General features: G+C 38.3%; 8 protein-coding genes across 8 annotated transcripts; 3 read left to right on the plus strand and 5 right to left on the minus strand.

Moving 5' to 3' along the window:
* Nucleotides 1–1,847: 1,847 nt before the first annotated feature.
* Nucleotides 1,848–6,974, minus strand: LOC110381172 (arginine-hydroxylase NDUFAF5, mitochondrial). The gene is made up of 6 exons (XM_064042733.1): nucleotides 6,571–6,974; nucleotides 6,009–6,160; nucleotides 4,578–4,685; nucleotides 3,969–4,114; nucleotides 3,228–3,411; nucleotides 1,848–2,666 (listed from the first exon to the last, which is right to left on the minus strand). The coding sequence occupies exons 1-6, from the start codon at nucleotides 6,878–6,880 to the stop codon at nucleotides 2,469–2,471; spliced, it is 1,098 nt and encodes a 365-aa protein (XP_063898803.1). The 5' UTR covers nucleotides 6,881–6,974; the 3' UTR covers nucleotides 1,848–2,468.
* A 216-nt stretch (nucleotides 6,975–7,190) lies between these two features.
* On the plus strand, nucleotides 7,191–8,716 carry LOC110381175 (small integral membrane protein 12). Its single transcript, XM_064042638.1, has 3 exons — nucleotides 7,191–7,332; nucleotides 7,851–7,980; nucleotides 8,557–8,716. The coding sequence occupies exons 2-3, from the start codon at nucleotides 7,851–7,853 to the stop codon at nucleotides 8,688–8,690; spliced, it is 264 nt and encodes an 87-aa protein (XP_063898708.1). The 5' UTR covers nucleotides 7,191–7,332; the 3' UTR covers nucleotides 8,691–8,716.
* A 3,906-nt stretch (nucleotides 8,717–12,622) lies between these two features.
* LOC110381167 (tigger transposable element-derived protein 4) lies at nucleotides 12,623–20,537 on the minus strand. The gene is made up of 5 exons (XM_064042639.1): nucleotides 20,193–20,537; nucleotides 19,554–19,711; nucleotides 18,394–18,526; nucleotides 17,829–17,962; nucleotides 12,623–16,903 (listed from the first exon to the last, which is right to left on the minus strand). Exons 1-5 carry the CDS (start codon nucleotides 20,409–20,411, stop codon nucleotides 15,268–15,270), a joined length of 2,280 nt encoding a protein of 759 aa, XP_063898709.1. The 5' UTR covers nucleotides 20,412–20,537; the 3' UTR covers nucleotides 12,623–15,267.
* Nucleotides 20,538–20,785: 248 nt separating this feature from the next.
* LOC110381174 (gastrula zinc finger protein XlCGF17.1) lies at nucleotides 20,786–22,221 on the plus strand. The gene has a single exon (XM_021341403.3). The coding sequence runs from the start codon at nucleotides 21,060–21,062 to the stop codon at nucleotides 22,047–22,049; it is 990 nt and encodes a 329-aa protein (XP_021197078.1). The 5' UTR covers nucleotides 20,786–21,059; the 3' UTR covers nucleotides 22,050–22,221.
* A 736-nt stretch (nucleotides 22,222–22,957) lies between these two features.
* LOC110381173 (uncharacterized) lies at nucleotides 22,958–24,134 on the minus strand. The gene is made up of 2 exons (XM_064042702.1): nucleotides 23,882–24,134; nucleotides 22,958–23,081 (listed from the first exon to the last, which is right to left on the minus strand). Exons 1-2 carry the CDS (start codon nucleotides 24,098–24,100, stop codon nucleotides 22,995–22,997), a joined length of 306 nt encoding a protein of 101 aa, XP_063898772.1. The 5' UTR covers nucleotides 24,101–24,134; the 3' UTR covers nucleotides 22,958–22,994.
* Nucleotides 24,135–31,709: 7,575 nt separating this feature from the next.
* On the plus strand, nucleotides 31,710–68,788 carry LOC110381168 (serine/threonine-protein kinase BRSK2). Its single transcript, XM_064042748.1, has 24 exons — nucleotides 31,710–31,845; nucleotides 41,863–41,957; nucleotides 42,304–42,389; nucleotides 42,914–43,054; nucleotides 43,523–43,673; nucleotides 55,513–55,629; nucleotides 56,243–56,341; nucleotides 56,694–56,893; nucleotides 57,733–57,868; nucleotides 58,424–58,497; nucleotides 59,195–59,256; nucleotides 59,716–59,781; nucleotides 60,280–60,351; nucleotides 60,793–60,891; nucleotides 61,441–61,530; nucleotides 62,238–62,345; nucleotides 62,951–63,120; nucleotides 63,634–63,738; nucleotides 64,022–64,103; nucleotides 65,380–65,511; nucleotides 66,145–66,269; nucleotides 66,859–66,918; nucleotides 67,968–68,052; nucleotides 68,468–68,788. Exons 1-24 carry the CDS (start codon nucleotides 31,755–31,757, stop codon nucleotides 68,629–68,631), a joined length of 2,610 nt encoding a protein of 869 aa, XP_063898818.1. The 5' UTR covers nucleotides 31,710–31,754; the 3' UTR covers nucleotides 68,632–68,788.
* On the minus strand, nucleotides 51,776–54,947 carry LOC110381178 (kinesin-like protein KIF23). The gene has a single exon (XM_021341406.3). It carries the CDS (start codon nucleotides 54,729–54,731, stop codon nucleotides 52,098–52,100), a length of 2,634 nt encoding a protein of 877 aa, XP_021197081.1. The 5' UTR covers nucleotides 54,732–54,947; the 3' UTR covers nucleotides 51,776–52,097.
* A 5,646-nt stretch (nucleotides 68,789–74,434) lies between the features above and the next one.
* Nucleotides 74,435–99,934, minus strand: LOC110381170 (lysosomal alpha-mannosidase). The gene is made up of 29 exons (XM_064042530.1): nucleotides 99,813–99,934; nucleotides 98,974–99,076; nucleotides 98,433–98,514; nucleotides 97,840–98,025; nucleotides 97,107–97,231; nucleotides 96,697–96,777; nucleotides 95,069–95,205; nucleotides 94,528–94,661; nucleotides 93,269–93,389; nucleotides 92,705–92,812; nucleotides 92,231–92,333; nucleotides 91,334–91,424; nucleotides 90,821–90,911; nucleotides 90,357–90,474; nucleotides 89,220–89,377; nucleotides 88,338–88,430; nucleotides 85,973–86,140; nucleotides 85,277–85,428; nucleotides 84,509–84,630; nucleotides 83,847–83,998; nucleotides 80,942–81,068; nucleotides 80,419–80,546; nucleotides 79,878–79,988; nucleotides 79,240–79,406; nucleotides 78,491–78,585; nucleotides 77,007–77,480; nucleotides 76,154–76,528; nucleotides 75,588–75,729; nucleotides 74,435–74,903 (listed from the first exon to the last, which is right to left on the minus strand). The coding sequence occupies exons 1-29, from the start codon at nucleotides 99,903–99,905 to the stop codon at nucleotides 74,753–74,755; spliced, it is 4,188 nt and encodes a 1,395-aa protein (XP_063898600.1). The 5' UTR covers nucleotides 99,906–99,934; the 3' UTR covers nucleotides 74,435–74,752.
* Between the last annotated feature and the right edge of the window lie 16,331 nt (nucleotides 99,935–116,265).

Raw genomic sequence — 116,265 nt, forward strand, 5'->3', positions numbered from 1 at the left:
ATTGTTGGTTGGGATCCACAAACACAGATTTTAAAAACATTTTTATAACGGTCTATAACAAAGAAAAAAATCGAGCGACGCCCCATCACCATTTGAAATCGGCAAATAAGTTCTAATAGTAATTGAAAACAGGAATTAACAAAATATTATGACAGTAGGTACTGTAAGTTCGTATTTTAGTTAAATAATATATTTTTCCTGGTTACCTTGTTTTATATGTGTGTATGTTATTACGTAAATTGATGACTATTTATTGAAAATTTCTTTATTTTTAGTGCCTACTTTGAGTCATTTATTTATTTGAAACAATTTTTTTTTCATTAAAAAAGGTATTTAAAAATATAAAAAACCGGCCAAGTGCGAGTCGGACTCGTGCACGAAGGGTTCCGTAAATTACAGTTAAATCAACCTATCTCAAAAACTATAAGAGATACTTTGATCAAACCAAAAATCGTTGAAAGAGTTAATTAGCATGCATCACCTCTATTTTTTTTAGAATTTTATACCCCGTAGTTATAAAAATAGAGGGGGGGGGACATACTTTTTACGACTTTGAGAGCTGATATCTCAAAAACCGTTCACTTTAAGAAAAATGTTTTTTAGAAAACTTTATATCATTTTAAAAGACCTTTCCATTGATACCCCACACGGGTATGTACATCGAAAAAAAAAATTTCATCCCTCAGTTACATGTATGGGGGGCCCCACCCCCAATTCTTTTTTTTACTATTTAGTGTCATATTTTTGTAGCGGTTCATACAACACATATTCCCATCAAATTTCATCACTGTAGTACTTATAGTTTCCGAGTAAATCGGCTGTGACAGACGGACAGACGGACAGACGGACATGACGAAACTATAAGGGTTCCGTTTTTGCCATTTTGGCTACGGAACCCTAAAAAGGTGGCTGCCAATATCGGACATAGGGACCAAAGTACTTACCTACTATTGTTCGTGCGAGTTACCGCGGCGCTGGTACATAAAGGGCTTAAGAAGGAACATGGTGGGTTTTAGTCAGTAAGAGTCTGACACTCCCTCACGCTGCACCCACAGTGGGAGGGGTTTCACATTTGATAAATTCTTTGAAAAATTGGTCCAAGGTACTGGTGGTTGGGCTGCGGGTTGTTCGAAAGAGATACCGCGGCCCTGGTACATAAAAGGCCTATGACGGAACACGACGGTTTTTAGTCAGTAAAAGTCTGACACTCCCTCACCGCTGCTAACCCACAGCGGGAGGGATCATTTGATGATTTCCATAAAAAAGTAGGTCCAGGTCCAAGGTACCTGTGGTTAGGATCCCAGAGACAGAAACCTCCTCACAATACGCGCCGTATCAAGGAGTACTGCCTTCTGAATCAGTTCCTTGATCCAGCCGCCTACCGAGAGCCTCATGAGGTGTTGGTCGAGGCTCTTGGCTATTAGACCATTGGCCGTAACGATTTATTTAGTTACTTGTGGAACATTAAGTACTAGACGTTCATCCAACTTATATTATTTTATGTACTGCTACTGTTACAGCCCTTTTTATCGTCCCACTGCTGGGCTGCGGCCTCCTCTCACACGGAAAAAGATTGAGCATTAATCACCACGCTTGCTCAATGCGGGTTGGTGATTTCAGACTTTATAGTCCAGGTTTCCTCAAGATGTTTTCCCTCACCTTTTTATCAGCCATTGGTGTCCAAGATATGTTTAGAACTTGCTTATGTACTGTAATTTAAATTATTTTATGTACTGTATCTACTTTAATTTTGTGTTTATGAAAATATATTTCAATTATCACTTTCTTAGATGTGTCATTTCAAGAAAACAATTTGTGATAAAATTAAAACGAAACAAATATACAAATTAATTTTAAACATTTATTATCAATATAAATAAACTATATTTTAATAAAGTACCTACTTAACAATATTTACAAAGTTTTGTTTTTATTTTTTTTTATCTATGTATAGATACGTACTACATAAAATATTATAAAGCTGAAGAGTTTGTTTGAAAGCTGTAATCTCAGGACCTACTGGACCGATTTGAAAAATTCTTTAACTACATATTCTACACTACTATTTACTCGGGAATTGGGAACTACTGTCCGTACCGGGATAAAATATAGCCTAAAACACTCGGGAAGAGTGTAGCTTTACAACAGTAAAATATTTTTTCATATCGGACCAGTTATTTTTTGAGTTTATCCATTACAACCAAGAAAAATAAATTGTTTTCCTCTTTACAATATAATCGAACTAGCTTCCACCCGCGGCTTCGCCCGCGTGGTGTGACGTACCTCCGTGATGAACCTCTGCACGAACCCGTATAAAAACTAGCCTATAGCCTTCCTCGATAAATGGGCTATCTAACAATGCAAGAATTTTTCAAATCGGACCAGTAGTTACTGAGATTAGGGCGTTCAAACAAACAGACATACAGTTCAGCTTCATAATATGTATTTAGTACCTATACATTAATCTATTATTTCATATCATCCTCGCTAAGTTTAACCACCTTAGGGTCTCTGACTATATCATCTATTTTATGCAAGTCTTTCAGAGACACCTGACCAGTGCCTCTCTCCTTCGGCTGTGGCTGGCTAGGGTCTGGTTTCCAACCCAGGAAGTTGATTATCTGGTAGGTTGCTGGAACACCCATGACTTTGCGGTCTGGCATTTCCTGGGAAATTGAGAAGAGGGTAATTTGAATAGTGGGTAAGTAAGAGAGATTGTTTATGTTTAGAAAAGTGATTGCTCAAATGGAGTAGGTAAAGTTGGTTTTATTATAAAGTTTGTTTTTTGGGATCGATGAGATTGTTTTTATCAGATTGGAAAAGTTATTTCGGCCCTGCATACATAAGTACATAAAACCAATAAATAAGAGAGGCTCTCCCTCTCTCTCTCTCTCTCTCGTCTCTCCTTGCTCACCTTGGCATACATCTCACTGTAGATGCTACTGCCAGTGAACTGCACGTGCTTGTTGAGTTTTATATAATTATAAGTTGATATCTCTCTCTCTCTCTCTCTCTCTCTCTCTCTCTCTCTCTCTCTCTCTCTACTTGCTCACCTTATTTTTTTTAACGACGTCAAATATCATCAAATGATCCCTCCCGCTGTGGGTTAGCAGCGGTGAGGGAGTGTCAGACTCTTACTGACTAAAAACCGTCGTTTTCCGTCGTAGGCCTTTTATGTACCAGGGCCGCGGTATCTCTTTCGAACAACCCGCAGCCGCCTTGCTCACCTTGCCATACATCTCGTTGTAGATGCTACTGGCGGCGAACTGCACGTCCTTGCTGAGTCGCAGAGGGCGCGAGAGTGCCGCGTTCCCCTCGCCCAGTGCGCGGACATCGCGCATGACCTCCCACATGCTGGGGTACCACACTACGATGGAGTCCACGTCCACTGTTTGGAGGGTGAAGCCGCTTCTGGAATTTTTAGAAACAATATACAATCATATAAAAAAAGAAATAAGGAAAAACTATTGTTTTACACAAAAGACGCAAAAGCAACAAAACTAATTACGAAACAAAAGAAAAACGCTGCAGTTGCATCATCATGATACATTGTAGAATAGGAGTAGATGTGGACCAAATGGTGGCTAATCTCCTTATATGAGAACAGCCGCCATGGCCGATAATCGGCTAGGAGGACATCATACTGCAACGGGTAGTCAGAAGCCAGAAAGTCTGTCAACCCGTCTTACCTAGAGGTATTGGGTTGCCCGGGTAACTGGGTTGAGGTGGTCAGATAGGGCAGTCGCTCCTTGTAACTAGGTTAAGGAGGTAAGATAGACATTATTTTTTTGTAAAACAATTGTACTCAGTTGCATCCAGTTAGATTGAAATCCGACCCCAAGGAAGATGTGAAAAGACTCTGTCTCCTGAACTAAGAGTATCTTAGGAGACAGAATATGAATATAAGGCTTTATTTTTCCTTCATTTTTTATTTCTCAGTTATATTTATTACGTTTTCATATACTTACGCAGTCAACAATCCCCCGATATCCCTAACCCTGGTAAAGGGGGAGATATGATTAGATATTCCCCCGCAGCGCTCGCTCTCTGCCAGCTGCAGAGCTTGTCGCAGCTCCATTAGTGTGTCCCCGCCGAATACGCAGGCTAGGAACGCCTGAGAAGAGGAGAAGGGGAAATAATTATGTGTATTAATATTATAAAGCTGAAGAGTTTGAGTGAGTATTTGCTTAGGACTATAAAGTTTGCAATTCTAAGTATAGCCTTTTGACTCCTCGCGCATTTGGGCTTAGGGTACATAAGTACGTACGGAAGTATATATGGCGAGTACATAAGGTAATATATAGGTCTAGTATACATATAATGATAAAACATAGGGGAAGTACTGTTTAGTTATAATGGATTACATATGGGCATAAGAAGTTTTTAGGGGAGTACAAAAGCAGAAAAAAGAGTGACATCACAACAAGTCACATGTAAATTAAAACTGTGTGCTTGCCCATGGTAGATCCATCTCTGGTTAAATGGCTAACTTCAAAGCTAAAATTGGATTACTATTAGATACAATTATAAACAGTTTAGGACAGAAAATTATAATCTAAATACCTAGGGCTACTTACCCCATCAGGTTTCAAGCACTTCATGATCTTATCAAAGACGCCGGGCAGGTCATTCACCCAATGCAGGGCTAGAGAAGATACTAGGAGATCCACACTGTTATCTGGAAACTGAACAATACAAAAAATAATGCACATCTACATATTATAAAGAGGTAAATTAGTGAAATTGTGTGTTCGAGACGGTGAAAGCACCTAATTTATAAATCGACTAAAATAATTTTCAAAATTCTATTACCAAGAGAAAGCCATATTATATGTAAGTGTCATAGACTATATTTTTTTGTAATTCTCTCACACACAGAAACTACTATGTATAAGTAGCTAACTGGCAGTTCCCTACAGTTCCATCAGCATCCCAGGAGAACTACTTCTTGCATCCAGATAAGACACAGCTTATATTGTAAGCCATGTTTCTACTGGAGCCCTTTGCCTTCAGGCTCTCAGGCTTTCAGGGCCCTCTCAGGCTCTATCGAGACCAGTGGTTCTTAACCGGTGGTTCGCGGACCACTGGTGATCCCTGGAGGCATTTCAAGCGACGTTGCTATCCATCTTACGTATATGTCGGCGTCAGGATCCGACATCATTAAATAAAACAAAGAGGTCTTCACACAATCACTTGGTTTATTCCAATTAACACAATATTAGTCACTACAATTATTTATCACGAATTTGTGGGAGTTGTGCACTCGGCAACGGTTGGCGAACGAATGACCCGAGTCTTTTTTTTTTGGTATGGCATCTCGCAGTTCAGCCTAGGAGGCCGTGTACTGCTTAACCGGACTTTTCCCTGTGGATGCCTAGAATTTAAGGCCTCCAGCCAGGGGCGTAATGACCCGAGTCGCGTGCGCGCCGCTTTATATAAGGTCCACCGTTGACAGATCGACGGTTGACACATCGACGGTGGCGCCGTCATATGTATAATTAACTCAAATGTTTGGGAGGTTGTAGGGGGTCATGTATTAACTAACTTTACTGAAATGCTTTTGAAAAAACACATTAGTAAGAGAAGCTATATCAAAAGCGAGCTGTTCCTGAGGTATCATATAATATGGTTAGTATCCGGAATGCCATATTAATAACTAGCTGTTCCCTGCGGTTCTACATACTACAGCTTGCATCCGGATAAAAACTAGCCTATGACATTTTTCATACTCTAGATAGAATGTGCACCTCATTCAAAACAGGATAGATCTGATAGACAGAGTTACTTTCTCATTTATAATATTAACTAGCCGTTTTCCCACAGTTTCACTTGCATCCTGTGGGAAATACTGCCTGCACCGGGATTAAAATATAGCCTATGTTACTCGCAGATAATATAGCTTTCTAATGGTGAAATCGGCCCAGTCGTTTTTGAGTTTATCCATTACAACCAAACAAAGTTTTCCTCTTTATAATATTAGTATAGATAAGGATTACATTTAAACTTACATCGATATTCTCTTCATCCATAATAATCTTTTCAAACTTAACTCCGTCTCCTACAATGGCTTTGTTTAGGTGTGTTTGTGAGGTATCACATAAAGTCACCTTTTCTACACTGTCGGGTAAGAAGTGACGGGATACATAGCCTCGGCTTGCTCCTGGAATTATGATGATGGTTTTTAGATTTTTAGTGTTTGAATCTTTAATGTAGTTTTAAATAAGTTTGTACTTGTGGGAAGTGGGAATCCATATATTTTATTCTTGAAATCTTTTACAGTCTGCTAACAGTCTTCAACACTTATACATATTATAAAGAGAAATTTTGTTTTTTTTTAGCCTCAGATTTGAAAAATTCTTTCACAGTTCGTAAGCTACACTTTCCCCAGTGCAGGAAGTAGTTCTGAGTAGTGAAACTGCTGAAATAAGCTTGTATGCTATATAGGTTTAATGACTTAAAACATTGAATAAGCTAGAGTTGCCTCAAACAATGATTTTCTAACAGAAACAAGCTGTACAAATGAATTAGTAGTGTTTAAATAATAATTAATATATCCTTAAAAGTACTCACCAAGCTCAACAGCATTTTTAAACACCCGTTTTATATCCAAAACCCGGTCGGCGGTCCGCCAACCAACCTCTTCTTTAATATACTCTGACAAGTGATAATCTTCTGCTCTAGCTGTCCTTTCCCTCTGCAAAGCCTTCGCTTTCCTGTCAAATATATTCATAGTACGATACACAGAAGAAGCAGTCTTCTGTTTTGGACTTTTTGAAGAATAATTTCTGACCAAAATCTGAACATGGTTACGTAAATATTTGGACTCGTTTCGCGATATGTGGAGCCTGGAGAGGCAACTTAAGAGTTGTGTTTGAGACATTTTTGTGAAATAACTAGTTGATTATTGTTTATTTATTTATAAACACATTATTTATTTTTGAAATAGCGTAATTAAAGTTGAGGTTATGTTTTAAGCACTTTGACATAACGTTCCTTTCTACGGTCGAGACCAATCGAAAACTAAATGGCTGTCCATTTAATATTTTCCATATTTATATATTTCATTATCTATTACATTTTTTCATTCAAGCGATTTGTATACTTTTCATGTTTGGATTCAAAAGTTTTTCAAAAACCTTTCTAAAGCACTACAAGATTTTAGTTTCAAAGCTTTCGTAAATTGGAAAGTCCCTCCACTTGTCATTGTCAAATTAATAAAATTATCAGCTGTTTACTTTCGTGAATCCTGTTGATGAAAAAAAATATTTATTTACAAAAAACACTAAAGATTTAATTCATTTCTACCCAAATTGTAGTAAATTATCATCAAAAGTAAGTTGCTGAATATTTTTTATTTTATTTACAAGTTATTGATAAGAACCGCTTACATAACCTTAAATGTTTTTTCTCCTTATTTTTTTTTTATATTATAGTATTGAAGCACAGATATTACAGAATGAGTTTGTTAAGAACTTAAGATCCTATTACTAAACGCGATAGTTTGTTGTACGTATGAATGTTTTCCTCTAACGCAAATGCTATACTACGCAAATTATGGATTGTGATGAACTTTTCATTGACATAGCATATTCCCTCAGTTTCACTCGCATACCGTTGGAACTATTGCCCTTACCGGGATAAAATATAGCCTGTTTTACTCGAGAAGAGTGTGTCTTTCTAACAGCAGAATATTTTTTCTAATCGGTTCAGTAGTTTTGGATCCTTTAGGTGACAAGCAAACAAAATCATTTTTTCTGTATCATATTACTACAGAATACATAAAAGAATATTTGACTATAATCCACTAGTTTTTAGAACATGTAAATCATAATTTTTCCTTATATTTTCAGATGTGGCCACTAATAATGCATTTCTTGCGCACAAACGCGCCGTACTTCACATTACCTGTAGCTGCTGTTGTTGGTGTCATTGGATATAACTTAGAAGGCTGGCTTTCTGATAGATATACTCCTTATACTAGTAAGTATTTAAATGACTAATCTAATTGATATAAAAAACTTGAAAACGAGAGACAAACACCTTGATGGGTTTAGTACCAATTTATCTGTAGATACCTATATAAAATGGGCAGAATAATATGTCTGGTAGAGAGAGGTGTCTGCTAGCAGAAAACCCCTTAAAATATTATTTTTATACTTCAGTATTTGTAGTTATAATGGCCAGTGTGGCATCAGAAATACTGTCATTTTCTGAAAAGATTTATTGGCACTGAGTGCGAAAATTAAAGGAATACATAAATATAACAATTCAAGGAGTACAGCTTGGTGATGGACAACAAAAACTTAGAATCCCATTTTACCCTTTAGGAACAATGCCCTTAACAAAAATGCAACTGATTAACCATTCTTTCACAAGTTTTTGCTTGAAAGAATAAATTAAGCTTATTATTGGCAATATAAATAAGGAGCAAATTACTATTACACTTTTAAATCCTTCTTTTATCCATTCCTTTGAGCTAAAACAGTTATACTTTCATAAAACCCTGTAAAAAATAAATTCTAAATTTTTTTACTATATATCTTCTTTTTCTTTCAGAGCCAGTCCAAGATCAGAGATTAGAACGCCTAACAGATGATCTAACACTAAACGACCCAACAAACGTACAGAAACTAAAATATAAAGAAAATGTACTCGGAAAGAATGTTTCACCATCACTACAATCAAACTAGTCATTTTAATTATAATAATATAATAATATTTTATTTTCCATATAAAAGTACACATTACAAACAAAACACTATACACTAATACAGGTACACAAAAATTTTTTTTTTGTTGAACTCTGGTACTCAAGGTAAGATTTAACTTGAGTTTTGAGTACCAGGGCCCTCGCAATACAAATGATTCAGTAGTATTAGTTACAGTTCATGTGAGTTGGCGTGAAAAAGTCTAAAGATTTAACAAATTTTATATAAGTATTCTATATTATTAATAAGGTAAAGTGCATGCATTTTGGTGGCTTACGGATGCTAGCTTTGTGTGTGTGTGTGTGAGGGTGTGTGAGAGGGTGTGTGAGGGTGTGTCAGGGTGTGTGTGCGCGTGTGTGTGTTGCGGGAGAGGAGCGAGTGTAAAGTGTGGCGTGTAGGTGATGTGTCGTTTCTAGAGTGAATGTGTGGGTGTGAGTGAGATACGTAATAATGTATGACATAAATCCTATTATAGTATTGTTAATTTTACTAGGTCTTCAGTTTCAGCATAGGTTTTAGTTAAGAGCCATTGAGATACTTTCCTTTTGCATTCAGATCTAGACAATGGATAAATTTTGCAGTGTTCGTTTAGGATGTTATATAAATGTCCGCTGATTACATTATGGTGCCGTGCAGCCAGGGAGCTCCTAAAAGCCGGAGTATGACATACCTTATGTGACCGACGTTTTTTGATCACGTTTGCGTTATATTCCAAAGAAATATGCTTTCTTGCAATTGTTGCAAGCACAAAGAGCTGTCTCACAGTAAGAATTTGACAGTTATCATAGAGTTGAGATGTCGGGTACCTAAAAGGTTTAAAAGTCATTACTTTGAGTACAGCTCTTTGTGCCCGCTCCAGGGCCAATAAGTGCGTCTTAGCAGCCCTCCCCAAACGGATATACAATAGCTCAGAATAGACTGACACAGAGCGCAGTATACAGTTTTTAAGGTGTTAAAGTCAGTAGAATGGCGCAGTTTTTTAAAAATGTATATCACCTTACGGACACGAGAGGTAAGACTAGTTAGATGACATCTCCAACTGAGTAAGTCATCAATATGTACACCTAGATATTTAATTTGGGACGATCTAGCTAAGGTGGTACAGCTACAGGGTGTAGGTAAATTACTTGGCTCGCAAGAATGTGCTTTTAGGACGAATGAATCTGCGGTTGGTTGAGTGGATGTTGTCAGCGAAAAGGTTAGGTAGGTGGTTTTGTCAAGGTTCAGGGTTAAGAGGTTCTTGGACAGCCAGTGCATTACACGACTTAAAGTGTGCTCGGCTCTAGCAAACACCTCAACCCAATCATTTCCACGTATAAGCAAAGCCGTGTCATCAGCATAGCTACAGATGGCGCAATTAGGGATGTTAAGTTTACATAAGGAGTTAATGTAGAGAAGGAAGAGGGTGGGGCCCAGGACCGAGCCCTGCGGTACGCCGAAATTTAGAGAGGCACTTTCACTAATAAAACGGTCTATTTTACTGACTGAGTCCTCCCAGAAAGATAGTCACTGAAAATCCGGAGAGCATATCCTCGGATTCCCATCATTTCCATCTTTATCAAGAGGAGTGGAACAGAGACAGTGTCAAATGCTTTTGTAAGATCAAGGAAGATGCCTAGGCATTTCTGTCTGTTATCGAGACAGTCAACTACTCGATCGACCAGATAAGCCACAGCATCCTCCGTTGATTTACCATGTCTGAAACCGAATTGGTTTGATGCTAGAATATTGTTTTCTCTAAGAAATTTATAAGACGCGTATTTAATAATTTTTCCAAAACTTTGGACATGGCGGGCAATACAGATATTGGTCTATAATTATTTACACTGTCTCTGTTCCCACTCTTGAAGATAGGGTGGACAATAGCCCTTTTAAATGGTTTAGGGAAAGTACCACTCGACATTGAGATGTTACAAATATGTGTTATTACCGGGACTAGGGTGCTTGAACACTCCTGTAGTAATTTTGTTGGAATGGTGTCCCAGCCAATAGCTGTATCTGCACGTAAGCCACGGACAATTGCTTCAACCTCACATTCGTCGGTCGGCATAAGTACGAAAGAGTTGACAATAGTGTTTTCGTCTGGTGTAAAGCCGGAAGAAACACCGAATTTTTGTGCTAGTTTACTACCTATGCTAGAAAAATATTCGTTAACCTTATTAACAGATGCAATTTTATCAGTCTCTATGTTAAGAAGTTCGTTAGAAGAACTTTTTGAGCACTCAGAGTTTGTGATATTTTTAATCAGCTTCCATGTTTTTTTAGGATTGTTTTGAGCTTTCCGAAATTCAATTTTTTCGTATGCGTGTTTCAGCCTTTTAAGAAGTTTGTTGCAGAAATTCCGGTATCTGATATATGTCAGTTTCAAGATATGCTAATTAGCTCTTATTATTATTAAAATAGATGCGTTATTTCATGAATGCAGGTGTGGGCAGGAAATAAAACTTCTGTAATTCAATGGCCTGATTTACTACTTAAATAATGGATTATCAAAGGAAATGGGAAAATGTAGACCCTGGGCTATCGGGCCAGCGATGATTTTGGAATTCACTGATGTAGTATAGTCGTGTATTTTTCGTTTTGAAGTCTATTTTTTACCTTAAGGCCTCACGGGATGACGCCCAGAGTAAAAGCTATTCCTAATTACAAGAGCTATCATTTGATACCAATTCCACGACTGGCCACGGACAGCCCTGGAACGCCCATTCTCCTTCTTCATTACCTCGGAATAGGCAACCGCTATTCTTATTCTCCAGGTTATTCTGTTTTCGCTATGAATAATATAATTAATTCTGTACAAAAAAATTGTAAAAATATTTGAATGTGAAAATTGCCCAATAGCTTTAAAAATTAGCAAAACATTTCATTACTTAGTAAAAAATAAACTTCAGAGAGCTGACCCCAAAATATTAGGAAAAAGCTAGGCAGTTGGTGACATCACTGTAACTCAATTTAGTTACATACCTATGAATTATTCTAGTTACAACTAGCTTTTTTATAATAATTGTGTCTTTAGAAATAATGTTATTATTTTCCTTAGAAGTAATAGTATTTTTTTAGATGACAATGCGATTATGTGTGAAAATAGCAAACAAAAATGCATATTCAGTAAAATTCTTGTATGTCTATTGATAATTTAAACCAAACTTTTTGGCGCTTAGAAACGTGCTGATTTATGCTCGGAAGTTAGGTGCAAACCGCCATTAAGATTAGCGAAACTATACCTACTTGCGTAAAGGTTTACCGTTATCGGCACGGATATCGAGCCCTGACCTTCACTTGCGCAGAAGCGATTTACTGCCTTATTGCCTTATACGTAAGGGTGCGCAAAGCGATCCCCACTCTTCCGCCGAGAGCTCAATATCCGTGCCGGTACCTGTACGTACTTGTAAATGTAATAAACTTTTATTTCGAAATTACTGCATCGTCGCCATAGTTAGTAAACTAAATAATAAGTTGAAAACAATGAATTTGAAAGTTGTAAATAATTGTTATTAAATGATTTTTTTTTAACATTTGCATTTTATTTATTTAACACCCAGAAAATTACTTGAGCTATTTTGTAGCCAAGGCCAACGCGGGTTTAATTCCTGTCCGACATTGTGAAAATATGTTTTGGGTGCTGTTCCTGCGGTTTCAATAATATACCGCCGCTAATGTCGGTCGTGCTCGTGATCTCTCTCCGGTGGTGTCGGATTGTCGTCCCATCGCGCGCAGAGAGTGAAGGAATAGTGGGAACCCATAGAGGAAAGTGGTACACCTGGTAAGTGGTGTCCAAGCAAATATGCGTGCACTGTAATATGTCCTGCGCAGCTGACTGATCTCCTTATATGAGAACAGTCGCCGTGGCCGACTATCGGCTAGGAGAACATCATAGATTATATAAAAAAATATTTTAAAATAAAACGACAAACAGACTTGACACCTAAATTCATTTATTCTTAAAATATTTTATAAGAAATAACAGTTTTAACAGACTACAATAACTCCTGACTCTTAGATTGCCATATACAAGCTAAATTGCACCTCCGCAGTATTGCCAGACTAGAAAAAAAGCCTTATAATAATAATATTCACAGAACTAAGTAATGGCTGAAATATACTAACATAATTATATGTATTTATTAATTCAGAATATAAAGTTTTTAAACATATAACAATTTAACAGATAAATCAACAATTTCTTATAAAATATTTTTTATTTATTTATATACAAGAAAAATCTAGTCTGGCAGCACCCAATAAGCTATTCAATGTAATGCAAATCATATTAATATTAAAAACTAGCTAACGCCCGCGGTTTCAGTCACATCTCGGGACCTACTTCCCTCACAAGGATGAAAAGCTGGATTATGTATATTTGTTACTCTATAACGCAAAAAATACTGAAAGGATTTTCGTGAAACTTAGCAGTAATATAGTGTACAGGTCAAAATAACGTATAATAACTACTTTTGTTCTGGGAACAACTTCCCACTCATGGGTAAAAGCATGGATATTTGGGACTCTTTAACGAAAAAAAAACTGCGTGGATTTATCTGAAACTTGGCAGTAGTATATCTTACACATCAGAATAACTTATAAAAACTTTTCATCCGGGATCAGGAATTAGTTCCCTTAGGAAGCGACTGCGACCACTGGCCGAAACTAGTTTTTAAAATATTATTTCATCATTATCTCAGCCATAGGACGTCCACTGCTGAACATAGGCCTCCCCTTAAATCTCCACAGATACCTGTTGGAGGCGACCTGCATCCAGGGTCTTCCGGCGACCTCGGTATATACATATTATTTGCATTTCATTGAATGGCTTCACTTCCAAAAGCTATAAACCATTCGAATATCAATAACTATACAACTGGAATTTCTCTTATATGAAAAAAATATTATATACAAAAAAAATCCTTTGCTTAATATAATAATAAATCTCGCTATGTATATACATATAAACTTTCTTATATAACAAAAAAGGCAAGATTAAAGATATAAAGTTGAGATTGTCTGAGCTGAAATGATGCACCCCGCTACCGCATTTAAGCACACAAACAAACGAATCATCATCTTCCGATCCCTTTCCCAACTATGTTGGGGTCGGCTTCCAGTCTAACCGCATGCAGCTGAGTAACAGTGCTTTACAAGGAGCGACTGCCTGTCTGACCTCCTCAGCCCAGTTACCCGGGCAACCCAATACACCTTGGTTAGACTGGTGTCAGACTTACGTGCATTATTGTTTTGCTTATGTGTGCGTTTGTTCATTTGGCAGCTTCCGCATTATTTTAGCTTAGACAACCGTTATAAGGAAGTAGACATTTTTACTATAGATGGCGCCACTTTTAAACCATTGTATGCCGAAAATGCTGATCCATGCGTCAAACAGTTTACCACTTCAATAAATACATAAATGAACAAGATACTTTTTTATGGGAAATCATCAAATGCCCCCGCTGTGGGTGCAGCGTGAGTGTCAGACTCTTACTGACTAAAACCCATCATGTTCTTTCTTAAGCCCTTTATGTACCAGCGCCGCGGTAACACTTTTGAACAATTCCGTTAATATTTGCGTTACCTAATCAAATTATATTTTTAGTAGCGCCATCTATAAAGTGAACTATCTAATTTTACCATCAAAACTGTATTTACTAGGTACCTTCGACAAAAATGTATAAAATTTTCAAAATCTGTAAAAGCTAGATTCGTTGATAAAATTCAATATTGCTAATTAAACTCTTAATTACAATATTTTGAGGAAACATACTTTTTTTTGGGACTTAATGACCCAAAAGTTTTTGAAACTATATAATATTGAATTACCTTTTTACTCCATTTGAGTATACCTTTGTATTTTTATTTGGGGAATTATAGGCTACTGGAATTTCAAACTAAAAATACAAACTTTGTATCCTGGATCGTACCTTGGATGTGACTGTAATTTCAAGATACCTACTTGAATAAAAAAGAGGATGCAAATTTTTCAAATGTACAAGGAAAAATATTGAAAAATTAAGAGGGCTTTATAAAAACTTCAATAAAGCGTGCTACCTGGCCGTAATTTTTTCCCCTAGATAAGATATATCCTTTCATAGACCAGATTGGGCATGGCGAAAATCTGGGCCCCTAAAATTGATTGCCATCGACTCTCAAAGAAGAAGATTGGACAAAGAAAGTGAGATCCAATATTAATTTATACATAATAATTATGTAGGTACGTAATTTATTCTCAATTCCCTTAAAAAAAGAGAGGGAGAAGGAAAGAGATTTTTCAATATTTCATGAAAAAAAATTTAGGTAACTCGTACCAATTTTTATGTAGAACTAGATTATCAATTTGACTAGGTCTAAAAAAGCTTTTTAGTATAAGCCCAAAAATTTATTAATTTTGACTTTATTTCTTACAACTTTAGCGGCAAAAACCACTTTAAAACTACGCCTAAGCAAAAACAATAGATTTAAAAAATTACATGATCCATAGATTTCTTTGTACCATTGTTAATTTTACTTAAAAAAACAGACTTTTTGACAGAACCTCGTTTTTCAGAAGTCGGTTAAAAATAACTAAACATCAACCAATAACAGTTTGCATGACGAACTTCTCAATTTCCATGAAACAACAAAACGTATCATAAGATGTAGCATTCGATTGCAAATATTTTCTCACTATATCCAAATCTTGTAACGCCCTAGACTTTTTAACTAGAACCTCCTTTTCATCTGACTCTGGCTTATCTGTGGCTAGAGGCATTAAATCCTCCTTTTCTTTCTCCGCGCCATTTATGACATCTGTCACTTTATGATTCCCGCCAAAAACCGATCCGTTAGTCCCTTGACCCGTAACTAATTCTTCATCAACTGTCAAATACTGATCTAAATTGCTTAAATTAGTAAAATAAGATTCAACATCATAATCTTTTAACATATTTGCTAATATTTCCTCGTCATTTTCACAAACTTTCGGTTTGTCTATTGAACCGACAGTTTCTGGTACCGACACGTCATATCCGGTGTCTATAAAACTTTTTGTAATAGCTTTCGGTGGCGTTCTTTCCCAAGCCTTTTCTAGCATACTTAGAGCCTCTAAGCAAGTTAAATTCCTATCAACGCCTCTAAGAACATTCATAGCTTTTTCTTCTAATATTAATCTCCGAAATTCTTCTCGAAATTTCGCCGAAACTCCATTTTTCATAGGTATTAAGCCGTTAGAAGCTTTCCAGGGTACGAAAACTAATTTTAGATGTGACAACTGAAGTTTAGAATGTATAGTTGCTCTGTCTAACACTAATATTGCCTTCCGATTTTTTAATTTAAGTTCCCTATTCCAAAATTTAACATATTCTTCAAACATTTGCGTCGTGAAATGGGCTTGTGAATGCCTAATATAAGTAACAGGTAAAGTGTCTGGATTTCTGAACGAATGTAAGAGCGGATCTTCCGTGCCACAGACTAGCAATTTTTTTTTATCTGTCCCTGGCATGTTTGCGCAGAGGAACACAGATAACCTATCTTTGACGTAGCCTTGTATATACTTTTTGCCTGCTAACTTTTTTATTCTACCTTTTGAAGGATTGTAGTAAAAGCCAAATTCGTCAGCTGTATAAATATCTTCATCCGGTATCCCTAACCTAGCATCGCTCCATTGCTCTCTAAAAAAATGATTCTTCCACTTCGACTCCATCTGATTATGATAATCCCTCTTACAAGGGGTACCCCTAAGACTTATATTATATCTTTTTTTAAACCTGTCTAACCATTTCTTGCTGCCATTAAAAGCTACAAAACCGCTTTCTTTGGCAAAGGACTCCGCTATATCTTGTAACATTTTACCTGAAACTTGTACATCATTGGCCCTTTGGCTATGAAACCAGTCAACTATTCTTGTATCTAAAACACTATTCATATACCTAGTTGTCCTTTTACCTACCTTTTTGGGTAGTGCATACTTTTCTCTGTCTTCCCAAATTTCGTTGACTATCTCCGGTGTTAGTTTATATAGTCTACAAACATCAGAAACTGATCGTCCTTTATGCATTTTGCTGACTATTGCACATTGAGTAGAATGGTTAAGATCCTCGCGTTTTAGATTTTCGTACTGGTTGTATAAAAATGGCGGTTCTTCTGTAGTTTTTAAATCGTTGTCTGATTGTGTGTTTTCTCCGTCCGCTGAGGAAGTTTGGTTTGTTTCTCGACTGTGGACTGGTTTCCTGAAAATATACATGTATCTAGTGTTAATAGGCATGGCGACTGAAAAAAGTAACTAAATCTTTTAGATAACAGGAAAATAATGGACACGTATTTTTTCTTTTCTCTCACAAAATAAATAACAACGAAGACACGTCACTTCTAAGTACAAATTTTACAAAGACGGCAAACAGCCCCCACTCTCAATCTTTGTTGCGTTATATGTAAGTATATATTTAACGTTTCGTTAAAATAAAAAATAGATGACCAATATATTTTGCAAATCTAAAATGCGGACTAATTAGAAACACATTTTTTTTACCTTATCGTCGCGCCTATTATACGTATATTATAGGTATATGTGGATGCGAAATAATAATGACACCTATAAGACCCCAAGTTAGCCTTATCGATACTAATATTAACATGTACAACACTAGCTGTTTTCCCGCGGCTTCACCCACGTCCCGGGACGATTTCTGCCTGTACTCGGAAAAAGTATAATACAGCTTTTGTTTCTAGGAAACAATGTAGATTTTCAACAGTTTTCTGAGCCTTTAGGAAACAAAGAAACACGCGAAAATATGTTTCCTCCTTATTACATTAGTATAGATTATATGCGTTTGCGATAAACGATGAAAATTCACTGGCTTCGCGCATTCGAATAAAAGTAGCCTTTTTTCAGTCTCTAGACTCTGATATGGTCTCTAGATTCATAACGTATTAGTAGTTTTGGCATCAAAGCACGATAGACACACAGAGTTACTTTCACATTCATAATGCATTAGTTTTTAAGTTACTTATATAAAATATGTATTAGTGTATGTTTTAATGTTATAATATTTGTGTATTGTATTTTTCTATGGGCCTTAGATGCCTGATTCAAATAAATAAATAAATAAAAATAATATTAGTAAGAATTAATAGCAAATAATATAAAAAACTTACGTTGTAGTCTCCGGTACTAATTTTCTCTTAGAATGCGCCTGTTTCGTATGGTTCTTGAGCTGAGATTTTGTATGAAACTTAGCCTGACATATCTCACATTCCTCTGTTCTTTCGTGCGTCGACATGTGTCTAGCCTGTAATGAGAAATAATATACATACAGACTAACGAATTAAGAAGCTAATGCTTTTTGGGAGTTGGTTAGTAAAATATATTGAAAGGTGGTTTTTAAAGTAGAAAATAAATACTAAAATATTTTTCTGTGATATAAAGCCCATGTTTGTAATATCTTGAAATAACTCCCGCCCCTAGCCTCTAGCTAGATAAAAAGTGGCCCATATCCTTTTTCAGGTTTTAGGTATTTAAATGTGCATACCTTCAGGCAAACAAAAATAAATAAATGTATTGAAATATAATAGGTACAAGAAAGGATTCTGTAGTATTATTAATAAATACTCTTTGGCTTTTAGCAAAAACCGAATGAATGAAAGGTACCCATTTTTTTGTTTTTTTTTTCTTTTTTCTGCCACTAAAGCCTAGATATACAGATGAAGAAAACATACTAACCAAATAATTCTTATTATTAAACTTGAGACCGCACAGAGGACACTGTGGAGCCGCCTTCTCCATGTGCACCTTGGAGTGCATCCGTAAGCTGAACGCCTTCTTGAAGTAGCGACCGCATATCTCGCATTTGTGTCTGGAACATTTACAATTGGTTTGGTTAGAGAAGTGCTATAATATTGTGTTGTTAAGATCCATTTTCGCAGACAAGATAAATCGATTGTTTTTCTGAAACTGTTTTATTTTAAATTGAACATAAAACTTTACAAGTAATCAGTAGTTTAAAAAAGAAACTCAAGAAATAACAATAATGTCATCGTAGTCTACAAAGGAAAAAGGAAGGAGATCAGCCAACTACACAGGATATATTATACTGCAAAAAAAAATTTGATTAAGAAAGGCAATAATACTTTATCAATTCAATCACTATTTTAAACACTTTAAGCAGTAGTTTATTTGTTTAATATACAGGGTGGCCCATCCATAGGCGTCCAAAAGAAAAAAATAGAAGCTCTATGCTATGAGGTATCCGAACCACCCCCATGTATGTTCAGCGATTTTTTTAACTTTAGGAGCTAGAATTATTTTTAAACAGGAGAAAAACCACTATTAAGGTCTGATTTTTATGAATGATATTTATTGTCACAGGTTCTTAGCATTTTTTAAGAATGCTTAGAAACCTCTGGCACCCCTTATTATTTTTTTACAGTACAAAAAATCGCTATATTTGTGTAGAGCTATCAAGACTGTTTACCTTTAGTTAAGTGCCTACTCAAAAGGAGTATACCATAAGCTACCAACCTTTTTCTGTGTTGGAAAATCATCAAATGACCATAAATCATCAAACAACCCCCCGCTGTGGTTGCAGCATGAGGAAGTGTCCGACTCTTACTGACTACAACCCACCATGTTCCTTCTTAAGCCCTTTATGTACCAGCGCCGCGGTAACTCTCGTGATTGTTCCCGCAGCCTCAGCAGGGCCTATTGGGACAGCTTACCTCATCATCCTCTGAGCCTTTTTCCCAACTATGTTAGGGTCGGCTTCCAGTCTAACCGGATTCAGCGGAGTACCAGTGCTTTACAAGGAGCGACTGTCTATCTGCCCTCCTCAACCCAGTTACCCGGGCAACCCAATACCCCTTGGTTAGACTGGGACAGCTTACCTTGTTTTAACCTGATGTTCAAGCCCATGAGTTTTGAGGTCAGCAGAAGTGTTAAACTCAGCATCACAAGCAGTACATCGGAATCTTCTAGACTTTTTCACTTTCTTCTCAATTTCTTTTGACTTTTTTCTTCTTTTTGGTTTTTTGAGTCTGTCATTCTGAAATGTTGTAAGTGAACTATGATTATTGATTTCTGGGTAAGCCAAAAAACTGTTTAGGATTATAATGTTAACTTCTGCCAATGGTTGCACCCTGCATCCTATGGGAACTACTTCGTGCACTTGGGTAAATAGAATATACCTATGTACATAGGTAGTAAGTAAATATTATTTTTAAAAGATAAAAAAGTACACAGGAAAATTATATTTCAATAAAAGTAAATGTACGTAACTATCTACTTTGTGAGTGTAACCTTGAATATTCAAGAACCATGGTAAATTAATACATGAAACATGTTAAAAGTATTTGTTTTTCATTATATTAATCCAACAAAACACTTAAAACTTCATGTAAATACTACACAGACTACACAAATATGTTCTAAAGAGGTTCTAAGCTCAATTTTCAAGTGTTTACACAAGTTAAAACATATAATAAAATACAGCAAGGAGTATTTTTTAGGTGGGAACTGGCACCTACTTTGTTGAACTCTAAAGGACAGTCCTCGTCCATTTCCTCGACTTCCACGGTCACCAGGACCCCGGCCATGATAGGATCATCATCACTATCCTCCTCATATTTACAGTTTTTATTACTTTCTTCAGCGATTTCAGCTTTTCGTTTCACTAAAGATAAACACTCGTCGTCGGACGAACTATCGATATAAGTCGAAGCCGGAACCTCTGAAGTAGTAGCCATGGCGGTACACACGTTACTTATTGCTGGTACTACACAAATATTATCATTATTGTAGTGGTATAACTCGAGTTTTTACGGATATAAATAAAAATAAACATCGCATAACATCGGAGACGCCATTTTCCATCTGTCAGATTCGATTTTACTTGGTGGCAATACTGTTAAGTATGTTATCCGCTGATATTAGCAATGGCAATGGATTTCGACACAAAAAATAAAATAATTAATTGAAAGATATTAAAGAAAATAATTTTCCTTGTTGCATTGCCGTTATTGTATAGTATTTATTGACATAACAGTATTGTTATTAGTTAATATGTATAATTATAGGGTTTGATAAAAGTATAATGGCAACAGCAAACTTGTCAAGAATAAAAAAAGTTCCCGCTGTCAATGAACCGCCCGAAAAAAAGCAACGCGCATCGCTTCTCTTTTGGAATTTATGGTACTGTAACAAGGCTCGCTTTTGTGTTACCGCTGTAATTTTAACGTGAAATCCACAAAACTAACGCGTAAACAATGCGCGAATAGCGTTTTGCACGCCAGAAAAGTGTATTTACGCTAAATTGTGACCACAGCATTGCGATATATGGATCAATATCGCACTAGTTAATATGCGCTAGCAATAGCTTAGCGTCGGTTCACCAAATGGAGACGAAATCCGGCGTTGGAATTCAAGACCACTGGATGAAGAGTATGATGGAGCCGGCGTCTAGTGACAAACAAGATAACCGTTCGTCAGTTAAACGCGAGAAGATGGCCGAAGCTTACAACGGTGGGGACAACGTAACGTACGAATTAAAACAACAGCAGAATGATACGAGGTACCGCTGTGATGTTTGTGACCTCACGTTTGAAGGTATGGAGTACTTGATGCTGCACAAGAAGTTCCACGGAAACGATAAAGATACTCCTATCATGGAGCCAGAGCCCCAAGTTCATCACAAAGAAGGTCCTAAAAAAAGGCGCAAGTTTAAATGTGACCAATGTGATGTTAAAGTGAATTCTCAGTACCATCTTGACATTCATAGGTCCAAGCATGAAGGTGCAGCGTCCAAAAAGTATTTATGCGAGGTATGTGACAGAAGTTTTGTTGCAGCTCAGTTCCTTAAAAGTCATATGCAAACTCATTCTTCGACTTCCACTATTAACTGTGAAATTTGTAATAAAAGTTTTACTGGCCAGGCTTATTTGAAGCTTCATATGCAGCTGCATAATGATATTAAGAAGTTTAAATGTTCGAAATGCGACGAAATGTTTCCGACTAAGAATTGCCTGAAAATCCATATGAAGAAGCATACAAAAGTGAAAAACTTTAAATGCGACTGTTGTAACAAGTTATTTGTATCGAAAATCACCATGGAGAAGCATAGACAAACGCACGAGGGGCAGCCAATCGACTGTCATGTGAAATGTACACAGTGCGACCGAACTATGCACGCGTCTCTACTCCGAACTCACTTAACGAGAGCCCATCCCCCTAACGTTGACGACGATGTTAAGAGACCGCATAAATGTACAACTTGTGGTAAGAGTTTCATCGTCCGAATCAATCTCAATCTCCATATAAGGGTTTGTCATCCGGACCTCGCGGAGCCAGAGGAAGATGACGAGGAAATCATGACAGATAACTCCTAGTTGTTACTTCTAACCGTATATAAGCGTATTGCTACGTATTATTACAAAATAATTATACTTTTTTATGATAAAAACATAAGTAGTTTGAATTAATTTTACTTCCCTGTAACCTTCCATTTTATGATTAAGTTCAATAAAACCGTGTATTTTCATATAAATTATTTTATTTTTATTGTTATTTATTTTCTATGTTCTACCTACCTTTACTCTTCTATCTCTATATCCAAAGTACCCTTTATATTAGTGCCTAATTTCATCCAAATCAGTTCAGTAATTTTTCCGAAGTGAAAAAAACTCACATCCGCTTTTGATGTCCTCCTAGCCGATTATCGGCCATGGCGGCTGTTCTAATATAAGGAGATAAGCCAACTGTGCAGGACATATTATAGTGCACAAGCATTTGTGCAGACTTCCTTCACTCTCATAGCGCGACGGGAGGGCAATCCGACACGACCGGAGAGAGATCAGGCGCAGGACTGACATTAACGTGCTCTCCGATGCACGGGTGTATCAATCACCAACTTCCAGACTACGGGCTGCTCACATATCGAGTCGCCCCGGGAATCGAACCCGAGCTCATGCACAGCAGCCGCGCTTGCGACCACTAGACCAACGAGGCAGTTAAAGCAGGTAACTATACAAAGACATAAGATAGTTTATAGGCCATGGTGGTTCAAGATGGATATGGATAGGTCATCATCTGCCTACCCTTTTCTATAGTGGGGTCGGCGTCCAGTCTAACCGGATGCAGACAGTTTGAAATCACTCCCGCATTGAGCGCACTCGGTGATTAACGCTCATTCCTCCTCTGTATGAGAAAAGGCCTGAGTCCGGTAGGGCGGTGAAAAGCAGACTGAGACTTGTCTTCTGATTGCCAGAAGGTTAAATAAAATAAATGACTACACCTATTACATAATATTTAATAAATAATTTTAATATAACAGATCACTTCTCAGTCTCTGGTTTGTCCTCTTGTTTCTCTTCTGATCCTTCCTTCTCTTCTTTAGCTTCTGACGCTTCTTGAGCGGCTTGCTGTAAATAAAATGAAACAAAAATAATTTGAAATCCAGGTAGATAGATTTACCAACTTATACTTTTGCACTGATTGGAAAGGGTCGAAGGGCTAAATCAGACAATGTAGAACTAACTTGTAAGAATTCATTATTGCGAAGTTTAGAATAGTACTAGTTACTTAATCGAAAGTAAAATAATATCGCCTCAATTACTTATGTACAATACCTAGAACATTGCTGTTTATTCAAATAAAAGTCGAACTTATGACCTCCTACAAACTAATTCATACATCATTTCAAGTTTAATAGGCAAGCAACGATCGACTGCGCAGCGTTGACGACAAAATGTTTGGCGAGAACTCTATAACATACCATCCCCCTACCGTAGGAACTTCGGACGTACCGGGATAAAAAATATAACCTATGTTACTCGGGAAGAGTGTAGCTTTCCAACAGTGAAAGAATTTTTCAAATCGGTTCAATATTTTTGAAGCGTTTTAGATATTTTTTTCTTCAAGTACCTAATATGATAAAGAGGTATTAGCAGGTTTGTATCTAGATGGTAATCTTTGGAACCGCTGCTGGTCAGATTTCCAAAATTCTTTCACTGATAGATAGCTACAATATTCCAGTATCATAGGCTATATTTTATCCCGGTATCGGCTTAGTTCTCACGGGACACTGGTAAAACCCCAGGAAAACGGCCGTTTCTGAGTGCAATAGGCTATATTTTATCCCGGTATGGGCAGTAGTTCTCACGGGACGCGGGTAATACCGCGGAAAAACGGCTAGTCCTTTATAAAAGAATAGACAACATACCGCGGCCTTCTTCATATCCTCTTCCTTCTTTTTCTGAAGGTCTTTGCTGACTTCCCTGTTCAGGTACAGCTCGTCCATGCTCTTCTTGGTCAGCGGGCTGTAGACCCTGACTGGTTCCTTCGTCAGGTCGTTACAGGTCTCCTGGAAAAGCTCGTAGTTCCTCGACATCCTTTCGAACTGTTCTAGGGGGAGGCCCAGGTATTTGTCGTAGGAAGTCATTTTTCTGTGAAAAAGAAGGAAATTATGGTAGGACCTTTTTGGGGGATAGAATTCAGGCATTATTTAAAGGTTTAGCGTGGTATACGAATTAAATATCATTTGAGGAATATACCTAAGCAATTAGCTTCTGCTAGTGGTTTCATAGGAACTCTAGGAGCTACTTCACGCATCCGGGTAAAATGCGTAATACCTAACATTTCATATCCGTCGATTCTTGATTCGTTTACCCGATTGGTCCGTGGGACCTACTCCACGCATCCGGTTAAAAAGCACATAGCATTTCATATCCGTCAATTTTCAATCGGTTTACCCGTTTAGCAAGGAGTGATAGGTAGATACAATTTAAACTAGAGGTACACATACCTACCTTTTAGGTACCTACTTATATGTTCTACGTTACATATTACATGTTGCAGGTATTATTATATATTCTAGGTTTTCGTTATAAGAAAGAGTACCTACCTATGTTATAAGGAATTTTCTTTAATAATTTTCATCTAAAATTCCAGAATTTTTCAGAGGAAGATATCCCTATCAAGAAGGTTTACTTACGTCAAAATTTAAACAATCCTTTAGGCAATTAATGAAAAATCCGTGATAATGAAAAAAATACATTGATAATTAATAGGTAGCTAAAATACTCACATGTATTGTGTAGGTAGAGACCTGTGAACTGTCAGAATAATAAACTGCAAATGATCGTGCTACATGACCGCAGAACAACTAGTTATAGATACCTACTATTTTTGTAGGCCATTAATATGTACAGGGGTGAACAACATTTTCGATGCGTTGGGGTCAAAAGAATATAAAGGCTGCCTACCCAGATTTGGGATACCTACATCTCCTATTCTTGTGTGACTTCGAAAGAAAGAAAAACCATTTATTCATCACAAAAATTACTTCGGTGTCACCCGGGAATCGAAGTCTGATACCTCCATCGAATCGTTTTCGTAGCCACTAAATTGATAACTAGGCTATAGATACAGATGAGTGATTCTTAATCTCATATCCTAGCCTTTTCCCAACAATGTTGGTCGGCTTCCAGTCTAACCGGATGCAGCTGAGTACCAGCGTGCCACAAGGAGCGACTGCCTATCTGACCTCCTCAATCCAGTTACCCGGGCAACCCGATAGGTACCCCTTGTTTAGACTGGTGTCAGACTTTCTGGCTTCTGACTAGAGTTTATTATGCCCTCCGAAACACGCCTATTAGTGTCCAACATATACCTACTTTTGTATCTACTTAAAAATATTAAATGTTTTAAATCTCTGAAATAAATAAAATGACATACAGTAAATTAAACATTGTTTTTAAATATAAAGGTTTACGACGACAATGAATTTGCATTGAAACAATTAACTATTTTAATTAATTCCTTATTCTACGTATTTGTTGGTATATATGGGAATAATTGAATTAAATATGCATGCAAGTTAAACATGTTTTGATGAAAGCAAATTAATGATTTCATCATTCATCATTTTCTTTGAAAAAAATCCTGAGCTGTGGCTCACACTTTACTCCCTTAAGTACCTATAAAAATAAATAAATTGTAGGATAAAACCGTCTAATCTAGACTTTTATACCCATGGCCAAATTGCAATGTAGATAAATACGAGCTAAATAAAAAACTGAGATTTAAATAATTAAAATATGATTTTCCTTTATATGACACAAGATGGCGTTGTCAGTCACGTTCTGTCTTAATCGGTAATACAGGTAAATTGAAAGTTGATTAATGTTAATTAAAAATAAATTATTTTACCTTGAAGTTACTTTTAAAATATGGGTAATTTAATAAGTGATATTGCAGCAAAAATGTGAGAAGGTCTAGTAAATAGAGGGCAAAAAGTAGCTGTAAATAGAAAATATTAGTTAGTAGCTGGCCACGTATTTCAGATGTCTTTCTGATTAAATAAACTGATTTCAATACTTTCAAAATTATATCTACAAAATTGTAGAATTATGAACGTAACTAAACTTTCCAATAAGAATTCATTCCCCTATTTCTCGTTCGTGGAACGTATCGAAAAGCCACCCCTCGGAGCCAGTGACTCACGTTTCAACCCCCTTACGGAAACAGCCGACGACAGCCGAGTCCAGCCGAACGCGGCGCGTACTGTGGCCGCACGGAAAACATTAAATCTCATACCCACATTATTATGTAATATTTTACAAATTTTTTAACAAAATAAAATCATTAAAATAATAGTGAAAATGCGCGGGAATGTCTCATGTGTTTGTCATTTCGGATACGCGTACGAATTGTGTGTCAAACTAAAGTGATGTGCGAAGGCTGCCTATATTGATTTTTTAGTGACGTACAGATGAAAACGTTGTATGCGGAATACAGTGTTATTATAAGATTGTGTAGTGCTTAATAATTCAGTAAGTTAATTCGCCAAACAGTGTTTTCTTATCAAATTCAATAATTCCAATTGGATGTTTAGAACAATTCCTGTGCCTCAATCGGAAAATGTGTGAAAAGTCTGCATAATTTTTTTCATAATTAATTATGTACAGGTGTTTTATTTTAAAATTAGAACTTTATATTCTAAATTTAAATCAAAATGAGTTTTTAATAAAAAAAAAAGTTTAAAAATAAAAAGGACGCCATTTATACATTCTAAATATAGTTTAGTTGCTTTATATGGATATTTTCGCACGTTCGTCTAAAATTAACGCTATTTTCTAGAATCGTGAACGAAATTATCGACCTTTTTACGTATCAATGCCTTAAAGAGGGCTAAATAAATGCCTTTTTTCATTAAATTACTTACCAACACGCTAGATCTATTTCCTGATAAACATTATCAAAAATAAGTCAGTCTACTTAATTCGGTCATCTGATTAATTGAAAGAATGATTTTTCGAGGCTTTTTAAAGCGTTATTGCAAGCAGTGTTTGATCATGTCTGATTTTCTAAGTATTTCGAAGACAGTGGGCTTTTTAGAAAGCTGGATAAAAAAATTATATCAATTGGTAGAATTTGAAAAATAGATACCTTACTCTGTACCTATTGTCAATTTAGTGTTTATTTATTACTAGCCTATAATGCCCCACTGTTAGGCAAAGGCTGCTGCCCATCTCGTTTCCACACTACCCGATCCTTCGAGTTCCTCCGACTCCACCAGTCTCGATGATTGTCAATACCTACAATGAATATAAGTTTACTATGCAATGGAATCCCAATTAATTTCGAGAAGATCTGATAGGCAGAAAAGTCGTGATAGTGTAGTGGGTAAAGAATCAACCTTCCAAATATGAGTTCGGTTCCAGGTCAGCCAAGTACCAAAAGTTTGTATGTACTTTCTAAGTACATATATATATCTTGGACACCAATAATCGTATTTCGGAAAGCATGATATACCGCAAAGTCATTGCAACTGCTATCATTTTGGCAGTCCGAAGGCAGTCCAGTCTTAGTCGTCTAAGGGGTATTGGGTTGCCCGGGTAACTGGGTTGAGAAGGTCAGATGGGCAGTCGCTCCTTGTGGCACACTGGTACTCAGCTGCATCCGGTTGCACTGGAAGCCGACACCAACATAGTTGGGAATATAAGGCAGATGATGATTTCTCCCATTCTGGTCAGCAGGGCCCCGATTCTCCTAAGTTAATAATGTCAAAATCGAGTAGAAATCGAATCGCAATATGATCGTAATAGCAGTTTTAACCATATCGGGCATTCTGCTACTAATAAAAGACCAATCGAATTCGATTGATTGGTGTGCGATTGGTCTGCTATTTTGATGATTTTGGTCTATACGGTAGTTTGCTGTACAATCATTTTGCAATCGTAAATCATTTGCAGACAAAATGATTCATTATTGAATGACAGAAAAGGATAAAAACGTTTATTTCAAAGAAAAAATAGCGGAATGCCACATAGGCTTCAATCGTAATCGAGTCGGGATTGGATCTCAGTCGAATCGAGTCGAACGTCAATCGAATCATCATCATCAGCCTATCGCAGTCCACTGCTGGACATAGGCCTCTCCAAGTGCACGCCACTGAGATCTATTTTCGGCTTCTCGCATCCAGCTTCTGCCAGCCGTCTTGCGCAAGTCATCACTCCACCGTGCCTGAGGACGTCCTACACTACGTTTGCCGAGGCGTGGTCTCCACTCTAGAACACGTTTACCCCAACGGTTATCGGTTCTTCGGCTAATATGGCCAGCCCACTGCCACTTCAGCTTGCTGATTCGGTAGGCTATGTCGATGACCTTGGTTCTCTGACGGATTACCTCATTCCTGATGCGATCCCTCAGAGAAACGCCGAGCATAGCTCTTTCCATAGCCCGCTGAGCGACTTTAAACTTGTGGACCAGCCGTACCGTCAATGTCCACGTTTCGGCTGGCAAGAGCAATCGAATGGCGCTTAAGTAAAATTAGCAGAATCGGGCCCCTGGATGTACATAAAACCTCTTGAATTTCGGAGATTCTCACGCAAATCGTGATCAAAAAGTTTCATCTCATCGTGATTTTCGTTTTTCAGTTTACTTAACAAAAGTTGTTGTAACACCTTGAACTTTACATTTTCTTCATAACCCTGGGTTTTGAGTCTAATCTGATTGTAAGTACACGAATCTCAAATTGGTCCTCAAGGTGATTTTTCTATCGATACATACCTTTTGTACGTAGGAACCTCATTGTTCTAGGGCCTCGTTGGTCTAGTGGTCGTAAGCCAAGGTCTCGAGGATCAGGCTCAAATCACTTTGTGAGTTTTGGAAACTTTCACAAAGCAGCCCGTAGTCTGGAAATTGGTGATTGATTCACCCGTGCATCGGAGAGCACGTGAATGTCGGTTCTGCGCCTGATCTCTCACCGATGACGATATCACATGTCGAGTTTCCGTGTATCGGCAGGCACGTTAGATTTGTGGGCCTCAGCTGTCGTTTGAACATCTTTGGCAGTCGTTTCGGGTAGTTAGAAGCCAGAAAATCGGTCAATCTGTGTTACAAAGAGGTATCAGGTGGCCCAGGTTACTGGGTTTAAGAAGAGCAACTTGCAGAAACAAATATCAAACAAAAAATCACTCATAACATGCCTTTTAAACCATTCAAATAAAACCTTATTTCAACAACTCGGTAGTAGCCCATTGTTTCTAAGAGTTTTTTAGTCTGGCAACTATCCAGAAAGAAATGGACTGTGTACTTACCTACATACCTACTAACTACGTACTTTAGTAAAATACTTTTTTGACCCAATTCAGTGAAAGTCCGAATAAATTGCGTTAACTATACGCACGTCAGTCAAAATTATTATTTTTCCACGTAATTAGCAACTTTCTGACTGCCAACCATTTTTCTACCAAATTAATTAAGTTGGCAACATTAATTAATCCCTACAGAAATGTTGTTCGTTATTCTAGAGTTCCATTTTCGAAACTGTTTTTAATCAATCAAAAAAATATCTTTGGCATTTGTTACGGGTGGTCAGAAAGTCTGACAACCAGTCTTACAAAGGGGTATTGGGTTGCCCGGGTAACAGGGCTGAGGGGGTCAGATGGGGCAGTCGCTCCTTGTAAAGCACTGGTACTCAGCTGCATTCTAGGAGCCAGGAAGGCGACCCCAACATAGTTGGGAAAAGGCTCGGCAGATGATATCCTTTCTTATCCTCCTTTGATGAGAAATCATCAAATGACTCCTCCCGCTGTGGGTGCAGCGTGAGGGAGTGTCAGACTCTTACTGACTAAAACCCACCATGTTCATTCTTAAGCCCTTTATGTACCAGCGCCGCGGTAACTCGCGCGAACAATCCAGCAGGTGTGTAACCTCCCAAGGGTGAGTTGCACCATTTAACTATAACGATAACCAAACCATAACCAGCCGTATACTTGCCGCCCATTGGTCAACTCGATTTGACAACTGAAAATGGTTCGGTTATCGTTATAGTTAAACGGTGCAACCCACCGTTCTTGTTGGTTTAACACCCAGCCCTTAGTAAATATTGACATAACAATCATATCAAATTGAAACGTATTTGAAAGCCGGTAGATGACTGATTTTAAGTAATTGGTTTTTGATTAATTTCTATTTAATCGACTGCCTCGTTGGTCTAGCTGTCGCAAGTGCGGCTGCTGAGCACGAGGTCTCGGGTTCGATTCCCGGGTCGGGCCGAAATCGCTTTGTGGGTTTTAGAAGACTTTCACAAAGCAGCCCGGAGCCTGGAAGCTGGTGATTGATACACCCGTGCATCGGAGAGCACGTAAATGTCGGTCCTGCGCCTGATCTCTCTCCGGTCGTGTCGGATTACCGTCCCATCGGGCTATGAGAGTTAAGGAATAGTGAGTGCACCTGTGTCTGCGCAAATGCTCGTGCACTATAATATGTCCTGCGTAGTTGGCTAATCTCCTTACATGAGAACAGCCGCCGTAGCCGATAATCGGCTAGGAGGAGGGGCATCATCATCATCATTTAATCGACACCTACTTGTTGGTTTTTCATGTAGGTGTTCTACATCCATCATCTACCTATCCTTTTCCCAACTATGTTGGGGTCGGTTTCCGGGGTAACTGGATGTTATATATCCAGTATTTTACAAGGAGTGACTGCCTGTCTGATCTCCTCAACCCAGTTACTCAGGCAACTCAATACCCTTAGGTAAGACTTGTCAGACTTTCTGGGTTCTGACTGCCAAAGATGTATGTATGACAGACGGCACCTACAGTTAATCGAGCCTTCTGAAACAGACGAACTCGTAATGACAAGATGGTAACCCAACCATGGACCGGCCGCGCCTAGCGTTGCTTAACCTTACATATGATCCATATTCTATTATTCTATCTTTCGTTGATTTGCTTACTACAGATAGAATTTTGAGATTCAGGAATTTTCTAATTCCTATATCAAGTTATTTCTTTGATCTGAGTCAAGTAAGCTAAACTACAGCTAGTTAGTCACGAGCTCTTGCAACCATACCTAAATAAAAATATCTAATGGTTCAATAGTTGCCATTGCCACGAACTTTATTCATTTCTCTTCAGCGACGATATCACTAGTTTATATCTTTAAATTCCTGGCTAAAGCTCTGATTTTTCTCATGAAAACAAATAGGTGTCCATAAAACATAGTTCCAAAGTTTTATCTCTATAAACCCGGATAGTAAATTGACGGTTTTTGCTGTGACTCGTAACGGTAGCGAAAGTTAAAAACTAGAAGGTTGAAAATACTATTTAGTGGTTGTGCTCGGGGCTAATATTTTCTCAGGCCCCTAAAATTAAACAGCTATTTAGATATACATACATAATAATAACTCAACATTTTATTTATTCACTGCTAAAAAGTCCGACATCGACCATAGGTACTTTTTTAAGTTCTCTTCCAATACCATAAACTACAATAAGGCAGGAACCAGCAATGTTTTAATTACAAAAGCGTTTTTTATTGAGGTACCGGAATTTTCAAAACACTCGCCCAATCTTTGGAAACCGTAAATTTTTATTCTACATTCTACAGATCAAAACACTAGTGAAATAAATAAACAAATTCAAATTAACCAATATTAGGCATGACCGTCCATCCGGAAGAAAGATCGTTTTAAAAAACAATGACTATAAATTTAGTACAGCGCCATCTGTTGGCGAAATGACTGAACTACTATATAACAACAATTTTTATGTTCGTGATTGGATTTGGCGCGAAGTGTGAAGATGGAAGGTGGAGGGTCTACGGGGACCTCCGAGGTCTACCAATATGTTGGACCTTTCAGGCTGGAGAAGACCTTGGGAAAGGGGCAGACAGGTAAATATTTTTTTAAACATATCTGCATTATTTTGTGTTTCATTTACGAAATCTTCAAACGAATGACCCTTCTTGCTGATGAGGGTAAGTAGCGTGAGGGAGTGTCAGACTCTTACTGACTAAAACCCACCATGTTCCTTCTTAAGTCCTTTATATACCGAACAATCCCTCAGCCCCGGCTGGCTTTGGCCCTGGTCTGGCCTGGCCCCCTGACTCGCCTTGAGGACCCTCTGACTCTGACGCCTAAAAAAATGGTTTGTGCGACATTCTGAGCCATCATTAAGTTTGGCAGGAATATTAAACGTATTAATTAACGAAACAGACATTAATCATAACAGCGAAGAAATACATTAAATATTCTTCTTACTATATTTAGTAGAACTATTTATTACTTACGTTAAAACAGCCCCTTCAGTGTCAGTCTCTTACTGACTGAAACCCACCATGTTCCTTTTTAAACCTTTTATGTACCAGGGTTTCGTGCGAACAATCCCGCAGCCCTTGAAATCAGCCTGATAATTTAAGCCAGTGCAGTATTTGAAAACGGCAAAAAAATATATACCTACTTGCATAGGAGGACGAAGCCCCCACTTTTCGATCGCCAAAAAATAACTTTAATTGATACTTTCACAGTAAGACGAAATGCCCATTTTCCGATATCCAGATCACCCTTAAATGATTTTCATATATTTTTTGTTGTATTTACTTCCCTTCGGGTTTCATTCTACCTTAAAATACTTCTAAGTGGATCTATCCTTGCCTAAAAAATACAGACACATCGGAAAAGTGAAATAATCTTTTTGAGTAGGCACATACTAAAATTAACAAATCTTGATGGAACTTTTTATTAAAAACTCAGTTTAAACAATAAAATGCAGCTAAAAATCAATGTAAATACAATAACAACCATTATATTATTTTAAGCAGTAGTTTATTTACTTGCTTATAACGTATTTTTGTAAAATTAAAGTTCCACCAAGTAAGATTACTTACTCCATATAAAAAAAGTGCGGCCATTAGTTCCGCAAACGCAACTAGATGGCGTTGTACAATCCCGAACATTTTCTGAATCGCGCTATGGTTTCGTTACAACGCGTTGGTCTAGTCTCGCAGAGAGACTTGCTAAGTTAACCGATTTAGATGAAATTTGGTAGTTTTTGGAATTCGTTCTAAACCGCTTCGGCTGGTTTGTGGAACGATTATAATGACTTGAAAAGTTGTAAATTAATAAAAGAGATAAGTTTTGAGCGCATTGTTGAGTCTGAATTTCTATTATTTTAATATAACTTGACACGTTATCATTATCATTATCTTGGCCTCTCGGGTGAATTTAAGAGTCGTATCATCGTATGTTACAGTTACAACACATTATTTGAATATTTTATTTTCTTACAAATATAATAAGTACGAATCATTTTTTGTTTGTACCCAAAAGGCTCTAAAACTATTGAACCAGTTTGAAATAAATTCATAAGTATCATAATATATATATATAGCTTTCGTAAATATGATTTTTTAAAGTCTCTACAAAGACATAAAAAAACCTAATCACAGAAATATTTTTTTTACACCTTTTAGTTTTTTTACTGAGTTATGACAGGTTTTAATCTTTACTGTATTTTCTGGTGAATGCGTACATATCAATTAAATATATAAATAAAGTTCATGCATATAAAAAATTATAATACATTTTTATCAAGAACGGGACGCTAAAACCGCGGGAAAAATGACAAATAAAAAACAAGATGGCGTCGTAACTAAGATTTATTCAATATGATCAAGTGCAGACTTTACGCGACGTCTCTGTATCTCTGAACTCGTTTCTTGTTCTCGGACTCTTCCACTAATGTCTGCAATAAGGAACTCGTTAAAAAAGGATCTGAAACAAACAAATTAAATACTTTTGGTCGGAACTTTCAGCGAAAATCATCATCTGTCATCAAATCTTATGCAAAAGATAGATCGAGAGCCAGCGACTGCCAGACCTTCGTTATTTTATAAAGTCTGAAACCTTGTGTGTGCATCTGCCTTACAGTGAGTGTGAACGAAAGACTACTACGGAGTTTGACTGACGGTTACTTTAGAAGATATTTAAAAATAACCTAACCTATCCCAACTTTTATCTATTTACTGTAATGTCTTAGTTTATATTTAAAATGACATCATTATAGACCACGTTTTTATGCCAACAATTGCTTATTGCATGCGGGAGAAAAGATATGACCTAATCTTTAAACAGACTTTGATGTCCTAAGTCTTTTCTCTTGTGCGAAATCAACGATTGCTGTCATATAAAAAGTGATCCTTATTGATGTAATCTTTAATATAAGGGAGGATACGACTGTCAAAAAAAAGCTGAGTAGGTACCTAATGTATTTTTTTAATATCTCCCAAAGCAACCTCCAGTCAAACTTATACTAAATAACTAATATAGTCTATCGTTTATACTTATACCCACTGTAAGGTAGATGCACACACAAAGTTTCAGCCTTTATAAAATAACGAAGGTCTGGCAGTCACTGGCTCTTGGGCTAAGAGTCTTTAAGGGCCATAGACATAATATAAGTAGGTATATTACATCTATGATAAGGGCTTACTCAAATGGAGAATATTGTAAAGCACTTGCCTCTAGCACAATTACCGTTAATTATTAGGTAGTTTCTGCTCTAATAAGGGTTCTAAGTTTTCTACGGAACCCTAAAAATGGCCACAAACGTATAAGTGGCTGTAAAAATGTCTCTATGTATAAAAAAATCTCTCTATCTATTAGAAGGGACCTTAAATAAAACCCAGCTTTGTTACATTAAAAAGCAAATTACTATCAATCATAATAACATAACTATCATTTAGTAGCTTCAAAAATACAAAACAACATTAAAATTTTGCTACAACAGCAAATTAAACGCAAATACCTAAGTACAATTAGTTCCGAAAACGTAACTAGATGGCGTTGTTAGATCCCGTACATTTTCTGAATCGCGCTATGGTTTCGTTACAAGGATTTGGTATAGTCTCGAAGCGGCTTAATACCGGCTACCGATTTGAAAAATTTTTCAGTAGTTTTTGTAACTCGTTGTAAACCGCTTCGGCTGGTTTATTAAACGAAGATTTTAAATCAAAAATTAATATAGTTCTCTACATGATGCGTAATTAGTTTAAAACAAAGTCGTTTTTTCTGTCTTTATGTCCCTATATCCCTGTCTCTTTCTTAACTACGCAACCGATTTTCATGTGGTTTATTTTTAAAAGATAGAGTGATTAAAGAGGAAGATTTACATTGGGCAAATACTAATTAACAATATAACATACATTAAATAGTAGGGAAATACTGTTATTCCGTGCGAAGCCGGAGCGAATCGCAAGTACTCTATACTTACGACGCTTAGCGCGGGATATAAAAGAAGTATGTCGTAACTATTATATAATCTGTGATATTATATTAAACAAATATGTTAACAATACTAACATAATATACTAAATGATGTTATTAGTATGTAAATCTTCCATAAAATAAACAAATATAATATGACGTCTCTACTACGTGGATTTTGTACCATCAGACGTAAGACAATATTCAAACGTGTTATTTATTTGAGAGAGAAAAGAAAAAATAGCTGTTTATTATTTTAGGACTATCTAAAAAACGGAATAATAATAATTTTTCTTCTTTCCACATGCATATTAGCATCACAAAAACATGTTAATTTCTCTTCTTAAGATAAAAAACAGCAAACTTAAGGCTCAAGATTAGTTCCGCAAACGTAACTAGATGGCGTTGTTAGATTAGGCACATTTCCTGAATCGCGCTATGGTTTCGTTACAAGGATTTGGTAAGTCTCGAAGTGAAACTTTACGCATTACCGATTTGAAAATTTTTTCATTAGTTTTTGAAAATCGTTGTAAACCGCTTCGGCTGGTTTATCAAACGATAATATTAACTTAAAAATTATAAGACTAGTTTGCTAGCGTCCGCATGCGGCTTCGCCCGCGTAAAGTTCGATTATATCGCGTTTCCAAGAGAATTCTTCAAAAGTCCGGGATAAAAACTATCCTATGTTCTTTCTCAAGGTCAACTCTATCTCTGTACCAAATTTTATTAAAATCAATTCTGTGGTTTAGACGTGAAAGCGTAACAGAGTTACTTTCGCATTTATAATATTAGTAGGACTAGGGATTTCGGTAACTATTATACCTAGTAATCTGTGATTTCGGTAAATATAAAAATGTTTTTATCATATTTATATTCAATTTCGGTTTTGTAATTTACCTAAAATCTCCTAAATATGACAAATTCTTTGTCCAAACCGCATTAAAATCCGCCAAGCCAAACGTGAGATAATCGCGCTCAAACACACATACATACTTACACACGTCAATTTAAAAACCTCATATCAGTCATATATAAAATCAGTTAAAAATATGAAACCTAACTCTATTCTAAATATTAATTACTTATTCACATACAGTAAATTGCTATTCTCGATCGCTAGCAAGCATATTAACCGGGCAACCTTCCAAGTGATCAGTAATAAGTTGCCAACGTTATGATATTAACTTTAATTTAATGTTATTGAACAGAAATATGCAGTTCATTTGCAGTGAGTGGTAGTATGGTTTCTTGTAAAAGGAAATGGTAAGCAGCTTGGGTGGAATTTACTTTGAAAATATTGAGTGAAAAGATTCATATAATTATGTATTTTTTCGTGAGATGGAGTGTGGTAAAGAGTGTTTTATAGTCATCGGCACGAATCTTGAGCTCTGACCTACATCTGCGCAGAAGTAATTTATTGGGTCGCAGAAGTAATTTTGTGGTATGAAGTGAGGCGCGGGGGCGGGCTAAAGCGGTGATTGGAACGCAGTGCATCGCGTCATAGTCGTCACTCGGGATTGGTTCTGTGCTAATAAATCACTTCTGCGCAGATGTAGGTCAGAGCTCAAGATTCGTGCCGATAACTATACAAGGATCGACTGCCTATCTGGCTTCCCAGTTACCCAGGCAACCCTTCGTAAGAATGGTTGTCAGGCTTACTGGCTTTTGACTACCCGTAACGACTGCCAAAGATGTTCAATGACAGCCGGGACCTACAGTTAATCAGGCCCTCCTAAACACGGTCATTGTCCAAGATATACTTAGAAAGTACATTCATACATATGTACTGACTTTTAATACATTTTGAAAAACATCGAATGAAAACATATTTCACTTTTAAACTTGAATTCAATAGTGGCCCGATACCCGTTGCGGCGTTAAAGCTCAAAATGGCGGAACCGTTGACAGCTGTCAACTTTTAGGAAATAGCATAGACATAATATTAGTAAACAGGACTGCGCACCTATACCCAAAAAACGAGCCGAGTGAAACAGTTAGTACCGAGGCTGTTTGTCCCTTTCTAATAGGGTGACTATGAGATTAAGCTATGTGAGACAAATCCGAATTTGCTAAGATTATTAAACACAGATTGGTATTGAAGTTTTAACTTACGCAGTTTGTGACCTTAAGATACTAATATAGGCTTTTAAAAATTAGCGGGAATTAGCCGTATGAAAGCAGGAAGATTCGAAGTGAAGACTGATTTGTTTGTATTTTTGCTAAGCCATTTATATCGCCTTCCTTCATTTTTTGGGAAGCTATAACAATTGTAAAACAGTTTTAAAATCCATCACCCATATTTTGACTCATTACAAGAATTCATGGACACCCTAGTTGTTTGATTTACGAAAATGTTAATATTAGCTAACCTGTGAAACGATATACTGCAACCCCCATAGGATTCACTTTTACAAGTATAAACGCAACACTTTTTCACCATTTTAATAGTTTAAATTGATTTGATACAAAAAAAATATAAACAATATTTTAAATGCTGATTACGCGCCAAGAATGTTCAGGGTTACCGCTAGAAAATAAAAAAAAAGCAAAATAAAAATTTATGTTGTTTATGTTTGAAGAATAAATACGAATTAATTAATGCGATTGTTATTAATTTGTTGACTTACAATTGTTAAAATAAGATAAAAATATAAGTGATTCAATTGTTTTTTGGGAAGACAAAACTTTTGATCACAACATTTTTTTATGCTGGCAAGGTGTTAGAAAGAGACAAACAGCCTCCGTTCGAACTATCCCACTCGGCTCGGATTTGCCTCTGTGTATTATGCATTCAATTTAGTACCTTATTGCGTTAGAATAGAGTTCATTTTCGTAAATATATATTTTGAGCGTGCGCAATCTTGTTTAGTAATATTATATCTATGGGAAATAGAGGCTATGGAAAATGCTTTCAGCCTTTTGAAAATGTTTGAATTGAAGTCGTGTTAACTTTCTATTGTATTGTACTAACATGTTGTATGTTGTACAAGCGACTTTTTAAATTCGTTCTTACTATATTTTTTTTGTAACTAGCTGTTTTCTTACGGTCTCACCCGCGTCCCGTGGGAACTACTGCCCGTACCTGGATAAGATATAGCCTTAGCCTACCTCGATAAGTCGGCTATCTAACATTGAAATATTTTTTCAAATCGGTGAACAGAGATTTGAGCGTTCAACCAAATAAACAAACTCTTCAGCTTGATAATCTTACTAGCAACCCACCACGGCTTCGCACGGTATAATTTACGCAGTATTTCCCCTCTATTTAATGATTAATGTATGTTATTATACATGTAAACCTTCCTCTTTAATCACTCTATGTATTAAAAAAAAACGCATGAAAATCGGTTGCGTAGTTTTGAAGATTTAAGCGTACAAAAGGACATATTGATATAGGGACAGAAAAGGCGACTTTCATTTTATACTATGTAGTGATATAGAAATTGTTAAAAAGTTCTTCTATCCTACAGACAGACTGTGTCGCTGGGGAGTTTGTTGCACCATTTCTTAGCACTTCCCAGCAATAACACATAGGAAGTGGTGAAAGGTGGGCGGTGGGTTTGGGGCACTGACCTCTATATTTACCACTGGACCGGCCGTTCCGTACGTTTGACAGCAATTTTTTTGTGTCCATTTGAAGCGCCAATATCGTCTAAGCGAGTGTCCACTGAACTAATTTTGACGTATAATTTCAAATGGCTGTGAGAAGTGTTTGTACATTGGTTCACTGTAAAATAATTTTAGTACCACGGACACTCGCTACGTCTAACAGCGCCAAAATGGCGATTATCAAACGGGCACAAAAGCACGTTGACAACAGCCTGTCCAGTGGTAAATATAGAGGTCAGTGGTTTGGGGGCTGTCTTTTGTTTTCTGACGTTCAAAAAGTTCTGCTTTGCAGCCAAGTTTGAATAAACGATTTTTGAGTTTGACACACAATATACTTACTGATATTAATATAATTCCCAGTACTAGGTTTATCTCCTATCGGATTGAGGGACACGCTAGGAGGCACCGCTTGTATGGAAGCCGTATGATGTCTCATAGTCGTCGAGCTGGCCACCATGATCACTATCAACAGGAACTGTAGCCTGCAATGGAGGATAGACTTTATATCTACAGCTACAAGGTTTAAAATTGTGATTCAGTAGGTCAGGTAGGCAGTAGCTCCTTGTAAAGCACTGGTACTCAGCTGAATCCGGTTAGACTGGAAGCCGACCCCAACGTAGTTGGGAAAAGGCTCGGAGGATGATGAGTAGGTCGTGATGTTGTCTCAATGGAGAATAGACTTTAGAAACAGAGGAAATAAGGTTGAAAATTATGTGGAAGTAGGTCGTGAAATTGTCTGATAAAATCTCTCTCCGGTGGTGTCGGATTGCCGTCGCATCGCGCTATGAGAGTGAAGGAATAGTGAGTGCACCTGTGGCTGCAAATGTGCCTGCACTATAATATGTCCTGCGCAGCTGGCTGATCTTGTTACCTACCTGAGGACAGCGGCCGCGGCCACCAATTGGCTAAGAGGACATTACAGAACAATATCATAAATAGAATCTACCAGCATCATCTATTTTTATGGGAAATCATCAAATTAACCCTCCCGCAGCGAGAGGGAGTGTTAGACTCTTACTGACTAAAACCCTCCATGTTCCTTCTTAAGCCCTTCAAGTACCGGCGCCGCGGTAACTCACGCGAACAATCCCGCAGCCCCGGCAGGATAGCTTACAAAAACTTCAAGATACGTATGAAAATAAGTCTGGCACCAGTCTAACCAAGGGGTATTAGGTTGCCCGTGTAACTGATTTGAGGAGGACTGGACTAAAACACTCACGACGTCAACATAGTTGGGAAGAAGGCTCGGAAGATGATGACTGATAATGATGAAAGGGCTAGGCAAATGATACAAAACCCTGTATATTTGAACTTACCCCTGAAGTAGCGTCATCGTAGATGTTCAGCACTTGTATCACAAACCGCTGGTTTCGTGCGAATGATGTTAAATCGCGAATAAGACTCCGCTTGCGGTGGGCAATAACATGTGGTAGAGAGCTGTTGATACACCACGGCGGATATTTTTCAAACTTCTGAACTGATTTGTATTATTTCACTGTTGTGAAGGTATACTATCCCCGTGTAATATAGGCTACCTACATTTATCCGGACACTTCGGGTGAAACCACCGGAAATAGCTATTAGATAATAAGTTGGTAAGGCTTTGACATTTGAGATTAAGATCTTGCTAACAAAATGAACACCCCGTCTGTATTGGGTGGGATTTTCATGTGTTCTTTTCAATAGATAGTATCCATAGTAGGTAATTCAAAAGTGTTGATGTACCTATCATTTATATTTTGCGCATAGCCCTGGGCACAAGCCTGTTTTGCTTAAGCTATGTGCAATTGATATTCAATCGAGACTCAATCAAGGTTTAGGGCATAGTGACAGAAATAATTTGCGGTAATAACAACTCTATATAAGTAGCAGATACCGCACAGGAAATATTGAAACTAAACCCGCGGTTCTTGCTAAGCCTAAATGTAAATTGTAACATCGTGTGAGAAACTATACCTGTATACAACTGGTTTCCTGAATTTTACATACATTCAGCTGTTATGAACATGAATTGAAAGACTTGTTGATGCAATAAGCAACAATCATTCATGATTGTAGAGATTTAATTCTGTTTTGTCATCTCCCGAGCCTTTTCAGCCGGGGTCGGCTTCCAGTTTAACCAGATGCAGCTGAGTACCAGTGCTTTACTAGGAGCGACTGCCTATCTGACCTCTTCAAACTAGTTGCCCGGGCAACCCAATACTCCATAGTAAGACCGGTGTCAGACTTACAGGTTGCTGACTGCCCGTAACGACTGCCAGAGATTTTCAATGACAGCCGGGACCTACAGTTTAACGTGCTATCCGAAACACAGTCATTGGTGTCTAAGATATACCTACTTAGAAAGTACATACAAACTTAGAAAAGTTGAATTGGTACTTGCTTAACCTGGAATCGAACCCACACCCTCATACTTTAGAAGTTGGTTCTTTACCCACTAGGCCGCCACGACTTATTAAAACATTATTATATATAAAAAAAATATTATACTAGTGTAAATTCAATTGTGTAAATATTTAAGTTATTTAACCATGAGGCTAGCACTTTCCTTGCCTATACCTATTTAGAACATGCATGGTTTTTATAAACTAATAGTATCTACTTACCTAAACACATGACATCATGTACCTAAGAAACTGGTCTTTAGCTGCATATATGTAGGTACGAGAAACTATAAGTGCTTACCACACAATATACTTTAAACTGAGCCACGACCCTTAGGGCTCTAATACCTATACCTAGGTACCGATTTCAATAATACGCCCAAAACCTTATCCTAAGTCTATACCTGTAATGTTAAATAATAATACTATGCTGAAAACCGCAACAAAATCGGTTCTGAAAAAGGGTCAAATTGAGAACTCCATTTTTAAAATCGGTTAGAATGGGGACCCAGTTAATCAGACTGCGGAGTCCGTTCTTCTTTTATATTGTTTGAATCGTGAACTTTTGAAATCAACCTCTAATGAAAAGATTTAAAAAACCGCGAGAAGTTAGTGTACCTAATTTATTTTAATGTATGATTTTTATTATTCCAGGTCTCGTGAAATTGGGCGTGCATTGCGTGACAGGCAAGAAGGTGGCTATCAAAATTATCAACAGAGAGAAACTCAGCGAGTCTGTGCTCATGAAGGTACGTTTCTTATAAAATTATTTTCAGCTATGCTAATGTGGAACAGCGCCGTCTATTGGTCAATAATTAAAACTAGAAAAATAAAATTTCGTTTTGTTCTCACAAACTATTATTTGAAAGTGTATTATAATATTTTGGCAAATTTACTATATTTTTATGCTTGTCAAGTACGTGAAAATAAGCATTTAATTACGTTACTGTGTACATAAAAAACATTGCAAATGGCAATCTGTAGCTTATTAATTTCATAATAACACCAAAAGATGGCGTTCTTATCAATTTAACTCTTATTTCTTATTTTTCGTTTTTTTTTGTTTTTTCTAACGCAAAACTTGTAACATTTCAGGTGGAAAGAGAAATAGCAATTATGAAGTTGATAGAACATCCACACGTTTTGGGACTGTCCGATGTTTACGAGAATAAGAAATATTTGTAAGTATCAACTGAAAAATATCATAACTTTCGACGATGACGAGTAGGTATTATTTGCATACAAATTCAAGGCACTTCAAATGCCGTCCTTTCTACTCAGATTAAGCACATTTAAAATGATATAATGGAACTTATTTCACTAAGAACAGATTGAGTTTTTTTTTTACATAAAATACGCCTGCCAAAAAAAATAACATTGAAAAGTGTGTCTTTCACACTAGCAAATCTTCTTAGCACGTATAAACTAAGTTTTTCTAGGCGCTACACATTCTTGTGGCAAAAGAACCGAGCAGAAAATCTGCTAGTGCGAAAGCGCTCTTAGTATAAACTGTGAGATTCTCTAATAGGTAAGCCTCTGTATGTCTTGTGCAGTGACTGCCTATGACCTTGTGAGACCCTTTTTAGGCACATAATTATAAAATCGCAAAAAGAACATAAAAAAGTACCTAAAAGCACATTTATTAGGCTCTTCAAAAACATTCTTGAAATTAAATTACCTAATATTTCTATACTATTCTTTTCAGATATTTAGTATTAGAGCACGTGAGCGGTGGCGAGCTATTCGACTATTTGGTGAAGAAAGGCCGACTTACGCCGAAGGAGGCGCGAAGATTCTTCAGGCAAATTATATCTGCACTCGATTTCTGTCACAGTCACTCTATATGGTAAGTTTTCATGTCCTAAACTACCAGTGGAGACAGGAATATGAGTTCAAGGTGTAAGTCGTTTGTTTTATCTACACTAATTAGAATATTAGTGTAGATAAAACAGAGGTAAGGTATAAAAAGGGGGAAGACTAAATTACATTCAAAAACTTAATATTTACTTAGTTACCTACTCGTAATTATGGTGAATTTATTATATTAATTTCATGTACTTATCTACATAATGTAGGTACATGAAAATCATTACTTTTGCTTAACTTTCAGTAGATGTTGTTATATTCTTGCACTTTTTATAAGAATTATTGTTTGATGATTTAATAATACGTAGTAATCAGTGTTAAATCAATCGGCAGGCACAACAATGGTTATAAAGTAGTATGAGATTTGAACAGCGCCATCTATTATCGACTAACTCACTCACACTTCCTATTTCTTAAATATTAACACGTATTTTTGTCAAATTCACAGCCACCGTGACCTGAAGCCTGAAAACTTACTTTTGGACGAGCGGAATAATATAAAAATAGCTGATTTCGGCATGGCATCCCTGCAGCCGGCGGGGTCATTGCTGGAGACATCTTGTGGCAGTCCGCATTACGCTTGCCCGGAAGTTATTAGGGTGAGTACTTACTATAGACTATGGATAAGGTATAGAACCTTATTTTGCAGCTGTAGATATAAAATCGAGATGTCAAGATACTAAGGTAGGTATCGAGAAGAGAACTTCTAAGACGAGCGACTTAATTTAGAATAAAGTTTTTTACCTAAAAACCACATTTCAATATGAAATAGGAAGTTAATAAAAATAGTAAAGCTAGTAGTAGATTTAGCGGTAGAGTAGCCTTTTAAATCCTAGCACTGAATTTCGGTACAGAATGAGTTTTAATTGAAATTGTATAATGGTTAGCCATGTTACATACTTACATTTACTATAGGTTGTGGAATGCTGACTATTCAATCACTTTTTACTATAATTTAGTCAAAAACACTTTAAGAGTGTGCGTTCGCGCAGCGGAATGTTGTTGAATTTAAAGATTTTAATTATGCAGATAATTAGTGTAAGACGTCCTATAATTGTGTATGGTAAATAAAAAATTTGTGTATGCAGCCATTGTGGAGATATTCACCAAAAACAAATTCCGCTGGGCGAACGTTGGCGAACATGGGCGTAGCCAGCTTTGGGCTCAGGGTGGGGCAGCAGTCAACTTATCCCCCGGGAGAGGGCGGGGGCCCTCCGATTTTTGTATCTTGAGCCGTTAATCTCAAACTTGTTAATCTCTTAATTTTAGAGGTTTATATTTTCAGGTACAGAAAATAAACAATCACACACAGGACAAAAGCCAAAAGTAAGGGCATATAGTTTCTGAATACGCGAGCGAAGCGAGCGCGAAATTTTTATCGGACTTAAACCAAATATTACGTAAAATTTAGCCCAAACGTACTTAACTTTTTGTTTGTTGACAAATGCAAAAATAAGGGCATATAGTTTCTGAATACGCGAGCGAAGCGAGCGCGAAATTTTTATCGGACTTAAACCAAATATTACGTAAAATTTAGCCCAAACGTACTTAATTTTTTGTTTTTTAACAAATACAAACATAAAATAGTTTCTGAATACGCGAGCGAAGCGAGCGCGAAATTTTAATTATTTTTTAAAACTCAAAACCCAAAAACTACGTAAAATGTCGCCCAAATATACCTTTTTATGAATGGGGGGACTAGGTCTAGGACTAGGTCGACACACCCGATTTACGTCCATACGAAAACCCCCTCGCTCGAATAGATAAGTCGCTAAAAATAAAGTTAGATAACGTATAGCAACGTCGCGCAGCTAAGCTTCGCGGACCACTCGAAATGCCTCCAGGGACCACCAGTGGTCCGCGGACGACCACCGGTTAAGGTCGTACATGGCTGGGCAAGCAAAATAGCGAGCGCGGTTTTTACACTAAGATAAAATTGCATTTCCGAAATTTTGATCACATCTACCAGTTCCATCTCCTTCAATGCATTATTTTTTGCTCGGCTCGCTACGCCAAATAGCAACTATTCTTTTAGGGTCAATTCCCACTGAGAGAGCAGCGGCCGGCAGCGGCCGTAAGAGCACGGAAAATGTAAGAGCGCGGCGCGGTGCGGCGCCGCGCGGCCCGCCGCGCTCGCGCTCAATCCCTTGCAATTACGGCCGCTGCCGGCCGCTGCTCTTTCAGTGTGAATTGACCCTTAGGGAATAAGTACGGCTCGCTTTCACATGACGCGCGCACCGCGCACATTCGGAAACTCGAGCGTGCATTTTGTTTTGATCGCGCTCTTTTCAAAGTCGACAATTTTTTTGTGCAATAACTTACGCATAGTACATATGTTGTTGATGTTGACTAACTCTAACTAACAGAGTTAGTAAAAAAAACATTGTTTAATCAGACACCTTATAGGTCAGAGCCAGGGCCCAGGGTGGGGCAAGTGCCCCAGCTAGCCCCAGCGTGGCTACGCCCATGTTGGCGAACGTTGTCCTGGCGGAACTTTTTTAAATCCATAGACTTTAGAAGAAAAGAGATGTGTCCGAAAATTAGTGTGTATTTGTGTATAATTGATTATGTATGAATGAAATCAGTGCATGCATAAACTTCGGAGAAATTCAAGTTTCCGCTACGCGAACGTTTGGCCATTAGCTAGTTTTCATATAAAGCGCTTACATAGAGAGCTGTAGATTTTTTCATACGTTGTTTTGAATTTGTTTATATTTGTTTAAAAAACAGGTTTAGAAAAAGTCGTAGGGTTTAAAAGATAAAAATATAAACGTAAAATACACTTATTAGGTCTTAGTTCTTAAAGTATGCAGTTTGGGGTCTAGACTTTCACGTTTACACAAACCTTGTAAATGTCTCCAACATGTTGCCAAGTATCAATGATGTTCCGTTAGTAATTAAAAAGTTATAGGATATTTTACCATGAACAGATCACTGTTTACAAAGCAGTCGAATATCACGACGTTCTAAAGGAATTGCATGGTAAAATGTATGCCAATAATTAGTTTAATCGTTCAACTATTCACTTGCAAAATTTCATGTCATTAAATTCAGTAATTAAAGAAAGACAATTATAATACTGACGGAGCATCGAAACCCTACATAATCCGACCAAGTTCGGATAGCTACAAAAAAGCGGCCTTGCCATATGTCTAAGCAACGTTCTTAACTTGGAAGGTTAGTATATTTATTTATATGGTACAGTTGCGTACACAAGTGTTAGGAAAAAATAAAACAATTGCATATCTTGAATGAAAAATATTTTTTTAATAATAATGCCACTATCTACGACATTTTAGTTAAAATACGTAACGTTTATTAACGTTATTTTTAATCACGTAGTCAAGTAATTTATGTAAGTAATAATAATAAAAATATTTTTGTACACGGATATTTAAATAGAGAAGTACTTGTTAATTGAAGATTTATTTCTATCGTAGATAGTGGCATTATTATTAAAAAAATCTTTACAATCCAGAAATGCATTTGTTTTATTTTTTCCTAACGCTTGTGTACGCAACTGTACCATATTAATAAATACTAACCTACCAAGTTAAGAACGTTGCTTAGACATATGGCACGGCTGCTTTTCTATCCGAACTTGGTCGGATTATGTAGGGTTTCGATGTCCGTCAGTATTATAATTGTCTTTCTTTAATTACTGAATTTAATGACATGAAATTTTGCAAGTGAATAGTTGAACGATTAAACTAATTATTGGCATACATTTTACCATGCAATTCAGAACGTCGTGATATTCGACTGCTGTAAACAGTGATCTGTTCATGGTAAAATATCCTATAACTTTTAATTACTAACGGAACATCATTGATACTTGGCAACATGTTGGAAACATTTACAAGGTTTGTGTAAACGTGAAAGTCTAGACCCCAAACTGCATACTTTAAGAACTAAGACCTAATAAGTGTATTTTACGTTTATATTTTTATCTTTTAAACCCTACGACTTTTTCTAAACCTGTTTTTTAAACAAATATAAACAAATTCAAAACAACGTATGTAAAAATCTACAGCTCTCTATGTAAGCGCTTTATATGAAAACTAGCTAATGGCCAAACGTTCGCGTAGCGGACTCCGAAGTTTATGCATGCACTGATTTCATTCATACATAATCAATTATACACAAATACACACTAATTTTCGGACACATCTCTTTTCTTCTAAAGTCTATGGATTTAAAAAAGTTCCGCCAGGACAACGTTCGCCCAGCGGAATCTGTTTTTGGTGAATTTCTCCACAATGGCTGCATACACAAATTTTTATTTACCATACACAATTATAGGACGTCTTACACTAATTATCTGCATAATTAAAATCTTTAAATTCAACAACATTCCGCTGCGCGAACGCACACACTTTAAGATGCATTTTTATAGAATCATCCAATTTGTATAAGTACCTACCATATCATGTCTTCTTATCAATTTAAAAACGACCGTTACGCTACATAGCAATAAATAAATTGCCTATTTCCTGCATTTTAAACGTGTAGTGTTCATTTAATAATCTCAATTGTTAAAAGGGGCTTTGAGAAGCCAGTGTGACAAGAAAAAATGAATTTATAACTGAAAGCAGAGCATTGCAAAAGTAAGATAATTTTATATGGAAACATTTCCTGAAATCAATGATCATTTATTTCAATGCAACTCTACTTTTGGATATTATGAGTTATGAGTATCAAAAAATCCTAATGTTGCTTATTTCAAGAAAACAGTTTTACAACCTATGCCTTCTTTACTGGACAGGAATAAAATAAAACCAACAAAATCAATTTATAATCTATTTATTACAACCCCGCGCCAAAAACATGGCGGGAAAACTTACAAGACGCGCAAGATGGCGCCCACAAAACATTTAAACCAAAGTTTATTTAATAATGAAATAGCCCACATCCTCATAATTATCTAGTTAAGTACTTTGAACGCGAAACGCTGGTTTTCATTGAATTAAGTGGCTAAATTATAGGGCTTGGTAGAGTGGGCTGATGTGTAGGTACTCAAATTAGTCAAAGACAATTACATTTATAGTGGTAAAGAAACTTTTCACTTTTGTTATAAACGCAAATAATGTAACTGCGGAATAAGACATTGGATTAAGCATATACTAAAGTAAATCATTTATCAAAAAAGCAATATGACATGCTATAAATAACCTCTGAAGCTACTGAATATAATAATCACCCTATTCATTTCATCTGCCTAGCCAATTCCCTACTATGTTGGGGTCGGCTTCCAGTCGAACCGGGTGCAGCTGTGTACCAGTGCTTTACAAGGAGCAACTGCCTATCTGACCGCCTCAACCCAGTTACCCAGACAACCCAATACCCCGTAAGACTGGTTGTTAGACTACCAGTAACGACTGCCAAAGATGTTCAAATGACAGCCGGGACCTGCAATTTATCGTGCTTTCCGAAACCCCATCTCTAATCACTACTAATATTATAAATGCGAAAACTCTATCTGTCTGTTACGCTTTCACGACTAAACCACTGAACTGATTTTAATGAAATTTGGTACAGAGATAGAGTTGACCTTGAGAAAGAACATAGGAAATTTTTTATCCCGGACTTTTGAAGGATTCTCTTGGAAACGCGATATAACCGAACTCTACGCGGGAAGCTAGTACTAGAATATATTTAATCCTGCATAGTATAGCACAGGAAAAACCGTGGATAATAGCTAGTTTTCAATTCTCTATACTCAGAAACAATGAGTCAACAAAAAACGGTTTAACTCATGACCTTTGTACCGGAAACTACAACCCCTGTATTAGATTATCAATTTCCGTTTTTCTAATCAGTGTGTTAATTAATCAAATTAAATGCTTGAACTTTGACACCTTAAACTAATATTAATTTGAAAGTCTATCTGTTTGTAAGGAATAAATTAATGTGGGTGAAATTTTGTATAACACACAGATAAGGATACTTTTTACAAAAACAAATTGACTTCAATAACCTTGAACTAAAGTGTGACAAAGAGTTATGCCCGATTCGTCATTTTAGTGATTTGGCATCCATAAAAAACATGTCCCAGTTGGTCATTCAATAAAATATTTTATTTTGCTTAGTCCCAATTGGTCATCCGTACTTTATTTTGTAAAAAGTACTGTCAACAAGATAAGCTTTACAATATTGTAATATGTTTTTTTTTTAATTTATTTTGGTTATGTTTTTTTCCGAATATGGCAAGACGCTATTAATAAAATCGCGATTTCAACGGCGTCACACACCGCACGGCCAAAACCAAAATACCAGGATCGCATAAATCAGATGAGTAATATACCAATCAACGAGTGTCCAAGAAACTGCCCACCGTGTACTAGGACCGCATAACTTACAGGAGTATAGCAGTCAAGAGTGTCAGGATTTTACGTTTTTTTCCTAATTGTAGATAAACATACCAATTTACACCATCATTCATCATTTTTATATATACAATCTCTTTGCTAGTTATGGGCCCCGGGCACATTTTCGGGTTTATAAAATGCCCATGTTGTCTTCACCTGTGTTTTAAAGTAAAATTTTATTATATTTATATGAGAGCTATACCTTTACCTACATCGAAGTTTTTCATTTAAAATTTCTTCTAACACTTTTATTTCTGACGGTACTCTGATACGTGAAATTTTATGCGGGTGACGAATCGGAACTCAAAATTTAAATATTAAATTATTTATTTTGCTCGAATGACCAATTGGGATTTGGTGTATGGAAAAAATAGTTGGTGACCAATCGGTACTAATGACAAATTGGGAATAACTCGTGACAAATACTATCCTGAACCGCATCATCGGTTCAGCCAAACATGAGTTTAACGCGCACAAACAATCATTAATATATACAGATCAAACTAAAAATCTTCTATTTTTGAAGTCGGTTAAAAATTAGGCCCAATTATTGAAATCAAAATACATGAAGCGATTTTTTAAACGAGTCAAATCGCGAGTAATTTTAAATTTTAACATTAAATTATATTCACTTTAATTCAATTGAAAACACAGCGTTTTTTAGGCAAGGCAAATCAGATTTAGGCAAGGCAAATCAGATCTATATATAATATTAGAACTTAGACAGCCCTAATTAAACTATTTTTGTACTACTTTTTAGTACATATGTAGGTACATAATCTTTGTAAATACTTACTAATTAAACAAAACAAAGTTTATAAGTATGAAAGACAATATTTTTAGAGTTATTTTATACAAGAAAAAGTTTAATAAAGCCACATAATCATGAATTTTGAGAATTTTACTACAAGTTTTCTGAAAAATATAGAAAAAGTAGTAATGAAAACTTATGTACTATTTGTATATACGAGTATATTATGTATACTATACATATGTAGCTGGTTCCATTGACAATAATATAACACAAATATGTATAAAAAAATGTAAAAGTTTGTGAAAAATGTATGTTTGGTACTTCTTCACTTGAAAACTACACAACAGATTTTGGTGAAACTTTGCAGTAATAAAGCTTTTATAGTTAGACTAGCATACCTACATGCTCCTCTTTAACCAGGTGAGGGAAGTTATTCCCTTAAAAAGTGGGTAAAACCTGGCAGAAGCTAGACTGCTGCTATTTACTTGTTTGGGATTACCATACGAATTAATGTACTTTTACAAATATGTACTTCATGAGTATTTAGACCTATCAAAACTGAAAAAAAAAATTGATTCATATATTAGGGACCAAATCTAGACAGACACCTAGTACAAGATGATAATAATATATTTATACAGTTAGTCTTCTGAAAAAAAAAAGATGTACTTTAGTGTGTTTAATAATAGTAAAACAACAATACGTTAATTGTCAATGAAACCAGCAAGTAAAAAAAATGTAACAAAAAATGGTATGTACTTTTACAATGAGCAATTTTATTTGAATCACAGTCAGAAATGTCTTCAATGTAAAAAATCACAAACCCTTAACTATATTAATATGTAATCTACTATTGGCTGTTACTATTATTAAAAAGGTGAAGGAAAACATCTCGAGGAAACCTGGACTTTAAAGTCTGAAATCACCAACCTGCATTGAGCAAGCGTGGTGATTATCGCTCAATCCTTCTCCGTGTGAGAGGAGGCCGCAGGCCAGCAGTGGGACGATAAAAAGGCTGTAACAGTAACTATTGGCTGACAATTATTAACACGCTTTTATTAGGTTGAACTGTATGTAACTATGTAATGGAATCTAAGGTAACGAAAACCATCTTCCAAGGATCGTAGGGTCATGAAAATTGGCAGCTGTATGTAGTTCTGATGACAATACAGTAATATGGTACTGTAGAACTGATCTGATGATGGAGCCGGAAGAAATGAACTGGAAATTCACGATGAAAAATATCATATCTGTGTTTGAACTTGTTAGAAAAGTCTTACCTATAATAAACGTTGAAAAAGATAGGCACTATAAAAGCGTGTTTTTTTTTAACTATTAATTTATTTATATCTTAAATACATCTTTAAGATATCTTTTAAAGAACAAAAAGGGACTTTACATAATTTTTAATCGTCAGCCAAATGCTAAAATGTTCAGAAATTAAACGTAAAGAAATTACAAGCCTTACCAATCAAAGTTAGATATATTAACTATTTGGTACCTAAGAAATATGTTTAGTAATACTAAATTAATAATTTTAAAGTAATTTTTTACCCAACTATGGCCTTTTAAAGAGAACTAATATTTTTTTAGCTGCTATCAATTTACATATAAACCAAACCATTTCTTAGCAACTTATGGTCTTAAACCATTTATTGGACATCTAATTAATGTGTTAATAACTTAACAAAAACTTAGAAATAACAAACTTTCTACTCACACATAATCACAATAATATTTATAAAAAAAAAAACAACCACACATCTGAATTTCCTGATCAAGTATAAGTAACAAAACTTTTTTGCAAGAAACTCTTTGCAACCATGGAGAATTTAGATCAGGAATTTCAGATATATGTTAGACTAAGGACTATGGCGGAAACTTCTTACCCATTAACTCCTTCAATCATCGTCGACTCTCTGCTTTTTGCTCGTATTCGATGGGGTCTGCGGTGGGGAGCAAGCGGTGTCCCTACGCTTGCCCGAGTGCCTTGCACAAGTGGTCGCAGACAGGCGGTGGCTGTGAGAATGTGAAGACTCCCTCGTAGGAGAAAACTGTTTTAACATCTCAACGTCATTGAATATTACTTGAGCACCTCCACCACAAGTGGGCACCACATCTCCTTTATACAATTTTGTTTCTAATTCTCCATCAGTGTCCTGTTCTTGAGAAATCAAACAGTATTTGGAAGTTCTTGAGTTGACTACATCTTTGACGCTAGTCAGTTTGTTAACTACTTTACTGTTCGCTATGTTGGGTTTCATTACTGTGCCCATGGGGACAATTTTGTTGGGGGCATGCTCTACCCAGCCACGGCCATCAGCGGAGAGTGAACGACGGTGTCTTGGGTTGGCAATGGCTATCCCACGACGGGAAGAAGCTGGCGTATCTCGCTGTGTCTGCGTAGTATGAGGTGCAGAGCTAAACGGAGTCAAAAGATGAGCTGGCAAAGCCCTCGGCGTAGACCCAGGAGTGAAATTCCCTTCTCTGTTACTCGTCTGCGCACCAATTTCTGTAGTTATCTTATTAAATCCATCATGGTCGCCTCGGTTAAGAGCCTCAGCTATAATTCGAAGTCTATTCTCTTTCTCTTCGATTGCGTTTTTCAATCTCTCTTTTTCAGAGTTTATTTCTTTAGCTTTCTCATGTTCGGCTGCAATCTTGTGATTATATTTCCTTTCTAAGATCTTTTTCTGTTTTTCTTTGTCGAATTTGTTTTGACTGAGCAGCATTTCTTTCTCTTGTAGTTCTCTTTTCAAATTAGATGTGTATTCTGTCATTTCTGAGAGCTTTCTCTGGTGAGTGAGCGATGCATTCTCTGTAGCTGTCAGACGTTCTTCTAGAGCCCGAACCCTGCGTTCTGCTGCTGCCAACTGTCCTCGTAAAGAAGCATTCTCACTCCTTACTTCTAGGGAGTCCTTTTCCAAGTCCAAGAGAGCTGATCTCAGTCTTTCATCTTTGATTTGTTTGCTGCGTTTTAGCATCTCACGTCTGCTAATTCTCATCTCCAAATGGGCCATAAGTTCCTTAATAATATGAGCAGCTTGGGAACTATTCAATTCTATGCTCGGGAAGTCAGGCCCAAGACTGTATACAAGACCCAGGTCCATTTCCAGATCTTTAGCTTCCGGTCTAGACAAATTGTCTCTAGCTGTTGTAAATAATCTGTTAGCCTTACGACGGCCCGTGGTTAGACCAATGTTAGCGGCTACATCTATAACTTGAGGCTTAGCAACTTCTACTTCAGCCGCCATCTCCGCAAACCTCATTACTTGGAGCGTCTCATCGTAATCTTCTGCTCTTGGGTTAGCACAAACAACCATACGGACTTGTCCTTCTCCTTCAAAGAAATTCTTGAACAAATGTGTGATTTTAGACTCTCGGTACGGTACCATATTGTTGGTACCGCTGATCTGATTCTCTCGTAATGCTTCCAAACAAGTTCTTAATGTCATTAATGACTTGTTTATGTTACCGGCTTCTCGAAGACGTTGTCCAGTATTCTTAGTGCGGTTTGTGCGCTCACTGCCGGCTAAATCTACTAAGCTCAACTGACTGATGTTGAGAAACTTCTTATTTTGAATCACGGCTTCACCCATTTCATCAACTGGAGCTTGCACCAACCTGATTGTGAAGACTGAGTGGCTTCTACTGGACTCTGCGTTCAGTGAAGTATGTGCCATGCGTTTACGTTTCAAACCGAGATAGAATGCCTCAAAAGCTTCCTCGGCAGATTTAATTTCTACCTCAGTAACACCATGGACATACATATTATGAGCTGCATCTTCTCGAATGATTTTGACAGGCAAATTCCTACTTATAGGTGGCCCATCTTCAAGTAGATCGAACACACTGTTGTTATATATCTCTACGTAAGTTACAAAGACTGCATATTGGTTATCTTCATTGATACCCTCGATTTTTGTCACATCCGATGATGACATAGCTAAATCAGGATTTGAATTGTTCTTTTTACCAGTTTTGAACTTATGCAGTTCCTGTTGCCGTTCCAACATGGCCTCCGCCTCAGATTGAATATCGAACATGTTCATTTTATCAGGTTTGAAAATATATTTGTGTGCTTGAAAGTCGTTAATAGTTTTAAATATAATATTCAAACATCTTGGTAAAATACCACAGTTTTGTGGTTCTCCGGTCATAGTGAAGGTTTTACCGCTACCAGTGACTCCGTAAGTAAATAATAAGCCATTTTTACCTTTGATTAGGCCTTCGACAATCGGTAAAGCGACTTTATCAAAGACTTCTTGTTGGTTCGTTTCTGGCGGGAAGACTTCTTTGAAAGTATACTTCATAGTCTTCGCATTCTCGTTTCTGTAGCTTATAGCAGTCGATGGGGGCGTCAGGAGGACAGTCGTTGGCGAAATTATCTTCATACATGGTGAATCGGAGTCCCTTTGCATAGGCCGAAGTCTACAGTAAACTTGCACCGGGTCTCTTTCGCCAATAAGGTTTTGTTTACTCCTAGCTGGCGTTCGTAAATCGTTTAATCTCTGTTTAGATTTAGCGGACTTCATTTTGAAAGTATTTTAGTATCACATACACTATTTACTTTATCACAACTTATATTTTTTCAACGGATTGATGAAATCAAAGCAACGGTCGTTCATGAATTATCAATATGTTACAAACATTTCGATTATTAAATTGCGGAGCTTGTTTACTCTTTCTAACATGTGGTTTTTGTATGTTGCTGTTTCGTTTAACGGTAGAAGTTGGTGTGAGTCGTATTTGGTCGGATAATACTCGGCCGTTTAAAGTTGGTCTGACGTATTTGTGAATGTTGCCACAGCGTAAACTTTAAATTCCCAAAAATTCACCGAGAAAAAGCCAATATTGAAATTATTAGTAAAATGATAACCTGGTGTTGACATTATATTTATTGTTTTTTATTTATTTTATTAAATATATGTAAAAAAATTGATTCCTTTAAAATTTTCCGTTGGTAAGTTGTTGTTAAAATAAACATTGAAAACGAAAATATTTAAAAAATTACCTCAAACTCCCAAATACATCAATTTAGAGTCTTATTTGTTGATAAAATACATAATTCATTATATATTTTTTACATTATTCAGTTAAGTTTAAACGGACAAGTATTTAATATTTTAGCATTTTACCACATATAAAAGAAAGTTTCTATAACGTAGCCACACTAAAATGATATCCAATGCTGCCAACTGTATAACAAAACACAACCACACGACTCTGTTCCACGAAACAAATATCTACAAGTAACGTTTTAGCAAAACGTTTTTTAATAACGTTTTTTAATAACTGTTTTTGTGTTTTTTGCAGGGGGAGAAATATGATGGTCGGCGAGCCGATGTTTGGTCCTGTGGGGTCATTTTATACGCACTGCTGGTCGGTGCATTGCCCTTCGATGATGATAATTTACGTCAATTACTTGAAAAGGTAATTTCTTTATTTATTCAATGTCCTATAATTTTTCAAGATACCGCAGTTTACAAAATACAACTACAATACAGGGAGAAGCTTTTTATGCGATGGTTGAATGTAAAAAAATAAAGTAATATATATTATATAGTGTGGTTACATAAAGGGCAGCAGAGACGAGCGGCCATCGACATCCCGCCATTCAGCCGTGTATCTCTGCTTGGACGATTCTTTTTTCGAACGTCATTGTGACAAGACATGTTATAATTGGATAATTGGACAGAATAAGATTTTGCCGCGCTTTGGAATACTTTTGTTCAATGATAGTTGATTTTTATGTTAAAACTATTTCTTGTTATTTCCTTGTTAAATAAACCTGCTTCTGGTTCTTAAAAATAGTTTTTTAATACTACTTAATATAATATTTTATTCACTAACGACCAAGCAGTTGACATTTGAAATATTTAATTTGGGGGCACGGAAGAGTGTCCAAGCCAAGTTCAAAGAATTTTTTTATTTTTATTTAATGGTATATTTTTCACAAACAAATTTTTTATTTTATTTTAATGTTTTATTGATGATATTTTATTTTAATGAATTAATTAATGTTTTTATTTATTGTCATTTTCAGGTAAAACGTGGCGTGTTCCATGTGCCACATTTTGTACCGCCGGACTGCCAACAGTTGCTGCGAGGCATGATCGAAGTTAACCCCGAGAAACGAATGACGGTACATATGATATTTTTTATACTTACATTTTATATAAAAGTTCATTTAATAGGATAGTTTTTTTTTATCTCTATATAAATATTTTTTTATACGAGGATATTTGAATTGTAAGAAATTAGTTTGAGTAATTTGCCTTTGCTCTTTGAATATAGGTTGCTTGAATTTGAAAACGTTCTCTCCCAAATGTTTAAGTACTAACCCTAGTTGGCACGAAAAACTAAAACAAGAAATACAAGCTATTTTGCTTATGTTGCGAGACATTCTTTTACTATTATCTTTCTTCAAAAGCCTAATACGAAACTAAAGAAATATTTATATTTTACGTCTAAACAACTCCCATGTTCTTTCCCAGCTGGCAGAAATCACACGACACCCCTGGGTAACAGCCGGCGGCCGAGGGGAGTTAGAACAAGAGCTCCCGATGATGGAGGTGGTGCAAACCAGGGTGCTACCTTCAGCAGAAGCCATAGACCCTGACGTGCTGCAGGCTATCTGCAGTCTGGGCTGCTTTAAGCAGAGGGAGAAACTTATACAGGAGTTGTTAAGTCCACAGTGAGTTTAGTTTTTGTGTTTGGTTTTACATTCTTGGTAATCTTGGCACGGATCAATCGATTACAAGGTTAGTCCGTGGATGGGTAACTCGGTATCTTGGCATGATAAGAAGGTACATACTTCCATTCGGAAGGCACATTTATTTGCTATAGCCTAGTTATTTGAACACTTTTATTAGGCAGTTTTTAGAAGGCATAAAGTCTGGACAACCAGTCTATGACGGGTTGGGGTCAGATACTTCGTCGCTCCATGGAAAACGTTAGTACTTAACTGATTACTAGTGCTTTGTTGGCTTGTAACAAAAACATAGTAGTTGTTAAATGTCTTGACAGATGACGTTGAATGAGGGTTTTTGATATTTTTTCTGCCGCCAGGCGGCGCTTCGTATGCGTCAGGTCCAAACAGCTGTCAAATAGTATGGAATTGTAGGGTCCGAACTTATTGTTTATTGAAATTCTGTTATATTGGAAGTGTTATTGATTTTATTATGGACTACGGTCAGTATAAGGTTTCCGAACTAAAAATTGAGCTAAGAGAGAGGGTGCAAAAATCACTGGTACTAAGGAAAAGCTTGTTGAAAAATTTGTTAACACAATATGATTTAGTTTTTTTTATTTACTCAACCTCAATAGTAAAACAATAATGCAGTGCTTTAATTATAAAATAAAAAAAAAACACTAAAATCGTTCACTATTCATAGTAAAGATAAGCACTTTGACAGTTATCTGGACCTGACGACTCGGTGCTGCCACCTCGTGGACGCCATTTTAGAAAACCCTCATTATCTACGACCCGAACCCACGGCTCTTTCCTCACATAGCATTTTCTTCTATTCACAGCCACAACACAGAGAAAGTGATCTACTTCCTCCTATTGGAGCGCAAGCGGCGGCGCCCCGCGCGCGACGACGAGCCGCGCCCCGCCGCGCCCGCGCTGCCGCCGGACCCGCCGCGCAAGCGACTCGACACCTGCCGGGTAAGTAGAGATTTAGTTAATGCGGGGTCCTGCAGCTAAATTATCGTGGGACCCAGAGCAAAAGTATCGCGGGGATTTGTTATTGTTAACTCAACATATTATAAAGATAATGTAAATAACCATATAGATTTTACCTAGTATTAGGTACCTACTAAGTATATCTGTACGCTCTACGAGCAGGGCATAGTGAAACATTATTATTATAATAACACCTTGTAACCTACCTATGTTCACAGAATAAAGAGCTTTGACTTTGACTTTGACCCTTTAAGTCTAAAAAGTGGTGATTAGCATTATGCTAAGCGAGTAACGTATTACGTGTTTGTGAAGGTCATTATTTACCAACTTCATATTACTTTTTCATTTATTGTGTATATTTATGCGTCGCTATTACTTATTTACTTTAAGGCAAGAGATTGAAAGCGGACAATAATATCAGTTTGCTTGCTAATAGAACGTAGGTTACTTTTCATCCGGGTCCACTCAGTAGTTTCCTTCCAACGCGAGTGTAACGGCGAAAAATAGCTATTAATTATCTATAAAACTTTTTTCCAGGTAAACGGACAATCGGCACATTTCGGTCAAATCAGCGAGGGTTCGCCGATAACGCCCCGGAGATCTCAGTATAGGTACGAAGTAGTAATACCTTCACGTTTTACGAAGAGAGGGTAAGCAGTAACCTAAGTTAGACACGAGGAACACTGTACCTACTCTTTTTATGTTTTTAATCTGTTTATTTTTGTCGTTTAAACTTTAGAATTTAATATTTTTTACCCAAGAATAAATAGGTAAACTTAATTATTAAGAAAAAGCTTTATAGTTAGCTTTAAAGCTCAATTATTCAGAAAAAAAAACTTTTAGAAATCAAGCGGCTCTAATTTGTGTTTGGGTGCACGGTAGTGTACCGAAAAGTTCACTGTATTTGGCCATTATTATTTTCAATTTTCTTTTTTATTGTGATCATATAATTTTCATCATATTTCTATTCTTGTTAAAACCACCATTTAGACTATCCTTTAAACCCATGCATGCAGCCTTGTGTAAATGAATTTGTATATCTGAGCTATTGAGTCTGTCGGGCTTATGAATATGATGAGCCCATAAATCCGATAGACTGACGTCATTCTGGCTGAGTTCAGTTTGATTAACCTTAGTCTGAAAATGAGTGAGAAAATGAGAAATGAATGAGTCAAAGAGACCTAAGAGTTCGACAAAGTTTTGACTTTGAGTCCTAGCGACTAAAATTTTAACCTTACACAACTCAGAAGACATAAGGTAGTAGTGTATGTAATATCCGAGGTTTGAGCACAGGTTTGGTCGCAGTAGGTCCGCGTCGGGACGCCGGGGGGAGGGCCGGAGCTCCCCGCAGCTGCCCGCCAGTCCGCCTAGTGAGTATAAATTATATTATAAATTAGTATAAAAATATTACCTATACATGAGACAAAGGACATAATTCAAATCTCGGACATTTTATAACCAAAAATGAAAGTGCCGTCGGCCAAAAACAAAAAAACAATGTGTGACCTTAGGTATTCGCTTGATGTGCCTCAAACCCTAAAATAACAGTCATTATAAAATGGCAAACGTTTATAAATGTGTGTGGCGATAAAAATCCCTTGAGATGCGGGCGAAACCATTAGCGGAATCTAGTGGAATAAGAATTTGTACATCTTATTAAAAATTTCATTATCTTTTTTTTTAAGTATAAAATTAAACACAAAAATTGCTTAGGTAATTTAAAGCCTATATGTACCTACATAATTTTTCGAGCTGCACGGTAGTGTACACCGCCAAGTCCAAATAATAAAGACGATATTTTTATATAAATATCCGTATTTCTGTTTCAGCGGGACACACTCCACATCGGGTGTCATCTCTGGGAGGAACGCCTGCAACACCTGGATCGCCCTTGGGTAAGATTTAAATTATTTTTTATTAGTTATATTTTATATCAGTCAATCATGGTAAAATCAAGTCTGAAACCAGTCTAACCAAGGGGTATTGGGTTGCCCGGGTAACTGGGTTGAGGAGGTCAGATATGCAGTCGCTTCTTGTAAAGCACGGTACACAGCTGAATCCGGTTAGACTGGAAGCCGACCCCAACATAGTTGGGAAAAGGCTCGGGAGATGATAAATCAATCATGGTAAATTACATACTAGAAGGATGATCTGGCCAAGGTCACCGGGAAGTAGTGGATGCGGGTTGCTGAAGATTGAGCAATGTATCGTACCTTGAGGGAGGCAGCAGTCCAGCAGTGGACGTCTTTCGACGTGAAACAATGATGCTAAATTGAATTATTTTCTAAAAATATACGTTTTTATCAGCCTTTATGTAGGTACCTGAATATTCATGAAATCTTAATAAATGTATTTATTAAACATATTTAAATATGCATATATTTTAATTCCAGCGTCACCATCAGTTCGTGAGCATCATCACCAGAGAGCTAACTCTACTGGACCTACAATAAGCCTTAATATTAGTAAGTACATTTATTACAAACTTAATTAACTAATAATAAATGGATCTACATATGTAATCAAAAGAAACTTACTAACCAAAAGATGGACTAAGGGCGAGATTACTTCGCAATGTGCCGGCGAGAGTCCACACCTAGCCTTGCATATATTCGCGCATTTTAGAAGCTAGAGCAAATACACGAGAAAAATTTGAATGCGTCACAGTGCTGCACACCGGTAAAATCTCGCCAAAAGATTAAAAAATATGGCCAATTACATACATGGAAGAACTCGCGTAAATCGTCAAATGAAAGCCATTTATGGACTTTCAAAAAGAAAACCAATAGATATTCAGAAAAATAGCTTAAATAAAATAGCTTTACTGAGAGTTTTATCAACTGTTAACTAATTAAATATAATTTTCCGAAAGGTTTTTTTTAAAATAAATAACAAAATCCCCACAGGTGGTGAACCCGGCGAGGCGGTGATCATAATAAACGAGTCGCCGCTCCTGGGCGCCGGCGTCGCCGTGCGCCCGCACAGCCCCTCGCAGACGCATCGAGGTATGTGTGGAGGGACGGTAGTGGCAGCGCCGAGTTCTGAATAATCATTATGTTTTATTTTTTTATAGAGAAAATTGTTTTTTTTTTTCATTAAATCTCCTAGCACATCTTACTCATTTACAAAGTATGTACGATTAAAAATATCTGAAATATCTTAGAAAAATCTTTAATGCATGTATATTATGATCTTCTTTGAGAGTACTTAGTTCATTTCCATCAATAATGTTGAGTAAGCTTTTATTCTATTCATCGTGGGCCAATAAACAAAAAATTAACGTTACAAGAATAGTTAAACAATATTGCAGCCCACTACATTATCCACATATTAGAAAAAATATGGTAATAATGTACTGTATTTTTACTTATTAAGATAATTTTCATTAATTATGCAGGTAATTGCAATTAGATATTTTTCATTATTATCATCAGCGTTTATCATGGTGGACTCTTGCATGTCTGGGCATTGACCTATCCTATAACCCCAAGCTTTACTATAAGCTGTAAGTATTTTGTATGTATAATGTTATAATTGGTGTATTGTTTTTACAGTGAGAGAAAGATCGTCTCTGCCCGGACCACCTAGCACTACGCAATCGGCCGCGCAACCTTCTCTATTCCCCAATCTAGGAACTATAACTAGTAAGTAAATTCACTAACTATTAGGCTGGTAGCATAAGTCACCATGTCGGACTGTCGGACAGATGATCCCGGGTTCGATTCAAGGTACGGTCACTAATTGTGTGATGAGCATGCTTGTTGGCTGTGGTTTAACTCATTCACAGAGCGTAGACAGAACAGTTCATTGCACCACATTTACATAGCCAATGTCCAGGATATAGACGATGACAGATTACGACGGAAGCTATATCATCCTCCGAGCCTTTTCCCAACTATGTTGGGGTCGGCTTCCAGTCTAACCGGATTCAGCTGAGTACCAGTGCTTTACAAGAAGCGACTACCTATCTGACCTCCTCAACCCAGTTTCCCGGGCAACCCGATACCCCTTGGTTAGACTGGCGTCAGATTTACTGGCTTCTGACTACCCGTAACGACTACCAAGGATGTTCAATGACAGCCGGGACCTACAGTTTAACGTGCCATCCGAAACACAGTCATTGGTGTCTAAGATATACTTAGAACGTACATACAAACTAAGAAAAGTTGCATTGGTACTTGCTTGCCTGACCTGGAATCGAACCCGCGCCCTCATACTCGAGAGGTTGGTTCCTTGCCCATTAGGCCACCACGATATACTAATTAATACATAAATACATAATAATTAATTAATTAAATTATCGTCATGTTTAATTAATCCTCCGTGTGACTCCCAGGTGTAGCCCCCGGAGCCCCAGGCACCGGGCCGGGCGGGGCGGCGGCGCCGTGGCGCGTGCGGCTGGCGACCATCAAGAACTCCTTCCTCGGCTCGCCGCGCTTCCACAGGAGGAAAATGCAGAGTAAGTGGACATAGCATGGAGTGCTGGGGGCATGGTAGTGTGACAGACAAGTGCCAAGGAAAATGTTATTTTGATTCGAGAAATTAAAATTGATTATATTATATTTGGAGAATTCAGAAATTAATTGATAAAAATTAATATGGGGGGTTTTGATGGTGTCAGTATAAAATAAATAAAACACAAATATTATTTATAAAACGGACTTTAAGGGAGTCTCTTCACATTTATGACTAATATTGCTATAATACGACTAAAGGAAATATTCGACCCCCACTTCTTCAATCCATATCCAAATATCTGTGGAATTAAAACTACCTTTAGAAACTACACTTCATATACCACCACATTACCTGACCTGTTTTGCACATAACTCTATATACTTAATATTTATTTTACAAATGTTTGCTGCTTATAACGCCAGTTGATTTCTTCCGAAATATACTGGCTGGATGCATTATTTGACGGAATATAAAACAGTGTTTGTGCGCGCATACTTGTCTTACCAATAGAATATGACGACACATACCTACAATATACCAGTGCAGTATACTGAGTTACGTTTCGGAACACAAACAAAATGAACAATCTTTATTTTTCTCCCACAGCATCATCAGAAGAGGTCCATTTAACTCCGGAGTCCTCGCCCGAGCTGACCAAGCGGTCGTGGTTCGGTTCCCTCCTCCTGTCCGCGGATAAGGAGGAAACCTTCACAGCTCTGGTGAAAGGGAAACCCCTGGCTACCGTCAAAGCTGATCTTATACATGCGTTTTTGAGTGTAAGTATTACAAGGAGTCTTTATGACACTAAAACAAGCTGTTAATTTTTCCGCCACTGTAATTCCAATCGATGATTTACGTACCTATTTCATGTCAACCTCCTGAAATATGGCACAGATGCACATCAACACCTTGTATAATGTTAGCTGATCAATTAGTTATAATATAGCTGGGCTCTTGGAGTTCCATATCAGGTGCTTAAGATCTTCGATTTTCATAGGTCAACAAAGAGTGCCCATCACATGATTGAACAAATATTGCTAAAACGTCACACTTATATGTTTATATTAGTGTTGCTTGTCCGAACTTGGCAACAAAATATTTAAAAATTATAAACAACGCGAATCAAAATGCATGCGTGAGTCGCCGACTGTAGATATGAAAAGTTATTTTGGCGCAAATTGTAAAATACAATAAATATTTTTATTCCAATACAACGAAAAATTCTTACTTTTTTACCTAAATTCCGAAGTCTAAAATCTCGAATCTTAAATGTTAATTGAACATTACAGATAGCAGAATTATCCCACAGCGTGTTAAGTCCCATGTCGTTTCGCGTCGAATACAAGAGAGGATCTAACGCGCCCGCCATGTTCCAGAGACACGTGAGATTTCAGGTGTGTATGTCAATGTATTTTATTTTTGCTTGCATATTAATACATGTTTCTATGTCTATGTATATCTTGGACACCAATAGCAAAGGTGAAGCAAAATATCTTGAGGAAACCTGCACTACTAAGTCATCCGCATTGAGCAAGCGTGGTGATTAATGCTCATTCCTTCTCTGTGTGAGAAGAGACCTGTGCCCAGCAATGGGACCATAAAAAGGTTCTTTCTCGATATTTCCATTTATTTGACGTCTAACACTTCTCTACACACATTTCTTAAAATCGATTTCAGGTGGACATTTCAACAATAACGAAGGCGCCAGGAGAGAACGGGAAGGAGTATTTATATGCTATTACTTTTACATTATTGTCTGGTAAGTTTTATATAATAAGTTTTATATACAAGAGTTATTAAAAAAAATATTGAGGAAAAAAAATGAATTTCAATTGACTTAGAAGTTAGAACTTGGCTTTGCACTACCGTGCCTCTCGAGATGTTTATAGCAGACTTTATGATTTGTAATGGTGTAAGAGGTGTGTTTTGTAGTTTTCTCAATCAAATTATAGTACGCATCAAAGTACCTAATTTTTATACCTTTTATAACTATGAAAGTTAATTCAAATGTGTATCGAAATACCTTAACGAGCAAATAAATATTTTGAGTTTGAATTTGAAATGATAAATAATGTGAAATAAAAAATATATTGAAATACTTAGAATATTAAAAGGCATTAAAATTACTCTTAGGTATATAGTATAATTTCCACGCAATATAAGATCACGCCTCATAATGATGACCATTTCAAATTTGAACTTCCCATATCTTATTGTGACATCCACCTTAAGATACAGGGTGTCCCTTGAAATATGTTTGTAGATAAAGTTATTTACCAACTTTTTAAATTTAGGATCAGGTTTCATTTAATGATAAAGACTATAAACTAAATTTTATTTGGGTACGCAAAGTAGTTCCCATCTTATACGCGTCAGTAAAAATAACGCTGAAAAAAAAATAGAGTTAGTTGTTTGCGCGTATGTATACTCGCGTACAAAAGTACCTCTAACGTTTGTCGTTGGATCACAAACGCACAGTACCGCGCTAAGTCGGTTCCGTAGCTAAGGCCCCCAATGGTCAAGATATCTGTAGCTGACGCCCCCAATTCTATTTAATTAGTATTCTAATGATTGTTATATCGGGTGTGTCGTTCACAATCACATTAAATGAAATGCGTTAATATACTGGTTAATATATGTCGATTAACCCAAAGAAAAATACGTAAAAAAAAAAAAAATTGTTCAAACAAAGTAAATAGAATAAAAATGTGCGAAAATTAGAACACCATATAAAAGTCAGTCATTTCAAACAACAGAAATTCTCCCTTGAAAACTGACGGCTGTCAACTGAGCAAAACATTCGATACTTCTAACTTTATCCTTGCTTTACACATGATGTTGTAAATTATAAAAACGAAAAATGACTCCTGTGGCTAAACAACTGAGTGGATTAGGTTATTTTTTTTACAATTCGCCATAGAATATTATAAGGTATATGCGATAGGATTTAATGTGATTGTGAACGACACACCCTGTATGTTTAATTCGCAACTTTACTTACATGTCACTTACTGCTATAATCATGGTGCTTACAGGTAATATCCGTCGTTTCCGTCGTGTATGCGAAGTGGTGCAGTCAGCAGTATGTCGTGCTCCGGGCGCCGGCCGCGCGCCCGCGCTGCACCCGCCCGAACCCAGAGCTGTGAGGAGGAATATACATCCACATGGTATGTATAATATTCATCGGTTCTAGTAATAACATCTGGGGCTTGATTTTGCTAAATTAATAATGTGATAACTGAATCTCAATAGCAGTTGAAATGAAAAATGAAAAAAGTTTATTAGTAGGTAACAACAAAAACTTAAGCATAACTTATTTACGATTGGAGCCCCCTGTTAATAATATAATAATAATAATCGGTTTTGTGTCACCATTTCATTAAAGTTGTCTCAAAAGTGCTTCAGCGTGTTGGCTTCGGCCCCACGTTCGCCTCCCAAAAATCCAGGACTTTGTAGTCCCGAGGTCTGGTAAAGACATATAATAATAATAACTTTATTGCAGACCAGGATCCATAAAAAATAACATTAACATGTTAAGCATACAGAGCCTGTGTTAGTTTGTTGAGTTTTAATCTTAGCTTTTATTCTGCTACTAATCTAAGACAGACCTGCGTAAATGCTCGTACACTATAATACATCCTGCGCGGTTGACTGATCTTCATATATGAGAACAGCCGCTGTAGCCGATTATCGGCTAGAAGGACATCATCAGTTATTTTATCGAAAATACCACGTATCAGACTATATGTTCAGATTTTTCCAAAAGCATAACGTATATTTAAATATTATTATTTTTACAGCGGCTGGCGAAATACCCGACAGTCCAGAAACTCCACATCAACAGTCCGACCACGACAGTGATTCTTCAGTATTCGACACTGTGAAGAGCCCAACTAGCCACACTTCTATAGACCAATTGGATCAGGTAAACCTTATCTCAATAACCTATCTATTTGTTAATTTGCTTTCCACAGATACATAATAGAAATCTACATATATAAAATATGTATCGGCAGTAAATATAAGCATCTTCCTAGCCTTTTTTTAACAGGCCCAATTTAGGTGGATGCAGCTGAATACCATTGTGCCACGTGGAGCGACTGCTTATCTGACCTCCTCAACCCAGGTACCGCTGGTTGTCGACCTTCCCGGCTTCTGACTACCCGTAACGACTGCCGAAGATGTTCAAATGACAGCTGAGAGCCAACAATTTATCGTGCTTTCCGAAACATGGAGGAATTCGTCATGACAAGATGGTCCACGAATGTACCATACTAAACTTAGTGGTCGATCGACAAGTGCTGCTTTCACTTACTATGAATTTCTATAATCTACCTATGTGTTGATTTGTCTACTATAGATTGATCTTACTTTGACCTAGTCCCAACTTATGTTAAAATTATATTTCTAGTCAGCAAATGAAGACATAGTTAGGCTATAGAAGTCCTCTATTAACTATCAGCTCTGCTCTTTTCTTCACGTGGTTAAAATAATGTTGACTTGTGATGTTTCAGAATGGGACACATCCACTCGGGTCCAGCTCATCTGTAACAAGTGGTTCCAGTGGATACAAAGTAAATATTTACTCTTTTCTATATCTTCTGATGAAAATAAGCCCAAACTTCTCCAAAGTGGACTGGAGTAGTTTTTAAACAGGAAATAGAATTTCGTTATTTTAACATCTACCGCCTTACCACAAAACAAGGCAGATGTTTAAGTTTTTGTAGTAAGACCATAGTGGCCTTACTACAAAAACGTAAACATCGGTTTTACACTTGTCTAAAAAAATTGTGGCTGCAAAATGAACCATATGTCAACGTCATAATCTGTCATTTTTTTAGACAAGTCTTAAACTGATGTTTAAAAGTTTTTTTGGTAAGACGGATAGTCTCCGCCTACTCAGTAGCATCCCTGAGCGGAGAAATTCTATTGGTTGTGTAAAAACTTCTCCGTTTTGGTGAAATCTGGGCATTAGTTCATGGGGATCGTATTGAATGAGCTGTGAACGAATGAGAGTGATTTTGGATTTTTAGAGAGTCATTGACAGAATATGGGGAAAGTAGAGTAACTTTAGGGGTACAGTCCCCGGCGTGTACAGTGGTATGTGGCAAGGTGAGTCTGAAGTGCGGGGGGGAAGTGTTATTCTTGGGGGAGTATTGTTCCCCGCCCGTGTACAGTAAGTAGCATATGGCAAGTAGCAAGGTGTGTTACTCTTCGGGGTGTAGTCCTCTGCCCGTGTTCTGTAGTATGTGTAACAAGTAACAAGGTTTTTGACACCTGTGGGACGTGTTGACCTTGGGGGTATAGACCCCCTTTCGTGTACCGAGGAATGTGGCAAGTAGGTAACAAGGTGTCTTACCCTGGGGGGAGAAGTGTTAGCATTGGGAGTAATTTCCCCCACCCGTATATAGTAGTATGTGGCAAGTAACTAGTTCTGTGACAGCAGGGGGGACGCATTACCCTTGAGCGAGTGGTGTTACTCTCGGGGGAGTAGTGTTACTCTTGGTGAAGTATTGTTACCCTCGAGGGAGTAATGTTACTCTCGAGGGAGTAGTGTTACCGTGGGGGTATTTTCCCCCACCCGTATATAGTAGTATGTGGCAAGTAACTAGTTGTGTGACAGCAGGGGGGACGCGGCAGACGCGGCGCTGACCCGGCCTCCGCCTCCCTCGACCACGAGATTATGAGTTGCGGCCGAGATCTGCCAGGTAAAGGTAATTTTTATATTCTTTTATATCTTAAAAATTTAGAAATTTGGTAATTGTAATTTGTCTTGAATTGTGTGCATTAAAAATGTATAATATTGAAATAAAACTCAAAATGTATTTTCTGTAAAAAAGAAAAGTAATTGCCAGTAGATAATAGTCAGGTATTGATTATAAATGCAACATAAAAAATATGAATATAAATGTATAAAATATTGTTAAGAAAAAAATACAACGTTAGATTAGTTGGGTCTTTTTAAAATACTTTTAATCCTTTTGTGATTCTTATTTTTTTTTTATTTAATACGGATGCGGAAAGGCGAAACACCCGACCCATAATTTTCCAACACATACCGTAGGTACATAATGGAATGCAATAAACGATAAGAACAAGAATAACAAATTCCCCCATCCACAGGCACCCACACAAAGCGTTCCTCCTCCGAATGCAGGGAGGCAACCTCCTCCCCCCGCCGGGGGCTCGAGTCTCGAGACAGCTCGATCAAGGACGAACTCCGACGGAACAACTCCTTGCGTGACAATCGCCGCGATGTTGCACCTCCTACCACTTCGATTGCGTGAGAGTAAACTGTTTAAACTGTGGAAGTATGTCTTGGGGACCTCTGAGGACTAAAGTTGGGGACTTTGGGGGATTAAAAGTCTGGCAGTTGAGGACAATGTTTTTTTTTTGTGTTTTTGGAGGGTGAAATTGAGGTGAGTTTTTAGCTTGTTTTAACAAAATTTTGAGAAAAAAGCAACCCCATTTTTATACCTCTTAAAATTGATATTAATTTAATTAAAAAAAAATACTAATTTTGCTAATATTGAGCTGAATAACTACTTAATGAAGTAAACTTTTTCGAGTTTAAATTCAAGTAAGTTCCTGCTTGCCAACAAATTAGTATTTTAGATTTTTTCTAGTAAAATTTCTTCCTATCACTTTTAGTCTTAGCGGTCCCCATCACATACTTTCGATCTAGCTTACAAAAATTTATGTAAAAGTATACAGAATTGGTCGTTTTATCTTCAAAATTGAGCTTGAAGAATTTTTTAATCGATTTTTTTTAATTTGAATTTCATGACCAATTATTTTTTTAAGATATTGCATTTCTTTTTTACTGCATTTCTTTGGATAACTGTTTTTTTAATTAATTGGCTAAAATTATTGAGTGCTTCCAATTAAGTATTAAATATTAATATCATAAATATTTTTTATATTCCTAAATTCTCAGCGCGTTTTGTAAAATTTTGATATTATTTAACATGTTTTTTATAATATCGTTTGAAAAATTGGTCGTCAAACTCAATTTTGAAGCAATTTTATGTACAGTCAACTAAAAAAATAATTGTGAGATATATCAGTGACGTTGGATGTGTTCTGTCTTCAGTGATCATTAAGGATAGCTTATACATATTAAAAAAATGCTTAGAAAGAAAATTCTTATTTTTTTCTATGTTTAATCTACTGTCAAGAAGAGTAAGTTTTTAGCAACTTTCTTCTAAAATTCAGATTACTAAAAAAAAAAAACGCAAATTTTTTGCCCTTTTTAAACCAGTCAGATTTAATTGTTATACTTTTTTTTCTGAAAACAGAACACATTAAGGAAAGGTGCACAAAGTTGGAATAAGACTAGAAAACTACATGTTTTTGGAAACAACTGTAGGTACTTCCAAATTTTAATAAAAAAAACATTATAGATGCCACGAAAGCTTCCTAATTGTCACTATTTTAGCAAAAAAAAAACTTTCGAAAAATACACATTTTTCATACTCTTGAAATGTGTAATATACATGGTGTTTTGAAAATATATTTCGTTTTTTTGTACATTTATGTACTTATGTATAATATAAATATTTAGATTTTTATTATAAGTAAGAGTTGCGGATGGGTGAATGCTATTAAAAATCCTTTTTTAATTTTATTGTGATATAATAACACTGAACGAAAAATATTTTCAAAAGTACCATTAACGTCTGTCAAAATAATAAAAAACATTTTGATATTTTGAAATGAATTTGACAGAATAAAGATTGACGGATGAATGAAAAAAAAAAACAGAGTGTAACAAAAATCCAAAAAAATAATTTGAAAAAAAAAAAATCTGTTAAAATATTATTTGTAAATGGATTTTGTTACAACTGTAAAAATACGCGAATCGTTGAGAAAAAGTAGAAAAATCAGTTTTTGTAAGTATACATACATACATATAGCTGTATTTAGTAAGCTTAAAAGTATGTGTTAATTTTAATTAATTAAAATAAATGAAAAAAAAAACTTATTTAAAAATAATGAAACCGGCCATGTACTTTTAAAATGTTAAAAAGCGCTACCCCCGTGTACTGAAATTATGCTAAATTAGTTTAAGGCCTGAGATTGCTGTATTTTTGCAAAAAAAAGTATATATGTATATGTTTAACCTTACCTACTGCCATAGACAATGCTTACACTATAGAAATAGTATCTATAGACTTGCACCTTTATGTATATCGCCCAGTAGATTTTTTTTTTCAATTCAAATTTTTTTTAGTTTTTTTTTCTTTTTTTTATTAAATTTTTTAAATAGAAGCATTGATATTCTTTTCTCTTATGTATTAAATGTATTAAAAAATATTATATTTATTTTAGAAATGGGCGATATAGTAGATGATTTAAATCTAAAACAACGTCTTACTACTTATATAAAATTATAAAAAGCTGTGTTCATTGTCAGTAAACACTAAATCGTGCAAAATATTGTATCTATAATCTGTTTGAAATCTTCAAATAGTCTAGAAGCCAAGTTTATTTTTGTAAATGTCCATAAAAAATGTGTTTTTGTCAAGTAGTTTAGGAGTCTAAGCTATAACTCCATCCAAATACAAGTAAAAAATAGAAAAAAAAACTCAAAAAATGTAATAGAATTAAAATAAATTGTCAATTTTAAACCGTTTGATGTAGCTGCGGAAACAAACGATATTTTGCACGTTAAACTCCTATACGTATAAAAATAATATATAAAAAACATATATACTTATGTATAAATACATATAAATAAGTAACATTTGCTTTTTTGTTTGTATATTATTGTTCATATTTAGTTTTTATTGTAAATACTGTAAAATGGCATCTTGTATGAATGACATAAATTTGTCATATTTTTTTTTTACATTTGAAAGATGTCAAATATTTTTCAGTTATTTTTTGAAAGTAGTATAATTGTGTGATTCTAAAAAAATAATAATACGCACAGTAAATGATGTAGAAATCAGGCAATTGAACCCCTAGTCATCGCTTAGAGAAATAAAAATTTTGCGAAAATGATTTTTATAATATGCATGGAGACCACATACGTTGGAACAACAACAAAACAGATTGAATATTTATTATTTTTTTCTGTTTTTAACGTCATGTTTATTTTTTAGAGTGTTTCTACCTATAAGTATGTTTTAATTTTTATTTATGTTTCTAACAAAGAATATTTATAATAAATCCCTGCGTTACGTTTTTTTTGTAAGTATGATACCATTCACTCCAAAATTATGGTTCCTGGTAAAATATGACATCACAAATCAATTTTTTTTTCTATTTATATTATGCATGTTTTTTTTTATAATTTTATTTATTTTAGATTGTGATATCATAATTAAAATATAACAGCTTTATTATCGTACATTCCCTGATATTGTATGTAGGTAGGTAATTTGTATAGTATATTATATACGTCAAGTGCTTTTGTATAAAAATGTTTTGAATAACGCCTTTTGTCGCGTTTTGCGTCAAAAACAACGGTTACAAATAGCATTTTCAATTATAAGAAAAAAATAAAAGATTTTTTTATAATTTTTTCGTATTTCTTTTTTTATATTTTTTTACTTAAAATTGTGAATGCTATTTATTATGCCATGTTCGATATTATTGCTTCGATGATAGTAACATTAAAATTTTCTAGTCATTGTGTGACTCTAGTCCCATTTAGTATAATTCCCCATTATTTGTTAATTTTATAGGCAATGGTAAAATTCATGTATTTTATCCATACTAATACAATAAAGTGGACACTTTTGTTTGTTGTAAAAGCTCCGAAACTACCGAATAGATTTGAAAAATTCTTTCACTGTTGAAAAGCTACACTCTTCCCGAGTAACATAGGCTATATTTTATCCCGGTACGGGCAGTAGTTCCCACGCGACGCGGATGAAACCGAGAAAATATATGAATATCATTCGCAGTTTTCAGTTTTTTTTTGCAGTTCTTAAAGTATGATACTATATGAATTTTATCATTGTCTATAATAGTTTATACTAAGGTGCTTATTTTGTTAATAAGCCACTCAAAAAATATTTTTTCACAATTTGACCAACATAAAAAAATATTTTTTCAAGTGGCTAATATATGGTTATGTCCTTTTAATACGATGAGTTTTTCATGTTTCCATTGATATTTTTTCTTTGTTTTTGGTGTTATAATAATTATTATTCGTAGGCAGTTAATAAAAAAAAATTTTTTTTTTTCTGAAAAAATATTGGTTAAATATGTATATCCTTCATAACATCTGACCTGATTTTTACATATCATTGAAAAAAACTTACTTTTCATGAAAATCTTTGAAACTACATATTTCCTTCTAAATTTTCAATGTCAAATGAATTTGCAATCGAGTCTCTTTCAATGAAAGAATGAATGAATGACCCGAGTTATCGTTCATTCAATTCCTAAAGAATGAATGTTTGTTTACCGAAAAAATAAATGTGCAAAATATTTTTTACGCAAAACGGCTTCTTTATTCATAATAAATGTGTACGCATCGTTAAAAATATAAAATTATATTTTAACATTGAAAAGCGAACATAATTTTTGTACGAAAAATACCGCAAAATATATCATCATGTAATAAGTAAAAAGTATACATATATATATATATATATATATATATAAATCCGATATAATTTGTGTGTTTGTGTAACTCTGTAAAATACTTAATAATTAATATATTTATGAATGAAAAAAATATATTCTTCTCTGGTCTTGGCGCGGGATTTTGGAATGTTCGAGAGAATTCCGTAATGCTTTAAGACCAAGCTCGATACTGTACATTTTAGAAGAAATATATACTTACGCTACGCTATATCCATACTGTAACTTGCTTAAGAAACTTATTGGTTAACATTGAACAAAATAATACATTGAAAAATATATGGTTTTGTGTTTTATTTCTGCAACTAGCGACCCGCTTCGGCACGGGATAAAATTGTTTCCCTACTATTAACTGTATGTTATTATACATATAAACCTTCGTCTTTAATCACTATATCTATTTTTAAAAAACCAGCATGAAAATCGGCTGCGTAGTTTTGAAGATCTAAGCGTACAAAGGGACATAGGGACAAAAACAGCGACTTTGTTTTATACTATGTAGTGATACTCTACAATAAACTTATTGGGTACGGGGCCACCTGAAAGCCAGGACCTACAGTTTATCGTGTACAGAGGGCCGGTGTAGGTCCTTAACTCCTTAAGAAATTAACTGACATCCATCCTTTCTCGTTTGCAATATTGGTATAATCATCGGCAGGGATATTGAGCCCTGACCTTACGTATCAAAGGTAATAATACTGTTAAATGAAAAAAAAAACATGATGTAATAGAGGTATATAACCAGTACATTTATTAACAAAAACATTCAAGTAAAATTAACACAAAATAAAGCATAATAAATTCATAAAAACAACTTTTACTTAAATCAAATCAAAATTTCTTAACATAATTAATTAATTAACTAGATATAGGTACCTACATAAATATAATATTTTTAACTACGAAAATACGAACTCAAATAAAAGATAAGAAATAGTTTTTTTGGGCGTGTTCCAAAATATAGTGCAGTCGAAGCCGATCAGGAACTTTCTGACAGATAATATGATACATTAATTTTGGTATGATACCATTCCTGAGATATCGCGATTCAAAGAGTCACACTACCACTACACATGATATGCACATATAAGCAACGTATATACGAGGGCTTAATAAACCCAAGCTCTCCACCAAAATTCAGCTTTCCGGGAATTTTTGTTATTTCAAATGTCTATTTTGACCGGGCTATTAAGTGTTTAGGTCGATACTTAACCGCAAAAAATGTTTCTTTGTTTATTAAAGACACAACAATTAACTAGTACAGAAATCTATCGGTAGAAAGACGACATTAAAAATGCGCGGCAGATTATTGCAGCTCGAAATATTTCGCGCGTAAGCTCTGTTTTGATAATGATAGAACAAAATAACTACCGGAGATGTCATAACGCAAAGTCTACTAAGAAAGTAGCGTCGCCAATGACAAGGAACCCGAATGCCTCGTCAGTTCTTGTAACTGATCACGCTTACCTTAAGTTGCTTGAGCTACAAGAAGGCCTGACCTTCCTTCCTTATGGCATCTCCGCTATATTTCCTTCCTCCGTGATATTGACTCTGTTAATACTAACTTAATCATCTTAAAATACTTATTTCCATAGTTATCGGCACGAATCTTGAGCGTTAACTTTCATCTGCGCAGAAGTGATTTATTAGCAAAGAACCAATCCCGAGTGACGGCTATGACGCGATGCACTGCGGGCCAATCACCGCTTTACCCACCGCCTCACTTCATACCACAAAAGGGACCCAATAAATTACTTCTGCGCAGGTGAAGGTCAGCGTTCAAAATTCGTGCCGATGATTATATCAAACTTAAGTGTTATAATTCTTTCTATTATTCTCAAACCATATGACAAAAGTTCTTATTTGGGTAGGTCTTAATGTTATGACATAATCCACGTCGTCTACCGGTTCTGATGTACCGGTGTCTGCTGCGGGCGGCTCGTCGTCTTTTGGTAAGGTTCTGCGGAAGAAATAGGGTAGAAATATATTATTTTTTTATGTCGGTAGATATGATGCGGCCAAGATAGAAAGATAGTGGTTTGCCTACGATTTTGTGACATTTTCTTCTATGAATTAATTACGCTAAAATAATGTATGTATTTCGATGAGACTCGATAGAATATCAGAATAACATAAAGGTTACTTCTTATCCATGTCCAGGAAGTAGTTCCCACAGGAAGCGCATAAAATCGTGGAAGCTAGTATGTATTTCAAAAACACTGAAGAAAGTTATGCAAGTTACACTATTAGTAACTTAAAGGGGTCTACACACCAAAGCCGCTGACCCGGCGGCACAGCCCGGCGGCTTAGTGCCGGCGGCTTCAGAATGTTCTAGTAGATGCCAAATACTCTATGAAAGCCGGCGGGCAACTGACTGAGTGTGTGGAAAGGGATGCCGTCGGCATCGGCATGCTGCCCGCCGGCTTGCCCGCGCGGGCGCAAGCCGGCGGCATGATTGTACAAAATAAGGCCGGCGGGTTGGGCCAGCGGCTTTGGTGTGTAGACGCCTTAAGATTGGCATAACTCCAGAAGACAGACGTGGAATTTCATCTCCATCTAAATACTGGAAGTAGTTTTCCCAGGAAGCGAGCTAAACCTCACGAAACAGCTAGTACAATATAAACATGCTTTAAAACACTCTTACCTCTTCCTCCTGCTATTCTCAGTTCTCCTATCACTCTCCCTCTCAATATCAATCTCTTCTTCTTCAGAATAATCTTGGAGTTCTACGCCGCTGCTGTCTTTTCGTTTCCTCAAACGGTTTGGTGATGATTTCAAAGTTACTTCTGAAAAATATAGTTATATAGACATGACGACAGGGTTAAAAAATAGTGATTCTAATTAGTCCATCCAGATTACCAAAGAATATAGGACAAGATTTTTTTTTATTTTAACAAAACTATAACTAAGATAGCATAAAAAATTGGGAGGGGGAGATTTGTTACATTACGTAACTGGGTTGAGGAGGTCAAATAGGCAGTCGCTCCTTTTAAAAAACTGGTAATGAGCTGCATCTTGTGAGACTGGAAACCGAGGCTCGGGAAATGATGACATGAAGGAGTACATAGGTACTAGAGAGTATATAGGGAGTATATAAAAAGAAGAAATAAGTGTAACAACACAAATACATTAATGCCCACAGCGGTAGATTCACGGTGATTGGGTTGAGTAGCGTTAGTTCCCAATTTATTTCTTTTAATAAAACAATACCTTTAATAATATGTCCATCATTTTCATTCAAAGTCTTATCCCTTATCCTTCTTCCATCATCCACCAGATACTCTCTATCTCCCTTATTATTATGTCTTCTTCCATCAGTGATAAAGAACGGCATATCGGCTGCCAACCCTCTACTCTTAACCCTTCTATTTTTAGCTCTAAAATACTTCCTAGTAGTAGCTTCCTCATAATCATAGTCATTCTTATCTCTCATTCTTCTAGACTTCTTCTTCTTTCTAATCTTCTGCATGTCTTCTTCTGAGCTCTTCTGGAAGGTCCTGTATTGGGCTCTTGGACGGTGTTTGTAGTACATTTCGTAGATTGACTTCGTTATGCCATCGTCTGAGTCATCTATGATAGATGGATCTGAAAATAATGGATGGGGTGTTATAAAATTGTGTTTCTGACCTTAAAATAGTTCGCGGTCTTGGTTACTGCAAGCATTCGTTCAGAGAATAAAAAATATTAGCCCATGTTTTAGTTTCGGAGGTCAGACGTTAGGCATTTCATATAGTCTGTGTTGATATGTTGTAACTCCTATTTAAAAATGTTTACATACTATTTTGTACCCATATTCTTTGAAAAATAAACGATATGAATAATGATCTTTCTTATGGTATAAAGTAAGGAATACGGGTTCCATTCCAAGTCAAGTAAGTAACAATAAAAGTAATTTTTAAGCTTTATATATTTTCTAAGAATATCTTGGACACCAATGATCGAGTGAACCTGGACAAAAGGCTGAAGAAATTTCAGGCGAAAGCTAATGAAGAAATATTAAGGAACCAGCTAAGTTTAGGATCTGAGTTGAAGAGACTGGACTATTAATAAGTATGCTTTTTACCCTCAGGACTTCTCCTCTTGAAACCCTTACCCTTCCTTCTGCGAGGCGATCTCTTCTTCAAATTAGAAGAGAAATCTTCTTCAGAAGACACTATTTCCTCAGTCTCTGCTCCCCAATCAGGTACCAATTTACTCGGCTTCATTCTGCTCAAAAAACTCATTTTTGGCGTTTTCTGAGTCGCAAAGAATTTGAAAGGCTCAGAGAATTTTGTTGTTTCATTGATTTCTGGTTTTAATGTTACTGCTGTTGTGGTATCATTAATTGGTGTTTCTGTAGTTTCGTTCATTCTTATGTCGTCTATAGAAGTATCGTTAATAGTATTCTCCATGATATTTCCTGTGACGTTGACAGATCTCTTTCGTCGGTCGTAGTCGGCGTAAATCGGCATTTTGATTTTGGATCGCGATTTGTCGGAGAAACGGGGTCGGATGTATTTTCTTCGCGTGTAATCGGGGTCTTCTTCAGAATAGTGGCCTGGAAAATAAGCATTTACATTCTTATGGCGAAATTACATGATAATGGAGCGAAAAAAATTGTTAGGTCAACTCCTCATAGGTCCAGTTGAAAACCAGCGTCAGACACTAGCTGTCTGGCATAATGCTGAACTGGATCTACATATTTGGCGCAACCTTTTGTATTTTTTAGAGCCCTGCCTCATTAGGACGCCATGGCGACGTCGCCAACGGGACAGGTCTGGCTACTTCTGGCATCCAAATGTCGCCAAGTCGAATGGCCATGGCGTCTCGACAGTCAATTGTTTACGTCGTCGCTGAAGAAATGGCACGCTGACTGGCGACCACATTGGCGACTGTGTGAGGGAGTGTGCGCTTCACCGTGTACATTATAGTGGCAACTGTGGCCACGTCGCCAAGCTGCCACAGTAGCCAGAAGCCACGTAGGCAACTGTAGTTCGTGGCCACGCCTCTAATTTGGGGACGTTGCCAAATCGTCGCCAAGTGAGTTAGGTTCCATACATTTCAATACTAACTGCTTGGATACGTAGCCGGCGACGTCGCCATTGGCGTCCCAATGAGGCAGGGCTCTTATTCTATGTGTTTGTATGTTTTGTGCTGTGTCAATAAATATTTTTTCTTTCTTATATGTACCCGGTTATGCAATAATTTAATCATTATCTTTCTATGTACGCGTCACCGCGAGTCCATAGCTAGCATGTGTTGGCGTACAGAGGTTGCAGTTTCGTGGACATTTTAGATATGTTCGAACGCAATTCGTAACTGTATGTTAAATGAAATTAAGTACAAAACTAGTTTAGAGTCTGAGAAAGGATATTGGCTATTTTTTTACCAGCTGCGGAATGTTGTTCCGTTGACCTTCCGGGGACAACAGACCAGAAAGTTAGGTACCGTTAAGTTAGTTTTGATAGTCACTTTTTGGGCGTCTTTCCCATACACATTCTGTATTCTGGACAAATAAGTAAATAGTGGTTTTATTCTTTTTTGTTATATCAAATATGTCTAGAGTACCTGATTCCTTATTTTCACCGGTTTTGATAGGTTTCTCATCACCTTCTTCCGCATCTTCAGGTAGAATTCCATCGTCAGCTCCACTGTATACATATCTGGTAATATAAATGAATATATAAGAAAATTGCCTATTTCATACCTACCTATATGTTTTACCTACTTCCCGGAAAAAATCTTCCCGGACAAAATATTAAAATATTGTCTATCCCCAAGCAAAATATTGACATCCTTGGCAGTCGTTACAGGAAGTCTGACAACCAGTCTAACCAAGGGTTATTGGGTTGTCCGGGTAACTGGGTTGATGAGGTCAGATAGGCAGTCGCTCCTTGTAAAGCACCTGGTACTTAGCTGAATCCGGTTAGACTGGAAGCCGACCCTATCATAGTTGGGAAAAGGCTCGGAGGATGATGATGATGATGACTATCCCCAAGCAGACTATGTTATTAAAGGATAGTCTAGCTTCTCATAAGTGTTTTTTTTCAATAGGTTCAGTTGTTTCGGAGCCTTCAGAGTACAATAGAACACACAAATGTTTGCTCTTCATTATATTAGTACAAAGAATTAAAAAACATAAACCAATAAATCAATAGAAGTAGATAGTAATAAACTGGACTTTGCAATATCCCACTACAGTAAAAATAACCTTAACACGTATGAATAAAGTCCAATTTCCAACATCCTCTGGTATCCGTTAAGTACAATAAAAATAACCCTTAACACGTCTACATAAAGTTCCTTTTCCAACCTACCTGGTACTCCAATCCATCTGTCTAGCATCGTCTAACCACTGGTTGGCAGCTAACGTGGTCTCCCGCACCATTTTAATGTTCATTTGTAAGAAAATCTTCTTTAATTCCACTGTTATATGTGTGGGTTTCGTATTGTAATCTTCTGGGCCATCGTTTTTGTCATTTCTGTAGCGTTCTGTGCAGATAAAAAGTAATTTATTAGTAGGCCTAAAAACAGCAATTTTTGAAAGAAACTTTTCCAAAAGATAGCTATGTGTTTTGGAGGCACATCTAACCCTCAAAAAAGGTTGCGATAAAGGTAACATTCATTCAATATGTCTTTAAATTGATATGGGGGTTACCTACATATGTATAGGAGAGAAAAGTTTACATAAGGGAGTATACGGGGGTAAGATATAAGGGAGTGTATATGGTAAGTACATAAGGGAGTTTATGAGGTTAGTACCTACATAAGGAAGTATTTAGGGAAAGCCCATAAGTGACATAGGAATAGACCAAAAAGAAGAATATAAGGGAGTAAAGGGACTAAGGAGGTATCTCCAAAGTTAAAAATATGGCACACTGCACTCTCCAACAAGAAACACGAAATACGAGGCAGCAGTCCAGCAGTGAACATTTTTTGCGTATTTACCTCTTATAGGATTTTCCAGCGTATTCTCAAGTCTGAGCAGCACCGTGCCTGCTTTCCACGGCTCTAAGGTTAGCACGTGAATGTGGCGCGGCAGACCATGTAGTTTCAGTACTGAAAACTTTTATTAAGAGGAATAAGTTACATTCAGAACGACCACCCTTCAGCGCAGTAGTGGCGCAACAAATTCCCCAACAAAATCATGTCTGTCTGTAGATTTAAATAACCTTTCAACAACGTTTTCTTAAAATATGTACCCAAATAATGTTTCTAATTCTAAGCGGTTTTATCACGACTTTGCTTTATGAATTTGAATTCAATTGGAATCGAAAATCAATGGAAATCTCTGGCAGTCGTTACAGGTAGTCAGATGCCAGTAAGTTAGACAACCAATCTGAATCTGACGGGGAATTGGGCTGATCTGATAAAATAAGCCGTCGCTCCATGTGTATTTATTTATAATCCACTTCAAATTATGATTTCTCCTCCAGCAATAAACCCTAATCCAGGCTATTTATTTCACAGACAAGATCCAATAAAAAACTACTTACTCTTTTATTCCTGACGTTCTGCCACTTCCTCCTGTTGACCTTCTCACCAGACGTGAGGAACAGCCACGGCTCGTACTGCCATTTCCTGGAGAACAGTGACATTCGCTCCGAGAAGGTTTGGTCGTCCACTGTAAATGGTAGGAAAACCAAATAAAATAAATTATTTGACTTTGAGAGTATTTATAGTTGCATCTATTTTTGAGGATTTATCAGAGTTCCGAGGATACTATGCCCTATATCTGGATTAGCCGATAGATAATATAGACGTATCTATTAGTATATTCATAAGAATTTTCAAAATCTATTCAGTAGACGTAGAGATAACCCATATGTTCTTCTGATGTATCCAGCTATTTAACTGCTAAGTTTGCACAGGATTCATGCAGTAGTTTTGCGTGGACACTCATACATGACAGATTCTTACTAACGCCTTAATAATACCTATTAGTGGAATTTGTAGAATAGATGAGGTCCATAGTCTTCTCACCAGTAATATGAATTTGCATCATATAACTCTACTTACCCTCTTGCCTATAATTGCCGAATAGTATCCTATGCTTGCCTTTGACGACCAGGCCTACGCCATAAGCTTCTTCGTTTAACGTCTCCTCGAGCCCGAAGCCGTCATCGGTCAGTAACCTTCTATGAACCTGAACAAAAAGATTTGATATAGACCTAGTTTAATTGGTGGGTAACATATTTATTTTATTCAATAGGTTTTATTTTTAGCAGTCGTTACACGAACAGGCCCGCCGTAAGCGGGCGTGCAGCGCGTGCACCGCACGCGGGCGGCACGTCCTAGGGGGCGGCAAATCGAGCGACCTATCACGTAATATTAAAAAAATACAATATCTTTTTACCAATTATTTGATTTCAATATTTCCGAACACAGCAATAGCGCTAAGAATATAACTTACACTGCCGGTTTCAGTTACATCTGTTGATCATTTTCAAAATTAAAAATTATTAAAAAAGATTTAAGATCAACCATTAGCGTAGTGTGGGGGAGAGAGCAAATGCCCTGGGCGGCACTATTTAGGGGGCGGCAAAATAAACCCATACGGCAAAATTAAACCATAATTACGTAATAAAAATATTTTTACTAAAAATAGATGACTAGATTAGCAATAAAATTTCAGAAAAAGCCGCCCTCGCTTTGGTCGTCCCCTATTAATTTTGACGGGTTCATCCTTTGCATCCCCAAAAAAATTCGCGCTCGCTGCACTCGCGCCTCCATGTCAGATATCGCAGTCAGTAGCGATTTTAGGGTAGGGCGCGGTTGGGCTACGGCCCAGGGCGCCGGATATAAGGGGCGCCGCAGGCGCCCCCAACCTATCCTTGATCAGATGTTCCTCCTATTTTTGTTTTAAATTTCATCAAAGATTGCAACTTACAAGAACTGTACCCAAATGAATGGATAGCATCAGGGCCATCTTAACCAATGGTGCAGCGTGCGCGAATAACCCGGGCGCCGCGGGCTCAGGGGCGCCGAAGCGAATTTGTGTTTAATTCCGCGTTCAATTTGAGAAATTCTCGATGAAACACTACTTTTATGTCCCAAAACTCAAAAATTTTCGCGCTCGCTACGATCGCGGTTTCTTCACTTCACAGTCGCTTTTTATTATATATGTTTAGGACTTTTAGTGATCCAAAACTCAAACATTTTCGGGCTTGCTTCACTTTACAGTTGTTTTTATTTTTCAATAATTTTTTAGCTACCCTAGCAAAAAGGGAGCGTCGTTTTTAAGTTCTTTTATTAATAAGAAAGTAACTTCTAGTTTCCATATGAACTTTCTTATTTACGGTACTACTTTAAGTCCCAAAATTTTAATACATAGGCGCCATCATCAACAAAGAGTTATGTACGTTTGGGCAAAATTTTAAGTAATTTTGGTTTGAGTTCTAAAATATAACAAAAATTTCGCGCTCGCTTCGCTCGCGCAATCAGGAGACGTGTTCCAGTGTTTTTGCATTCATCAACCAGCAATAACTTATGTACGATTGGGCTACATTTTACGTAATTTTTGCTTCGACTTCATCATCCTCCGAGCCTTTTCCCAAACTTATGTTGGGGTCGGCTTCCAGGCTAACCTTCTTTTTCTGTCTAATCAGTCTAATCTTTTTGTTTCGACTTGTTAACTATAAAAAAAATATTCGCGCTCGCTTCGCTCGCGCAATCGGTAACTACATGCGTCTCTGTTTTTCGTATGGGTTTGAATTGCAGTTGGAGGGCGCCGTAGAAATCTCGCCTAGGGCGCTGGTAGAGTAAAAACCGGCACTGATCGCAATTTATCTTTGTTTAATTGTTGAGGCATTCAATTCTGAAAAATCATTTTTCGCTCACGTCCGTTATAGCTTTTTGTTCACTTTGGCTTTTTATTATATGTTTACTTCATGAAAACTCTAAGGAAAAAATCGCGCTCGCTTCGCTCGCGGCTTCATGTACATTTGCACTTCATTTCTGTGCATATCTTACTTTTTGACTTTGCTTTGTTAATTTACAGTGGTTTTTATTTGTTTTGTGTCCTTAGACTAAAAAAACATATGAAATATGCCTCATGCGTTGACTTTTTTAACGGGAAACCCACCAAAAACCATTGATAACATATTTTACTGAAATTAAACATTGCTATAGATATTTACGTTCGTTAGTTTAAGTTACCCATAATCTGTTCTAAGCACTTTGATATACAATATGTAGGTACCTACCCATTAATCACAATCTTTCAATACATGGGGGCCACTTGGGTAATGATTGCACTGCATTGATGCCCTAAGCAATTGCTTAGTCTGCTAATGGGCTAATCCAGGACTTCTTAGGTTACTCTAAGACTTAGAGCATTTCAAGTAAATAAAAAGTTACCTACGTGTAATATATGTTATGTACCTATTGCAATATTTATCAGATATATATTAATATATCTGATATATATTAATCAGAGCGGTGCATGTACATATTTTTTTCTGTTGGAAAAGTAAGATGGATATGAATGGGCGGGGGGGTCCGGACCCCTGGACCCCTATATATTTTTGACAAAACCCAGTATAATATGTAGTCGTAGGGCGGCATAATCGGTTTTGCACGCGGGCGAACAAACAGCTAGCGGCGGGCCTGTACACGAAGTCAACTATGTTGTAATGAGCAAACTTAGTGTCCAGGCTTACGATAAAAGGAACAAGATGCTTATTCAAGAGTGTCTATGCAGTTTCTCTGCGGTTCTTCTCTATTAGACCGATTCCTTAGGACTGTACAACTAGCTTAACTTTTCGTAAGAACCTGGTCTGCTATTAATATGTTTTTTAATTTAACCAAATTGAAAGTATTTATGAAACATCACAGTACTTGTACGGTTCTAAGAAGTTGGTCTCATGGGGAAGAGCTCCACGGGCACTCTTTTTAAGAAGTTAATATTTTCATGAGGACATACCATAAGCTCCATCTCGCCATCATTATAAGAAGTCCCTCCTTGAGTTCTGTCCACCAGCACACACATCTCGATACTGGTGTTCATCGAGTGAATACATATGCGAGAAGTCACGGGATAGTAGCAAGCGGCTACTGGCTTCTTTTGCTGTTGACCTTGGGAGGAAAGAAGGTGGTTAGTTTGTTGACTTTGAAAATAAATGGAAGGGTCCTGTAAATTACGGGCTTCTATCAGCGGTTTTACATGTGTTCCGTGGGAACTATTTCGTGCAGCTGACCAAAAAGAAGCTTAAAACTCTTTTTCATCGATTTTGATTTATCGAGAAATATATGAATTTCTTTTTTTTTTCAAAACACTCCACAAGTTACTGAGATTAGGACGTTCAAACAAACTAGCTAGCAAGCTCTTGAGGGTCATAATTCTATTAATAGGTAAAATATAAGTTTGTTTGTGAGGGTGCTTGTCAGGCTTTCACGTGAAAATTACATAGATTTTGATGAAGCTTACCTACAGCGATATAAAAATTTTACAGAAGAAAGAAGTACTTGTATACCAGAATAACATATAGGGTACTTTTTATCCATGTACGGCAAGTAGTACCTTCAGGACATGTAAGAAAAACAACAAGTGGAAGCAACCATTAGTACAGATTTATGTTGACTTACTAGCAGTCTCATTCCAGCAAGTCCTCCTCATCATCTGCCGCGAGTTGGAGTCGGTGAAGAACTCTCCATTACTGCTGATGTTCGTGGATAGCATGCTCACCACCTCCTTGCCCAGGTCCGTGCTGGAGAACAAGTATATAGGTTAAGATACTTAAGAATAGGTGGAAAACCATGTTCTGCATAACTCTTCGTATAACTCATAACTCTTACCCAATCTGTATTGGTTTAATTAACATCATGAGTGACCATCATAATAAAAAGTTTATTCAAATCGACAAACCGATTTAACCCTCATCCGGGAATCAAACCAAAATCCTGTGACTACTAGACCAATGAGCTATATTATATACGTCTATCTTTACCACTCAACCAATAGGTATTCGTCTATTGGCCTACTTATGCTGTTCAAACTCCTAACCACACTACAGCTTGATGGTTTGAGTGATCCATTTACCAAAGTACTGGTATTCTGTATCCTCACATACGTTGAATTTTGCCACTCATCCAATAGGTATACGTTCAACGACCTACCCAAGGTAGAACTCCTCAAAAATGTACAGTTGGCTCATATTTGTGATACCGTTACCCAGGTACTGTTATCCTGCATCCTCACATGCGTCGAATTTCACCACTCACCCAATAGGAATAGGTCCAACAACCCACTCGAGTTAGAACTCCTCAATACGGTACAGCTGGATGATATTACTGATCTAGTTACCATAACGCTGGTATTCTGCATGCTCACATACTTCATACTTTACCACTCACCCAATAGGAATAGGTCCAACAACCCACTCGAGCTCCACGAACTCTTCACCACGGTATAACCTGATGATCTGCGTGATCCAGTCGCTGAACCGCTGCCTGATCTCCTTCACCAACGACCCTCGGATGGTGTTGTAGGTTACTTTGTCTGTCACCTGGAACATGAGGTCCATTTTGGATAGGTATGGGAACTTGAGGAAACCAAATAGTAAATCCTTAGATTTGTTGTCGTCGTCTTCACAGAATAAAAACGTTCACTGCTGGACTGCTAGCTCTCACAAGCTGGACAATTATCATACTCACCGCGCTGGGCATAGGTATGTACCTATTGGTGAGCGCAGTGTTCGATATTTTTAAGGTTCAGAGATGCTACTGCTCATCCTAAATGTAATTGCTTTTAAATTTTAAATTTCCTGTCATCCAGGAATAGATTTGGATTTAAGGACGTTATTATATAAATATCCTTTTTTGTAAAAAAATTGAAAAATGGGAAATCATAAAATAATCCATGCCATTGTGCCTTCAGCGGGAGGTGACTACAGTCATTTACTGACTTATGATGACTGACTAAAATCTTTAATCCTTCTCAGAGGCCTTTGTCAGAGTAGCTCTTTCGAACAATCCCTCAGCCTCGAATTTTGATAGCCTACGATTTAAGAATTCCATGCTACTAGTCACAAAAATTCCAAGGTCACTCACCGGTGTAGGTCTCTGCCGATCAGGTCGGAAGCTGTAGGCGCCGGACTGCAGAGTCTGCTGACCTTGAGCATAGTAGTAGAAGTTCTGCGATATATCCACCCTGACTCCGTCCACATGCTGTATGGATTCCAGGAGACCGGTTGTTTTTTCTACTGTCACTTTCAGGTACTGGAATGTAAAGGAGAATTTAAAATAGAAAAAGAATAGATGAAGAATGTAGGTACATAGAAAAGGTGTGAGATAAATAAGAGTTAGAGAGGTAAGAGTTTTTTATGGTATTGAAATCTTCTACCACCGGATTTTGCCGCAGAATTAGAACATGCGGTTTGGCTCGGTTTGGTGTACATAAAGATTCTGATTAAACATACATAACATAAGATAAACTTAATGAATGAAAAGAAGAAAACAGTAATTAAAATGGGAACAAATATAATGACCACCATAAAATGCTTTGATACCCTTAGTTTTGTAACCAGAAATATCTACTGAACACCAGAAAAATTGTAATAGTACCAGCTATTTTAGTCACGACTTCACTTTAAATTGTATTCGACCACCAAATTTAGTAAATGATCACCAACTCTTGACGACCAAATTAATGTATTATTTTTGCCTAAATAAGTCATTGTGATTGCCATAAAATGTAGGCTTATTACCAAATAAAGTATTATGATGCCATATTAAGTTATGTGTCCGGCTTGCAATGCATGCGTGAGTGTCAGTATGACGAGTGACAGGGGAAAATGGAAGAAAATGACATATTGCGCCGACCCCAAGTAAAATTGGGAACAGGGCAGGAGAAAGAAGAAGAAGAATGTGTTTCTCAATACACTCCCTCGAAAACACACTCTTATCGCACTGTTTATGCAGAGGCATGCAATAGACAATTTTCCACCCTAGTGCAGGAAAAGGGTCCCCATAATGTTATTACATTTATTGTATCAGGCCGAACTGATTTTTTTGGAGTCAGTTTACTTAAACAGGATAGCAAGATGTAAAAACTTTGATTATCATTTTATATTAAAACGCTGGTATAATTTTGATGATCATTTACTACTTTTGGTGATCATTTACTACTTTTGGGATAACAATGATTTATTTGGACTCATTTTGCTTAAATAGGATAGCAGAATTTAAAAACTTTGGTTGTAATCTTTCTTTAAAATGGTGGTTTAATTTTGGTGATCATTTACTATTTTTGGCTTACGCATAACTTATTTTGGAGTAATTTCACTTAAATAGGATAGCAAAGTGTTAAAACTTTGGTTGTAGTTTTACATTAAAATGCGAGTTTCATTTTGGTGATCATTTACTATTTTTGTCTGCTATTTGTTACTATATCTGGTGATCAGTTAAACATAAGCCAATTATAATTAGGTAAGTAAAAATTAAAAAAACTCATACGAATTGCTTTTAGCGGGAATCGCGCCCAAAACATATGTAAAACATGCGATAGACATGTAGACATACATTATTAGATACACCAATTTTTACATTTGAGATCTTAGAACTATTTACAGTAAGTAACATAATGTGTTTGTTCTCAAAAAAATTGCTTTCAGACAGAAGAAACATACAATTATTTTTCTGTTATTGTTTTCTCTGACTAACTGATTTATTGACACGCACGTAGATGTAAGAACCATTAATTTCTTTAATTACAGGTTGTTTCAGATTACACATTACCTGAACGCACTTCCTTCATTTGTTTTGACATACGTAGATTTACGGTCATTGAATATACGTCAGAAAATAGTAATTAATATTGTTTTAGAGGACTGTAGATGGTGTTTTTTTCCTGTTTTTAAAATACTACACATTTATTCAATAAACTTTATTTTTTTATACTTACCTGATTTTGGAAAATACCTACTTTATTTCGCTGATGTTCGTAACCCTAGTTGGCTGTCAGATTTTGTAGTAGAGTGTAGATATTTCGTGAATCCAATAAAAGTTTTTAGTCGTTTTGACTACCATTTACCTCAAAATCTACTTATATAGGTATATAAAAGAAAGTCGTATTAGTTACTCCACTTATAACTAAAGAATGGCTGAACCGATTTAGCTGAAAACTGGCAGGGAGGTAGTTTAGAGCCAGGAGAAGGACATAGGATAGTTTTTATTACAAAAAATAAAAATAAAAAATACCATTTATTCCGGACATAGAGCGCCATCTATTGTTCAAACCGAAAATCTGCCGGATGCCACTATTCCACGCGAACGAAGTCGCGGGCAAAAGCTAGTATTCTATAAGGAGACTTTATAAACTCTCTTTATTACATTACTGGGTACCACTGGGTACCCATTACATGTTAAGTACTACGTAGTCTTAGTAAGTAGTACAACTATAAATAAAATAACTTACCTCATTAGATATGAAAGGAATTATTTCTTGTTCAGCTTCAGCTTTCCCTGGAGGATTGGATTTTGAAAATTTCTTCGCGAACTCGTTTTCTTCCTATAACAATCATAAATATACTAAAATATGTATATGTCGGCGTCAGGATCCGACATCGTTAAATAAAACAAAGGGGTTCTCACACAATCACTTGGTTTATTCCAATTAACACAGTATTAGTCACTACAATTATTATTTATCACGAATTTGTGGGAGGTGTGCACTCGGCAACGGTCGGCGAACGAATGACCCGAGTCGTGCGCGCGCGCCGCTTTATATAAGGTCCACCGTTGACAGATCGACGGTTGACACATCGACGGTTGACACATCGACGGTGGCGCCGTCATATATTCTATATGTATATGTATGTATACTAAAATATATACATTCTTTATAATTTATATGTATGCATAGTGAAATATTGGGCCTCCAAAATTTAAGTTGCCATCGACTCGCCAAGAAGAAGAAGAATTTATCTGTCATTTTACAGGTGCGTGAGTGTTCCATTTTTTCTATCCATCAGCATCAAATAAACTAAGCCTTCTTTATAAAACACTTCATCTATAGGTAAGTAGAAAACACACAAAAATCTGTCAAGTTTTCGCGTTTAACAGCAAGAGATAGACAGAAGAGACAGGAGGACTTTATTTTATGAACATTATAAGGACTAGCTGTTTCCATCGCGCTATGAGAGTGAAGGAATAGTGAGTGCACTTGTGTCCAAGCAAATGTGCCTGCACTGTAATATGTCCTGCGCAGCTGACTGATCTCCTTACATGAGAACAGCCACCGTAGCCGACAATCGGCTAGGACATAAATATTAGTAACGATGTAAATTCTATATCTCACCAGTTGATCTCGAACGGGTGCAATATAATATGCAGTGAAACCCAGAGGCGGTATGTTCTCGGCTTCGAAGCACAACTCCTGGATGGCTGTAGAGGATCTTCCAGGAAGGTTGATGATGGCTGCTGGGAGGGGCACTAGCTGGTATTCCACTTCCTCATCTGATGGTGGAAGAAAGCATCATAAAATTCTAATCAATCAATCATTTTTAGTTGTTAAACATGGATGGAATAAGATTTGTATTTGTGTATTGTATATTTATGTATGTGTCGGCGTCAGGATCCGACATCGTTAAATAAAACAAAGGGGTTCTCACACTATCACTTGGTTTATTCCAATTAACACAATATTAGTCACTACAATTAATATTAACGAAATAAATTATCACGAATTCGTGGGAGGTGTGCACTCGGCAACGGTCGGCGAACGAATGACCCGAGTCGTGTGCGCGCCGCTTTATATAAGGTCCACCGATGACAGATCGACGGTTGACACATCGACGGTGGCGCCGTCATATGTATTGGTTTATCTGCATCAGGCTTATTATGGTCCATACGAAACATTATACCCTAATTTGATAACATCATTATCTGTTTTGTTTTTTCCAACTCTTTTTTTTCTGACTACCCTTAACAACTGCCAAAGATGTTCGAATGACAATCAGGACCCACCAATTTGACATGCCTTATGAAATACTGTGAAACTCGTCATGACATAGATGATCGCCAATTCCCGGCCCGAACTATCGGGATATTATCGGTAGTCACTCTTTGTGGTACTCAGCTGCATCTGGTTAGACTGGAAGCCGACCCCAACATGGTTAGGAAAAGGCTAGGCAGTTGATGATGGATACCTTTTACTTATTTACTAAATAATTTTGTAAACTGTCCAACGGCAGACTTAACACCTCAGTTATTTTCTACCAGTCAACCTTTCATCATCCTCCGAGCCTTTTTCCCAACTTTGTTGTGGTCGGCTTCCAGTCTAACCGGATTCAGCTGAGTACCAGTGCTTTACAAGAAGCGACTGCCTATCTGACCTCTTCAACCCAGTTACCCGGGCAATCCTTGACCTCCAGTCAACCTTTGGGTGTATATTTTAGTGTATGTGTAGTATACTAGTGCTAGGTGGTGGTATTACCATTAAAATCCCTGATGGTGTAATGCAGAGCTATGGCAGGCAGTCGCACGTGGTGATAAGTCTTCACGCTTAGAGGGTTGTATACTAGCAGTAACATGGATTCTTGGTTCTCTGTGAACTGGAAACGAAGGTCATATAGGTCATCGTTACAAAGAGACTTTTTTGAAGAACTAACAGGTAAAACGAGAATCTACCAAGGCGCCTGGTTGACGCTTCTCGTGACCAAAAGGCTGGATATTACCTCGGACAAAGGATCAGCATGGCGATGCAACGAGGTAATGCTGCCAGTCTCTTGGGCACGCTCCTAGTCGACAGCGATGGGGACGAATTTTTTATCATTTGTAGTTATGGTTTTTAATTTTTAAAGTAAATATTTGTAAATGGGATTTTGTGTAAATATCTAAATGTAAATGATGAACATAATCTTTTGAATCTATAACCTTTCTAATTAAGTGAAATCTTACCCTGCATTGACTCATGTTGAGTTGATGGCATATCACAAACTGCTGGTTATTCTTGGTGCGTCGACTTCCTCCCCAAGTAGGAGTCAGGTAACTGTGAAAAGAATAAGTTAAACTCTCATCATCATCATTATCTACCTAGACATTTTCCAACTATGTTAAAATTGGATTATAAGAGCTCCCAAAAATGTGGGTCATTTTCTTGGCATTTTTATAAAGGTAAATTCCAGATTTTTTCAGTTTCAATGTGTAAAATCGTCATCATCCTCTTGTCCTTATTCCAAATTTTAAGTGGGTATAATACCTTACCTATTTGTATGTATTTCAAAGGATATTTTACACCAATGGCTGATAAAAATGTGAAGGAAAACATCTCGAGGAAACCTGGACTATATAGTCTGAAATCAGCAACTCGCATTGTGCAAGCGTGGTGATTAATGCTCAATCCTTCTCCGTGTGAGAGGAGGCCGCAGCCCAGCTGTGGGACGACATAAAGGCTGTAACATAATACCTTACCTGAGTAAATTGGACACCTTTTTAGTACACGCATCAATGGCTTCGCTCAAGATTCGTACAAAATCGGATGTGACGTGTTGTTGACTCGTCCCTTTTAAGAATAATAAAACAAAATGCCTATTTAAGTATCTAATATATCACAAATTACATCATACATATTAATAAATAATAGTTTAAAAAAAAAACTAAAAAACACGCTTTTTATAGAAAACCGAACTAAAAAATAGAAAATAAATTTTAATGAATTTAAATTGAGAAAATAGTGTTAAAAATTTCAATGAATATAAATTAATAATAGTGTGAATAAAAAAAAATATTTTATTTCAAAAAAAGCGTGGGGTGCTTTTTAAGATATTCTCGAAATGATAATCACTCTACTCATATCTGTCAATAAAATATTTATAACTATTGACACGATGCACCCCACGCTTTTTTTTTAAATAAAATATTTGTTTTTATTCACACTATTATTAATTTATATTCATTGAAATTTTTAACACTATTTTCTTAATTTAAATTCATTAAAATTTATTTTCTATTTTTTAGTTCGGTTTTCTATAAAAAGCGTGTTTTTTAGTTTTTTTTAAACTATTATAAAATCTGGCCGTTTAAAGTGGGTCAAAATTGCGCCCAAAGAAGTCGGTTACAAACAAACATACAAACCTACAAACATACAGGTGAAGCTAATAAAAAGCGTGTAAAAATTAAATCTAATCTATCTAATCTATCTATCTGTCACTGTTGGGAAGGGAAGAAGATCCCTCGGTACGAGAGACATAAAACAGCCAGTAATTTATATAGACCGAATGTGAAAATTTAATCTCTATTAGATATGTTAGCGAAGTCCGCAGCTAGTTAACTTTAAATAGTAATTGCTATGTAGTAATTGTTAGATACCTGTAATAGCATCATGATGAAGTACCAGGCTCACAGCGTGCCTCAGGAGATGCAGCTCATAGGAATCTCCGAGACGAGCTATTACTGTCATCTGTTTCACTACCTAGAAATATAAGTTTTAGTTTGTCTGTCGTGGGTTTGGTTGTTTAATAAGCCATAGTGTGATAACTTTTCAAGAAAAAATCTTGGGATTCGATTATCTTGAAAATGGTTAACTTTTCCCCAGTGTATCCCATGGTCAAATTTCTCCGTATTGACCTATACTATCAACTCATAAAAGGATGCGCACTACTTACAAGTAACCCTGTATAATATGAATTATATAATATTTGTGAATTTTCTGATGCGTTTTGGTGTTCGTACGGGTGATGCCAAGCATGTACGCACATTGACAGTAAACAATTTAACACTACTTATACAAGAGAAAGCTTTGTTAAAGTCATCTGTTCAGTCTGCTATTTATTTTTTGCTTACTTGTAGAAACACATGAGCTCTTCTCGCGAAATACTTCAGACTCGGTCTAGATGTGTAATACCCAGTCCAGTACGTTAGAGAGTCACTGCCATAGGGTAGTTGGTCTCCCTGCAAAATATTACAAATTATATCATCTGCCTAGCTTTTTCCCAACTATGTTGCGGTCGGCTTCCAGTCTAACTGGATGCAGCTGAGTGCCAGTGTGCCACATAGAGCCACTGCCTATCAGACTTCTTCACAACCTATATACCATGGCAACCCAATATTCCTTGGGAAGACTGGTGTCTGACTTACTGGCTTCTAAGTACTTACTTATCCGTAACGACTGCCAAAGATATTAAATGAGAGCCGGGGTATAACTTGCCTTCCGAAACACAGTCATCGGAGTCCAAGATATACTTAGAAAGTACTTACATGCAAACTTAGAAAAGTTACATTGGTACTTGCCTGACCTGGAATCGAACCCACGCACTGATACTTGAGAGGTTGATTCTTTATCGACTAGGCCAAGTGGTAGATGATTAGGTATAGCAATTTATTCTTTAGAAAGTTTCCAATTATTACCTTTTCAGTGTAAACAGCTTTATCCCTCCTTCCATACAGATAAATAGCTTTGAGATAACAAGATGGCGTCGAGTAGAAAATGTTGATATCTGACAAGTTCGCTGGATGTGTGTTCACGTGGCTAAAAAAAAGCATAAATTATTTAAAAATCCTTTTCCTCATAAAATGAGCTGTTTTCATAAATGAGAGTTTTCACCAAATTTATTTGACAAAATATTTGCATGCGTAGGCGCAAGTCCACAAATAGTATGTGTTCGCGTGTTTCGCGGGTATTTTAGAATTTTTCTTAGGCACTTTGTTACTGATTACCAGACTTGCAATGATGATGATCATTGCAATCTATTCTAGTGTATAAAAGCTGAAAAGTTTGTTTGTTTGCTTTAACGCGTTGATCACGTAACTACTCGTCCGATTTGTGTTAGATAGCCCATTTATCAAAAAGCCCAGGTGTTACTTTATATCCGAGTATGCAAAGTAGTCCATTAGGACGTGGGTGAAAGCTAGTTTAACACAATAGGTCGGTTATAACGGTTTTATCCTGGTTCGCGTAGTAGTTCCCACGGAACTGCGAGAAACAGCTCGTTAAGAATAAATAGTGATTCCACTATTGGGGAGATACACTCTTATCGAGTAACAGAGGCTATATTTTATCCCGGTACAGGTAGTAATTCTCAAGGAACCGCCTGAAACCGCTAGTTGGGTATAAGTAGAAGCTGTTAAATTACTTGATAAGTTTGTCCATGTTCATGAACCAGTTGGCGGCGCTCTGGTAGGTGAAGTCTCCCCCCATGGTGACCATGATGTTGTCGTGGTCGTAGTATTTAGCTTGTCTCTCTATCTGGGTAACACAGCCTATCAGGGTACGGGAAGAAGTACCCCCAAGGCTAAGAAGCTACTGAACCGATTTGAACAATTATTTCAGTGTTGGAAAGCTAGACTATCGCCGAATATCATGTTGAAGATGATGATGCCCTCTTAAATAGCGATTCTCATATAAGGAGATCAACCAACCGCGCAGGACATGTTATAGTGCACGAGCATTTGCTTGGACACAGGCGCACCCGGAGAGAGAAAACAATGACATAGGCTGTAGTTCACCTGGTCATGGAAAGAAGTTCCCATGGGACGCGGGTGAAACCACAAGAAACAGATAGTTTGGTAGTATAAAAGCTGATAACTTACTTGATAACGAAGTGTAAGAAGAAGATAAAGTCACAAGACGGGATAAACGCTAAGAAGAAGAAGAAGAAGAGATTTACTTGATAAGTTTATCCATGTTCATGAACCAATTGGCGGCGCTCTGGTAGGTGAAGTCTCCTCCCATGGTCACCATGATGTTGTCGTGGTCGTAGTACTTCGCCTGTCTCTCTATCTGGGATATGAAGTCGTTTACCTGGGAATGAAGAAGTTTTATTGAGGAGAGAATTTGTAGAGCTATTGATTGAAATTAAATTAAATAAAGGTAAATCCATAGAATTAAATAAATGCTTTTCAAGAGCTTTACACCACGCGTCTTGGACTTATGTAAAGTCTGAAAATCTCCAATCCGCCTTGATTGTGAGAAGCCGATTATCAGCTGCTCTCACATAATATGATTAGCCAACTGCGCAGGACATAAATAGTACACGCACATTTGCTTGGACTCAAGTGCACACACTATTCCTTCACTCTCATAGCGCGATGGGACAACAACCTGACACGACTGAAGAGATCAGGCGCAGGACAGCAGGAGCGCTGTGCGACTACTGCCTACATAGACCAATGTGGCAGTTAGACAAAATAGGCAATATGTGAACTTACTCGTCTATCAGCATTGTAGACCTTATTGTCAGGATCGTCAATAATAGGCTCGTCGTTGCAGAGGAAATCGAAACAGAAACCGTCGGGGGCGTTGTACAGGTTGAACAGTGTGTTTGTCATTATGTCTGACATTTTGCCTGGAAGGTGAAGAGTATTTAGACTTACACTTTAGATTCCTTTGTAGTAGCTTCATAGTAAGGATTTCTTAGTGTCCAAGTGACAGTAGAACACGGCAACATTTGTGTGCCTTCAATTAAATTGTAAACCTACTAGATATTAAGCATTTTGTAAGGATTTGCATCGATAAAGCATTTATTTATTTATTCCGTGCTAACTATTTATTTTTAACCCCCGACGCAAAAACGACGGGGTGTTATAAGTTTGACGTGTCTGTGTGTGTGTGTGTGTGTGTGTGTGTGTGTGTATGTGGCATCGTAGCTCCCAAACGGATGATCCGATTGTAATGCGGTTTTTTTTGTTTAATAGGTATGTCAGTCGGGAGTGTTCTTAGCTATGTTTGGTGGAAATCGGTTCAGGTCTTCAAGGTCATCAGCTCGTTTGCTAGATGTGATAGGAATGTTACACGCTCAGTTTACTTGCAAGTATATGGGGGATCTGAAATTTGAAACACTAATATCTTTTGGAACCACTGAGCTGGTCTGCTGTTAGGGCACGAAGGTAGGAGACGTAACCCTGAACTGCCTTTTAGTAAACCCATCGAGTTTGGGCTCGTTGAATTTGTCTTGACGAGTTCTCTTCATGTTTCTGATTGACGAGAACCTGATGTTGGAAATGGGATGTGGCGGATGAAATCATGGAATGCCGGAATGAAACGGATAAACCGATTTATATTTTTGCTGAACATCTAGAATGTCCAAAAGTTAATCTTTATTGTTTCTCAATCTGTGCAATTCTCTCAGAGCCAGTATGTCATGAGGATTGTTAAACAGCTTCCTTTGGCCTAGATCGCATATAGCAACCCCATCTTAAGATAAAATAAATTAAATGAAAGAAGGAAAAATTAAGAAGCTCCTTTAAAAAGCATGAAATAAAATTAAATTATAAATTTAAAAAAACCCCCGACCCAAAAAAAGTACGCAATAATTATGACAAAAGGTTAAAAACGCTAAACCCTATAAAAAGCAGAAAATAACTTTTAACACTACGTAAACTAAATTTTGACCTGTCGGGGGACCGCTTTTTACCTTCATAAATACTTACATAAATCAAATGATACCTACCTAATTACAACATTAGTTTTAAAAAAAAAACACGTATCTAAAGTAATGAATTAGAGCGGTCCCCCGACAGGTCAAAATTTAGTTTACGTAGTGTTAAAAGTTATTTTCTGCTTTTTATTGCATCTGCACTAAGCACATACCATGGCATACACATTAGTGATGCTTCTATTAGGTTTCTCGCGTGATATGGATCCCACCTTCAATTTTATTTATAGGTGTGGGTAGAAAGAAATCTTTAAAATTCGTTACAAATAATTTCATACCACTTTCTACTTTTTGGGTAATTTAAAAAGTTTCAAGTACGTGAAATAGCAATGCTTCAATGCTCTGATCGCGATATTTGAGACGAGGGTTGCTACTTGTTATGTACTTGCTTGTAGAACTTACCTAAAACATCGGACCCTCTCCACATGAACTCCATTCTATCTTCCTCTATCATAGACTCTCGTTCTTTGTGGTCTACTCGACCTGAAAGCACATTACAAGATATTTTCTGTGCATTTTTTTCTAAATTAGTCGCTTTCCTAAAAAAAAAATACATATAGACTATAGATAAGATACTAGAGATATTACTTACCTTACCTATGTTTTAAGTATGAATATGAATGGATAGGGGTAAGAGAAACAGGGATAGGTGAATTAAGGCAAAAAATTATATTTAATGCCTAAAAATTGCATAAGAAAGGAGTGGATGCTAGTATGACGTCTGTCAGAGAGTAATGGCAGCGTAAAACAATAGCACCGACTACTAATGCCTTAGGAACAGGGTAGGAAGATGAAGAAGAAGACTGACTTACCAATAAAAAGACCATCGTATCCCATCTGAGCGAGCAAAGAGACCTGTTCTCTTGTGTGGCCGTATGTGTCTATTTGCCATGCTGCCTTTGGCTTTCCGCAGGGTCCAAGAGTATCGTTAAGTTTCCTGAAAATAAGTTCACTTTAGTTCATTTCGCTATGAATATTTTCAAGGCATGAATTTTAAGGGAGAGTAATAACTGGAAGTCATTCATCGCAAAAATACCTACTTATTAATCTGTGGCAGAAGTAGCTACAAAAACTTTTGAAAATAAAAGGACAATAAACTATAACGATAACCAAACCATAAATATCCAGCCAACCAGCAATTTGACATCTGGTTATGGTAAGGTATCGGCGATACATAACCTTGCCGATGTGATACGGGAGCAGGGTATACCGATGACTTATCGACTTACTTTTATATTTTAATAAACTTAAAATTGAGAGAAGATTCAGTAGTCAAAATGATTGTTAATTAGGTACCTACCTGACACACTAAAGACGAAAGACCCTGCCTCCTGTAATACAGTTATCTAACTAGTACAGGCTTTACAGGTGATCTTTTCCACTCACTAAGTCATGTACTACATATTTGTATTTGGCGGTTTTTGTTGTGGAAAAAATATTGTACCGTGTGTCTTGGATGAATAAAGTTTAGTCGATCATACGTCGGTTAATAAAATAACTCCTCAAAAGGAACTACAACAAAGTCTTTCTCTAAGAAACCCTCACCTCAACCCCCAAGTATACTGATCAATAATATGCAGATAATCCGGGGTAGCTTCATCATTATGCACCCATCCTCCACCAGCGAACTCCACGCGACCTTCCTGTACCAGTGATCTGAATGTAGCCCTTGTGGTGGGGCGCTGTTCCTTCCACCAGCGCCAGAAGTACGCCGTCTCGGAGAAGGTGAACCTTGGAGAAGAGAGCATGTTGTTATTCTGATGTAGGCTGAAATTGTTTTTTTTTTTTATCTAGGACTAAAAAGGGGACTAAATATTGAAGCACACGCTATATGTGGATATCTAAGGCCTATGTTCAGCAGTGGACATCCTATGGCTGAGATGATGATGATGACGTTATATAACGATTTATTCATATTATTCGGTTCGGTTTGGTCTATTTATATTATTCTGTTCTCAATTTTTCATCGTCGAATACATTTGTAAAATAAGAAGAAGGCTTATGAGGGCGAAGCCAGTGATTCCTCATCAAAGGAAATTTTCCGTTCTACTCTATTTTCTCTCCTCCTGATTTTGTTCTGCATGGTTTAACTCCTCGAGCTACTTATAATTGTATTCTTTGCTTAAAAATGTACTTACTTGCGTCTCTTGTCATGCAACAACTCGGAGAGTACGGAATGGTAGATCAGTTGTACGTTTGCCGTGCTAACTGACGTCTTAGCTGTGATGTGAACAAAGAAGACGATGTGAGTTTAATCTTGTTCCAGTTTCAGTGTTTCGAAAAGCAAATTAATTGGTGGGTCTCGGCAGTCATTGGATCATCTTTGCGGGTCAGCCAGTCTTTACAAGAGGCATCGAATTGCTAGATTGAAGAGATCATATTATTATAGACAGTAGCACTATGTGGCATACGTAAGCCAATCCCATAATTGGGAAAAGGCCTATCCTTTTCAGATGCTTAATTCAAATATAGTGTCTAGCTGACAGCATAACCACGTTAAATGACAGTATTTAACTTAAATGCTTGAAGTGGCAACAAGCCCTAACAAGAACTAATAACCTTCTTCCTGGGAACTCGGTTAGAAACAAAGGTACTAAGTAGTTGTACTATGTGTTCTATATTTTTCTTCTTGTCTGCGTTCTGTATACATTAACTATTAAATAAATAAATAAAGATTACTTCCATAGTAGTACTCGTCGAAGGTCTTCACCCAGCCGGCGTCCATGTGTGAGTGAGGGATCAGATGCACATTCAGCGCGCCATCTCGCGTTTGTGGGCATTGCTGGAGAAACGTTTGTATATATTAGTGTAGTCGTGGTGGCCAAGTTAAAGTACCAGGTTATTAAGTTAGAGTGTGTGGGGTTTTGATTTCAGGTAAGGGATGGGAGGTAAGTCGTGGTGGCTCTTTTGGTAAGAGCACCAGTCGGGAGAGGGGTTTCAATTCCAGGTAGGTATGGGAGGGAAGGAAGCAATTTATATTTTCTTGAGACTCTGTCTTAGAGTGAAATAGTTGCAAAAGTATTTTTGAATCTGAATCATATTGTGTTTCTAGGAAAATAATGTCGCAAAGCAGATCCTATTTCTTCCTTCTGAAAGAAAATTCGCACACTTAGGTGCGCCCGCACCTAAGTGTGCGAATTACTACTACTACTCACGCTAAGACGTCGTCTATTACATAATGTATTTTCTAAATGTATCTTGGACAACAATGACTTGATTAAGGTGAAGGATAACATCTTGTGAAACTCTGAACTTCACAATCCGAAATACCAATCCGCCTTAACGCCTATTCCTTGTCTGTATAAGAAGAGGTCATTAGGACATTAAAACCACTGACATCCAGACTCCGAGCTGTTTTGTGAAAGTTTCTGAAGCCCACAAAGCTATTTCGGTCCGACCCCGGAATCGAACCCGGGACAGTACCTATATACCCACCTAAACCATAGATAACTTAATAGTCTACACATATTGTAAAAAGGCTACAAATAGACTAAGGTTCTATTTTAAAAAGTACATACCTTATAACCACATTCAATTTTACTCTTCACCGACGAAATAATTTTCAGTTCCAACAAAACTATTATGAACACATAATGAATTAAACAAAACATTATTTTAACAAAACAAAACTTATTTTCAAAATCTAATTCTACATTTAAAAAATTTAACAAATATTATTTATTTTAAAATCATTTTTTAGTATTTTTTTTCGAAAAAGTTGGATTATTTTTGAAAGAGTTGTATTTTTTGCTCTGCTTTTTTTGAAAAAGTTGGTTGTAGGTTAAAATGGTGGTGTTTCTAAGGTAAGTGGAAGTTAACTGTGGTTATGAGGGAAAGTACTTGCATCTGTTGAAATTAGACGCCTGTTTATAGTAAGGGTTTGTTCACACTTGGCCGATTTATTGAACTCTGGTTGTTTCTCGTACTTTCACCCGTGAACCGCGAGAACTACTGCCCTTACAAGGAAGAAATGTAGCCTTTGGTATCTGGGGATAGTGTAATTTACTAAAAGTGAAAGGATTTTTCAAATCTTCTTTGGTAACGGAGCCTTTACTGTAACTGGCTAACAAACTAAATTAAACATATAAAATAAATACCTATGGCATATAATAATGTCTATGATGAATTTCGGAAAAACTGAGTTATGTATGTACTTTCGAAATAGTGGTATGGGCATGTAATGAGGAGGGATGATACGCATGCAACAAAGTGTGTGCTAAGTATGAATGTAGATGGATGGAGAGGAAGAGGAAGATCTAAGAAAAGATGGATGGATTGCCTGAAAGATGACATCAAGGAAGGGAGTGAGTGTCGAGTATGACGAGTGACAGGGGAAATAGAAGAGAATGACATATTGCGCCGACACCAAATAAAATAGGGAACAGGGCAGGAGGAAAAAGAAGAAGATTTATTTTTAATTGAACATTTTGCATCCTGTTTTGCCAAATTGAGTACCATACCAGGATCAGTTAGTCCTAGCGTTATCAGAAAACTTGACCTGCATTAGTGTGAACCCAGCCTTCGTCGTTCAAATAACTAGTATCGGGTTAACAAAACAAAGCTCGTTTAAACGGTAACATTAAACAGAATCACAGCTGGGAGTTTCTCATGAACACTCACGTTTGCTCATTGTCGTGGGATCACCAGATGAAGTGAAGTATTCTATAGAATTACAGTATATACTTAAGTATATGTATTTAGTTTTCAAAATAAAAACTTACATACTTTATTTACAACACAAAAAAAAACGGCTAAGTGCGAGTCGGACTCGCGCACGAAGAGTTTCGTACCAGAGCAAAAATGAGCAAAAAAATCACGTTTGTTGTATGGGAGCCCCCCAAAATATTTATTTTAGTCTAGTTTTCAGTATTTGTTGTTATAGCGGCAACAAAAATATATAATCTGTGAAAATTTCAGCTCTCTATCTATCACGGTCCATGAGATATAGCCTGGTGACAGATCGACGGACAGAGGAGAGAAAACAAAAGGTTCCCGATTTACCTACCCTTTAAAAAACCACTATAACTAAAACGCGTCAACATCGCTGTCGACTGGGAGCGTGCCCAAGAGGCTGGCAGCATTACCTCGTTGGATCGTCAGTTTTTGTTGTCGAATGAAGTTCAATATTGCTTTGGCAACCTAACTACCACAGCAATCTAGCTTACTAGATGGTTTCACCCGCGTTTCGTATAAATTACTGCCTGTACCGGGATAAAATATAGCCTATGTTACTCGGGAAGAGTGCGTAGCTTTCCAACAGTGAAAGAATTTTGTAAATCCGACTAGCGGTTCCAAAGATTACCCTCTTCATACAAACTTTGAAATACCTCTTTATAATATAGAAGTATAGATATGACAGAATAATGTAATTTTTATCTTTGTCAGATGCTAGTTTGACATAAAAACGAATCATCTGCCTGGCCTTTCCAACTACGAGTATATTGGGACTAGCTTACAGTCTATCTAGATGTAGCTGAGTACCAGTTTGCTACATGGAACGACTGTCCATTTGGCTTCGTAACCCAGCTATCCGGGTAACCTAAAACCCCTTGATAAGACTGGTTGTTAGACTTTCTGGCTTCTGACTACGCGTAACGACTATAGTTACCGGCACGGATATTGAGCTCTCGGCGGAAAAGTGGGGATCGCCTTGCACACTGTACACATAAGGCAATAAACCAATAAATAGCTTCTGCGCAGGTGAAGGTCAGGGCTCAATATCCGTGCCGATAACTATACCAAAGATGTTCAAATGGCAGGTGGGACCCACCATTTTAACGTACATTCCTAAGCTCGGAATAACTCGTCATGACAAGATGGTCACCCATCCACAGACAGATCACAATATACAATAAATGTAAACATACATATGTTGTTGAATATGTTATATGTTTGTTATATCATCCCACTGCTGGGCACAGGCCTCCTCTCACACGGAGAAGAATTGTGCTTTAATCTATTATTTGTAGTTGATAGTAATAATTTCAAACTCCCACTAATTCTAAGTAATTAAAACACAAAATTATGCACAAAACAATCAAGGTTTTGTTTTACGTCAATTAGAACAATTTCCTACAAAAAATCGCGACATATACATACTCGTTTACACACTCAATTAATGACGGAAACGGAAGTAAAATATAGTTCAAACATTAAAACTGTTCCGAATTTAAATCACTCAAAATTTTAATCTACCTACCTACGTGTTGCTTGGAGGTTAAGACAAAAAAGTATGACGTCAGAAATACGTAATTTTTCATTGAGAATTTTGATCTATGAAATATCTTAGCTAATTGAGATTCATTATTTAAATTAAATATTTCAATTAGACCTTGTTAAAGGTAATGACATTTGGCAGGGTCAAAAAAAAACGTTATGTTGACCTAGCGGTTAAAAACCAGCCTCTTAAATGTGTGGGTTCAATATTAAAATAATTCATTCAAACTTAGGCTGTGAAAACCGCACTTTTTAAACGTCAAAATTTACAAAAGACAGCCCCAAAAACGCCCATCCTTCACCACTTCCTATGTGTTTTTGCTGGGAAGAAGAAGTGGCGCAACAAACTCCCCAGCAACACATGTCTGTCTGTAGGTTCACATCCTCTGACCTTTTTTTCCCAAACTATGCTGGGAACGGCTTCCAGTCTAACCGGATGTAGCCGAGTACCAGTGCTTTACATGGGGCGACTGACCTATCTGACCTCCTCAACCCAGTTACCCGGGCAACCCAATACCCCTTAATGTTGGGACACCTTTTCACACACGGTCGGTTAGCCCCATGGTAAGTTATTAATTAACTGGTGTTATGGGTGCTAACACAACTGATAAATTACTTATAGCTACATATATACATATTTATAAATACATATTGTAACACCCAGACCACGGCTAACAAGCATGCTCATCACACAAATGTCGACCGAGCCAGGAATCGAACCCGGGACCTCAGGTTCGGCAGTCCCTTGGTTAGACTGTTAGTACATAGGTTCATCTATTATTAGTTTTGACCAAGATAGGTCAAAACATTACCTTAATGATAAAATAATAACATTAAATATTGACATACCGACGCCATTACGAATACTTCAGTTAATTTCATAATAATGATGCTTCTATTAATAATGGTTTTTCGCGGTTTATTATTAATTTATACTATTATTACAGCCTTTGTATCGTCCCACTGCTGGGCTGCGGCCTCCTCTCACACGGAGAAGGATTGAGCATTAATCACCACGCTACCTCAATGCGGGTTGCTGATTTCAGACTATAGTCCAGGTTTCTTCAAGATGTTTTCCTTCACCTTTTTATCAGCCATTGGTGTCCAAGATTTAAGTACTTAGAAAGTACATACAAACTTAGAAAAGTTGCAAAGGTTGCATTTGTGCCTGAACTGGAATCGAACCCACCTCCTCACAAAAATGTATTTATTTTTTGACAGAAAAGTTACGTTAGTAAATAAATAAATGAATGCAGTTATTACATACACAATTGAAAAAAAAACGTGAAGCCGTGACTAACACTGTTAAAATTGATAATGAAATTAAATTCAGTAACAGTTTATATTGTAAATAACCATGCAGATTTTGATTAAGTGAGCGTTGATCAATCATCATCATCTCCCGAGCCTTTTCCCAACTATGTTGGGGTCGGCTTCCAGTCTAACCGGATGCAGCTGAGTACCAGCGTTTTACAAGGAGCGACTGCCCTATCTGAAACCTCCTCCACCCAGTTACCCGGGCAACCCAGTACTCCATGGTAAGACTGGTTGTCAGACTTATTGGATTCTGACTACCCGTAACCACTGCCCAAGTTTTTCAAATGAATGGTTTCACCCACGTTCCGTGGGCACTACTGCCGACATCGAGATTAAATAATATAGCCTATGTTACTCGGGAAGAGTGTAGCTTTCCAACAGTGAAAGAATGTTAAAATCGGTTCAGTAGTTTCGAAGCCTTTGGGGTACAAATGTTTCCTCTTTATTATATTAGTATAGATTAAGTTTAATATCTAGATTGGTTTACGTCATTTTGTCTCGCTTTCCAAGGGTAAACGAATGCGTCACGCTTATATTTCTTTTTGTTAATTATTTTTCTTACAAAAATATTGTATTGTTTAAGTTTTATTCTCGACTTCGTTTGCCTTTTAAACAATAGACGGGCCATATTATACCTATGTCATTAACCATTCAAAAGCACTATGATTTTTTCCACTTTGAGAATAATCCTTCCCGCTGTGGGTGCAGCGTGAGGGAGTGTCAGACTCTTACTGACTAAACCCACCATGTTCCTTCTTAAACCCTTTATGTACCAGCGCCGTGGTAATTCGCGCGAACAATCCTATGGACCCGGCAGACTTTGGCCTCAATGGGCCCCGCTGGGGTTGCTGACAAAGTTACCTGCCATCATCATCATCTACCTAGAATGCCATAGTAGGAAAATACGTACATATCCTGTAAGTAGCTTATAGCCTTCCTCGATAAATGAGCTATATATATTTTTTTTTAACGACGTCAACAATCATCAAATGACGGCTCCCGCTGTGTGTTAGCAGCGGCGAGGGAGTGTCAGACTCTTACTGACTAAAAAGCGACGTGCTCCGTCGTACGCCGCGTATGTACCAGGGCCGCGGTAACTCTAAATGAGCTATCTAACACTGAACGAACTTTTCAAACCGGATTAGCAGTTCCAAAGATTATCGCGTACAAACAAACAAACTGTTCAACTGCATAATATTACTTATAAATGTTTACAAAACGACTTTATTTCTTCCTTTACTGTTTATTAAAATGCATTCTTAATGTTTTTAACGTTCAGCGGCAAAAACTTAAATGTTTTAATTGTTATTTTGTTCATAAACAATAAAAATAATCGTTTATTTTTATTGAAACTTGACAATATTTTTGCCCTTTTTTGTAAAAAAAATCAGACTTACTTTTACTCACGGTTCCACCCGCGTCCCGTATTACCCGTACCAGGATAAAATATAGCTTATTCGCATCCGCCCGCGGCTTCGCCCGCTTTGAGTTCGGTTATATCGCGTTTCCAAGAGAATTAGATAGATAGATATTCTTTATTAGGTACACCAATGTTACATTTTTGATCTTAAACTAGGTAGTTAAAGTAGGTGACATAATGGGCGGTCTTATCGCTAAGAGCGATCTCTTCCAGACAACCTTAGGATGGATTGAGACGAGAAGGAAAAGATTATATATGGTAGGTAGAGAATTATTCAAAAGCCCGGGATAAAAACTATCCTATGTCTTTCTCAAGGTCAACTCTATCTCTGTTCCTTATTAAAATCATTTCATTGGTTTAAACATGAAAGCGTAACGACAGACAGACAGACAGAGTTACTTTCGCATTTATATTATTAGTAGGGATGTTACTAGGGAAGAGAGTAGCTTTCCAACAGTTTCGGACCCTTTTAGGGTACAAACAAACCAACGTTTTTTTCCTCTATATTACTAGGTACTTTACATGAAATGAAGTACTAAAGTGGTTTAGCAGGAAGCAAAGGGTTTTGGAGTTCAGTAACGGGGACATGGTATTCAATCAAGGTAAAAGCCAGCATGATTGGTTGCCAAGGTTATTTCGTGGATGGGTGACCGGTATCTATCTAGAACGAAACAAAAGCACACGTTCTTTTTAGTGAACAAAAGAATAGTATAAAAATATACTACTATAGGTACGCATCTAGACAAAAACCAATTACTTAAAATCACGTTTGTTGTATGGGAGCCCACCAAAATATTTACTTTTTTAGTATTTGTTGATATAGCGGCAACAGAAATACGTCATCTGTGAACATTTCAACTGTCTTACTATCACAGTTCATAAGATACAGCCTGGTGACAAACAGACGGACGAACGGACGGACAATTTTCCAAATTGGACCAGAGTAGACCAGACCAGACCAGACCAGATAGTTCCTGAGATTTGCACGTTCAATCAACAAACTCCATAGCGTTATACCTAGTAGGTATAGCACCTATTAATTAGATATTTTATAGTTCGGGAATCAAACCTAGATCCTTATTTCAATCCTCATTCAACTATAAAGTCATTCAATAAATTATTATTTATCAATATTGGTCACCAATCATAAAAAGAGCCGCGTTAAGCGTAACCTCGCTGATCAATTAAAAGGATCGATAATAATTATAATTATGATATTGTCTTACAATTGCATAATACAAGTACTTTATTGAGGTAGGTAATGACCATGAATGGTGGTGACGTTAGTATATATATACAAACATTTATATATAGGTATATAGATAATATATTTTGTAGTACATTGAGTATGACACTTCCGTATGTACCTGTGTATACTTCTAAGTTCTAAATGAATGTCTGCTTGTATGTGCATAGGTAACTAGGTATAAAAAATACGAATTTCAAGTTTGTTATTCTGTCACTAAAACAAGGCTACAGTGATTTTGATGTGATTTTGCTTGCAGGTAGATGGTCGGCCATGGCGGCTGTTCTCATATAAGGAGATCAGCCAGTTGCGCAAGAAATTTTATAGTGCACAAGCGTTTTCGCAGACAAAAGTGCACTCACTATTCCTTCACTCTCATAGTCCGATGGGACGGCAATCCGACACAACCGGAGAGATATCAGGCGCAGGACCGACAACTACCCCACTGAGGGTGTCCCCACGTTGTCGTCGTGGTGGGGCTTGCGTGCTTCTAGGATCCTGGAGCTCTGCCGGTAGAGTCACTCATGCCGGAAAGGTTCAGGGGAGAAGCCAGACGAAGAGGGACCCAGGGAGGGGCCGCTCCTGACCAGTCGACGCTTGTGGACATGGCAAGGATGCGGCCATACCCGCAGAGGTGCAGGCGCACTGAAGCGGCGCTCGTTTGCTCCTCGTTCAACGAAGAGCAAACCTTTTGGCGGGTTTGCTGAGCCGGGATGGCTGGACAGCAGACGGAGGCATGTCTAATGCCGCCGCCGAGGGCTTGGCTTAACCGCCCGGCCCAGAGGAAGGACACCTCTTAGATAAAAAACCACCTAATCCCAAGTTTCGGGAGCGCGGCGAGGGGATGAATGGCCGTGGGGGACACGGTCGTTAGCGCTCCCACCTGTTGGGGCCAGCCGCCCCCAACAGTATGTAGGCTTGCCCCGGTATGAGGCCACTGCCGGGGTGGACAGGAACTTGTTCTCATGCTCGTGGGACGTATATGGATAGTAATATTAAAAAAAACCCAAACAAAAAAGACGATAGGGAGTGGGATGCGGACTCGGACTGCGAGTCCGTATCCAGTGAGGAAACTGCGGGAGACTTCACGGTCCCCCGCAGCAAGAAGGACCACAGAGTCGAGGCCTTCCTCAAGAGGAAGGCGGACGACCTGGGGTCTTCCTCCGGTGGTCGCGCTTCGGCCAAAAAGGCCGATAGGAGGCTCGTTCGCGACAGGGGCAACGAAGGAGACCACCAGAGCTCCTCTGAGGAGGACGCATCGGCCTTCGGCTCTGACCGGGAGAGGAGGGCGGACTTCGCGAAGACAGTAGAGTCCGCCTTCAGAGAGGTGACCCTTAAGAGAAAGAAGGCCAATCGCAATAGCGCGATTGAGGCCGCTACCGCCTCCATCACCGCTGCAGCGGTGAGCAATTTCGGCCTGGCTCCCAAGAGCGAGCTGGCCAAGCTGCAGGAGCAGGTAGCTCGCCTCACGGCCAACTTGGGGTCTCTCGTAGAGGAGAATAGATGTCTCCGGGCGGAGATAGAAAGGATGCGCGAGCAGGAGGCGGAGCGAAGCGGGGCCACCTCGCGGCAACCGCAGTCCTCTCCAGGGGAGAGCCAGGTTCTGGCCCTGGTTCGGCGGGAGATGGCGGCCTTCCAGGCTCGCTTCTCCGTCCTGGAGGGCAGAGTCCTGCGCCCTCCCCTCGCGGCGCCAAAGCCCCAAGCAGCCCAAAGGGCCTCTTATGCGACTGCGGCAGCATCGGCACCGAGCGAACCCCCCGTCGCGGCGCCGATCGGACCGCCCAGGAGGGCAGCCGCCCAGCCGAAGCCAAAGGCTGCGACGGCGGTCCGGGCGCAGAGGACCCCGGTGCCACCCCCAGCACCGGTGCCGTCGTCATCACCAGTGGCGAGACGCCCCCCAAAGCCGACTCCGTCAGCGACTACTTCTCCTCCCACTCAATCCGAGTGGCAGGTGGTGGGGGAGAAGAAGAAGAGAGGGAAGGCGGCCAGAAAGAAAGCCCAAAGGCAGCGCCGCAAGGAGCGAGCCGTCGCGGCTCAACTACGCGCCCCTAAGACGGCGGCTGTGGTGCTCACACTACAGCCGGACGCGGTTAAGAGGGGCGTATCGTACCGCGACGTGCTCGCTAAGGCAAAGGAGGCGGTGGACCTAGCTGAGCTGGGTATCACCGAGGGCCTTCGGCTCAGAGTGACCGCAACGGGCGCCCGAATGCTGGAGGTCCCGGGAGCGGCCAGCGGGCCCACCGCAGACGCTCTAGCCGAGAGGCTCAGAGCGTCCATAAGTGCGGACGATGCCCGAGTCTCCAGGCCCTACAAGTGCGCGGATCTGCGCATCATGGGCCTGGACGACTCGGTCACTACGGAGGAGGTGGTGGCCGCCGTCGCAAGGACGGGTGGGTGCTCCGCCGATGAAGTCAAGGCGGGCACCTTACGTCCCGACTTCAGGGGCACGAGCACCATTACGGTGAGCTGCCCCGTGACGGCAGCCAAGACAATCGTCGACGGCCGAAGATTGTTGGTTGGCTGGGTGTCGGCGCAGGTCAAGCTGCTTGACCCCAGACCACTGAGGTGCTTCCGATGCCACGTTGGGCACCATGTGGGAGTTCGTTGCACCTCGGAGGTCGACCGAAGCGCCCTCTGCTTCCGCTGCGGTCAGCCCGGCCACAAGGCCGTGTCTTGCAGCGCCACGCCGCACTGCACGGCATGTGCGGCTGCTGGAAGGCCAGCCGAACACCGGGCGGGATGCAAGACCTGTACCCCACCCGTCAAGACCAGGGGCAAGGGTCGGCCGTCCGTCGTCGCCACAGCCGCAGCTCCCGCGGCCGCCGCCACCTCCAATGATGCCGTCGCTGCCGGCGAAGTCGCCGCTGCTGCTGCTGCCGCGGTGCCCGCTTCTGGGCCTGAAGAGGAGGAAGACGTGATGGAATTCTAAAACGGCTCCACTTCGCTTCCTCCAGGCGAACATCAACCACTGCGCCCGTGCCCAGGACCTGTTGCTCCAAAGCATGGCGCAGTGGTCGATCAACATCGCCGTGGTCGCGGAGCCGTACTTTGTCCTTCCCAGGGATGACTGGGTCAAGGACCTTAGCGGCTCGGTGACCATCATATCGTCGGCCGCCGCTGGTACTCCTTCCCTCGAAGGGGTGAAGAGTGGAAGGGGTTGCGTCGCAGCACGGTTCGGGGAGATAGTTGTTGTGGGGGTATACTTCTCCCCGAACCGAACTCGCCGAGTTCCACAACTCCCTCCTGGAGTTGTCTGTCGTCGTCGGAAGCTACACCCTCCCTGTGCTAGTGTTAGGGGACTTCAATGCCAAGAACTTGGCCTGGGGTTCCCGACACACGGACGCGCGGGGAAGGATGGTGGAGGACTGGGCGCTGGAATCAGGCCTGGTCGTCCTCAATCGGGGTTCTGTCCCCACGTGTGTACGGATGCAGGGCGACTCGGTAGTGGACATCTCGTTCGCCAGCCCGCTCTGCTACCGCGTGTCTTAGACTGGCACGTCGAGGAGGGGGTGGAGACCTATTCCGATCACCGGTATATCCGGTTTGACGTCTCCGCCCAAAATCCAAACGCGCCGGTCCTGCAGACCCCGAGTGGTCCACGTTGGGCGCTAAAGCACCTTGACCGGGAGCTTCTCCTGGAAGCCTCAGTCGTGCGGGCTTGGGTGTCATCACCGGACAGGCCCGCCGACATCAACGACGAGGCGGAGTGGTTCCGGGAGACCATGTCTGAGATCTGTGACATGGCCATGCCCCGAGTCCTGCCAGGACGCGCCCGACGCCAGGTGTACTGGTGGTCCAGCGAGATTGCGGCCCTTCGTGAGGCGTGCGTCGCTGCGAGACACCTGTACACCAGACACCGCAGGCTGCGCATCCGCCCTCCGGATGCAGAGGCCAGGGAAGCGGAACTGTACGAGGGATACAGAGCTGCGAAGACCGCCCTCCATTGGCCATCATCCAGGCCAAGGACGTGGCCAATACAGAGCTGCTGGGGACTCTGGACAGAGATCCGTGGGGGCGCCCTTACAAAATGGTGCGGGGTAAGCTCCGCCCATGGGCCCCCCCGCTGACCCAGAGTCTTCGGCCTCAACTGGTGGAGGAGGTGGTGAGCGCTCTGTTCCCTTCGCGCGGGGAACACTCTCCCCCGCCCATGGTTCTGCAACCCGCGGTGTCGACTGTGGACCACACATCCGACGACGACGATGTCCCCGAGGTGACTGGGGTGGACCTGAGAGTGGCGGTAACCAGGCTGAAAGCCAAAAATACCGCCCCAGGGCCTGACGGCGTGCCTGGCAAGGCCTGGGTTCTGGCCCTTGAGGCTCTCGGGCCTCGACTTAGGGGGCTTCTCAGCGCATGTATGGAGAGGGGCCAGTTCCCACTTCGTTGGAAAACAGGGAAACTGGTCCTCATTCGGAAGCCGGGGCGCCCTGCGGACTCTCCGTCCGCATACCGGCCCATCGTGTTGCTCGACGAGGTGGGCAAGCTCTTCGAACGAGTTGTTGCACACCGCCTCGTTGCGCACCTTGGGGGGATGGGGCCGGACCTCGCGGAAAACCAGTTCGGTTTCCGCAGGGGGCGCTCAACGGTGGACGCCATCATGCGCGTGAGATCTCTCACGACGGGGGATGCTGTGTCCCGGGGGGGGGTCGTCTTGGCGGTGTCTCTTGACATCGCCAATGCCTTCAACACCCTTCCCTGGAGTTGCATTAGGGAGGCACTCCGGTACCACCGGGTGCCGACCTACCTTCGTCGCGTGGTCGAGGCCTATCTGTCGGATAGGTCCATCATTTACCCCGGTCACAATGGGGAATGGAACCGGCGAGAGATGTCGTGCGGTGTTCCGCAGGGGTCGGTACTGGGGCCGCTCTTGTGGAACATCGGCTACGACTGGGTGCTGCGCGCCGACCTCCCTAGCGGCGTCAGCGTGGTTTGCTACGCTGACGACACGCTGGTACTGGCACAAGGGAGGTCGCACCAGGAGGCAGCCGACATAATGGCGCGCGGGGTTGCGATAGTCGTTGAAAGGATCCAGCTGCTGGGACTGGAGGTGGCATTGCACAAGTCCGAGGCCATGTGCTTTCATGGGCTTCGGAACGCGCCACCTTCAGGTTCCCAAATTACGGTGGGAGGGGTTACCATCGGCGTCGAGGGGGCGATGAAGTACCTAGGACTCGTCCTCGACGGCCGGTGGAACTTCGTCGAACATTTCCGACGTTTGGGCCCCAAACTGGAGAAGACAGGTGCTGCCTTCAAGCGGCTCCTGCCCAACCTGGGAGGCCCAAACGCCCCCTGCCGTAAACTCTACGCGGGAGTCTTGCGGTCCATGGCCCTTTACGGGGCCCCGGTATGGGCACGTTCGGTACGGCCGCGAGCTGTACACTACCTGAACGTGCCCCAAAGGGTGATAGCCATTAGGCTAATCCGGGGGTACCGCACGATCTCCCGCGAAGCAGCTGGGCTACTAGCCGGACTACCACCGTGGGATCTGGAGGCGAGAGTCTTCTTGCGCCTGTACGACTGGCGCGAGGAGGCTCTGCGCCGGGGGGAAACCCCGTTGCCGCGACAAGTTGTCGCGCAGCGGGCGGAGCTCCGGCGTGATGTCATGGTGGCCTGGAGGGAGCGACTGTCGCAACCCAGTGCAGGGCACGCCACCATAGTGGCGGTAAGTCCCCTCTTTGAGGAGTGGCTCGGGAGTCACGGCGCCCTCACGTACCGCATGACGCAGGTCCTCACCGGACACGGTTGTTTCGGGAGGTATCTGCATCGAATCGGTCGTGAGGAGGCGCCCGGGTGTCACCACTGTGCGGATAGCCCCGAGGACACGGTGGACCACACAGTCCAGGAGTGCCCTGCGTGGGAAGGGCACCGCCGGGTCCTCGTCGAGGCTGTGGGCGGCGGCGACCTCTCGCGTCCGGCCCTGGTTCAAGCCATGGTCCGGGGCGAAAGGGAATGGGATGCCGTCGCCTCCTTCTGCGAAGCAGTCATGCTCGAGAAGGAGGCGGCGGAACGTCAGAGAGTTCGCACCTCTCATCCCGGCCGCCGCGCTGGAGCAGGTAGACACCACGGGCGCCGGGTGTCGCGAGACGACTCCCGGCCACCGTAGGCGTGGGTCTGTGGGCGGTGAGTTCGGGTGGCTCATCGCTCATGTCTGTTTTTAGACAACAGACCCGTGTCGGCGGCGCGCGTTGTTCCACGCGCTCCTCAAAGAGATGTCAGCAACCCCAGAGGGGCCCAGCAGGGCCAAGGCCTGCCGGGGCTGCGGGTTGTTCGAAAGAGGTACCGCGGCCCTAGCACATAAGGCCTACGACGGAACACGACGGCTTTTAGTCAGTAAGAGTCTGACACTCCCTCACCGCTGCTAACCCACAGCGGGAGGGGTCATTTGATGATTTTTTACGTCGTTAAAAAAAAAAAGGACCGACAACTAGGGTACGTGCTCTCCGATGCACGGGTGTATCAATTATATCACCAACTGTGCTTTGTGAATGATTTTAAAACCCAGATTATTTCGGCAAGACCTAGGAACCGAAAGAGACCTAAGTAACTATACTAATATGTACAAAGTGTTTTACCTTAAAACTGCAATCGAACTGGTTAATCCTAAATCAACGTGCAATGATTATTTTTTGCAATAACATCCACTAACGAGATCGATTTAAAAATAATTATTTGCTGCAGACCAGTCGAGGCTAACTGCTTTGTGAGTAACGCAAGTTTATGAATGCCTATAGAAAGGTATATGGCCTTACGCCGTGCAGATTCCAAAATCCTATACGAATACTATAGCAGCATTATATGGTTTGTTATAATTAATCTTCTGAATATTATATAGAAATGAATCCCTATGTATCCAAAATCAAAATGTTTTTATTTCCAATAGGCCAGGTGAAGGATTTAACTTCAGGAAACCTGGACTATATCGTCTGAAATCAGCAACCCGCATTGAGCAAGCGTGGTGATTAATGCTCAATCCTTCTCCGTGTGAGAGGAGGCCGCAGCCCAGCAGTGGGACGATAAAAAAGCTGTAACTATAACAACAGTAACAGTAACCTTATGTTAACTTAGGTAAAAAACAAAACCTGAAGATACAAATAAGATTTTCTTAAAAATATGGAAAATGCATTCAGGAGTAGACTGACAGTAGTCTAAATGATGATGACGATAAAGTGTCATATTAATGTTATATTCTTTAATTTATTACGTACTTAGAGATAGTAAACATAAAAACAGGCATAATAATTAAGTTAGTACAAAAGACATAATTACTATTTCGCAATAGGTAATTGGAACATGTCAAGATTTTGCGTGTTCTTGAGACAAAAATGAGCATTGTTTGTTAAAGTTTTTTTTTAACAATTGAATGGCCTTTTTTCAAAGAATGCAGGTCTCCCAGTTACCCGGGTAACCCAATACCCCTTGGCTAGACTGGTGTCAGACTTACTGGCTTCTGACTACCCGTAACGACTGCCAAGGATGTTCAATGACAGCCGGGACCCACCAGTGTAACGTGCCTTCCAAAACACGGAGGAACTCTTCATGACAAGATGGTCATCCATACAAGGACTGACGCCAAGCGTTGCTTAACTTTATAATAGCTCGACCCGTGTGGCTATTACTTACGCGCTCCTTCTCGTCATATCTAGAAAGAAAATATACCTACCTCCTTCATCATCATCATCTCAGCCATAGGACGTCGACTGCTGAACATAGGCCTCCCCCTTAGATCTCCACAGGTACCTGTTGGAGGCGACCTGCATCCAGCGTCTTCTGGCTACTAAGATATAAATAAAAAATTGTAAACTACCACCTACTACAAAACTGTCACAAACTTAAGATTTAACTCTATTCAGTAATAACTTAACTTGACCTTAACCTTGGGTTCAGTGAGTGAAATTCTAATTTAACACAAGGTCACTTCCGAGTTAAGGCGACCAGGAAACCCTATGTTTTCAGTTCCTTAGTTCCTATAACTAAGTTATGGTGACGCACATAATAATGGCCTTACTACAAAAACTTAAACATCTGTTTTACACTTGTCTAAAAAAAATGTGGCTGCAAAAGGAACCATATGTCAACGGCATAACCTGACATTTTTTTAGACAAGTCTTAAACTGACGTTTAAAAGTTTTTGTGGTAAGACGGTAGATGTTTGTTCTGGTGTACTCGCTCTAGCAGTACACATTGCGTGCGAACATTTCTATAATGTCCGCGAAACTGCAACCTTACTGTGGACTCGCACATATCTTTTGTTATATATTGATCATCATCATCAGCGTAGCCTTATCCTTACTGTATAGGTATTTTGCAGTCTCAACGGTTGCAGCTGAGTACCAGTGTTTTACAAGGAGCGACTGCCTATCTGACCTCTTCAACCCAGTTACCCGGGTAACACAATACCTACCCCCTGTTTGTTTGACCCCACATAATATCTTGGATAATCTTAATGAAACTTGATAATAATGTTTATATACATAGATATTTACAAAAAAAAACTATCCTAGTAAAACAATAAAAAAAAAATAAAAAAAGCCCTATATCTAAAAAGCGTCAAAAAAAGCATCCCCATCGCTGTCAACTGGGAGCGTACCTTAATGGTCTGGGTTTAAAGAAAATTATATGTCATATAATATACTACTACTCAAATGTTTTTGTTTTGCCATCTGGCCCAACTGCTATTGATATAACAGGTGGGACGACAAAACCATCAAAATATTATCTCAGTTTACATACAAAACCGCAGTATATAATCAGTCCGTGTATTTTTTAATAGTTAACGACATACGTCTTAATTCAATCAGTAACCGGGTCATGGTCATAATTAATTTACCGTTCTTCATCAAATAAATTAAACTGATTATATTACGTCCACTTTATTACGTAAGTAATATTTATTATCATCGATTTTAAAATTAATGTTATAACTGTATTTACTACTGTTTCAGATGGCACGTTAAACTGTAGGTCCCGGCTGTCATTGAACATCCTTGGCAGTCGTTACGGGTAGTTAGAAACCAGTAAGTCTGACGCCAGTCTAACCAAGGGGTATTGGATTTACCGGACAACTGGGTTGAGGAGGTCAGATAGGCAGTCGCTCCATGTAGCACACTGGTACTCAGCTGCATTCTGTTAGACTGGAAGCCAACCCCAACATAGTTGAGAAAAGGCTCGACAGATGATGACTAAGTAACACAATTTTTAATACTTAATTTAGTTATTACTTATTGACTATGACAACCACGACCCATTTAGTGCTAAAAAGGTCAACTTTTTGTCAACTTTGACCTCAAAATTCAGTATTTAGAACAATGACTAATTAATTGTAAAAATTCCGCGTGCCCACCCATCCTTTTACATGCCTCGGTGAGCGTCACTTAACCGCAACAATACAGAATATTTGACAAAAGAAATATAAGTGACAATCTATTATACAAATATAACATAGAGAAAAAAATGTCTGTTTGTTTGTACCCTCAAGGCGCCGAAACAACTAAACCGATTTCGAAAATTCTTTCACTGTTGGAAAGCTACACTCTTCCCGAGTAACATAGGCTATATTTTATCCCGGTACGAGCAGTGGTTCCAAAGATACGCGGGTGAATCCGCGGGACAACGGCTAGTCGTAATGATAAAATTATTTCTTTTATATTCAAAAGTAGAGCAAGGTTCGGAGATTATATTGACAAAATTATTTTTAATTGTTATACTTTGTGCGACAAAAAATGGTGATTTTTGTCACGCAATGAGATTCCTTACTCATTGTTGGGTATTATAATCT

This window comes from Helicoverpa armigera, chromosome 29 (assembly GCF_030705265.1).
Source record: "Helicoverpa armigera isolate CAAS_96S chromosome 29, ASM3070526v1, whole genome shotgun sequence".
In the NCBI taxonomy this organism is placed as follows: Eukaryota; Metazoa; Arthropoda; class Insecta; order Lepidoptera; family Noctuidae; genus Helicoverpa; species Helicoverpa armigera.

What these genes read in the sequence shown, in the direction of transcription:
- LOC110381168 (XM_064042748.1), top strand. Translation starts at nt 31,755, where the DNA reads ATGGAAGGTGGAGGGTCTACGGGGACCTCCGAGGTCTACCAATATGTT. An exon ending in ACCCCGAGAAACGAATGACG is followed by an intron (nt 56,342 to 56,693) that starts GTACATATGATA and finishes GTTCTTTCCCAG; the next exon opens with CTGGCAGAAATCACACGACA. An exon ending in CCCCGGAGATCTCAGTATAG is followed by an intron (nt 58,498 to 59,194) that starts GTACGAAGTAGT and finishes TGGTCGCAGTAG; the next exon opens with GTCCGCGTCGGGACGCCGGG.
- LOC110381170 (XM_064042530.1), bottom strand. Translation starts at nt 99,905, where the DNA reads ATGTTTTGTTTAATTCATTATGTGTTCATAATAGTTTTGTTGGAACTG. An exon ending in CGACGAGTACTACTATGGAA is followed by an intron (nt 98,515 to 98,973) that starts GTAATCTTTATT and finishes TTCACATCACAG; the next exon opens with CTAAGACGTCAGTTAGCACG. An exon ending in TCAACATGAGTCAATGCAGG is followed by an intron (nt 90,475 to 90,820) that starts GTAAGATTTCAC and finishes CTTCGTTTCCAG; the next exon opens with TTCACAGAGAACCAAGAATC.
- LOC110381174 (XM_021341403.3), top strand. Translation starts at nt 21,060, where the DNA reads ATGGAGACGAAATCCGGCGTTGGAATTCAAGACCACTGGATGAAGAGT.
- LOC110381175 (XM_064042638.1), top strand. Translation starts at nt 7,851, where the DNA reads ATGTGGCCACTAATAATGCATTTCTTGCGCACAAACGCGCCGTACTTC. An exon ending in TAGATATACTCCTTATACTA is followed by an intron (nt 7,981 to 8,556) that starts GTAAGTATTTAA and finishes TTTTTCTTTCAG; the next exon opens with AGCCAGTCCAAGATCAGAGA.
- LOC110381172 (XM_064042733.1), bottom strand. Translation starts at nt 6,880, where the DNA reads ATGTCTCAAACACAACTCTTAAGTTGCCTCTCCAGGCTCCACATATCG. An exon ending in TAAAAATGCTGTTGAGCTTG is followed by an intron (nt 6,161 to 6,570) that starts GTGAGTACTTTT and finishes TCATAATTCCAG; the next exon opens with GAGCAAGCCGAGGCTATGTA. An exon ending in TGGATGAAGAGAATATCGAT is followed by an intron (nt 4,686 to 6,008) that starts GTAAGTTTAAAT and finishes TGTATTGTTCAG; the next exon opens with TTTCCAGATAACAGTGTGGA.
- LOC110381167 (XM_064042639.1), bottom strand. Translation starts at nt 20,411, where the DNA reads ATGGCTACTACTTCAGAGGTTCCGGCTTCGACTTATATCGATAGTTCG. An exon ending in GAACATCAGGTTAAAACAAG is followed by an intron (nt 18,527 to 19,553) that starts GTAAGCTGTCCC and finishes TAAATGTTCCAG; the next exon opens with ACACAAATGCGAGATATGCG. An exon ending in TTAGTACCGGAGACTACAAC is followed by an intron (nt 16,904 to 17,828) that starts GTAAGTTTTTTA and finishes GTATATTTTCAG; the next exon opens with GAAACCAGTCCACAGTCGAG.
- LOC110381178 (XM_021341406.3), bottom strand. Translation starts at nt 54,731, where the DNA reads ATGAAGTCCGCTAAATCTAAACAGAGATTAAACGATTTACGAACGCCA.
- LOC110381173 (XM_064042702.1), bottom strand. Translation starts at nt 24,100, where the DNA reads ATGACTTCCTACGACAAATACCTGGGCCTCCCCCTAGAACAGTTCGAA. An exon ending in AGGATATGAAGAAGGCCGCG is followed by an intron (nt 23,082 to 23,881) that starts GTATGTTGTCTA and finishes TTTTATTTACAG; the next exon opens with CAAGCCGCTCAAGAAGCGTC.